General features: G+C 33.6%; 4 protein-coding genes, 1 long non-coding RNA gene and 3 pseudogenes across 6 annotated transcripts; 6 read left to right on the forward strand and 2 right to left on the reverse strand.

The window, feature by feature from the left end:
* Positions 1–9,445: 9,445 nt before the first annotated feature.
* LOC120207300 (50S ribosomal protein L12, chloroplastic-like) lies at positions 9,446–10,176 on the reverse strand. Its single transcript, XM_039206790.1, has one exon. It carries the CDS (start codon positions 10,119–10,121, stop codon positions 9,552–9,554), a length of 570 nt encoding a protein of 189 aa, XP_039062721.1. The 5' UTR covers positions 10,122–10,176; the 3' UTR covers positions 9,446–9,551.
* A 24,250-nt stretch (positions 10,177–34,426) lies between these two features.
* LOC120207301 (DEAD-box ATP-dependent RNA helicase 14-like) lies at positions 34,427–38,424 on the forward strand. 2 transcript variants are annotated; one of them, XM_039206792.1, is made up of 8 exons: positions 34,427–34,786; positions 35,036–35,191; positions 35,336–35,404; positions 35,962–36,231; positions 36,438–36,788; positions 36,927–37,204; positions 37,380–37,769; positions 38,024–38,424. In XM_039206792.1, the coding sequence occupies exons 1-8, from the start codon at positions 34,442–34,444 to the stop codon at positions 38,130–38,132; spliced, it is 1,968 nt and encodes a 655-aa protein (XP_039062723.1). In that variant the 5' UTR covers positions 34,427–34,441; the 3' UTR covers positions 38,133–38,424. The 2 variants fall into 2 exon arrangements, with proteins under 2 accessions (XP_039062723.1, XP_039062722.1); XM_039206791.1 differs by having other exon boundaries at positions 38,000–38,419.
* A 272-nt stretch (positions 38,425–38,696) lies between these two features.
* LOC120207302 lies at positions 38,697–45,934 on the reverse strand (annotated as a pseudogene).
* Positions 45,935–53,218: 7,284 nt separating this feature from the next.
* On the forward strand, positions 53,219–55,417 carry LOC120207263 (annotated as a pseudogene).
* Positions 55,418–71,006: 15,589 nt separating this feature from the next.
* On the forward strand, positions 71,007–73,262 carry LOC120207289. The gene is made up of 5 exons (XR_005524183.1): positions 71,007–71,186; positions 71,360–71,421; positions 72,623–72,721; positions 72,799–73,103; positions 73,184–73,262. It is a non-coding gene; the product is annotated as an uncharacterized LOC120207289 (long non-coding RNA).
* A 5,134-nt stretch (positions 73,263–78,396) lies between these two features.
* On the forward strand, positions 78,397–79,640 carry LOC120207264. The gene is made up of 3 exons (XM_039206772.1): positions 78,397–78,758; positions 79,026–79,059; positions 79,434–79,640. The coding sequence occupies exons 1-3, from the start codon at positions 78,397–78,399 to the stop codon at positions 79,455–79,457; spliced, it is 420 nt and encodes a 139-aa protein (XP_039062703.1). The 3' UTR covers positions 79,458–79,640.
* LOC120207265 lies at positions 79,479–81,337 on the forward strand. Its single transcript, XM_039206773.1, has 6 exons — positions 79,479–79,623; positions 79,816–79,931; positions 80,483–80,548; positions 80,647–80,738; positions 80,820–80,867; positions 81,042–81,337. Exons 1-6 carry the CDS (start codon positions 79,479–79,481, stop codon positions 81,157–81,159), a joined length of 585 nt encoding a protein of 194 aa, XP_039062704.1. The 3' UTR covers positions 81,160–81,337.
* Positions 81,177–106,411, forward strand: LOC120207266 (annotated as a pseudogene).
* Positions 106,412–144,179: the final 37,768 nt, after the last annotated feature.

Raw genomic sequence — 144,179 nt, forward strand, 5'->3', positions numbered from 1 at the left:
GATAAACCCATTTTAGTATCGATACCTTCTACAATCAGTACCGATATTGATCCTTGAATTCAACTAGTTTTGCCTTGAAGTATCGGTAATGTTCTTCCAATATCGATACCCTTGCCCAAAATTTACATATTTCACTTCGAAAATTAACCAAAACTTACCCAAATCTCCACTTTTATCACCATTCATGCCTTTTAACTCAACTACACTTATCAAAACCAACTTTTATCACTTCAACACTCCTAAATATCCAAAAATCCTACCAAAACACTTGGGACTAAAAATCATACCATATTTTCAATCATGTTTTAAATCACTTCTAATCCTTTTAAGTCCTTAATTAGACCATTGATAAGTCGAATTTATCAATTGAGATCCAAAAACTAAACCATAACAAATATTCTCTTAAAAACCCATTTTACATATTCATCTTTTAGTTTTAATCCACCTAAAGCTTTCCTTAAGCTTATATATCACCTAAGTCTTCAAAACCAACCCAAAATTTGAAGAAACAGCCAGCTTGAAATCACTTACCATTACAAATGAAGGTTCACGACAAGAGAAATAAGAAGAGAAAATAACCCACGTTCTAGACTTTTCATTTTCCCTTGATTTCTTACTGCGTGTGTTTATATCTCTCAAAAGGGGAATATAAAATTCCTTTCCTTCAAAAAGACCTTAATGCCCCTCCAATATCTCATCTTTGATAACAAGTCCTTATCAAAATTTCTAAAATTAGTCATTGAACTTTTCAGTTTATTCAACTTAAACCATTAAATTTTAATTTCTTATATTTTGGTCACTAACCTGATGTTTAGGGTGTTACAATGGGATGGCACCATGATGTGGATTTCCCATTATGGTGTTAAATCATTACACATTACTGTAGTTGGGATGTCCACTTGATAAGCTTGTTGAGCTAGCCCATAGTGGAAGCATAATGACATACTATGAACAACACACACTTCAACAAATTTTGCATACATCTCCGTATCGACATCTGAATAATGATTTTGAGAATCAACCATCATTGCAACATTATCATCATTCGATAGTTCAAATGTTGTATAAGTTAACGGAAACACTAATGTTGGAAATATGTATTGAAGTGAAGACAGTCTTATAGTACTTCCAACATGAACCTTTTTTGAAATCTTCGTTATCAGCTCTTCAAGAGTTTTGTTTCTCTTGAAGAGTATTTTGACAATATGATTTGATACGAACACGATGTCAGTTTTATCTTCCCGAATTTCTCCATCATAATAAACAATAGCTGAAATACGTGTCATTCTGAGAGTTTGAAAGATTGAGAGTCATATTTATGCAAAAAAAACAATAGTTGAAATACGATTAATTAAATAAATAGTATATGAATTCAAATATAACCTAATAAAAAAATTTAAAAATATTAACAATAATTTAAATAATATAATTTTATATTGTTACCGTATCGGTAAAATGTCTCGACGTATGATCCTACTTTCTAATTTTACAACCGTAAAAAAGTAATAGAAAAGAATTAGTACAATATATTTTATTTTCCAAATAATCATATATAAAATAAATATAATATATTAAAAAATTACCTTACAATAAAAGATCGAACGAATTGGTGAAGCAAATATAGGAGGAACTAGTGAAACAAATATAAGAGGAAATGATGTTGTGATGTTTACGGTTGAAGGAGATGTTACTTATAGTCGAGGAGAGAGCTTAAAGATCGAGAAATTTTGAACCAATAATGAAATGGCATGGATGGTGATCTGCACCTTTCTGCAAAGGGTGCTATGTTGAAAAAAATTTGATGTTTCGATATAACAAATGAATTTTAAGATTTTGCAAATGATTTTCTAAGTATATTCGATATAATTATTCGAATATAAAAATATTACTCCAAGTCTTTCAAAGTTCATTTTAATCCTTACTAAAGTGTAAAATTGTGTTTTATACTTAAACTATTTTAAAACAATTTTACAAAGTATTTCGAGCCTTAATCGAGCCAAAAATATTTTCTTTTTAAAGGGTTTCAAGAAAACTCAGATTGTCCAGGGGGTACAGATTCCCCCCCAGGGGGAACAGATTCCCCCCCCAGGGGGAACAAATTCCCCCTGTCTAACGGTCAAAAACAGATTGTAATTAGGGAACCGATTCCCCATGAGGGGGTACCGATTCACCCCACGCTCCAAGCTATTTTATTAATTATTTCTCATCCCCAAACGGCTCTAAAACATCCCCAACGACTATATACGACTTCAAACACATTCCAAGCTATAAATACAAACTAAGGACACTTGAAGAAGTAAGAGAACAACTATCCAAGCAATCAAACACAAGAGAAGAGTTTTTCATTCTTATTTCGTCTTTCTCTTGTAAATATTTTGTTCTTATGAGCTTAATTCTTGTAAACACCTACCTTAGAGAGGTTTTATTGTTTACATCTTTTATCCTTTTGTAAAGGGGAAAGGTTCTAGTTTAGCTCGTGTAAAAGCTAGGGAAAGGTTCTAGTTTAGCCCGGAAAAACTAGGGAGTTTGTAAGGTTACTCTTTATCCTCAAAAGAAAGAACAAATTAGTGAATTTGTTGGAAAATCCTTGGTGAGGAGCTAAAGTAGTGGATGTAGACTTTGGTTGAGAAAATCGAACCACTATAAATCTCTGTGCAATTCTCTATCTTTCAATCTCCTTACTCCTTAAACACAAAACCGTTCCGACCCCTCTTTGCAAACCGTTCCGGTTGTCGATTCGAGCTTCCGAAAATCCCAACAATTGGCATCAGAGCCTAACTCATTAAGAAGGTTTAACCACATTGAGATGATCCTAGAAGAAGCTCTACCAATTCCCTACACAACCGAGAAGATGGCTTCCACCTCCGGCTCATTCCACATGGAAGACTCCATACCAACCGAAAAACCTCCATACTTCAATGGAGTCAACTATCATCATTGGAAGAAATTAATGAAGGTATTCATCCAATCCAATGATCTTGATGTATGGGAGATAATCGATAATGCTCCAAAGAAGAAGGAGAAGAAGCGGAGTGACAAAGAACGGAAGAAAGCTCAACTTAATGCCAAGGCCATGCACATGTTGTTTTGTGCATTTGGTCCTGAAATATATGAAGGGGGTTCTTCATGTTCAAGTTCCAAGGAGCTTTGGAATAAGCTTGAGGAAATCCATGGAAACAAGAAAGAAGAACCAACAAAGGTGGTGTCTCTAATGGCTTATGAAGAGCCCGAGGTATCTTTTAACTCAAATGAATTTAATTCATATACGTTTGATGAGTTACAAGATGCTTTTAATAGGTTATATTCGGAGTTTGAGACCATGAACTCCAAATATAAGAAAATGATTTCAAAATTTAAAATTGAAAACGATTTTCTTTTGAAAACAAAAATAGATTTTGAAAGCCAAAATGAAATTTTGAAAAAGGATTTAGAGCTTTCAAAAATAAAAATTGATAGTTTTGAAAAACAAAATTTTGATTTAAATGTTAAGCTTGAATGCTTAACAAAAGAAAAAGAAATCATTTTAAATAATTCATTTAGTTTAATAATGACAATATGCTCACATTTTCATTATCATGGTCATTTGGAACATACTTGTCCTTTGAAAAAAGGAAAACATTTTAAAATTAGGCAAGTATGGGTTCCGAAAGGAACAAGGGAAGGGGCATTGAAACGAACGTCCAAGGATCCAAAGCAATTTGGATACCAAAATCTTCTTAAATGTCTCTTGTAGGTGTGTGGGAGCAATGGTGATGAGAGTGATGATATTCAAGATGCTCTAGCCACACATGAAAAATGAATGGGTAACCTCTAAGCTTAATGCTTTTAATTTTGGTTATTTGGTTGCTCATTTGATTTTAAGCATGCATGAGTTTTGTTTTTAAATGATTATGCATCATTGTTTTAATCTCATGTATGTTGAAAAGATGATTATGATGAACATTTTAAAGTTATATTAATTTTTAAGAATTTTTAGTTCATCATAATAACATTTTGGTCAAAATTGGTTTTAATGCAATTGATATCTCTCTAACAATTGATATCAATTTTTCAAATACTTTGACTTTACAAATTTTAAAAATTTTGACCTAAATTTGAATGTTTATGCATGCTGTTTAAATGAAAATGATATCTCTCTAACAATTGATATCAAAAGTTTCAAATGCATAACATTTTTAGAAAACTTTATGCATATGCACTTAATTTTAACAATTGGTATTGATATCAAATTTCAACAATTGGTATTGCATAAAGTATTTTAGTCTTGGATATATTGAATTTCATGTGCTACTAACATGTTTGTTATTCTTTGTTGAAATTCAATTTTGTTTAAGTGTCTTGTTCTTAAAGCTAAATTTTATTTGGAATGCATTTATTGAGGGGGAGCTTTGATTTTTTCAAATGATTTTTAAAATGTCAAATTTACTACTTACTCTCCAAAGTTATTTTGAACTTTAAAAGATTAGAGTCTTTTTGATTTAACAAAAAGGGGGAAAAGTGTTAAGGTGTTTTAAAGGGGAGAAGTGTTAAAGTAAGGGGGAGTAATTTCAAACTTGAATTCAAAATCTTAAAATTACTCAAATGTTTTGTTATATCAAAAAGGGGGAGATTGTTGAAAACATTTTGATGTTTCAATATAACAAATGAATTTTAAGATTTTGCAAATGATTTTCTAAGTATATTCGATATAATTATTCGAATATCAAAATATTACTCCAAGTCTTTCAAAGTTCATTTTAATCCTTACTAAAGTGTAAAATTGTGTTTTATACTTAAACTATTTTAAAACAATTTTACAAAGTATTTTGAGCCTTAATCGAGCCAAAAATATTTTTTTTAAAAGGGTTTCAAGAAAAATCAGATTGTCCAAGGGGTACATATTCTCCCCCAGGGGGAACAAATTCCCCCCAGGGGGTACTGATTCCCCCTGTCTAACGGTGAAAAACAGATTGCAATTAGGGAACCGATTCCCCATGAGGGGGTACCGATTCCCCCCACGCTCCAAGCTATTTTATTAATTGTTTCTCATCCCCAAACGGCTCCAAAACATCCCCAACGGCTATATACGACTTCAAACACATTCCAAGCTATAAATACAAGCTAAGGACACTTGAAGAAGTAAGAGAACAACTATCCAAGCAATCAAACACAAGAGAAGAGTTTTTCATTCTTATTTCATCTTTCTCTTGTAAATATTTTGTTCTTGTGAGCTTAATTCTTGTAAACACCTACCTTAGAGAGGTTTTATTGTTTACATCTTTTATCATTTTGTAAAGGGGAAAGGTTCTAGCTTAGCCCGTGTAAAAGCTAGGGAAAGGTTCTAGTTTAGCCCGGAAAAACTAGGGAGTTTGTAAGGTTACTCTTTATCCTCAAAAGAAAGAACAAATTAGTGAATTTATTGGAAAATCCTTTGTGAGGAGCTAAGGTAGTGGACGTAGACTTTGGTTGAGAAAGTCGAACCACTATAAATTGTTGTGCAATTCTCTATCTTTCAATCTCCTTACTCCCTAAACACAAAACCGTTCCGACCCCTTTTTGCAAACCGTTCCAGTTGTCGATTCGAGCTTCCGCTTCCTTGGTGAGGAGCTAAGGTAGTGGACGTAGACTTTGGTTGAGAAAGTCGAACCACTATAAATCGCTGTGCAATTCTCTATATTTCAATCTCCTTACTCCCTAAACACAAAACCGTTCCGACCCCTCTTTGCAAACCGTTACGGTTGTCGATTCGAGCTTCCGAAAATCCTAACATGCTAGATCGGTAAAATTTTCTGAAACGGTGCCTAACAGGTAATTAAAACCTGTCAGAGTGATTTTTGGGTAAAAACGCCTAAGCTATAGGTAATTAAATGGTTTTGGAAATGATTACTTGTTTAAGTTGTTTTATCTATTGTAAATATTTCAATCATTTCATAACAAGTGTTCATTAATTTATATATATATATATATATATATATATATGGAAGAGTCTACAATATATATCGCATACCGTAACGTAACATTAAAACGGCGTACCGAAACGTATTACAAATAAATTTGTCCCTATTATGTAAATATTAAAATGTATAAGGATGTATCTAAAATTAACAATTAATTAAATTTTAATTGAACTATATTTAAATTATATTTTTTAATTAAAAATAATAATTACTTTAAGTAATTTAATTTGTTTAGCATTAAAATTTGTAAAATATTTAAGTTAAGAATGAGCTGAAATCGACTGCAGTCACTGCCCGTAATTCACCAAAAAATTCGCCGAAAAACTCATCGGAAAATATGTACAAGAAGAAAAGGTTGCTCGAAAGATTCTTTCTGAACAATAAAATAAGCAGAATAATAAACATATAAATGTAAACGCAAACACATTAAATGCCTGGAATTCATTTATATCTTAGGGTGTGTTTGGTTCACGGAATGTAAGATTACCAGTGAGAATGTAAAATTACCAGAGAATAAGATTATTGGGAATGTTGTATTTTGTGTTTGGTTGGCTTAGCAGGAATGTAAGATTATCGTGTTTGGTTAAATGAATAAAAGATTATTGGAATGTATATTTGACCAAATTGTCCTTATTATATATTTGTTTTTTTAACTAGTTGAAAAATATTTATATATTTTCTTTGAAAATTTTAAATTCATAAAATTTATATAATTTTTTTTATAAAATTAAAAATATAAAAAGGTTTAATGAAAGGGTAAAATTTTATTTTAACCCCTGAACTTCATATAAAATTTTAATTATAGATTTTTTTATAAATCTAAAATAGTTTAAGGATAAATTTGTAATTTAACCTTTGTAAAATTTTTATTATTCAATGATAGAAGAATGATATTTTTGAAGAAAAAAATTTAAGGGCATTTTAGTCCAAAATGCCGGTAATCTAAGAATACCTAAGGAAAGGGAGGTAATGACATTCCCAATAATATACCCCAAAAAATCTACTATTTGTAATCTTACATTACCAGGAATGAGATTACTGGACTAACCAAATGGAGAATGTGGATTCCATTCCCCTGAGAATCCCACATTCCCCCTCCAAACGCCGTCTTAGTGGTATATATAGAACTTATCAGTTAGCATGACAAAACGTTGACGTTATAAATTGGTACCAAGCAGGCCAATTATGGTATAAATATAAAGACTGAATACCCTGAACCTGTTGAAAGGGAAACTTGGGAGTTAAGAAGATTCATAACTGAATCACTGAACACTTCATTTTTCACTAGAAAAAAAATATAAATGTTTATAATCAATAGAAAGAAAAAGACAAGAGTACGTGAAACAAGTGATCAGCTACATACATTCCAAGATTAAGAAGTATAATCCAAAACACTCCATTGACGCTCTTCTCGGGCTTTCCGAGTTCTAGATCCGAAATAATATCTGAACATAACATCGGATGATAAATTATTCCAATCTCAGGACACCAACGTTTACATCAGCAGTTGCACATTAACTACTCGGGAAGATGCCGAGCAGGCAGAGTTCGTTGAAAAGTCATCGCGGAAATGATTTTCCATATAAAAAAACGAAAACAGTAATCCAAATACATTCTAAATTACAAGTGCACGATTTTCATAGAAATAGATTTCATGAAGTAAAAGCATCCTGATCCCTTCATCCTGCATACCAAACGAGGTTTAACGGCCCGCAGAGAAGGAAGATGATGAGCCTTGATGGGTTCATTGAGTGTGTGAAAAGCGGGGAAACAACGAATTCTGGAAAGTTTAGGAGGATGAGAAGAAGAGGCCAAAGACATTAACGTGCTTGGATACGGCTTCAGCGCCATGACCTGTTGTTGAAGCCGAAACTGCCCCATTTCTTTGAAATTTGTCGTTGAAAAGAATTGGGGTTTTCATGCAATTTAACTATTCAAAATAAAACACAAATAGGGGAGTTTGTTAATGTAATTTTACCATTCAAAATTAAAACATAAATAGGGGGTTTTGGAATGTAACTTTACCATTCAAAATTAAAACTTACCTTTCACCCTCGTGAAATCAGTGGAAACAGGGGCGCCGGTCACTTTTTTGCAGGGGTTCTCCTGGGCGTTCAAGTGCTGGGTGATTGTTGGGTGATTGTTGGGTGATTATTAGGCGATGATGAACCGAATGACGAAAAACGGTAGCATTGGATTTTGTAATATAATATTTTTCGACAAGTTAAAGTCTTCAACGGTAACTACTACTGATGGTCATTCTTAAATAATTTACAATTCTTAAGGCTAAACAAATTAAATTATTTAAATTAATTGTTATTTTTAATTAAAAAACCATAATTTAAATATAATTTTATTAAAATTAAATCTAAATATTAATTAATGGTTAATTTTAGATAAATTTTTATACTTTTTAATATTTACATAATAAGGACAAATTTACTTGTATGTGTTATGTTTCGTTACTTTATTGGTACGTTGCAGTCTGCAACGTGCGCCGTAAAATTTTCCATATCTACATACTTCAATTTCATATTTAGCAAGTATATCTACCTCAGGGTAAAAGTTTTCAAATTATATCTATTTTTTATTTAGATGTCTAATTTTTTTATCATTTAAATACTTAATATTATAAATATTACTCCATCATTTTAAGTGTCAAATTGTAATGAAAGGTTTAAAAAATCTGTTATGTGACATGTTATAAAAACTTAAAAATATCATTATTTAAAAGAAAACTTAATTTTGTTTTAAAATCTGAAAAACACCCAAAATGTTTTGTTTCTGAGCACAGCACTGGCATGCCACCGCCGCATCAGCCTTGAGAATGAGCCATTTCCGCTGCTTTCCGTGAATAAATATAAGCACGGTGTGAAGGTCAAGATTATTGGGACCGTACAGGCCGTATACATTTGGCCTTCAAGGTTGAAGACAACTGAAAGTGTTGATGATATTGCAAAGGTTTGGAGGAACTTCAAACCTTCCTTCCATTACTTTGTCAATGAAATTGCAATCAGTTTGGAGAAATGGGAAGGATTTTTAGTTTTGTGTCTTTGAAATTGCTGCAAGCAAAAGACAGGCAGCTGTGAATTGGATCCTGCAGATCAACCGTTGTTCAACGGTTGCCGCAATGCCTTTGCAGAGATGGATGGGTGAACGGAGATGGCTGAAAGGGATCGGAGTCACATTCAGATAAGAAACTGAAGAGTTTTACTATTATCCAAATCCGATCTCATGCAATAGCTCAAAACACTTCTCTATTCAATAGAATGAACGTTTTTTTTTTTTAAATTTAGCTCCAACCATTGTAAAAGTATTTCATTTTTAACCCAAATCTGAATCCTTATCCCATAAAAAACCCAGAGATTTGAGAACTAAACTTGCAACTTATCCTATAAAAAAGACTTCAAATTTAAACACCCAGAAGTGCCATTTTATTAGACAAGTTCACCCATCCATGAGAAATTAATCAACAATAAAAGGTTTAAAATTCCATGTGGAATTGATTAGAAAAAAAAATAGCTATTCAAAGTTCAACAGTCTAACAATTTAAGTTTATTTTCTACTGTACTGGAAATTAATCATTAAAAACAAACCAACCTTCAAAAGGCCTCTCTAAGCAATGGAAACTTTAGCTCCAGCTTCTTCGAGTTGCTTCTTGGCATCATCCGCCTCCTCTTTAGAAACCCCTTCTTTGAACTTCTTCGGCAAGCCTTCAATCAACTCTTTCGCTTCTTTCAAAGCCAAACTCGTCAGACCCCTAACGGCTTTAATCACCGCAATCCTGGCATTGCTAGGAACCTCCTCGATCACCACATCGAACTCCGTCTTCTCTTCTTCGACAGCGATTCCGGCGTCCGCGCCACCGGGTGCGGCAACTGGCGCGGCCGCAGGTGCGAAAGCAGCGGCGGATACGCCGAGTTTCTCCTGGAGGTAGTCGACGAGGGTCCGGGCTTCCTCTAGGGTTAAGCTTGAGATTTCGGTGCCGAGTTTTTCGATTTTCTCGGGCGCTGCAGTGGCATTCAGAGGACGGAGGGCGGTGCTGCGGTGGGCGAAGGCGGGAGAACGGAGAGGGAACTGGAGAGATGGGGGTTTGAAAACGAGAGGATGCGTAGGATCAGAGCAAGTGGGTGGAGGATAAGAGGGGAAACGGAGAGAAATGGTTGAGAGTGTTGAAGATGCCATTTCTTCTTCTTTTCTCTGTTTGGAGCAAAAGAGAGGATTAGGAATTAGGATAAGGAATGAAAGGAAAACAGGGAGAGAGTTTGCTATATAGTGAAACTGCCGTTGTGGATCATTTTTACGAATTTGGCCTTCTAAAATGTAAGAAACTATGGTAAACTACGTATTCAGTCACTCAACTAGCACTTTAGTTCATTTTTGTTCATCAACTATTATTGCTTTTCAAAATCATATCTAAGTTATGTTTTAGTTCTGTTTTGGCTACCCGTCGTTAAAATTTTAACGATGATTCTGATTTGTTATTATAAGATAATGTAACAACATCATTGAAAAAAATAAAATTATCATGTTAATATTACTGTTAATTTTTTAACGACCAGTGAAAAAATAGAATATTATTAATTGGGTTAAATACATAATTATTAATTAATTGAATTAGTACATGTATTTTATAACATATGTAAGAGATTATAGATTTAAATATAATTAATTTAATTTGAGAATTTATATTATTATGTTTAATTTATTCATGTAATTATTTATTTATTAATAATGTAATTCGGTTTTGAAATTGAATCAATATTAATCTGAATTGATATGTGTTGTATCTTTACCAAATGTCTTTTATGTGGTATCTTCGCACTTGCACTTCAAAGCCTCCGAAAAAAGAATTTATTTATTGGTAAGATCCCTTAAGAATACATTCAAAGAAAGATTTTTGAGAACTCTAAAAAACGCAAAAAAAAAAAAAATCTAACATCTTTAGAAGAAAAATCTCAAATACTAAACATCCTTTCGAAAAAACCACGAAAATATAAGATAACATCTAACCTGCTTGTATATCAAAGCCAAATATATATTTTTGTTTTGCTTAAAAAGAATGCTTAATATATTTTTAGATGCTTAGATTATTCTTCAAATTGGTTTTTGATGTGTAAACATTTTTTAGCTAAAAATAAGTATTTAATGTTTCCAACGTTACACTTTTAAGTGTCTGGACCGTAATCGCCATTAAATTTGACAATTATCCAAAACGTGCCACACATATAGGATTTCAAAAAATACATTTTAAAAAAATTAATTTTATAATTTAAAAAAAAACTCCAAAATTCCATCGTCACCGTCGGTTCGTTATCATCACCGTTGACATCATCATAATTGTCTCGTCGTTACAATCAAAATCTAGTCTCTCACACACAGTGAAACTGCATCGATTGTCGTGAAAAGTATCGCGAAAGTTCATCGATTTTCTAAGTTTTCCTTCTTCGTTTTTCAATGATTTCACTGGCTACAACTAGTCGTATGTTAAACGGGCGTTACCATTGAGTTCCACACATGCTCCAAACAAAATACAGTCGATGATGACAATTCGTTGTCGGAGGAGATGAGGGATGGGAGAGAGAGGAACGAGACAAGGGGAGAGTTTGATTTTTTTATTTAAAAATAATATTTTTATTATTAAAAATAAAAAAATTATAAAATATAACAGTAGAAACCTAAAAGTATAACGTAGAAACCTAATTTTATCGAAAAACTCTTTAGACACCAAAAATCAATTTAAGATATAGTTTAACCGCCTAAGTATATTAAGCCATAAAAAATAACCAATAGTGACATTAATTCGTTAAATGATTTTATTTATTTTTATTAAGATTTTATTTTTCTTATTTTTACCTTTTTCACCTAACGTGTGGAGAGGACTAGTATTGATAAAATTGTTTTGTTTAGGCTTAATATTAAAACAAGTATTCAAATTATATTGTTTTTTAAATATGTGTCTAAACTATTTTTTTACTCATCCTGATGCATGCGTTAAAAAATCTCTGGACACATGTCACATTCATATAATTTTAAAAAAATATTTAAATTAAAAAAACAAAGAATTATATATTAAAAAAATCTTTTTTTAAATCAGAAGAAAGTCCTAAAATTTTAAAATAACTTATTTCGACCCCATTAACAGCCATCGCCGACTACCATTGTTGATATCGCCTCCGTCAAACCACGTGGCCGTTTCCCCTCTCCAAAAACAACTTATTAGGGTGGTGAAGGACGAATAAAAAAGCTTCACCAACAATATGAGTTTCTTCTTTTAGTCATCTCTCTCTCTGTGTTCATGTTATATAGGATAAATGTTGGATTTTCAGTTCGAGAAATCATGAGTTCAATCTCGAGTTTTAAACTCCATTTTTGGTGGATCGTTGTTCTTGTTGTTGTGGACTGAACACCGATGGGGTTCTCTTGCTTTCTCTTAAACTCTTTATTCTGGGTGATCCTCTAAACGTGTTGCAGAGCTGGAATTCCTCCGACCAGACGCCATGTTCGTGGAATGGAGTGAGTTGTGGAAGACCAAACGACAACTCTGATGTCTCTCTCGTGATACAGCGCTGTCTCTTCCGAATTTTCGGCTTTTTAGTACGATCCCTTTCGATCTGGGAATGATTCAGTACCTTGAAAATATCGATCTTTCCAACAATTCCTTCAATGGGTCTCTACATCTTTCGATTTTCAATGCAACTCAGCTTCGGTCACTTGAATTGTCTAACAATTACATTTTTGGGATTTGTCATAACCATTTTTTTAAGAAAACAATGAAATATTATTTTAAAAAATAATTATAACTTTAATTTGGAAAAATTGGTATTTTGTATTAATTTTAATTAAATTGAAAAAAAATCTCCATCGACCTTTGGGTTAGGTAGGTCGAATACCTAAAAAACGTATTTTAAAACAATTTTAAGGAAAATCGTATTTTAGACAAAAAAAATTCGGTCTGTGTTTACCAAAGATTCGATTTAAAAGGATTTGGGAGTCGGTTACGCATGGAGAATGATTAGCACCCCCACAGCGCCCAAAATTGGTACTGCGTCGCTTACACTTTGTCGTAAATGGTGGAAAGTATGAATCGAATATAAAGTAAAAATATAATCCATTTATTAAAGTGCTTCAAATTATTTATATTGTTAGGGAAAATTCTTTCACTCGAAAAGAAATATCAAAATTAACAATCCTCCGTCGGGAAAGTTATTTCATCTATTTCTTTTCAGTAAAAAATATTCCCTCCTGACTAATTAAAAACGTGAATCGAATATAAATTTAAAAAAATTGATGTTTTGCATACAGCCAAAATAAATTGCTATTTAGAGAAACATGCATTTCATCGTTAAACTTAAAATAAAAAGAACTAATTAGCAAAATAAAATCAATTTTATTTCAAGTTCAAATTTTGTTCAAATGTCGTATCGGATTATATCACTTCGATCAAGTGATGATTTCCACGCCAATTTTTACAAATAGTTGTTTTTGAAAATATTCGAGTGAAATTAAGTTAATAAATAAGCATTTATAATAACTAACAAATTTATACATAAATATGTAAGGTTAAAAATTATCATCATATATACTAATGCATACATATTAGGGACATAAGTTATAATTTACAAACATGATGAATTAGAATACAAATAAAATCCAATCATACATATTAAATAAGAACTAAATAGCAAGAACAACAAATTTTAGAGGTATAATAATAAACATATAACAAGTCATGGTTAATATACCAATATCACATAACATGAGTATTAAAACAGAATAAAATTAAATTACAGACCCTATCGTGTAATAATTACAGGACTAAAACTTAATATAATCAAAACATAGGGGATTAAATTGGGAATAAAATCAAAGTTATCTCCAATTCAAAGTTAGTGACTAAAACAAAAGAAATAGAAAGTAAAATGTCAAAATTAAAATAAATAAAACATGGAATATAACATGTTAGTGACTAAATTGAAACAAATGTAAAAACAAGATCTCATAATCAAATGATAAAATAAATGAGGAAATGGTGGCCAAATTACAATAAATGCTAATAAAGTGTCATAAATAAAATAAAATAAAATAAAACATAGAAATGACCAAAATAAAATAAAACATAATATGGAGCTTAAATCAAAACAAACACAATAAAAACTGAATCTAGTGACTTAAACGTAAAAATATGCTAAACATATAGGGACTAAATTGAAAATAACCCTAAAAATATATAACATGCATAAAAAATGGGAAAATCACAAAAAAAATCCCTATAAGTGACTAACATGCAAAAACACGTTAAAAGTAAAGGGACTAAACTACAATTAAAACAAAAATATATAACATGCATAAGAAATGGGTAAATTAAAAAAATAGTCCCTTCAGGTGATCGTTTTACAAAAACACACTAAACTTAGGGGACCTAAGTGCAATTTCCCCTTAAGTTTTCTATTAATATCAAACGTTTTTTAAATTTTCATTTCCTTTTTTTAATTATTTTTAGAGAGAGAGTGTATCCCCTATATCTAGGAAACCAGTGGGTGGTCGGCCAATCACCGCCGCCGCGTCGATGTGCTGTCCACCGCCGGTGGCTGATGGCCACCAAATTATACCGAGAGGTTCGTCTTGACCTCCTCGTATCTGATCTGGCCTCCGTTTTGCAAGAATCGACACCATTTATCGTAAAAAGGCCGAAAATTATTCACCTTTCTCGGGCTCCAATCACCACTGTCCGCTATTGGATCGAGCTGATTTTCAGATATGTCGTTCTTCATCATCTCCTCAGCATCTTCACTGTTCAGATTTGCGAGATGACCCTCCGAACGCTGGCGATGGGCTCCACTGACTGGTATGGAACCACTCTCTCCTTTCTCGTTTGTTTTATTTATGATTTTGTTATGCTTTGTTTAGTAAGAAAAAAAAAGAAAAAAATTTTGCTAAACTATTTTTTTATTACTGATCATAATAATTTACATTGCATTTTTTTCGGGTTATATACCCTTACAGAAAATATCAAACAAAAAAAGTTTTGGTCACCTTTCTTGCTTTCGGTGGTGCAAGAGTATGGTCACTGGTATGGTGACTGCAGGGCATGACACAACCTGGTGACTAGTGTAGGGCATGTTGGGCATTTTTGGTGGCAGGGAGGTATGGCACGGGGTATGGTGATTGAGTGAAGAAACCCAATTGGGTCAGTTCGGGTTGGATCCAGGTCTGATGCGGGTGGACCTGGTTATAACCACTTGAGTCTTGAAATTGGGCTTGTCTGAGTGAGCTTCGGGTTGTAATTGGGTTCGTTTTGGCCTACAAAATATGTAAACAAAATAATTAATAATAATAATAATATAATTAATAATAATATTTTTTTTTGAAATCCAGACAAAAACGGGTGTCTACAGTTGCCCCTCTTTGCACATTCTTGTGTTAACAAGAATAGGGCAAAGACTTAAAAGACAACCAATTTTTGTCCGGTTCTCTTTTTGTTTTTGGTTTAAAAATTTGATAGTGTTTGTTGTTGGGGACGACACTGCTCATACGTGATGAAGAAGTCTGGTCATCTAAGGGTGACATGACTCCTACGTGATGAGGAGATCTAGTAAGTGGATGACATGGTTCCTACGCGATGAGGATGACATGCCATCTTTAGGGAGTGTGATAACACGGTTTCTATGCGATGAGGACGGCTGATTATCTAGGGGTGACACGACTCCTCCGTGATGGGGAGGTCTAGTCGGGGGATGACACGGTTCCTATGTGATGAAGATGATAAGTCATCTTTAGGGATGATAACACAGTTCCTACGTGATGAGGATGGCTGGTTATCTAGGGGTGACATGGCTCTTACGTGATGAGGAGGTTTGGTCGGGGGATGAAAAGGTTCCTGCACGATGAGGATGGTAAACCATCTTTAGGGATGGTAGACCATCTTTAGGGATGATGTCTCAAGAGAGACTATCTCAAGAGAGACAAAATTCGTTTCAAGGGAAACGACTCAAAGATGATTGTTTTAAGAGAAACTATCATAAGGGAGACAAAACTTGTTTCAAGGGAAACTGACTCAAAGATTTGTGTTTCAAGAGAAATTGTCTCAAGGGAGACAAAAATTTGTTTCAAGGGAAACATACTCAAAGATTTGTGTTTCAAGAGAAACTGTCTCAAGGGAGACAAAATTTTGTTTCAAGGGAAACAGACTCAAAGACTTTTGTTTCAAGAGAAACTGTCTCAAGAGAGACAAAACTGTGTTTCAAGAGAAACAAACTCAAAGACTTGTGCTTCAAGAGAAACTATCTCAAGAGAGAAAAAATTTGTTTTGAGAAAAATTGTCTCAAGCGAGACACAATTTGTTTTTAGAGAAAAACGTCTCAAGCGAGATAAAATTTGTTTTTAAGAAAACTTGTCTCAAACGAGATGACCATTTGTTTTGAGAGAAACAATCTCAGAGGTGATCGATAGTCTGCTTGTTCCTGTATGTGGAGGAAAGGCCTTTAGAAGATCTGATCGTTCACTTCAAGATGTTGAATCTCCAAAGATGCCCCAACATTCGATGTTTCTTGCTTCAGCACTGATTCTAAGCATGGGCTTTGTGTCTGAGAACCACATATCAACTACCAAGATCCACTCCAGAAAGATTATCTTGTTTGAAAAACATTTTTCTTCTTCTTTTATTTTTAAAAGTCTGAAAATATCAATTAAAAGGTTATTGAAGAATTGTCTAATCAAAATTTTAAAAATATTTCCCCTTTCTGGGTTTTACAATTGAAGTAAATTATAAAACAAGAGTTCATTGGATATCAAAGAATAATTACACTTTTAATCCTTCAATAAATTATAGCTATCTGAAAAGTGTCAAGATCAATGATATCTTTGAGGGTATGGTTAAGTAAGAAAAAGATAAAAAAGTCTCAGGTTATTGTCTTTCGTCAAAGGTTTGTTATTCTTGTTTCTTTGATGTTCACTGATCTGATGGGGTAGCTTGTATGCTCCTCTACTGGAAGTGTTCTCCGACTCCCAGCTCTCATGATCACACTCGGGTTGTATGATGCCTTATCAAAGGATTTGTGAGATTGCCTCCTATGCAATAGTTGTACAATCTTCATATTCGAGTCACCTTTTCAGGTTTTAACTCGAATCCTCCTTTGGTTTCAAGACGTTATTCAGAATTTACGTCTTGAACCCCTTTTATTTTTTCCCATCATGCATTAAAGATTTTAGAAAACCTTTTGTAAATAAAAGATTAATCCTGATGTGCAGGATAAATCTGAAGATAGTCTTTTCTGTCTAGAAATCCATGTATTATTAGAAAGGACTTTTAAGGCACGTAATGTAGGCTATGGTTTATGGTTATGAAAGAAAGAGATAAATAGGCCCAAACAAGTGTTTAAGGGTTATTGAACCAATGATCAATTCATTTTGATGCCTTCAATCTTGTCTTGCTCGATTTGAATATGTTCGCATGTATTTTTCTGGATGTTCTATGATCTTTAGTGAAGTGATTCTAGAATGATTGTGTTTGATCAATCTTATGGTTTGAAGCTCGATGCATCATTTAACTCGAGAGACTCTTTGCATGTGCTTCTTATCTTCTTTTTTCTTTGCTTTTCCTTTTGCTTTTTTCCTCTTTCCTTTTTCCTTTGCTCTTTGTTTTTTTCTTTGCTTCTTTTCTCTTTGTTTTGATTGAATCTTTGCACTTGGCATTTGGTTCACCTTTCGGTATCTTATATGGATTGATGGTCTTCATTCATGCGAGCAGATTTCCTCCACCTTGCCCCCCAGTGTGGAGGGTGATCATTGGTTAGGGTTAAATCAGAAGAAAATATCATTCAGGCTAAAAAGGGGACACAATGGATATATTTTCTTCTTTTGTGAATAGATAATGAAAGAAAGACGTTCATCATTTCATACACAGAAGTCCTTGCATAAGAGGTATCCCTAAGGGTTAGATTTTCAGGATTATTTTTTTATTCACGTGAAAACAATGTAATTAATGCATGATAAAATTATTTTGAATTAATTTTCTTTTTCTGCTTCTTGCTCTCAGGATGTCTCAATTGCTCAAGTTCATACTCAGAAAATTGCTTTGAGATGCCCCATATTTTGTCTTCTTTTAGGAAGGTTCATGTTCAAGTGAAGATCTTGTACTCAATGTCTTCAGGTTTTATTGGTAGAAAAAATGTCTATTTTGTGTCTAAGAAGACGTTGGTGTAATTTTATTGGCTTAAGGAAAGGTAAGGGTATGACTTTTGTGTCTCGAAAAAGATAAAGGCAATATTTCAAAATCTCAAAGAGATCTGATGTCAAAATTTGGTTCTTTGGTAGTGACCATGAATTATTTCGGGCAAAGAATCGAGAAGTTTTATTTTTGGCTATAGACGGGATAAGAAAGGTCTAATATTGCCATATGTTAAAAATCTATAATTCTTGAAGAATTAAAAGAATCTGTAATTCATTTGAGAAGGTAGCATGAGTTCAATCATTAAAAGATTAAGCAAATATGAAATACAGAACAAAAATGAGTTCTAACAAAACAATGCTCTCAATGCAAATGGTAGATACAATTCCTTCATCCTTCTTCGATTGTCCATGCTCCCAAATCAATCAGATTCTAGATCTTGTGTTTCAGTGCCTTACAATTCTCAACGGAATGTCCTAAGCTTCCTATGTGATAGTTGCATATGGTATCAACATCGTAGCCCTCATGATATGAGGTCTCTTTTCTCGGATCTTCCTGAAAGGCTCAACCCTACAACCAGCTGAACAAACTCCTACCGTACTGATTTCAACTTCTTCTTTTAATGGTTCAAATCTTGCTTCTATTCTCAATGTGATTAGGACCACTTCATCGAATCCTCCACTGATTAATTCCATGTTTTTATGAATGATGCATGTGAAAATATGTAAATAAATAGAATGCAGGTGCAAAATGAAATGATGCAAATGCATATGCAAAAATGTTGATCCCAACGATGAATATCGTAGAATAATTTTCACCAGTTATGAAAGCCTTCACATTACAAGATACTCCACTTTACAGACATGCCTTCACTTAGATATTGAGTCTGAAGTGGATCACTGCTTCGTCTCGAATCTTCGTCCTTGAAAATGATGCCCCTCAAATTATTTGTAACCTAACTCGGTTAATACCCCTGCGGTGGTGAAGTCAGTGCGTCGCTCCTTGATGACTAGTGATAAAATGATCGTAAATAAAGCTCAATTGTCGGATTACTCCTAGGATCAGCGGATCATCGTTTCAATCTCGAATGTTGCATGATTTTCGAGCAAGTCTTATTCTTGTACTCTGAACTTCTTTTATCCCTCGGCGTATGTCTGTGTACGTGACTGCTTGATTGAAAACTTTTATCTCTTCTTTTGAAGATTTTCTCATGAATATCCCCTTGCGGATCAAAACTTTCGCATTATGTTATGTTAATGAAATGCAATGCAAAGAAGGATGAAAAATAACACAAACAAAAGAGAAGAAATAAGTTAGTACTAGTAAGATAGTTGATACAGATAAAAATGTTATTCAGAGATGAATATAACACCTACTCTGTCATTATATCTACCCGAACACGCTTTCAATAGATAGTAATCCTACCCGGACATGCTTTCTACCCAAAATGATTATTTTTAAGAAATTTATCCTAACTGCATGGTATCTAGTTCGCATGCTTTTATTCAACAAAATTTAAAGTAAAAGGTAAAGATTTAGAAACACTCCTCCTTTGTGTCCACCTAATTTTGGGTACCTACTGACAGACAGAGGTTCGGTATGACTACACCTAGGGTGACCGTTCTACAATTCAATATATGCATGGTTTCAGCTCTATGAGGAAAGGGTACCTGAATTGTCCTTGATATTGGTGCCCCCTTGGGCTGCCAAACCCTTGATTTTCACCCATTACATGTTTCAAACAGAATGAGTTCAATTCAAGGGGATTCATTGCCTTATACCCATACAAGGAATAAATCCCTATGAAGGTATAAGGTATTATCCCATGTGTTATTTGCTAAAAATCATACGAAGAATAAATTCTTACGAGAGTAAAACATTCACCCCGACTTACATGGATTGAAGCTCGAGTCTAGAGCTTATGTCATGCAAATGCATGTGATGTGTGTGAGGAGGAACGTACAAACCTTTGACTCAAAAGGAAAACGAAACAAGGAAAAAAAGATAAAACCTTGACAAAGCTGAAAACATAAATTGAAACGTTAGTACGATAATTTAAAGAAATGAAGAAATTATAAAAACTTCAATAAATGGATCATAAATTATCTAAAGACTCGAACTCATATTTTCACCAAAACGATATTGTGTAAGCGACTTACAACCTGACTCTCTAAAAAAGTCCTCAGCAGAGTCGCCAAGCTGTCATAACCATTTTATGAAAAAATAATTAATAAATATTATTTTAAAAAATAATTATGACTTTAATTTAGAAAAATTGGTGATTTTGTATTAATTTGAATTAAATTGAAAAGGAGTCGCCATCGATCTTTGGGTTAGGTAGGTCGAATACCTAAAAAATGTCTTTACACTTTGGGTTAGGAGTCGCCATCGAGAGTCGGTTACGCGTGGGCAAGGATTAGCACTCCCACAATGCCCAAAATTGGTATTGTGTCACTTACACTTTGTCGTAAATGGTGGAAAGTATGAATTGATTATCAAGTAAAAATATGATCCATTTATTAAAGTGCTTCAAATTATTTATATTGTTAGGGAAAATTCTTTCACTCAAAAAGAAAACTCGAAATTAGCAATCATACGTCGGGAAAGCTATTTCATCTATTTCTTATCAGTAAAAAATATTCTCTCCTCACTGATTAAAAACGTGAATCAAATATAAATTAAAAAATCGATGTTTTGCATACAACCAAAATAAATTGCTATTTAGAGAAACATGCATTTCATCGTTAAACTTAAAATAAAAAGAACTAATTAGCAAAATAAAATAAATTTTATTTCAAGTTCACAGTTTGTTCAAATGTTGTATCGGATTACAGCACTTCGATCAAGTAATGTTTTCCACGCCCATTTTTACAAATCGTTGTTCTTGAAAATATTCAAGTGAAATTAAGTTAATAAATAAGCATTTATAATAACTAACAAATATATACATAAATATGTAAGGTTAAAAATTAACATCATATATACTCATGCATACATATTAGGGAAATAAGTTATAATTTACAAACATGATGAATTAAAATACAAATAAAATCCAATCATACATATTAAATAAGGACTAAATAGCAAGAACAACAAATTTTAGAGTGTTGAAAACATTTTGATGTTTTGATATAACAAAGTAAGTTAAATGAATTTTAAGATTTTACAAATAATTTTCTAAGTATATTCGATACAACTATTCGAATATCAAAATATTAATCCAAGTCTTTCAAAGTTTATTCAATCCTTATTAAACTGTAAAATTGGGTTTCGAACAAAAAACGAGCCAAAAATCAAATTTGTGAAAGGATGCACTCATTGATGCATCGATGCACACCCCATTTCGAATGCATTTTATGCATCGATGCACTGCCATGCATCGACGCACTCAGGATTTTATGGAAACATTGAATGCATTTTATGCATCGATGCATATACCATGCATCGATGCACTCCAAGCTTGGTTGAAACATCAAATTCATTTTATGCATCTATGCACCCTTAGTGCACCGATGCACTAAGTGTTCCAACAGTCGAAATATTTGAATTTTACACTTGATGCATCGATGCATCTTGACTATGCATTGATGCATCTTGACTATGCATCGATGCACACACGCTCCCAACTGATTTTATTAATTGTTTTCACACACTAACGGCTCTATTAACCCCACTAATGATCCCCAACGTTCAAAAATGATCCAAGGAGTATTTAAACAAGCTTAGAAGCCATTGATCAACAACAATTGTCAAGAATCAAGAGAGACTCAAAGAGAAAGTATCAAACCTCAAGTTTAAGCATTTTCAAGCCTATTTCATTCAATATTCATCTTTACTTTCAAGAACACTTATTCTACTCAATTGTATTATTCTTGAGTGTTCTTTCTTTGTTCTAGAATTGTGCAAACATCTTTCCTTGTGAGGATTTTCTTGTAAGTTTACAAAATTTGTATTGTTCTCTTTGGGAGAGAGTGTTCTCAAGAATTTGGGGTATAATTCGTGAGGGATTTGTAAGGTTACTCTTTGTCTTCAAAAGAAAGACAAATTAGTGAATTTTTGGAAAATCCTTAGTGTGGATAGCTATGGTAGTGGACGTAGACTTTGGTTGAGAAAGTCAAACCACTCTAAATTGTTGTGCAAATATTTTCAATTTTCTGCAAAAGCTTCCACTGAATTTTTAATTGCCAATTTACCCCCCTCTTGGCTATATTTTTCGATCGATTAACTCAACAATTGGTATCAGAGCTTGACTCATTTGAAGGTTTAATCGCCTCTTGAGTAGATCCGGGAAGCGTTACATCGATATTCAAGTCATCAATGGTCGGCGCTTCAAACTCTGACTTCGTTCTCGATTCAATGCCTGTCAACAAGCCTCATTTCTTCAATGAAGCTAACAATGCTTATTGGAAGAATAGAATGATGTACTTCATTCAAGCAAGTGACATGGGAGCATAGAATGTCATAGAAGATGGATACATCAAACATTCCACTCAACCAAGATTGTGGAGTGAATGAGAGACAAGAATGTTCTAGCTCATCTCCAAAGCCATCCATATCATATTTTGCGCACTTAGACTAGATGAATACGAAAGAGTGTCATCGTGTACAACCGCCAAGGAGATATGGGATAAACTACAAGTCACTCATGAAGGCACGGACGAGGTAAAAGAATATAAAATTAGTCTTCTAACTCATAGCTATGAAAATTTCAGGATGAAACCGAATAAAGATATCAAAGCTATGAGGGATAGATTTTCAACGATTGTAAATGGTCTCAAATCATATGGAGAGATCATTCCGAATAAAAAAAACTCGTGAGGAAATTAGTTTACTCACTTCCAAAATCATGGCAATCAAAGAAGACGGTAATCATCGAGGCTAAGAACTTGAAGTCCTTTACTCTTGAAGAACTAATAGGTTCCCTTCTCACTTATGAAATGATGCTTGAAGATGAGGTAGACCTCGATAAGATTGACAAGACACCAAAGGAGAATGAGAAGAAGAAGAATGTTGGAGTTGCTCTCAAATATACAAGAGATGAGAGTGATTCGGATGAAGATGACGATGATGAAGAAATGACATTATTTGCCAAACGATTCAGAAATTGATGAGGCCCAACCGAGGAAGAAAATTCAAAAGGAATGAAGGCTTCAAAAATGAAGCGGAGAAAGACCCCATTATTTGCTATGAATGCAAAAAGTCGGGCATGTCAAATATGATTGCCCTCAATTAAAGAAAAAATGTCAATCCAAGAAGAAACACAAGGCTCATGTGGCTACATGGAGTGATGAGGAAGGTTCTGATGAAGAGGAACAAGAAGTTACAAACTTGTGCTTGATGGCCATCGGGGATAGCTATAAGGTAACCTCTAACTCATTTGATTAGATGATTTATCTTATGATGAGTTATTAGAGGATTATAATGGTTTGTCTTTGGATTATAAGACTTTATTTTCAAAATACAAAAATGATATTTTAAAATTAAAAAACGAAAATAGTCTTATGTCCAAGACCAATAATGAGCTTGAAAGTAAGATTAAAGAATTGTAAATCAAACTTGATGATTTTGAAAAGAAAAATATTGATTTACATAACTTACTTTCAAAAGTTCATGATGATCATCAAAAAGAAATTGATGATCTTAAAAATTCTTTTAATAAAGTTGGTACAAAACGTTTTGAAAAAGAAGAAAATTCAAAATCCAACTTTGTTAGAAAAAGTTTTAGAAATTACAATCATAGAAGTCCTTAACGAACCTTAAATGGTAAAATTGTTAGGAGTATATGGGTTCCTAAAGAACTCATTACTACTAAAGATAAGAATATCCTAAATCAATGGATACCCAAGGGGACTAGGATTTTAAGTACTAATGAATATGGACACAAAAGAATTTGGGTACCAAAAATTAGAAATTAATCTATGTTTGTAGGGAAAGGAGCATTGCTATAATGCACGGGAAACAAATTCAAACTCATGGTGCCTTGATAGTGGATGCTCAAGACACATGACTGGAGACAAGAGCCGGTTCATAGAGCTTAATGCCAAAAATGGAGGAGTGGTGACCTTTGGTGATAACTCAGAAGGTTACATTGAAGGTATAGATACTATAGGTAATACCTTTTCCATACAAATTAAAAATGTGTTATATGTGAATGAATTAAAGCATAATCTATTGAGTATTAGTCAATTATGTGATAAAGGATTCAATGGCATATTTGAAATTAATGGTTGTAAAGTAATCGACATTGCATCTAATCGGATTATGCTTATTGGTCATAGAATAGGAAACACTTACATGATGCATTTAGATTCCATTGATATGGTAAATTTATTCCTAGTTGCTAAGGATGAACATGATAGTTGGTTATGCCATAGGAGACTATGACATACTAGTACGAGTATTTTGCAACGACTAATTCAAGGAGACTTAGTAAGAGGGTTGCCAAAGCTAAAATTTGATAAAGATAAAATTTGTGATGCTTGTGCTAAAGGAAAACAAATTAGAGCTTCCTTTAAGTCCATTAATGATGTATCAACTAGTAGAGTATTACAATTGATCCATATATATCTTTTTGGGCCAACTAGAACTACTAGCTTGGGTGGAAAACAATATGCATTTGTCTTGGTAGATGACTATTCTAGATATTCTTGGGTTCTATTCTTAAGTACTAAAGATGAAGCATTAGAAAATTTCATAACGTTTTCAAAAGTAATCCAAAATGAAAAAGGTTACTCCATCACTAGTGTTAGGAGTGATCATGATACTGAATTTGAAAATCTTGGATTTACTGATTTTTTTAATTCTAATGGTTTTAGTCACAATTTTTCAGCACCTAGAACCCCTCAACAAAATGGAGTTGTTGAGAGGAAAAATCAAACTTTAGAAGAAATGATTAGAACTATGCTTTGTAAAAACAATTTGCCAAAATATTTTTGGGCAGAAGCCATAAATACCGCTTGTTATGTTATAAATCGAGTAATGATTAGGCCAATTTTAAAGAAAACTCCATATGAAATTTTCAAAAATAAAAAGCCTAACATAAGGTATTTTCATCCTTTTGGATGTAAATGTTTGTTTTAAACAACGGTAAAGATAATCTTGGCAAATTTGATGATAAAAGTGATGAATGAATTTTTCTGGGTTATTCGTTAAATTCTAAGGCTTATCGAGTATTTAATAAAAGAACTTTAGTAATAGAAGGGTCTATACATGTTGTTTTCGATGATAATCCCCTTCTGAGGAAGGATTCTTGTGTAAATGATGATGTAGGTATTGTAAATTCAAATGACGTTAGACATGACATTGAAGAACCATCATCAAAGGAAGAAATGAAAGATGAGGAAACTTACGATCCCCTTGAGAATCCAACCATTGAAGAAATGGAAGTATCTTTCCCAAAAGAGTACAACTATGTCAAGGATGGTGAAATTATAGGTGATCCATCCAAATGGGTAACAACTCGATCTTCTCTTAGAAATATATGTAATTATATTGCATTTATTTCATGCATAGAGCCTAAGAATATTAAAGAAGCATTAAATGATAAAAATTTGATAATGGCTATGCAAGAAGAATTAAATCAATTTGAGAGAAGTAGAGTATGGACATTAGTTGAAAGGCCTAGTAATAAATCTATTGTAGGTATTATATGGGTATTTAGGAATAAGCTTGATGAAAGTGGTAACATAGTGAGGAACAAGGCTAGACTTGTTGCTCAAGGGTATACTCAAGAAGAAGGCATAATCTATGATGAAACGTACGCTCCCGTAGCTAGTATGGAAGCAATTAGAATGTTATTAGCATTTGCATGTTTCAATGAATTCAATCTATATCAAATGGATGTTAAAAGTGCATTTTTAAATGGTTTTATAAAAGAAGAAGTGTATGTGGAGCATCCTCCTGGTTTTGAAGATTCAAAATTTCTAGATTATGTTTTTAAATTGACAAAAGCAATTTATGGTTTAAAACAAGCTCCTAGAGCTTGGTATGAAAGACTGTCAAACTTTTTAATTGAAAAAGGTTTTTCAAAAAGGGAAGGTTGACACTACATTGTTTTTAAAGAATAAAGGTAAAGATTTATTAGTAGTTCAAATTTATGTTGATGATATAATATTTGGCTCTACTAATGATGCTCTTTGCCAAGAATTTTCTAAGCTAATGCAAAGTGAATTTGAGATGAGCATGATGGGGGAGCTCATTTTTCTTGGGACTCCAAATCAAGCAAAGAAAAAATGGCATCTTCATTAATCAAGCTAAGTACGTCAAGGATATGCTCAAGAAGTTTGGATTGGAAAACAGGAAACCTCATGCCAGTCCAATGAGCTCATCAACAAAGCTTGAAAAAGATTAAGGAGGTAAATGTGTGGATATTAAATTATATAGGTCAATGATTAGCTCTGTGCTCTATCTAACTGCAAGTATACCGGACATTATATTTAGCATTTTCTTATGTGCTAGATTTCAATCATGCCCTAAGGAATCACATTTACTAGCAGTTAAGAGGATCTTTAGATACCTTAAAGACACTCCTAGTTTAGGACTTTGGTATCCTAGAGACTCTAGCTTTATTTAGCTTGCATGCCTTCTCAGATGTGGATTATGGAGGATGCAAATTAGATAGGAAAAGCACCTCCGGTACTTGTCAATTTCTAGGAAATTTGTTGATTTCTTGGTTTTCAAAGAAACAAAATTGTGTTACATTATCTACCACTGAAGCGGGATACATTTCAGCTGGTAGTTGTTGTGCACAGGTTTTATGGATGAAACAACAACTTTTTGATTATGGAATTGAAGTAGGTACCATACCTATCAAATGTGACAATACTAGTGCTATTTGTCTCATTAAAAATCCCATCCAATACTCTAGAACTAAGCATATTGAAATTAGACATCACTTCATTAGAGACCATGTCGCTAAGGAAGATGTAGTTCTAGAATTTGTTGATACTTTGCACCAATTAGCGAATATCTTTACAAAACCTTTAGACAAATAAATATTTTGGACACTTAGGTGAGAATTAGGTTTAACTGACCTATCTTCACTTAGTGTTTAAAATAATTTTAGTACTTTTAAATTAAATTTGAAAATGCTTATGAAATAACATTTTTGAATATATTATATGCTAATAGTTAGGGGGAGTTTATGATCTTTGGTAAGAATTAATTATATGTTCAAATGTAGTTTAAGGATAAAATTGATTGATTGAACATGATTAATTTTTAATATATGAGTTGCCAATACCACTAGAGCTAAATATTTTAGCATTTTAAGTGTTTAAAACGGATTTTTAATATTTTTGTGCATAATGCATCGATACACTGGATATCGATACACTATCCAGTGCATCGATGCATCCTATGAATGTGCATCAATACATCATGAAGGTGCACCGATGCACTCCTTGAATGTGCATTGATGCACTCAGTAGTGCATCGATACATCCATCGGGTTTTGGGTATTAAAACCCTATTTCTTTTTCATTCTCTCAAAGCCCTTAAAACTACTCAAACTAGTCGTTCCCTCTCTTTTCACTCCAAATCTCTTCTTTGCCTCAAATCAACATATTCTTGTCGGATTTCGATCATTTTCAACTCCAAATCCTGCTTGCATCATTAAATCGTGCAAAACAACATCACATTCCTCTCAATCCAAAATTTCAAGGTAAATTTTTCTAAAACCCATGTTTTATTGATTTTTGAACTTAGGACTAGTTTTAATTAGTTCTAGGATGAACATTACATCGAGCATTGATTATTTAGTGTTTAGAAACTAAATTTTACAACCAATTTCGTCAAAAACACTCATTTTTTTAAATTTTTGAAAATTTCGAAATAATTTTTTTATTATTTCGAAAATCATTGATTTAATTTAGTTTTTTTTATTCAATTATGTTGTTTTCATGAAAACTATACATGATATAAATTTTTAGACATTATTTTCAAAATAGTTTTCAAAACTTTTCCCATAGGATTCGGTTTAGAGAATCTTAAAATATTGCGGACTCAATTGAGTTTTGGGATTGTTTGAATTGCATACATGTGTTTTTAATATGCAGGTTACCTATCAGTAAACCATGTCAAACCCTAAACGACCTATGTCCTCTTCAAGTCGATCAAACCGCCCTCTTATTCCTCCTCCACCACAAAATCCAAACCCAAACGAACCCGAGTTAACCATTCTTAACTCTTGCTTCAACCAACCCGATCGTCGTAGAGTTGAATTATATGATAGGTTCGTTAGTCATTTTCAATCCTATAAAATTCGAGAGGAACATATCCCTTCCATTCAAGCAATGGAAGATATTAACTTTAAATATCTTCCGGTTCTTCGTTCCTGGAAATTTGATTAGTTGTACCAAATTCAACCCATTGTCTATCAACAATTAGTTCGCATTTTTTACTCAAATGCGATTTGTGTTCAAAATGCTAGTCAAACCTATTGAGTTAATCGATCGATGGAATCGACCAAGAGGTGATGAATTGGCAATTAAAAATTTCGGTGGAAGCTTTTGCAGAAAATTGAAAAGATTTGCACATCGATTTAGAGTGGTTCGACTTTCTCAACCAAAGTCTACGTCCACTACCTTAGCTATCCACACTAAGGATTTTTCACAAATTCACTAATTTGTCATTCTTTTGAGGACAAAGAGTAACCTTACAAATTTCTCAAGAATTATACCACAAATTCTTAAGAACACTCTCTCCCAAAGAGAACAATACAAATTTTGCAAATTTACAAGAAAATCCTTACAAGGCAAGATGTTTGCAAAATTCTAGAACAAAGAAAGAACACTCAAGAATAATACAATTGAGCACAATAAGTGTTATTGAAAGCAAAAAATGAATATTGAATGAAATAGGCTTGAAAATGCTCAAACTTGAGGTTTGATGATTTCTCCTTGATTCTCTCTTGATTCTAGTTGCTTGTTGTTTCTTGTTATTGATGAATGGCTTCTAAGCTTGTTTAAATACACCTTCAAATGATTTTGAATGTTGGGGATGATTAGTGAAGTTAATAGAGTCGTTTAAGTGTGAAAACAATTAATTAAAGCAGTTGGGAGCGTCAGTGCATCGATGCATACCCTAGGTGCATCGGTGCATCAGTGTAAAATTCAAATATTTTGATCGTTGGACTCTCAGTGCATCGGTGCACTAAGAGTGCATCAATGCATCAAGTGCATTCGATGTTTCAAAATAGCCAGAGTACATCGATGCATGGTTGGTGCATCGATGCATCAAATGCATTCGATGTTTTCATTTTAATTCATGGTGCATCGATGCATCACTCTGAAAAATTGATTTTAGGCTTGATTTTGGTTCAAAATACTTTGTGAAAATTGTTTCAAAAATATATTAAGTATAAAACACAATTTTCCATATTTAGTAAGGTTTGAAATTGATCTTAAAAGACTTGGAGTAATAATTTGATATTCGATTAATTGAATCGAATATACTTAGAAAATCATTTGTAAAATCTTAAAATTCATTTAAACTAATTTGTTATATCGAAACACAAAAATGTTTTCAACAAAACCGCAACCATAGGCATATGATCCCCATCTCATAGGAAAAGTCATTTTTATCAATTCAAAAATAATTATTAATGTTTTCGGTTTAGACGATGATGGGATATATAATGAAAAAGATCTTCTGGCTACTCCCTATAAGTCTAATGATAGTGTTAGTACCTTACGAACTCATCACGATCGTTTCCTTCATTTGATGATCTCTTGGTGGTTTAGACCATCTAAAGGTAGGTACTCCAAACTTACAGTCATAAATTTATGGTGGATACAATGTATCCAACATAATAAGAAAATTAATTTTCCACAAATTATCTTTGGTGAGCTTGTCGATACCATAAACGTCCTTCCTTCCAAAAATGTTGAAACTTTAGTTTACGGGTGTCTTCTTTCTAATCTATTTATCCGACTACGGCGTAAGGTCTCGGTTGACATTCTCATGCCTCTCCAAAACCAAATCAACCTAACTTCCTTAAAGAAAGTCGGATGGAAACAAGATAAGGTAACGGGTCAATGGGAATATAGACCCACTGAGCAAACTCCGGGAGCTAGTTCTTCACGAGCTCCTTCTGCACCTAGCTCTTCTCGTGCTCCACCTCCACCGGCACCAGCTGCGGATGATGATCCAGAGTTTTAACAGCTTATGCAAGATATTGACGATCACGTACCAGACGATGAGCCAGCACTGGAACCAGCACAGCAAGAGGAACAAATGCCTCTATATTTTCGATCATTTATGGAGTCATTTGATATGAGGTTTGCTTCCATAGAATCTCAACTGACTGAGTTTCAACGAAAGATGCGTGAACATATGGATGCTCTCACATTTGAAGTGCGAGCACATTATCCTCATATTGATCCTCCAATGGACGACTAGACCTTGCCTTGCTTTTGCTTTCGTGGATTTAGAACTTATTGTTTTAACATTTTGAATGTTTATGGATTGTTTATGTTGTTTGGATGTTTAACTTTGAATGCTTGAACTTATATTTATATATTTGGTTTTTGAACTTATATTGGTTTATTAGATTTTTGCATCATTTAGCATATGACCAATTTTTACCATTTCACATTCGTTTATTATGAATATTGAATTATGAAACTAATGGCTAACCTTTCTCTTGATTGTGATCTTAGCATCTTACGCTATATTTACAAAAATCATTTGGCTATGTTTTTCAAAAATCTTCTTTAAAAACGTTTTATAGAGTCTTTTTGATATAACAAAAAGGGGGAGAAGTAAGACGTATTATAGTAAGGGAGAGTAATAAAATTAGTAATAAAATTAGTAATAAAATTGATTTCAAAAATAATTTTCATAGAAAATCTTAAATTTACTCAAATGTTTTGTTATATCAAAAAGGGTGAGATTGTTGAAAACATTTTGATGTTTCGATATAACAAAGTAAGTTAAATGAATTTTAATATTTTACAAATGATTTTCTAAGTATATTCGATATAATTATTCGAATATCAAAATATTACTCCAAGTCTTTCAAAGTTTAATTTCAATCCTTACTAAAGTGTAAAATTGTGTTCTATACTTAAAATATTTTTGAAACAATTTTCACAAAGTATTTCGAACAAAAAACGAGCCAAAAATCAAATTTATGAAGGGATGCACCGATGCACTCATTGATGCATCGATGCACACCCCATTTCGAATGCATTTTATGCATCGATGCACTCAGGATTTTATGGAAACATCGAATGCATTTTATGCATCGATGCACAAACCATGCATCGATGCACTCCAGGCTTGTTTGAAACATCGAATGCATTTTATGCATCGATGCACCCTTAGTGCACCGATGCACTAAGTGTTCCAATGGTTGAAATATTTGAATTTTACACTTGATGCATTGATGCACCTTGACTATGCATCGATGCACACACGCTCCAAACTGATTTTATTAATTGTTTTCACACACTAACGGCTCTATTAACCCCACTAATGATCCCCAACGTTCAGAAATGATCCAAGGAGTATTTAAACAAGCTTAGAAGCCATTGATCAACAACAATTATCAAGAATCAAGAGAGAATCAAAGAGAAATCATCAAACCTCAAGTTTGAGCATTTTCAAGTCTATTTCATTCAATATTCATCTTTGCTTTCAAGAACACTTATTGTCCTCAATTGTATTATTCTTGAGTGTTCTTTCTTTGTTCTAGAATTGTACAAACATCTTTCCTTGTGAGGATTTTCTTGTAAGTTTGCAAAATTTGTATTGTTCTCTTTGGGAGATAGTGTTCTCAAGAATTTGGGGTTAATTCTTGAGGGATTTGTAAGGTTACTCTTTGTCCTCAAAAGAAAGACAAATTAGTGAATTTGTGAAAAATCCTTAGTATGGATAGCTAAGGTAGTGGACGTAGACTTTGGTTGAGAAAGTCGAACCACTCTAAATTGTTGTGCAAATATTTTCAATTTTCTGCAAAAGCTTCCACCGAAATTTTAATTGACAATTCACCCCCTCTTGGCTATATTTTTCGATCAATTAACTCAACATAGAGGTATAATAATAAACATATAACAAGTCATGGCTAATATACCAAAATCACATAACATGAGTATTAAAACATAATAAAATTAAAATTACACACCCTATTGTGTAATAACTACAGGGCTAAAACTTAATATAGTCAAAACATAGGCGATTAAACTGGGAATAAAATCAATGTTATCTCCAAGTCAAAGTTAGTGACTAAAACAAAAGAAACAGAAAGTAAAATGCCAAAATTAAAATAAATAAAACAGGGAATATAACATGTTATTGACTAAATTGAAACAAATGTAAAAAAGATCTCATAATCAAATGATAAAATAAATGAGGAAATGGTGGCTAAATTAAAATAAATGCAAATAAAGTGTCGTAAATAAAATAAAATAAAATAAAACATAGAAATGACCAAAATAAAATATAACATAATATGGAGCTTAAATCAAAATAAACAATAAAAACTTAATCTAGTGACCTAAACGTAAAAACATGCTAAACATACAGGGACTAAATTGAAAATAACCCTAAAATATATAACAGTCATAAAAATAGGAAAATCACAAAAAAGTCCCTACAGGTGACTAACATGCTAAAACATGCTAAAAGTAAAGGGACTAAACTACAATTAAACCAAAAATATATAACATGCATAAAAAATGGGTAAAAATTACAAAAACATTCCCTTCAGGTGACCGTTTTGCAAAAACACGCTACACTTAGGGGACCTAAGTGCAATTTCCCCCTTAAGTTTTCTATAAATATTAATTTTTTTAATTTTCATTTCATTTTTAAATTATTTTTAGAGAGAGAGGGTCTCCCGTCTCTCTAGGAAACCAGTGAGCTTTACCTCTTCGATAATACATTGACAGGGGCTTTAGCTACAACTCTTACTAATATCCAGGACCTAACTGTTGTTTCTTTGAAGAACAATTACTTGTTTGGAACTTAACGGAAGGAGGGATGGTCGACGGTGGAGGAATGATGATGGGTGGCGGTCGTTCGATGATGTCAAAGGTGGTTGGTGATGACCGGCCACGGTTGGTATGGAGTTGGAATAAAGAAATTTTGGGTTTTAGGGTTCTTTGTGTAATTTTAAAAATTGGTTTTTTTAATTTTTTAATATTTTATGTTTTTTAATTTAAATAAAATGTTTTAAATTATCAAAAAAATTAATATAGTTAATAGTTCAGACATTTAAATAAGTAACGCTTATGATATTAAATATCGAAATGAATAAAAAATAGTTTAATTACAAATTTAAAAAAAAAATATAGTTCGACACTTATTTTACTATTAAGACTTTTGTTTATGCTATAAATAGAAGCATTGGCTCCTACTATTTATCGTCTTCCCATTTTCTTTCTCTACCCTCTTCCCTTGGCTTTTTAAGGAAAACATTGCGAATAGGGAGAAGGGTGAGCGAGATAAAAAGGGAACCAAAGAATTCCAAAAAGATTTTTATTTGTTCTACCAGAAAAGCGATTATCGCTTCATCCTCCCCGAATCGACTCCTTCAGGTGCTTCCATTTCCATACATTTTCTCTTGAGTTTATTGGATCTGAATTTCTTTCTCAATTTTTTAGATTCCGATTTCGCCCCCCTTCAAGAACTGGAGAAATTTGCATGTTGTTAATTAGGGTTCTAAATTATAACTTATTAATTTTTGTACTTTTCTGGTAATTTGCATGTTGTTAACTGGTTTGGTAGAACTGGCGCTCCGAATCTTTTGATTGTTTAGTGATAAATATATGATTAGAATAACTGGGGATTTCTTCTTGGTTCTGGATCTGGGATAGGATTGGATGCCAGTCTGGTTGTTGGAATCTTTTCTTACTGTTTTTTAAGTTTTGAGATATATTGATCTCAGAATGCCTTTCGATGACATTTTTGGATCTTGATATTTGAAAATATTGAGATTTTGCATTAATATTTTTAGTTATTTTCGGGTTACCGGAAGAGGCTGTGTAATAAGTAGGTATCCTGGTTCTTATTTTTTGTTCTTTGGTTTGGTTTAGAAGTTATTCTCGCTTAGGCTTCCTTATGCTTCTTTAAATTGAAGTGCATATATTTTTTCTTTATGCCTTTTTTTGCTGCTGCTTTTGCTGTCATTTTTTATGTCTTCTTTTTTCCTCCATAAATTGTAGCTAAAAGGGAAAGAGTAAGCCGTGTAAAGCAAAATTAATGAATGATTAAAAATGAACAAAAACCAAATGAACTCTTGGTTTTGGGTTCTCCAAGAAGTTTTCCTTGCTTTACTCATTCTTGCCTTGGAATTTTTGGAGCTTGCAGATTTTTGTTGGTTACTTCTCTTGCTATGGCTGCTGCTGCAACTGCAACTGCAACTGCAACTGCAACTGCATCTGGTGGTACACAATATGCTCCGCCAGACCCAACTCTTCCCAAACCATGGAAAGGCCTAGTTGATTGTAAAACTGGTTATCTCTACTTTTGGAATCCAGTAACAAGTGTCACACAATACGAGAGGCCTACAAATGTAGATTCTGGCCCAAAATGTTCTTCAGTGCCTATGGGCTCTTCAGTGCTGGTTCAACAATCTTATGAAGGGCGTTATAGGTATAGTTCTGAGAAGGAGAACAATCGGTATGGAAGAGGATGCGATACTGTACCAAAACTTGAGTCAGTATTAGGGAGTTATCAGGTATTTGTTCCCCTTATGGTCCTATATCTGGTATTTGTGATATGTTTTTTCTTATCAAGTCTTACATGACAAAGTAGTACATTTTTATTAACTTGAGTACTAAAGTGAGTATTAAAAACATGTATTTTCTTGTAAATATATATTATATTTGACTATCAAAGTTACATAATGTTCAAGCATATGAAGTGGGAATTTATGGTATGTTCATTTCCTACCTAGGACTGGTTTAATGTTCTTAATTTTGCATAGAATGCAAGGGGTGGACCATTTCATTCCCAGAATACACCTAATGGGACTGCCAGCTCTGTGATTGGAGGATCATTTGGTAGAGGACTAGGATCAGCAGCTGGAGGAAGTAATTTGTCTGGTAATGCTTATTGTCGTCAGCATGAGATAACAGTAACTGTGAGTATCTAGGTGGTAATTACGGTTTATTAACCATTTTAGTATTTTTTTTTTCATTCAGGCAATTTAGCTTCTCTAACTCTCATTTTGCCTGGACATCACTATCCCTTTTGACAAATCGTTCTCTCCCTTAAATCTTGTCAGGGAGGTGAAGTACCACCACCCTTTTCATCATTTGAATCTACTAGCTTTCCTTCTGAGATACTGAGAGAGGTATGCTTTTCTGCTTCTTCTTGCTCCTTTTAGCCGTTATAACATAGGTGGTAAATTGAAAGTTGCATATGGTAAGTTAGTCGAACTATGCAAATTGAATGTTTCTTGTGGAAAGTTCTGTGATTGCTGGAGGTCCTGATGAACAGGGACCTTCCAGACACATCTTAATTCTTTTGCCATCTTTACTTTTTTGTCGCAGGTGCGATATTTGCTCCTTGGAGGGGCTCATGTCGTACGCTGTTGTGCCCTCTGTGGGGGCTTCGCTTGTAATTTGGGGCACCCTTCTATGGTGGACCAATTTTTAGGAAGGGCATACTGGATTACTCAAGTTTTTGGCCTTGACTGCCGTAGCTGATGATTAATTCTGCCACTGCGTCCGAATGGAAGAAGAGGCCTCCTCCAGTTCCAGCTTCCATCAGCAAGCATTGAACGCTTGCACATGGAGGATGATGCTTCTTCTGACATATGCCATTCATCTATAACTCCTAAAAGACAACCAAAAGTCTTGAGGGTAGTTCTGCTCACGGAGGTTGCTGGTGTTTTTTTTCTTTTAACAGGTGCATAATGCTGGGTTTTCTGCTCCGACTCCCATTCAGGCTCAGTCATGGCCAATTGCATTGCAAGGTAGAGACATAGTGGCCATTGCAAAAACAGGTTCTGGGAAAACATTGGGTTATCTACTTCCTGGATTTATGCATCTCAAACGTTGCCGTAATGATCCTCAAATGGGTCCAACCATGTTAGTTTTATCACCAACTAGGGAGTTGGCTACTCAGATACAAGAGGAAGCTAACAAGTTTGGGAAATCATCAAGAATTAGTTGCACGGTATGTTACCATTCTATGAATTAGAAATCGGGTATCAATTTGTTCTTTTCTTTTTCAGTTCTTTTATCATGTTCCATTATAAATAGTATGCTTAATTTTTTTCAAATGATCCTCTAATTATATTTTGATATAGGATCTTTTCAAAGGTGAATGTGGACAGAACCCTGAGTTTACACTGATGTGAGTTATTATTTGTATATGTGCAGTGTTTATACGGGGGAGCACCAAAGGGTCCTCAGTTGAGAGAGATTGAGAGAGGAGTAGATATTGTGGTTGCCACTCCTGGCAGGTTAAATGATATTCTGGAGATGAGGAGAATCAGCCTCCACCAAGTTTCTTACCTTGTGTTAGATGAGGCTGATCGCATGTTAGACATGGGATTTGAACCACAAATACGGAAGATTGTGAAAGAAGTTCCTACCCGCAGGCAGACACTAATGTACACGGCAACATGGCCAAAGGAAGTCCGTAAAATTGCAGCTGATCTACTGGTAAATCCTGTTCAGGTCAACATCGGCAATATTGATGAGCTTGTGGCAAACAAGTCTATTACCCAGGTTTGAACTCCATTATTGCTATTTTTAATATAATTCAACTCTTATGTGGGAATGACAGGTAATAGTTTTTATGTGAACGAATGGTTCTCTCCAATATATAGTTGCTAAGAAATTTATCGTTGTTATGATATGTTGCAGTATGTTGAAGTATTATCACCAATGGAAAAGCACAGAAGATTGGAGCAGATACTGCACTCACAAGAACCAGGATCCAAGATAATTGTTTTTTGTTCAACTAAGAAGATGTGTGATCAACTTGCTCGCAACCTCACTCGACAATTTGGAGCTGCTGCTATCCATGGAGACAAGTCTCAGGCTGACAGAGATTATGTGTTGAGTCAGTTCCGCACTGGGAGGTCCCCAGTGCTTGTTGCTACTGATGTTGCTGCTCGCGGATTGGATGTTAAAGACATAAGGTAGGGGTTGGGATTTCTTATGTATGGTTCCATTGCTTTATACTTCTATATTTGCAAGGAGCTACATAGGTTAATGCAGGACAATCTTCATATTTAATGTTTTCCTGGTGATTTTATTACAGCTGTCGTGTTAGTAAATCATGATAATGATTGCAATTATTAATATATTTCGCAGGGTGGTAATCAACTATGACTTTCCTACTGGGGTCGAGGATTATGTTCATAGGATTGGGAGGACTGGAAGGGCAGGTGCTACTGGATTAGCATGTACATTCTTTGGTGATCAGGATTCAAAGCATGCTTCAGAGCTAATCAAAGTTCTAGAAGGTGCAAACCAGAGGGTGCCTGCAGAACTTCGTGATATGGCTTCACGTGGTGGTGGGAGGGGAATGCCTAGACGTTGGACTCCCATTTCTGGTGGCTGTGATGAGGGACGTGGTGGTCGTACTGGGTTTGGATATGGTGGCAGGGATGGTGGCAGAGGTGGTCGTGGAATTTCTACATTACCATCTAGCTGGAATAAGAGAACTGGAGGAGAGGGATATAGGCACGAGTCCCGTGATAGGTATGTGGTGTTCTCTTCATCTTTTTTATTTATTTTTCTAATTTTTATACTTCTGTACCAGTTACAATTATTGAACTGTTTCTGTGGTGGTATCTGATTTTTATTTTCTACACCATCTTTGATTAGTGAATTTAGAATCATTCTAGTTTTGGTATGGAACTTTAAATTCTCCCATGTTTATTGACCTCTTTGTTATGTCTGAACTGATATGATTGTGGTTTCCATGATAGTTACAACAAGGGAAGAAGTCGGAGTCGGAGTCCTGCAGGTTGGGGTGATTGCAGCAAAAGTGGTTTCCATGAACGCAGCCGGAGTCGTAGTGCTGACAGGTATGATAGTGCTGCTGGACGCCAGCGCTCGTGAGAGGTCCAGGTCACCTTATAGCAGTGCTGGTAGAAGTGGAAGATCGATTGGTGACTCTCAGCAGGAGAGGAGAATAACCTGGTAAAGGTTTCGGGGATGAGGAAGAAGGCATGATACCTCATTGATCTTTTGGACCTCAGAATTTAGGAATTTGGTGGTTCATGCTTTATGGTAAACTTTTCTATGTTTGGTTCAAGTTTTTTATAACATTATATAGTTTCAGAAGTTGAAATTACAAGGGGATATTTGTTACATTTTTCTCTATAGAGTTGCTACTAGGGCTTTAGATGAATGGAGGATGAAAAATTTAGAAGTGTTTCAAGGTAAAATAAAAGTAGGCGAAGTTTTTTTACGTATTAGGAGAAAACCTTGAATCAATGTCCTTTTGAGTCTTGTGTTGGCTATGCGATGGATATGTTTAAGGATCAGATTAATTACTGTTTGTTACACACTGGATTATTTTTAAAATTTCTACCGATTTTAAATTTGTTGTTATTCTCATAAATATCTATTGTTTTGTTTCTTCAGAAAAAAAATGACGAAGTCATTAATGTATATGTTAGGTTGAGTTACAAAGATGGAAGTGCTTTTAGGGTTAAATGCCGCACAGTGCATAGTTATTTGCATTCAGTTGATGGTATCTGTTAAATTTTAATGACCCTAAACCAAACAACAGGCTTGGGTTTCTTTCAATTTTTCGGATTCTCTAGTCAGAAATGATGCAAGGAAATCAAACTCCGCATTCAGTTGATTTGCTGTTGAAGTTTGTTTTTGTATGATTAGATAAAAAAGGGTAAAAGAATAAAAATGGATGTAGGACTTGGGTTTTGGCTTCAGTTGTTTAGCTCTGGAGTAGAGGAAGACTCCGGCAATAGCCAGTGTAGTGCCTGCATGGATGCATGCCATTGCCAGCGGTTAAAGTAGGTTAATTGAATTTGAGTGGAGCGTAAAGGCGGGCCGGGCAGATGATTTACCGAGGGAGTTGATGGGTGAACAGGAGTCTGGAAGAAGATGACTGATGAAATGATGACCACAACTCTCTTCACACAATTCCCCACTGAATGTGTCACTGGTGACACCATTTGCAATATCATGTATGACACCTGTCATCCACAATCATTTTTTTAAAAAAATGTATTAAATATATGCTCATATACCTATAATGCAACATATTTTTTTTAGTTTTGTACTAATGTTTTTTATGGACATAAGAGGGTTACCTGTTGATTACTGTGGCAACAAAATCCAGCCAGGAGATCTTATGCACAGCTCTCTGATATTCAAACCTTGGTTTGCCTTCACCCCAAGTGGAAATTTTGTTAATGAACATAACAAGTTCTAATTGCTTCAAGACAACTTCAACACATGTAAATTACTCACAGCAGATTGTAGATATGAAGGACTAAACTTCACCCCTTCCAATAAAATGGCAGCAGGAACCAACAGAATAAACGAAATTATTGTTATTATTGAGAAAAGATTGATATTGTCCAATGTCTCCTGTTTGTAAAACAACAACAACAACAAAACCCAATTCTCATATGCAATGGGGTAAGAGGGAGGTAGGGTAGTAGGCTGCCCCCAACGCCAGGTTGAGAGTAGCTTCCGTGGAAGACCTCCGGCAGTCAGAAAATTAAAAATATAGATAAAATGCAATGCATGTATAAATAAATACATAAATACATAGTTGTACAGTATTCATATGCAGTCATTAATATCATTAATATCATATGACGTCTGTAATGGGCAGTAATCTTTGTATATAGACAGAAACATAAGAACCGACTAAATTTAAAAGTGGAGAGAAAGATACACAGAAGTCAAACGATAGCAAGGCCAGTTCTAAGCCTTCATAAATACCAATAACAGAAACGGATAAAAAGTAGAAGTTATGTAAATTACTACAAAGGCATTAAAAGAAGACAAAGATGATACACCCTAGAGATGTGACCCACACTACTCGACTATCCTAGTCTTAAGTCTCCATACTTTCCTATCAGAGGTCATGTCCTCGGTAAGGGCTAAATCCATCATATCAGATCTCAAGCAGTCTTCCCACTTCCGCCTTGGTCGTCCTCTCCTTCTGGCACCGTCGACTGTAATCGACTCTACCCTCTTGACCACATCAGATGGTAGTCGCCTAAGGACATGCCCAAACCACCGTAGTCTTCCTTCCCTCAATTTCTCGGAAACAGGCACCACCCCCAAGGACATCCTAATAGCAGAGTTTGTTGTCATATCCCACAGAGTCCTACCGCATGTCCACCGAAGCATTCTCATTTCTGAGGCCTCTATCCTCCTTACATGATCCTTCTTGGTTGCCCAACATTCAGATCCATACAATAGTGCTGGTCTTATTGCCATTCTATAAAATTTTCCCTTAAGTTTTAGAGGTACCTTCTTGTCACACAAAACTCCAGTAGCGGCCCTCCACTTTAGCCATCCCGCCTTTATACGGTGTGTAACGTCATCATCTACACCCCCATCTTTATGTATCATAGACCCTAGGTACTTGAAACAATCCTTTGAGGGGAGAACGTGTCCTTCTATGCATACTTCTACATCGTCTTCGTTTTGATCCCTACTGAAGTTTGAACATAAATACTCTGTCTTATCAATATTGATCCTTAGACCTTTTTCTTCTAAAGCAGTCTTCCAGTTAGCCAGTCTACTATTCAACTCAGATTTTGTTTCAGCCACTAGGACAATGTCGTCAGCGAAAAGCATACACTATGGTACACCGTCTGGTGTCGCACAAAAGATGTCGTCCATAATCAAGGCGAAGATGTAAGGGCTAAGAGCCGACCCCTGGTGGAGTCCGATTTCCACCGGGAATGCCTCGGTGTCGCCAACTGTAGTCCTGACGTATGTAGTAGATCTACAATACATATCACGAATCGTCCGGATATAAATAGTTGGGATCCGTCTCGTTTCCAAAGTCTTCCAGATCGTATCGCGGGGAACGCTATCATAAGCCTTCTCAAGGTCAATGAACGCCATGTGAAGATTTCTAGACTTTTCCCTATATTTCTCCATAAGTCGTCGAAGTAGATGAATCGCCTCCGTGGTAGACCTGCCTGGCATAAAGCCAAATTGGTTTTCCGAAACCCTAATAACTTGTCTCAACCTAGCCTCTATCACCCTTTCCCATAGCTTCATGGTATGGCTGAGTAGTTTAATACCTCTGTAGTTACCACAACGTTGGGGATCTCCTTTATTCTTATAGATTGGTATCACCGTGGACTCTCTCCACTCCTCTGGCATCTTGGCAGTCTCTAAAATAATATTAAAGATGTTGGTCAACCACTTAACTCCCTCTTCTCCTAGGGCCAACCACACAGTGATAGGAATTTGATCAGGACCGACAGCTTTGTCCCTTCCCATCTTTCTAAGAGCCATTTTGACTTCCTCAAACCCAATCCTACTTGTAGGGCAGTCATTAGCCGATGTATGATGGTCGGATGACCCATCAACGGTACTTTCTCTACAGGGAGAGGCACCGTCATTAAATAAATCAAAGAAGTAATTACCCCAAACCCTCTTAATATCATGATCTTTCGCTATAAGAACATCATTGTTGTCCTTAATAAATCTAATGCTACCTAGATCCTTTTTCCTATTCTCCCTAGATTTTGCAAGCCTGAAGATGTCGTTTTGTCCTTCCTTGGTGTCTAATCTCTTGTACATTTCCTCGTATGCCTTATCCTTTGCTTTAGCCACCGTTTTCTTGGCTTCCCGCTTTGCCTCCTTGTATCTTTGTTTAGCTCTCGACCTTTCTTCGTCGTCATTGCATTGTAGAAACTCCTTGAAGCAAGTTTGCTTTGTCTTCACCTTAGTTTGGACTTCGTCGTTCCACCACCACGATTCTTTATGTTCCTTGGCCTTCCCTGTCGACAACCCCAGGGTGTTTTTGCCCACCTCTCTGATGGAATTTGTCATATTTTTCCATAACAAATCTGCATTATTTGAGTTTGTAGTTCCAAAACCTGTATTAGACAAAACCTTACTCCTAAAGTCATCAGCTGTCGCTCCATGTAACTTCTTCCAAAGGATCCTAGGTTTACCCAGTTTAGCCCTCCTACGAGTGTTCCGCCCGTGCGGAACGCGGAACACCAAAACCAACAATTTGTGTTGCGATGCACATGCCTCTTCAGGGGACACCTTACAGTCAATGCAAGCCCATCGATCCCGATTTCGAACCAGGATGTAGTCGATTTGGGTACAATGTCCCCCGCTATGAAACGTAATCAAGTTCGCATCTCTCTTATTAAATAAGGAGTTAATGATCACCAAATCGTGAGCAGTAGCAAATTCAAGCAACGTACGCCCCTCATCGTTCCTGCTACCATAACCGAAACCCCCATGATCACCGTCATACCCGTCGGTTGTACTACCTATATGGCCATTGAAGTCTCCCCCTATGAAAACTCTTTGGTCCTCCGGAATGCTCCTAAGTACATCATCTAACTGATCCCAGAAGCAACGTTTCTCCCCCTCCCCTAGGCCAACATGTGGGGCGTACACTGAAAGGACATTCACCACTTCCTCTTCTATAATAACCTTAATCATCATGATCCTATCCCGGTATCTACAAACTTCAACTACATTTTCCTTGAGCCTAGAGGAAACCAAGATACCCACCCTATTTCTAGCGTTATCTACGCCTGAATACCACAACTTGTACCCATTACACTCTCTGGCGCGAGCCCCTTTCCACCTAGTCTCCTGAATACATGCAAAATCTATTTTCCTATTATTAAGTGCGTCGGTCAGCTCCAGAAGCCTAGCATTTAATGTGCCTACATTCAACGAGCACACTCTAAGTCTAGTCTCCTTGTCACCACTCTGTCGAGCCCTCCCCCTATATGCCCCATGGGCTCTAAAAGAAGGACATGACCTGAAGAAATCATCTATAGTCGAAGCTATGAGAAACTATGAAAAATGAATCCAAAGAAGACAGAAGATGCACAAACGCTAGAGAATTGAGGGGTACTAAAAAGCCTAGTTGGTTACTAAGTAGGATTTTAATTTATTACTAGTTGGTTACTATTGTTATTATTATTGCTAAAAGCCTAGTGTTAAAAGGGGAGGAAATAGAATAAAAATGATTTTTATCTTCAGATAAAAAAATGATACTACTAATTAGAAAATTTAGCACTACGCAATAACTAGCCCTAGGTTAAAAAAGAAGAAAGATTAAGAAAACAAATAAGAATACTTAGCTGGATGAAGATAATAGCAGACTGGAAAACAAAGAGCAGAAGTTAAGTTAATTCCAACAAAATCTAATCAAATAATTTTGAGGTATTTACTGTTTGAGAGAGTAAAATAGACCAAATCCAGTAACAGAAACTATAAGTTGACAAAACCAGTGAAGATGAACATCAAACCCAGAAAATTTTGCAGAGAAAATGATAATAAGCAAGCATATATATCACTATTGAGGTATTCACTGTTCTTGAGAGTTTAAACAGACCAAACCCAAGGGAAAAAACTCTAAACTACAATCTGAAGATGAAGATGAACATCGAATCAAACCCAAAAAAATAAATAAACCAAAAACCTCTAAAATCTGAAGCGAAAAGGAGATGGAAACAGAGCTAAAAAAGTTGCTAGGGTATTTAGCACAAAATTTAGTCTTTGGTAATCAAAGAGCCTCTAACTACCAAAAAATAAAGCTAATTGATGATTCTAAATATACAGTTCGGATTAAACTTCAAGAAAATCACAGATTGAATTTAACGGAAACTATAAACAAAGTTAAAACAAAATCAGAAATTGAAGTGAAAAGAGTCAAAATCACAATCAAGATTTTAGGCTTTATGGATCTCAAAACAAACCAAGAGAGATTAAAGAATTAAAGGAGGAAAGCAGCAGAATCGAATATAATTCAAGAATTCAAGAAACCAGATCACAAAGCTGTCAACCAATTAACTCTAAATTAAAACTAACCCAAAACCAGCAGAAACATTAGATTGCAAGATAAATCAAGGTAAACCCAGAGGTAAAAAGGGAAAATCTGAAATACCCACAGAGGGATTATGAGCAAACAAACCGATTCAGATCAGAACCTTTGGAGAACTGAAAAATAAATCAAGATAAAGAGGAAGGAAAGCAATACAGGGGAAGGAAGAGAGATCTGGTGAAATGAGATCAGAAGCGTCCCTGGTACGCCACCAACGGTCGGCCGTTCTCTGAGCCTTCCAAGAATCAAAAACCAGCAGCGTTGAAGCTGGAATGAAACAAATCAAAAACACAGACAGGACAGGAAATGTTGATTTAAATTCAACCGAATAAGATTCGGAAGGGTTTTAGTCGAACGAAGAAGCAAAAGGAATTATGGGTTTTCTTCTTAACACGGAGAAATTATTTCTCCTGGGTTTATTCTCCATGTTTGTAAAAATACATACATATTAGTTCCTCATCTAAACATTCCCCTATTTTATTTAATTTTTTTATTGTATTTAAGAATCCTTGGAAAATCGCATCCTTGTATTAAGGTTGGAGTTTTTTAATATCCATATTTTAAATAAAATCACGAGTTGTACCTCATTCCTAACCATGAACTTTTTGCGGAACACATTACGCGATTGGTTAGTTACATTGGAAGCCATTGCACTGCAGAAACCAATCCTGTTGAGGACAGGTTTAAGAAACAATTTACTACAAATATAAAGATATGATGTTGAGTTTCATGGAAACAGAATAATTAAGAGAATTGCCAATTAAAAGATGCCTCGGAGAATGATGCTAATGCCACTCCACCAACAACTGGCACGAGGGAGGATACTATCCACAAAGTAGGCCACTGCAAGCAGCAAAAGAATTGAGAAGAAACCCTCTTGGTTTCAACTAACTAAATCAAATCAAATGGTACCTCTCCCAGAATCAGAACAGAGAACAAGACAGTGAAAAAGGGCTCCATTGCTTTAATGGTGTGAGTGAATGAAACATTAACTTTGCCGATACTAACATGGGTCAAAAGATTCCCCAGCGTGTGAACTACAGCCAATGGAATGATCACTGCAACCTGAAATTTGCTTTGTAAAACACTTTCTTTCCAGAATCGAAAACAAATCCATGAAAACAAGTACCTGGGAACGAGTAAGCTTGGGTTTGTGGTGGAGATTTGAAGCCCACATTATGAGGATGATCAAAGTCCCACACCCAAATTGTAAGGCTGTAACTGTAGCTGGAAATGCATACACCTTTAAAACCTTCACAACAAGCCACAGTGTAACTCAAATTCAATACCTACCCATTGCATTTCAATCCCTCTTATTGCTTGATTTCCAAGAAAACAGACAAAGGGAAAATGGGTTTAGAACCTGCTTGTTGAAGATGTTGAAGTAGATATTCAGAAGATACCAAATTGCAAACATGGCCCCGAGTTGCAGGCTGGTGGCCAAACCAGTAGACCCCTTTGTCTCGCCTATGTTTTCAGGGACCTCTTGAGCTCTGACCCTAAACCCATCATATCATCCTTTCGAAACAAGCAAAGAAGCATTGAAGGGGGAACAAGAAGAGAGCAAAAAAGCTTTTTGAAACGAAAGTCCATTGTTGGAACTGAATGGCTTTAAAGAAGAGGAGTTGGATACTGGAGTACTAAATCTGGGGTTTGGGTTCTTGTTTAAAGGTCTAAACAACGGAGTTAAAGGAGAAAGAGAGAGTGCAGTGGTCTGCATCTTGGATGGTTCAAATTGGAAGACGGGGTCATAGTTTTTGTGTGTGTGTTTACTTCTGCAGTTGGCAGTTTGCTTAACAAGTCTTTGATTGGATTGGTTCATGTAATAACGGGATAATGTGAAATTACAGACTAAAACGCAAGGAAATGAAAATAATCCAATTTCGAGAGAATTCATGGATGACATGAATTGTCTAAGCTGCCTTGACAAATATGTGACAACGACAGCTTCATTCTCGAAAAGGAAATCTAAACTCGGACCTCATATTTTCATGCCATCAAAAATGTATCCCCCAAAATCATTTTCCATGATATTTTTCGACGTAATTAATTTGATAACTTTTTTAATATTTTCACGTTGGCATAGCCACATAGGGGAAGGAAAAAAACACACAAAGGAACATTGTATGCATAGATGGATAAGTCGACCCACAAAGTCTACATGAGGACAATATTGTTATTTTAGGAAGTTCAAGTACAACGTTGATTTCTTAGGAAGTTCCAAGGTTAATTATTTTTTTATTTGATATTTAAATAAAAGTTAAGAAATTAAAATTTTAAAAATAATAAAATAAAGCATATAAAATTATAAAAAATTACTAAAATCAAAGGCATTGTTAAAATTTCACAAAATCAAGTAAAAATTATACAATTTTAAAACTACAGAAAACTATAGAATGATAAGTTATATATTATAAAAAATTAAAAATATTTATATTAAAAAAGTTAAAATTTTAATCCATAATGTTTTTAAGTGTTTCTCGTAAACATGAGAACGAGAGAGAGGACAAAAAAAAAATGAATTCAATGCTACTCATGAAAATTTACGCCAACAAGTATAGCGACCATCATTAATTAACTTTTTTCAAGTACATGTTATCAAGTAATAATTCTCGGAAATCCGAAAATCGATCGATGAGGAAGTATACTTAGAAGTTACAAGGTTATAAATATAAAGAAAAATACACTATAATATAATGCTCCAAATATTCAATAAGGACTAAATTGTATAGCAAAAACTATTAGAGCCTTAATGAAAAGGAATAGATATTGGAGCCTTATAGTATAATTTAACCATAGATATTAGATTTTTACCCAGGGTAGACACAGGACTCGGAACCGACAGTTTCTGACCCGACTCAATCAGGTTGGATTTTTAAAAAATAATTATGAGTCCAAGTCGAGTTTTAATAAAAGATATGTTTGAGTCGGGTCGGGGTTTGGATTTAGAGTAAAAATATCCGACCCGTCTCGACTCGAAAAATAATTTATATTTATCTTATATATTTAGAAATAATTGCAATAATAACCCTTTATATATTATTTTTCAATTAGATCCTATTTTTATTGAATAAAAATTATATATATATATTCGAGTCAGGTTCGGATTTTATATCAAAAAGTGAGGTCGAGTTCGAATCGGGTGAGATCTCCCCTAAACTGGATCGAATCAAACTTTGGATGGAGGGTATATTTTCAAGTCGGATCAGATTGACAGAAATTGACTCATCTAACCCATGCCCATCCGGATTTTTACCTTCATCAAATATCCACCACACATTATTAACATGTGTTTAATATGATAAAAAGGATAAAAGAGATATGAGGAGCTATTATCTTATCCGTTTCTCCTCTCTAACGTAAGAAAGAAGAGGTCTCGAGCTCTCATTTTATTCTACACATTTCCAGCAAAGTACATGTGTTTTCCATGTTTATTTTTTAATCTCTTTTAAGTTATGATTATAATTTGTACTGGAAGGTCACACATGAAAATGAGTGTAATTTTATGATTTGAGATTACTCAATTTCTTATAATTCTAAAGAACAAGGCCTGTCAGTATAGTTTTACTGAAATTTGATGATATTCATGATTGATTTGAATTGTAATATTGAAACCAATAACATAATACTTTGTAAATTTGATTCTGGTTATTTGATTAATTAATTACTTTTCTTCTAGGGTAAACTATATGAATAGTCCCTTATATATTCGGTATGACCAATTTTAGTCATCAATTTAAAAATGAAGTGCATTTGGTCCTTACATTATTGATCCGTTCGATTTAATTCCTCATTCGTTAACTCCCGTTACCTCTTTAATAGAAATGTTCAAATCATTATTTTATGCTTCACTCTCTCTATTTAATCAATATTCAATCCTTATCATTTTTAATCATAAAACACACTATAAAATACAACCTTACCTTTGTTTTTGACAGAAGCACACATACATTTCATACATACAAAGAGAAGGTTGTTTTTGTTATCTGATCAATGACGGATTCAAAGGTAATCACAGCGTCCCAAGACAGCAGTGTCGACCATAAAATAGTACAGAAAGTATAACCCCCTTAGACCGATGCAGATAACCCGATCCGATCTGGAGTGTTACATTAGGGCTACCGAAGCGACCCACCGTAAAAATAGCGGAAAATTTAAAACTTTTATTAAAACATGTAAACTTATAAAATCATTTATAAATACAAAAATAAATGTTACCCATATTTAGAAAAACATATTTTCAAACTTGTATATAAAACAAAATACAACCTACATGCCCCCTAATCACATGTATCATACTCTACAAACTGCGCCGGAAGAAGTTCCTTACTGATGTCGATAGATGCATTGATACAATTCTTTTAACCTGCAATGGTGAGCAATAGAGTGAGCTTCGGAAAGCTCAGTAACACAGAACTACCAGATGATGCTACATGACATGCAGATAAATGAAAAGTTATATAATTTCCTTTATGAATCAGACATATACCGATTTTCGAGATAATCTGGGGTTCCAATTGTAGTTCATCGAGTAGAAGCCATGAATATCACAGTTCATAAGAAGCATTCATAGTATCACGTTTTCATGAGTCGAATAAGATGTCTAGTGTGTTCCAAACAAAACCAGTAAAAAATATAAATCTTTTAAAACCATAGTGGAACCCTCCAACTAAACTCCATTATGCAGTTCCCCAGAACTACATCCGTAGGGCTTACCCTCAGCACACAGCAAAAAGGGAGTCAATCTAAGGATATTCCTTGGGGCCTATAGGCCTACCCAAGGGAATCCTTAGATCCGTAGGGTTACTTTAAGCACACAACACGGTCAACGGGTCGGGTTAGATAGTCGAGTCGGGTCGAACCGGTTCAAAATCTGCCCCAACTGTTTTCGAACCTCCCCCACTTGCAGGGGCGACGCGTGGGGTGCGTGGACAGTGTTATTGTGTCCGAAAAATTCTCAAAAATTTCTAAAAAATATTTTATGGCATTTCGAGACACTTACCAATCTCGGTTCGCAATTTTGAATGACGAAGAGCTCGATTTCGAAACGTCAGAAACTTTGACTTTCTCACCCCCTCATGCGCCGCCGCCGACGGAAGCACAGAGACACCGGTGGACTCAGAACGATGCAAGGAACACGATGGTGCAGGAGGTGTAAAAAACAGGTGGCCTGATCGACTTGAATCGATGAAAAACCAACGTAAATTGAGTTAAACCCGATGATACTTCCGATTAAGATTTATGAGAAACAACACCGATTCACGATGAAAGGTTTGAAGGGTTTTGTTTATCAGTCGACAACGAACACGATGGTGATTTCGGTTCGACAAACGGTGGCCGGACGGTGAATAGATCTGAGATCAAAGCGGGTTGACCGGAGGAGAGGAAATGAAAATTTCTACAGAAAACATAGGAGATGTTTATAATTCCCTCCTAAAGAAAATTGGCTAAATTATAAATTTAGTCATTGAATTTCCTGCACTTTTTGATTTTACACTTTAATTCCCAATTTCTTCAAAAATTCCACTTTAAATTTAATACTTTATAAATCTTAAAATTAACCCCTAAATTGGGGTGTTACATAAAGTCATAGACGCATTCGAATCCAAAAGGAAGACTCGAACAATCATTCGAGTGACACCTGATATTTACAAGCAACCCGTTTTCATTCCCAAGGACAAGCAACTCTTCACCATGGGCGGTTTTCAAGTTGAGCATACTATTCTTACATGGAACAACACCGCTACCAAAACCGATCATCACCTGAAAAATAATAGACCCTTTCTTTTGTTCTTCTTTGTCTGAGTGTCTTCTTCTTCAATCTCACTACTGTAATTAACAAGAGATCAAAACTGCATTAACTAAAGTAATAATGAGTGCTTTCCAAAAAAACAAAGTAATAACGATAATCTGGGATCTGCAAATTTTCCACTTTTTTTTACAAAGTTAGGTTATATGTTCCATCTCTTATTGTCGTATTCCACTCCATAAATATCACTCTCACACTCTCTTCATTCATCCTTTAGCTTTCTACCCTCTGTTTCTTTAGTTAAATATGACAATTTGGGATATTACCTGCTTGCTTCCTTTGTTTCTCATTTTTCAAGCTGTTGAAGCTCAAATCCCTAATGTTTTCTTCGATGACTTTTAGAAAGTGTTGATGCCACTTTCTAGGTTACAGTGATGCATCTAGAACAATGGGTAATTCAAAAAAACAAATTCTCCTTTTTTTTTATTTAAACCGAGAAAAATAATTTAAACCTTATTTTAATGATTTTTAGGTGGAGCTTGTTAGGGATGTAAAAAACTTACCCGACTTGCAAAACTGATTAAATCCGATTTGAGTCAAAACTGTTTATGATCCGAGGTGGTGGTGATCCGAAACCGATTCAAGTCTAAACTGGTGTTGACCTGAACTCGAGTTAGAAAATTTACGATTTGCACTCGACCTGAACCTGATAATGTGATAACCGAAACCCGACCTGCATCCGACTTGATTGAACCCGAACCCGATATTAACCTTGTAAATAACATATATTACCCGACCTGTTATCAAGTTGACCTGTTATAAACCTAATCTATAATTGACTTAACCTGTAAATGATCCGACGTATTATTAAACTGAACTAATATTTACATGACTTTTAAGTTATAATGGATGAATTTGTGAGATTTTGAATTTTATAATAAACTATGATAATTAATATGATTACTTTTTAAAAGTTAAAAATAAATTGCTAGTTATGATAATTTTTTGACAATTAAATAAATTATGATAATTAATATAAGTTAAAACAAATTGTTAGTTATGATAATTAAATTAATAAATTTACTGTCTATATTAATTAAAATTCTTAATTGTAATCGTTAAAGTAATTTCATTAAATAATTTAAATGTATAAGTTTAACTTATTTTTATGTACTAATTAATTAATAATTTAAATATAATTTAACTTAAAATTTTAAAATATATATAAAAGATGAATTTACTTGAGATTGAAAATTTAAAATTTTAAAATTTTAAGAATAAATTTAAAATAAACAATATACATATATATACACTACAGCAAGTTCAGCATCTAGCGGCGTTTACTACGCAAACGTTGGTAAAATTTTGCATATAGCGGTATTTTTTTTAAAACGCCAGTAAATGTAAACATTAGCGGCGTTTTTTAAAAACACTACTATAGAACGACAAAAGGTGGCGTTTTTCCAATAAACGCAACTAAAGACTCGTACTTTAGTGGCATTTTTATACAAACGCCCTATAGACTCATATTTTAATGGTATTTCTATATAAACACCGCTATAGACTCATACTTTATTGATGTTTTTATACAAACGCCGCTAAAGACTAATACTTTAGTGGCGTTTGTGTTTACAAATGCCGTAATTTTACAGTTTCTAAATCCCATACCCTTTAACCCTTTTCCATTTTTTCTCTTCACCTATTTTTCATTCCCGCTATTCTCTAATTCGAAACTCTAATTCAAGGCGCCTTTTCTCATTCTCTTCCCCGATTTACTGGTCCTCTCATGGCTCCAACTCTTCTTCCCGCTTCTCAGTCTCCAATTTCATCTCTGGAAATGAGGCGGCGGTTGCACCTAACGCTAACCCTTGGTGGATATCCATGGCTACTTTCACTCGCACGATTTTTGTCAAATCGATTGATATTACAATGGATTGCTTATGCAATATTTTTCTTGTCTTTTAATTTGATAGGATTCACTTTGATTTCGAGGCATTTTCTTTGTGGGATTTCTAGTATTTTTTTATATTTTGTTTCATTTTTCATTTTATATTTTTAAATTTTGGTAATGTTGAACTTTGAGGGGTTAAGGTTTTTGCGAGTTTATGGTTAGGGTTTTTGGAGGGTTAAGGTTTTTGGGTCTGAGATGTGGTTCTCTGCTTAGACAATTATTGTTACCTGTAATACATTTTTGTCAATTTTTTTCTGGTGCTTTTTATTGAAGATCATCGATCTTGGAAATGGAATATTAAACTCGTCGAATTGTGTCGTTTTCCTGCTGGAAGATGAACTGGTGTTGTATGAGTTTCTTGGATAGGATAATTCACGGAATCGTCGTTTTCAGGTATTTTGCAGTCAAATTTATCCAAATTCAATGCTTCATCTAACGTCTCCTGTGGACCACGTGGTTGTGGCAACTGGAAGAGTGTTGATTCACATCATACTTTTGATTGGATGGTAGGTTATGCAAGTGGATTAGCTAGTAGGGAAAGCAATCATGACCCTAGGTTTGTTGGGGAAGTCATGTCAAATAATGCAAGGGCAAGCAGCATATCTGCAGCCAATCAATATCTGAAGCCAAGTTATGGGAATTTGCAATTTGTTTCACCTTCACTTTATCAGAATGCTCAACTGGATTTCCTTTCTACAGCTTCCATCGGCACTCAGGAATTTGAAGTTGCTTCTCACGAACATCAAAGTGTCAGAATGGATTTCTGTGGGAATCAAGCAAATCCTCTGCAATGTCGAGACGCCGGTGCTTGGATCAATAAACCACTGGTGGAGCAGTCTCAACAGTGGTGTGATGAAATGGGGTATTTGGCATGCAAGAGAAGCGTAGACCTAAGGGCTGCTGCGAGTGATGCTGCTACTACCCAAGGGCTAGTTCTTTCTCTTTCATCCAACCCCACATATAAAATTTATGGTGCGGATGTGGTTCAATTCACAGAGGATGAGTATGGTTATGTTGGCTTTCACTCAAGGGCAAGGCTTGGTGAATTCAAGGAACTCCAAGATTCTGTCATGTGACCAACTCTAATCCCTCTAAAGTTTGTGACACATCCGAGGGGGTCTCCGGTGATGCTATTGGTTCGGGTTCGGCTGGTGCTCCTAATAAAGTTGATATGGAGGCTGGAACTAGCAAGGGAAATAACTTAGGGGCCTCGTCCTCTACTTTTTACAGTTCTAATGTATCTTGTAGACCTGAGTACCAACAGAAGAAGGCAAAACTTGCATACATGCAGTAGGAGGTTGGTAATCGTTTCTCCTTTCCCATTTATATTTTTTTTTGCATTTAATTTTATGTGTGTTTTCAATGAACGTTAATTAGGGATACTATGCCCGATGTTCATTTATTTATGTAGTAGTTTAGCGATGGGGATCGGTGCTAGTCTGGTTTTTACTAATTAGAAAATTGCTACTCTTTTTCTTATATTCTTGTGTCAGACTGTTTTGCAAGGATTGAAACAACAAGAACAGTAGCTTGCATCGAATAATTTTTATGTTTAGCCGTAGGCAAGGACTGATCATGAGTCGGAGGGCTTATATTTTCCATTAACTTGCTCAAAATTTCAATAATGTTTGTCCTGATTAGGAAACAACAATTGATTGTTTTATATTAACTCACTTATTATCTTGCCATACCTTCAAATCAAGTTAAATTTTCAATTAACAGAACAATGCAGACCACTCTTTCAAAGCTACTTTTGGGAATCGTCCTACTGTGTTTCTGAGGCTTTTCTTCTAGGATTATTGTTCTTCCCTCACCATGGTAAGTTTCTGCCATTTATATGTTCAATTGCTAGTTGCATGTTATTATTTTTCCTAGTCAGCTAAGAAAGGTTTAGGTGTCCGATTAATATGCTGATTTAAGAAAACCAAAATCAAAGTTTCTTTATGTGTTATGACATTTTCCTTGTGTATGAACTCATTATTTGATCATTTAGTAATTGTGTTTATTACATTGTTCTATTGTGTTTTGTTAGGCAACCAATGAAAATCTTCCACCTAATGTTATAAAGTAATTGGCAAAGTAGTTGAAGAGTCTGGATGAATCGCCACCGGAAGGCATTAAAGTTGGTGTAAATGATGATGACTTTTCAATCATTTATGCCGACATTGAAGGGCCAGGCAAGTAATTTTCTCCAGACAAATTTTCTTCCTTTGCAGCATGCTTGTTACTCTTCCATTTACTGAGAATATTTTCGGCTTTGCAGCTGGGACTCCATATGAAAATGGTGTTCTCCGTATGAAGTTATTACTGTCTCATGATTTCCCTCATTCTCCTCCAAAAGGTATGTTTTATAGGTTATTATACTAATCCAGACATAATTAGATTTCAACACTACTATGAGCTAGAAAATTTCAAAACTGGATCATGCCATTCGGACTTCTGAAGTATAATAACGCAACTTCATTGCTTGCAGTTGCGTTTAATAGGCGTGTTTTATAAGTTATTATAGTAATCCAAGCATAGTTAGATTTCAACACTGCTATGAGCTAGAAAAATTCAAAACTGGGTCATGTGAATCATCTTGGATTTTTTAGTCACCAAGCAATAGTGAATATTATGAAGTCCTTGGGTACTGCAGACTACTTCCTGACAAAGATTTTTCATCCAAATATTGCGACCAATGGTGAAATTTGCGTAAACACTCTAAAAAAGGATTGGAATCAAAGTCTTGGATTACGACATGTACTCATTGTAAGTTCCATCGGACCCATACTTGATTCTTGCATTTTTTATATCAGTTTGTTTGATAAGAACCGCGAAGGATTGCAAATTTCTTTCGGTAATTCTGCTTTAGAACTTTAGATTCATGTCTTTTATCTTCCTTGGCACAGCAGGTAGTTAGGTGTTTATTGATTGAACCATTTCCAGAATCAGCTCTAAATGAACAGGCTGGCAAGATGCTGCTTGAAAATTATGACGAGTATGCCCGGCATGCCAGGTGTGGCTTGCCTAACCCATCTATACCTAACAAATTTATTCGTTATTTTAATATTTTGTGATGTGGGAATATAGGACCTTCAGCTGGAAGGTCACAAACTCGTCCAGTTGGAATGGCTTCACATTCTGTATATTACTTTAGTTGTTCGACTTTTTCTACAAACGGACGATCAAGCTTTCATATATCGTTATTCTATTATGCCTTGCAGATAGATAAGATATTATAGTTTAACATCATATAAGAGCGTCTATTATTTTGTGAACCGATTTAAATAGGAATGACCAAAGATGGTATGAGTGATGCACAACTATGCTGGTCTCACAATCTTCTGTTCTTAACACAGGCTTTATACCGGAATCCATGCAAAGTCAAAACCAAAATTCAAATCAGAAGCTATTTGCGAGTCAACTACGGCGTTGAATGTGGAGCAGCGCCACACCTCGGTTCTGAATGTTGAGCAGAAAAATGCAGCAAGTGGTGCCGGGTTTTCGTTGAATGTTGGCCTACATGGGTGAACAATATTTTTTTAATTGAAAGTGAAAGAACCTAGACTAAATTCTAGAGAATAATGTCAAACATTTAATTGTAATGTTTATAAATTTTAATTTATTTTGTTGTTAAGTATTTTTCTGTTTAATGTGTGTCTTAATTAAAATTTATGGTTGTTAATTAGATAAAGCTACATGATATTAAATTTAGGTGATGTATTGCATAAATGAAATATGCAAAATCAATTAATCTAAGCTAAAAAAAGGAAATTAGCAGTGTTTGTATTCAAAAACGCCACTATAGATTTGACATTTTGCGGCGTTTGTTCCAAAAAACGCCGCTATATATCTGATCTTTTACGGCGTTTGTTCCAAAAACGCCACTATATATCTGACCTTTTGCGACGTTTGTTCCAAAAAACGCCGCTATAGATCTGACCTCTTGCGGCGTTTGTTCCAAAAATGCCACTAGATATCAACCTTTCGTGGTGTTTGTTCCAAAAACGTCGCTATAGATCTTAACCTTTTGCGGCGTTTATTCCAAAATTGCCGCTATAAATATCGACCTTTTGCGTCGTTTGTTCCAAAAACGCCGCTACCTTTAACGATGCTGGTATAGCCGACGCTTCTTGCAGCATTTTTACTATCATTGCAAGTACTTTTAGCGGTGCTTAAAAATGCCGCTATAGGACTAAAAAATGCCGCTTAAGAGAAAGATTTTTTTTGAGTGAAAATTGGATTTTTTAAGAATTTAAAAGAGGGAAAATTGATTTTTTTTTTGGGAAGAGGGAAATTTTGTGTATGTACACAAATGTTGGCGGCCATTAGATTTATGGGTTAATTAGGGACGCGGTCTAGTAACAATGAGTGATTTTCTATTTTATAATTTAGTTTTTAATTTTCTTCATTTCATTCATGGTCTAATTATAAATATTTTCTTGAATTTTTTAATTTAATGCAATTTAGTATTGTATACATTCTAATTACTTTTAATTTTCTATTCTTTTTTTAATGTGTGCAATTTTAAATGTGAATATTAATTTTAGAATCTTTTATTTTAGTCACTTATGTTTAATAATATAAATAATTATATATATATATATATATAATTATGTATATATTCTTATATATACATATACTTATATATACTTTATACTTATATATATTTATATATACTTATTTATAGATACTTTTCTACACACACACACACACACATATATATATATATATGTGTGTGTGTGTATGCGCGTGCGTGTGTGTGTGAGAGTGTATATATAAGTATAAGTATACATATGCATAAGTATAATGTATACTTATATTATATACTTATAAGTATAATATACATTATAAATATAATGTATACTTATAGATATAAACTTATATATCTATAAGTATAATGTATACTTATATTATATACTTATAAGTATAATGTGTATATATATATACTTATAATGTATACTTATTAAGTATAATGTACACTTATATATATACACTTATGTATATTGTATATATATATATATATATATATATATATGTATATTATACATATACTTATATATTTATGTATAATGTATACTTATAAGTATACTTATATTATATACTTTATATATATATATATATAAGTTTATAATTATAGTTATAGGTATACTGTATCCATTATAAATATAATGTATATGTATATTATACATATACTTATATATATGTACTTATATATACTTATAAGTATAATGTATATATATATATATATATATATATATATATATATAAGTATAGTGTATACTTATATTATATACCTATAAGTTTAATGTATACATTACAAATATAATGTATACTTATATTATACTTAAAAGTATAATGTATACTTATATGAATATTATATATACACTTATATATATACTTATAAGTAAACTTATATTATATATAAATACTCTATATATATTATACTTAAATTGTTATTAATTTTTTCCTCAACTTTTAAAATGAATGTAATTCAACCCATTTTTATATTAATTTTAGTTTCATATTTTACAACTATTTGAATTTGGTCCCTACGTGTTGTGTAATTTATTTAAATATTAATTTGTTCAATTTAGTCCATAAAATTATATTTGTATATGAAATTGGCCCATATTTATATTTTTGTAATTTACTTCAATTTTTTCCTTAAAATTATATTTGTATACAAAATTGGCCCATACTTTTTTTATATTTTGATTTAGTCCCTCATACATGTGTGTTGTTTAATTTATTTAAATTTTTGTTTGCAATTTTTTTTTCAATTTAGTCCTTAAAATTATATTTTTCATTCAAATTGACTCACAATTATTTACATTTTTTTGTAATTTAATTCAAATCATATACAATTAAAAATTAAAATTCATCGTTCATGAAAGATATAAAATAATTAACCCAAAAATTACCCTACCTAAAGTCAACCCGTACCTGGTAAGATTCGACCTGAATTTTATTTGTCAATGATGTGACTTTATCTGAACGAGATCTGACCTGAAGTCTATATGAACATGAATTAACCTAGAATTTAGCTAATTCAGACCTGATCCGTGTTGACATGAACTCATATCGATCCAAATTGAAATTAACTCGATCCGAACCTGAACTGAATCTGATGGTAAAATCAACTTGAAAATGATCCGAACTGATTTGACCTAGATCAGACCTGATTCTTGTCGAACCATCAAATTGACATGACATGGCATGTCTCTAATTTGACATGATCTGACATGACCCGACTGAAACCTGAACGATTACCTAATTTTATATTCCTAGAGTTTGTGGCTATGAAAACCTTTACAACTAAGGGTTTGGAGTCAACATAACAACTTTGAGCGTTGCTCTTTTCAACAATAGGTTCAAATATGGTGCCTGTTTTGAGATGAAATGTTCCAGTTATTCACAATGGTTCCAATTTGGTTGCCCTTTCATTTTCATCACCGCAAACAACTTTTGCCCTCCCAATTATACTCTTCCCATAGACAATGGCAGCTAGGTACCGTGTCATAATTGTCCCCATCTCTTATCGCACGTAAATAAGAATACATTTTTAATCTAAAAATGGTTGGGGTAAATTCACGCTTACTCACTAAATTTTATTCTCTCTTCTATTTCATTCATCATACTTTCTATTTTTTCAATTTGCTCACTAAACTTTAGACATTGAACTTTTTTGGTTACTCGACCGTTAAATTTCTAACGGCGTTATGACATTGCTGTATTAATTGAAAAAAATTAAAAGTATAGTGAGTAAAATAGAAGAGAGAGTAATGTTCAGTGAGTAAATCTGTAATTTATCTTTTTAAATATATATCCTATGTGGCATGTTTTATTATTAAAATAAGTCACATGAGCACCCCGTTATTGAGTAAACGATCGAGTGACCAAAAAAGTTTAATGTCTAAAGTTCAGTAAGTAAATTGTAAAAATTGAAAATACGGTGAGTGAAATAAGAGAGAGTAAAGTTTAGTGAGTACGCATGTAATTTACCCAAAACGGTTGAGTCCCCAGTGTTATCTAAGATTTTTTTTAGAAGTAAACAGAGGGTAATCCCTTTTTTCTTTTTTCGTAGGGTGTCATGCCGGAGAAATGGAGGAATAAAGTAAGAAGAAGAAGGATGGCAAATGAATTATTTTTTATTTTTAATTTCCAACTTAGACTTCCATTAGTGGGTTAACAAAAATTAACAGTCGAAGGACTTAAACCGAACGAACTGATAACCTAAGGAATCAAACACACTTAATTTTTAAACTGATGACCAAAGCCAATCAGACCGGATACATATAATTTACCTTTTCTTTTATTATTATATGTGAGCCTCACTAAGTTCATATTTAGATTTTTTTTATGTTTTTACACGTATGTTGCTGAATAGGATTAGTAGAGGTCTAGAAGTTACATCTTCGGGCACAAATTAGCATGATCTCAAATAGTAATAATTTAACCTTCAACTAATGTTGTTTTTTGGTATGTACAAGGTTTTTACATATGGCTTTATTTGATGAATAATCAATTTTGTGAGTAGAATTAATAGATAAATTTATTAGCATTAATTTGATCCTCAACTAGTTGTTGAGCTCAATTTTATTCATAAAACTGAGAAAATAATTCTTTTGATTCGAAACAGTCTCAAGGTAGGGTTATCATCATCAAAATTCCTACACGAATTTAAAGCATAAGGATATCGAGTACTCTATGGGAGATAAGGTCTTCATAACAGTTTTACCTTAAAAGAACATTTTTCTTTTTGAATGTAAAGAAATATTAAGTTTGAAATTTATTGGACTGTATAAGATACTTGAGAGGGTTTGACTCATGGCTTATCGGTTAGTTCCTAAAGAGTAATTTTTTAAGGGAAGAAAACTAAATAGGTGTTGTTTCTAGCAATATTATGAATAATACCATGTCATTCATCTTTATTATAATCAAGTATTATTTTTCCTAAGGAATGTAAAGTATATGGTAATTTTTTTAGAAGCAAACCACAATAAATATAGAAATTAACTATGATCTAATCACGTCAAATCATCAAGAATAAAATACTAGATGTGGAAGCGTACCTGATTTAATCGATAGGTTGAAATCATTGAGTATATCTTTGGTTGTGATCTTCCAAGAAAATAGAATTCCCTTGAGTATAAACTCCATGAAAGGGATAAGAGAAAATACAAGATTGTCTATTTCTTGGGGACTATAACTCCTTTATATAGTTGATTTAAGAATCGATTATTGTTTGTACTTATAACTCTTCCTCTCATCAAATTATAAATGCAACTTTAATAGTATCTACACTTTTTTTCCATGACACTTCTAATACTTTATGACTTTATAACATAGTTGGTCGCTTAATTTATGTCCTAATTTATTATGACAATATACATTATAAATGTGCCCATAATTATGGATTTTAATCCAATAATCTCCCACTTGGGCAACATATGTTTCCTGATAAATGTATAACCTTATGAGCTCTAAATTTGTTATCATGAAATAGGTATTTTATAGCAGTCTCATCCATCAATTATATTCATATATGTTCAAAGCGATATTCGTCGTATCAATTATGACAAAATCCATCAACGGTAGCGTATACAGACACAATCAAATGACATAGATCAATCATGGAGCGTAGCATGAAAATTACATCCAATGTGAACCTCACTTGTCTATTTCCAACTGGTCTACTTTAAACATTAATTAGATCAAATTTAACGAAAACCAGAGTGTGGATAAATCAAAACAAACTTTATTTCTGCTGAAAATAACTTTAAAAATAAATATTCGTAAACTGAAGTAACTGAAATTGTGTTTATAATAAACAAATATTAAAATAACATACTCCCACTAAAATGAAATATCCTTAAATGATGTTACACCCACGTGAGTAGTGTGCTCATGAAAGATTTTGAGTTATAGTTCTTTAGTAAGCGTACAATTATGAATTTGTATCAATATGCTCTATAAACACAAAATTACTCTAAATTTTCTTTAGCAACAAGAAAATTAATGTCTATGTGCTCAGACTTAAGGTGTTTCTGTTATATATGGAATAAATAACTGAAACTTAGTTGTCACTATAACACCCTAATCTGATTTGATCCGAAAGCCGATAGATTATGATGTCACATAGAACCACTTAAGTGGTTAACCATTTTTTTGAAAACCATTATACCAAATCAAACTAAAGATATCTAAAATGTAATACATTTACAAAATATTAGTGTTTCAAATATAGGGAGCTCCTAATATCTGTCTCTAAAATGCATCAGTAATAATAATAATAATAATAATAATAATAATAATAATAATAATAATAATAATAATAATAATAATAATAATAATAATAATAATAATAATACAGAGTTTATGACTCAAATACAAAATAAGGGTCTATGATAAATCATACCCACTAAATACTCAGGACGTACTCTGAAGAAGTCAAGTCTGGAAATCGAAGCCTGGCGAAAAGCTCCTTAACTGGTACCTAATAACGTACACACGGAAACACATTCCATACGTTGAGCTCACAAGATCAATTTATTGAATTATGTTTCGATATAATTTTCGGTGACAAAATGTTTTTGGACTTGAAATGAATTTATTCAAAGTTTTGAAAAGGTTTCAAAAATAATTCAAAGCCCATTAAATTTGGATTTGAGCAAAAATGTGAATGTGTATCGATACCCCTACGATTGTATCCATACACTGGTGTATCGATGCCCCCTGCAAGTGTATCCATACACCTATGGCTGCTCAAACATCGAATAGAAATTAGTGTACCGATACACCTATAAGTGTACCAATACACTGGTGTACCGATACACCCTACAGTGTATCCATACACCCTAGCTGCAACGACTAGTAACGACTAGTTTATTTGAATTTAATAAGGGTGTACTGATACCCAATGAAGGGGTACTGATACCCCTGCTATGGGCAACCTATTTTTATAGAAAAACAATCCCCAAATGGCTCCAAAACATCCCCAACGGCTATATACGACTTCAAACTCATTCCAAGCTATAAATACAAGCTGAGGACACTTGAAGAAGTAACAGAACAACTATCCAAGCAATCAAACACAAGAGAAGAGTTCTTCATTCTTATTTTTCTATTCTCTTGTAAATATTATGTTCTTGTGAGCTTAATTCTTGTAAACACCTACCTTTGAGAGGTTTATTTGTTTACTTCTTTTATCCTTTATAAAGGGGAAAGGTTCTAGCTAAGCCCATGTAAAAGCTAGGGAAAGGTTCTAGTTTATCCCGTAAAAAACTAGGGAGTTGTAAAGGTTATCTCTTTGTCCTTAAAAAGAAAGAACAAATTAGTGAATTTGTTGGAAAATCCTTGGTTAGGAGCTAAGGTAGTGGATGTAGACTTGGTTGAGAAGTCGAACCACTATAAATCGCTGTTCAATTTTCTATCTTTTAATCTCCTTACTCCCTAAACACAAAAACCATTCCGACCCCTCTTTCCAAACTCTTTCAGTTGTTAATTTGAGCTTCCACAAAATCCCAACAATTGGCATCAGAGCCTAACTCATTAGAAGGTTTAACCACCTTGAGACGATCCTAGAAGACGCTCTACCAATTCCCGATGCAATTGAAAAAAATATAGCTTCAACCTCCAGTGCCTACTACGTTGAAGATTTACCTATTATGGATTCGCAACCGGTCAACAAGCCACCCTTCTTCAATGGAGCAAATTATGCTCATTGGAAGAATAAGATGATGTACTTTATTCGAGAGTATGATCTAGGAGCTTGGAACTCAATCATGAATGGTTACTCCTCTTCACCCGACGAGTACGACGATTGGAGTAAAGAAGAGCATACAAAGTTTCAGCTTAATTCTAAGGCTATACATATTCTCTTGAATGCTTAGCTACGAGATTTGGTATAAGCTCCAAGTCACTCATGAAGGAACCGACGAAGTGAGGGAATCAAAGAAAAGTCTTCTCAACTATAGCTACGAGAACTTCAAGATGAAACCCGATGAAGACATCAAAGCTATGACGGATAGATTTTCCGTGATTGTCAATGGTCGCAGGGGATTTGGAGAAGTAATCCCTAATGAGAAGCTTGTAAGGAAGATGATATACTCTATTCCAAGTTCATGACAATCGAAGAAGACTGCCATTATCGAAGCTAGAGACCTAAAGTCTCTCACTCTCGATGAATTGATTGGTTCTCTTCTCACTCATGAGATGATGTTGAAGGAAGAGGAAGAAAATGAATAGATTAAAAACAAGAAAAAGAAGAATGAGGCAGGCATTGCCTTCAAATCCACCAATGAAAACTATTAAGATTCAAGTGATGAGGTGGATGAAGACAATGATGAACAAGAAGAAGAGATGGTCAAGCTCTTGAAGGAACTCAAGAGATTCATGATTTCCAAGGAAGTGAAGCATGAATCAACCAAGAAGAAGAGTCCCCCGGTGTGCTTCAAGTGTCAAAGAAAGGGACATGTCAAATATGAATGTTCTCTTCTGAAGAAAAAAAGGGGTCAAGCAAAAAGAAGTCATTTGTTGCATCTTGGAGTAATGAAGATGATTCCAATGATGAAGATGAAGTAGTCAACCTATGCCTCATGGCCACCGAAGAAGATTTCGAGGTATCTTCTAACTCAAATGAATTTAATTCATTTACTTTTGATGAGTTACAAGATGCTTATAATAGGTTGTATTTGGGATTTAAGACCATGAATTCCAAATATACGAAATTAATTTCAAAACTCAAAATTGAAAATAAATCGATTTTGAACGCAAAAGTTGATTTTGAAAATTAAAATGAAAATTTGAAAAATGATTTAGAGCTTTCAAAAATCAAAATAAATGATTTAGAAAAGAAAAGTTTTGAGTTAGAAGTTAAGCTTGAAAGCTTAACAAAAGAAAAAGAATTAATTTCTAAAAATAACTTATTACGTTTAGAAATGACAAAATGCTCACATTGTCGTTTTCATGGTCATAAGGAACATAATTGTCCTTTGAAGAAAGGAAAACATTTTAAAATTAGACAAGTATGAGTTCCGAAACGAACAAGGGACATTGAAACTAGCGTTCAAGGATCCAAAGCAATTTGGATACCAAAATCTACTTAAATGTCTCTTGTAGGTGTGTGTAAGCAATGGTGATAAAAGTGAAGATATTCAAATGCTCTAGCCACACATGAAAAGGAATGTGTAACCTCTAAGCTTAATGCTTTTAATTTTGGTTATTTGGTTGCTCATTTGATTTTAAGCATGCATGAGTTTTTGGTTTTAAAAGATCATGCATTATTGTTTTAATCTCATATATGTTGAAAAGATGTTTATGATGAACATTTTAAAGTTTTGATGATTTTTCAAAATTTTTAGTTCATCATAATAAAATTTTGGTCAAAATTGGTTTTAAATGCAAATGATATCTCTCTAACAATTTATATCAACTTTTCAAATACTTTGATATAATAAATTTTAAATTTTTGACCTAAATTTAAATGTTTATGCATGTGGTTTAAATGAAAATGATATCTCTCTAACAATTGATAACAAAATTGTTTCAAATGCATAACATTTTTATAAAACTTTATGCATATGTACTTAATTTCAACTATTGGTATTGTATAAAGTATTTTAGACTTGGATATATTGAATTTCATGTGCTACTAACATGTGAGCTTTGATTTTTCAAATAATTTTAAAATGTCAAATTTACAACTTACTCTCCAAAGTTATTTAGAACTTTAAAGATTGAATTATTTTTTATATAAAAAAAGGGGAGAAGTTTGGTTTGAAAAATTCAATTTCTTAATGAAAAAAAGGTGAGCTTAACATTTTCATATATTTTCTAACAATTGGTAACAATTGATATCTTTTTAACAATTGATGTCCTTTTGTTAACAATTGGTATCTTTTTCATTAAACATTTTATTAAGGGGGAGTTTTGCCAAAAATAAATTTTCAAATGTTTTGTTATATCAAAAAGGAGGAGATTGTTGAATTAAGTTTCGATATAATTTTCGGAGCCAAAATGTTTTTGGACTTGAATTGAATTTATTCAAAGTTTTAAAAAGGTTTCAAAAATAATTCAAAGTCCATTAAATTTGGATTTGAGCAAAAATATAAATGTGTATCGATACCCCTATGAGTGTATCCATACACTGGTGTACTGATACCCCTGCAAGTGTATCTATACACCTATGATTGCTCAAACACCGAATACAATTAGTGTACTGATATACCTAAGGGTGTACCGATACACCCTGCAGTGTATACATACACCCTGACTGCAATGGCTAGTAACGGCTAGTTTATTTGAATTTAATGAAGGTGTACCGATACCCTATGAAGGTGTACCGATACCCCATGTTATGGGCAGCCTATTTTTATAGAAAATCAATCCCCAACGGCTATATACGACTTCAAACTCATTCCAAGCTATAAATACAACCCGAGGACACTTGAAGAAGTAACAGAACAACTATCCAAGCAATCAAACACAAGAGAAGAGTTCTTCATTCTTATTTTTCCATTCTCTTGTAAATATTGTGTTCTTGTGAGCTTAATTCTTGTAAACACCTACCTTTGAGAGGTTTATTTGTTTACTTATTTTATCCTTTGTAAAGGGGAAAGATTCTAGCTAAGCCCATGTAAAAGCTAGGGAAAGGTTCTAGTTTATCCCGTAAAAAACTAGGGAGTTGTAAAGGTTATCTCTTCGTCCTTAAAAAGAAAGAACAAATTAGTGAATTTGTTGGAAAATCCTTGGTGAGGAGCTAAGGTAGTGGATGTAGACTTGGTTGAGAAGTCGAACCACTATAAATCGCTCTGCAATTTTCTGTCTTTCAATCTCCTTACTCCCTAAACACAAAAATCGTTCTAACCCCTCTTTGCAAACCATTTCAAATTTTGATTTAAGCTTCCACAAATCCTAACACAATTCCACACAAATAACCTTACTATACCATATACATTCAACATATAAGCACACTGCAAGTATGGTAATGAATAATGCAAACACTAGAACAACAATCAAGTAAGTATCATGGTGTAGTTCGGGGTCACTTAGCCTTTCAGAACTCACTCTTTACTTACTATGAACCTTAAGGAAGACATAGGTCACATAGCATCAATGTCTTCCTAAACTTCGGGTTAAGTACGAGTCATGAAGCATTGGTACCTTACCCAGCTAGTCTACTCCTCTAGAGTACTCGGGACGTGTCCGGGTCACGTAGCATCGGTACAACATCCAACCAGAATTTGAGTGCCTAAGCACAAATTTGGATATATCCGGATAATCCTCATACTATCACATTAACGTCATTAAGTAACTCGGGTGTCCTCGTCGTTTTTCGAGCAGAAATAAAGGAATAAATCTTATGGAATCTTACCTCATTAATACCTTATGTTATCACACAATTATTAAGGTTATCACTTGTATTATTATGGCAGAATGTTCTCTTAAAGGAACTCAAATCACTTTTCTCAATTCGGCTAGTGTTACTACCCAAAGTTTCACGTGGGTATTGATATTCGCCTGGGATTATCGATACTCACCATCCTCAATATCGACACTCCTTTCGAAACGATTTCTTCCTTAAAAGTGAGATTCTAAAAACCACACCATTTTAATTATCTCTTTGTGACTGATTTTTAATTAAAAATAAATGCGATTAAAAACTCTCATTTCTAAAAAATTGGGATTTCCTTTACGATAGAAAAATACAGTTCGAGGAGTCGCCACCTATCTTTGATTTTGGTGTGATTGGGCACCCAAAAATGTTTTGTCATTTTAAATAAAAATTAATTTTAATTAACGTCTTTGCAATGAAATTTACAAATTCGACTTTAATTTGATTTATGATCCCATAACACAACAAAGATGCGAACTTCATAATGAATTATAATATTCAAAAGCACCACAATAGATTAAATCAAAATTACCAAGCCTTTTTAGAAAGATAAAGAATATTCAGTTATTTAAAAATATTGAGACCAAATCTTAGATAAGTCCTAACAATCTTTTCTCGAAAAATTTAAATAACCGAATATTTCTTTTTCTTTCGTTCCCTAACTTTTAAGTGAAGAGTCATTTTTTAGGTTTCACTGTTGGGATATACTTTTAATTTAAAATCGTCGAAAATGACTCTCTAATAAGTTAAGACAAGCTCCTCAAAACAAGTTTAAATTAAAGGGTATTACCCTTAATCCAATTATTTGGGATGGGTCGAACGATGCTTGTATGTATACCATGCATATTATACAAAATAATATCGTATGATCACATATACATTGAAGAATACATAAAAAGCTATCATGTAAAGTAACATATTCATACAAAGACTATATACACCTATTTAACAATATAATATATAAGTTATACGCATATTATAACACATGATATATAGAAACAACATATGACATAATGACTAAAACATATTCAATATAAATATATACATGATATTTACGAACTAGTGTTTAATATAAGAAAAATACAAGTATAAAATATTTAGTGCCTTCACATGTACTATAATATGCACGTACATGGTAAAGGGAATATTTAATACTTGATATAGAGGCGAATATATATATATATGCCCAAGTTTAATAAGAAATTCATGATTAAAAATATTTGAAACGAATGCATTAGATATAAAATAAAAAATATATATACCTATATTGAAGATATTTAACACACACACATATATATATCATACACAAATATTGGATCCAAAACATATAAAATTTAATAACCATGGCATATAATGTATTTAATAATAGCAAATATTTATAACATAAAAGGAACTAAAATAAATGCGTGAACAATCGTAAGGGTTAAATTAAAATTAGAACGGGGACTAGAATATTATAATTTAAGGAAAGGGGGTCAAAAAAGATTTAATCAAAACTAGAATGGCTACATGCTTAATATGACCAATGCATTGGGAAACAATATTCTCCTACAAAACAATAGAAAATTTAAAAGGATTTCATTTTTGTCAAGCTTTAAGAGACAACAGAGAGAAAGAGTTACAGTGTTTCGCCGGGGAAGAGAAGCCCATTGTCTGTTGTCATTCTCCAGGGTCCATTCAATGTCAAACTTCAAGGGAAGGTTTGTCTCGATGCCAGGAGCTCGAATCTAGGCTCGGTTTTATGAGAATCAATCCCCAATTCCATGAAAAAGTCAAAGACTTTTCGGATCTTCACTTCTCCGATCTAGCTTTTCTACCGTTAGATCATCATGAGATCGAGATATGTTGGCCTTCCTCCCAAGAGATGCTCTTCCACCGTTCAGATGTACAAACCGAACGTTGGATCCATCGTCCTCAAGAGCCCTAGGTAAGACTCTTTTTCTATTTTTTTTCGAACGATATCTTTTCTTCTAATGAGATTGGTTCTCTTTGGATTATGGTGGTTGGTTTTCCTGTTGTTGTTGATCTTCCCCAAATGTTCTATGTCCCTTTTTTGTGTGTGTGTGATTTTCTTGCTCTGGTGGTTGATGAATGAAAACAAAGTGGCCTTTTTTGTAACACCCCAACCCGTATCCGACCCGAATACGAGTCTGAGATGCCACATCAATATTTCAAATCGTTTTCTTATATAAAAAATAAGGAAAATTCAAATTTAATTTAAACATACTAAATAATTTACATATATTAACTCAAACATTTTTAAAAACTGTTCAGAGCTTCAATCCTTTTTAACCCTTTAAATACATGCCAACATTATACAATACAATAAATAACATACTGAAAATTTTCTTTTGATCTGATCTTCGATGAAGCTATATTGTCTCTTGTAACCTATCTTCGCTTTGGAAACTTCTCAGATCCTACGTGTGAAACACTCACACGATAAGTCATAGACTTAGTGAGACATGTAAATACATAATGTAAACTATAACTAATTAACAATTGCATGTACATATCATGTAACGCAATGCTTGTATACATACATAAATCATCATTAACATGTTTATCATTACTTATATTATTATCACTAATTCCTTTTTATCATATGAACATATACTTAACGATTCTATACACATCACTGAACACATATAGCATTTCACAAAAGAGCACACATAATATCATACCAATTGATTTATTTATTCTCTTTAAAACCCATGTATAATTCTGAGAACTTAAGGTATGTGAGTACATAAAGGTTGTGCACATATGCTATCACCACAACTTGTATAATTCCCACTAGGGGCACTTAGAATTTGTCACGAAGGACCACTATGTCCCGAAAGACCACATATCACATATGTCCCGATGGACCACTCCTTAAGAACCATATACATAATACAATGGACCAAATAAGTATACCAAATTACCACATATATGTTCCTCATAATTACATATATATCCCGAAGGACCACGTAGAAGCCTCGACTCTTGGCATGCCAACTATACCCCTAGCTCTCATAACACAAAACATGGGCATTTTCATTATGTCATTTCACATATTCATATAATCATGTGGTTCACTTACACGTAGCGCATTTTCATATATTTCACTTTCACATATCTTATCACATATACTTATACTCTTTTTCATATCATGTCTCATGTAACCAAATATATCCTGTCTCATATCATATATTTCTTTATCTCATAACTTATGTCACATGTTCACATTTTCTTGTATTCATATAGTTTATATTATTTCACACAGTTACATAGATCACACATAAAGATGCACTTACCTCTAAACATATGAATGTACTCATGTATATCTAAACATCATATTATTGCATACTTACATTTGAGTACTCATATACCTAATATCAGAATTAGACTCCTCGCAAGTATTAATTCCATAACATACACTACAACAAATGTGTCAATTTATGACAAAATTTCTATATGACATTACTTATATCGTCACAAAATATACTATAATGTGACGTTTTTTTATTTTCGTCATATTTATTGATTAATGGTATATCTTTTATGACAATTCTAAAAATGGTCATTAATTTTTGTCACTATATGTTTGGCGCCAAAATCTTCCCACCAAATTCTTTGGTGGGAAACTTTTAATGATATTTAGATAAAATAATGACGTTGTAAAATCGTTTCCAATGAAAAAAAGCATTAGTGACGATTTATTATAATGACGATTTAATTTGAAATAGTGGCATTGCACATTTGTCACTAATAAGTTTTATTCGTGACAATTTAATTTTTCATATTTTATAAGACACTAAAAGTGACATTTTATTATTGTCACAAAAAATAGTTTTAGCACGACGAAATCAATTATTTATCACTTGTTTTTATCTCTCTTTTTTATATGACGATTTTAAAAGACATCATGAAATTATGTCAGTTAATGTTAAAAAATAAGATAATCTAACAACCTTATTAAATTATGCAATTTAGAGATTTTTTTGTGTTTTTTATTTTTTTGACATTATTCTATATTAGATTATCTCATATTCAAAGTTTTTTTAGAGTAAAACATAAAATAATAAATCATTAAAAAGAAACGAGCAGATTAATTTTTATATATTATTATACTTATATGATTTTCATGATGTTACATCAAAGTGTTTAGGAAAAAATAGATATTTATACTTGATCATAGAAATATCCATAAAGTTTTAGTACATTTAGATACATATAACATCAATAAAAATCATACAATTATTTTTAATTCTCATACACATGTATGCATTTTGAATTTTTTTAGGATTATTTTTATTCCTCCAAACACATTTTTAATTGAATCAAACTTTACATTGGATTAATTATTTATTATGAAATAGTTAAAAATATTATTTACTTCAATTATTTTATACTTTTAATATTTCTAAAGAGAAATCTTTTTACTATTTTAAATTATTTAAATTATTTTAAATTAATCTAAATTTTCTATATTTTCTATATTTTTAATAATTATGTTTAGATGTATTGGAGGTAATTTTTCAACTTCCCTCCAAATAAAATTTATATTCCCTCTAATAAAATTGAGTTTCCTTATACATAACAAGATTTTTTCTCATTCATAATAAATCATTATTGCTTTCTTTATTCATTGATTTTCATTTTATAAAATAATCTGTGTATTTAACTTCCTTTAGGGTTAAGAATATTATCATAAACAAGTAGGTGAAACAAGAAAATTCTTTTCTATATTCTATATTTTAATTAAACAATAGGATTTTATTCATTTAAATTCGGCACTCTACAATTCCGAGAACACAAGTCTTATTTATCCATATTCTGCTTTCCCCAATCCTACCCTTTCAATTGCTCCACCACTTTTACAATTTAGAAAGGTCTTTGGAAACCCTAAAACATTAAATTTACTCATCATGGAAGGACGAATGGCGTCACTGACGGTCACCTTTTACTCTCTAGTCTCCATTATCGTCTCGCTGATCTCTCTCGGTCGTGATCGTCACTCACGGGTATCTTCTCTTCTCTTTGTAACATCTTTGCCTCTTCTCTTCACAATGCTATTATTTAGAGTTTTGAGTGTTCTCAGTCGCCAGAATCTCAATGCATTTGACGTATAAGTAACAAATTCAAAATTTTGTGAGTGTTTGGTTTCCTACTTTTTAACAGAATATTTTTGCTTCAGAATCTCATTGCTTTCGTGCTGGGAACCTTTTCAAAGTATACGGGGCTCTGATATTTGCTCAGGTACTTTAGTTTATTTAATCCATATTTCTTTATTCTTTTCCCAATTGGTTTGATTTTGCTTGAGTTTCCATCTTGGACTAATTGTTAGGAGAATTTTTCTCTTTTTAAATTTGATTTTTAATCTAGTTTTTGCATAATCTTTCATCTTGGAACTATAGAAATGAATGAAAATAAAAATGAGGAAATTTAAACAGACAAGAAGAAAATAGTTTAGAATTTTTGTTAGCTCTATTACTAGAAAGGGAATTAAGAATTGAAAACAACTGATATTAGGATTTTTGTTTTTTGAAGTTTGATGTTGTTTTCCGTTTGAATTTAGTTTAAGCATTGTTTTTCAGAAAACATAATCATCAATTACTTACTCACAGGATTATAAGAAAGTCCATTGTTTTGAGTTTACGGGATAAGGATTGCTTTTTCGGTTGAATTTTGGAATTTTTTTTGGGTTTTAGTGATTTCATGCATTGAATTGTCGATTGAAGAATAAATTTCTTTCCTGTTTTCAACTTGAGTTTTGCAACCTTGCTCAATTTGCTAATTGCATTCTCTTTGAATTTGGACTAAATACGTTAGAACTGGATCTGCTATAGAATACACAGTTTTGCACCTCAAGGTTTGTATGATGCGTTGTATAGCACTTTTGTTGATGAAAATAATGTATTTGATTGTTTTCTCGACTTTTGAACGCAAGCAAGCAAATAACCTTGTGATACTCGTTTTGTTGAAGAAAGGACTGCAGTCTTGGATTGATTGCATGTGCATATTTGTTGTGAACAGTACATGAAGATAGGTGTAGAAATTCAGGAAAAGCATTAGAGAAGGAAGAGGAGTGTTCTTTTGTTCAAAAAACTGTTGAGGAATTTTTCAATCAAGTTCCTCTACGTTTTATCCCGATGTAAATAAATTTCCTAGGTCAAATAAAGATATGTAGTTTGAGCATTTTTAGATGCGTGTCTTGTGTTGTGCGTTTACATAAGATAGAAACAAATATTCCATAAACCATATCAATAATAGTAACTCCATTGATATTGGGAATTGAAATGTATATTGTTCATTTTCACTTTCATCTCTGTAAATACCTTGGCAACATTAATGCTATTATTGTTTAAGAAAAATCCTATGGTAAGTTGGACACTTTTGATATTTATTATAAAGTTTATTTTTATTTTAAAGTCTAATTTTTATTTTTGAAATCATATAGCGCAAGGATGATGAAGAACGAAATAGGATGGATTTCTTCAAGGCAACTCATTATTCAAATGACAAAGGATGGACAACATCTGAGGCACAAGCAAAACATGTAAGATCTCACAAAATTAAGTATTAAATTGTAATTTTCTTCTAAGGATTATTTTATTTATGAATGACTTTTTTTAGGAGAAAATGGTAGAGTTGCAATCAAATCCAGCTGAAGAAGGAGTAGAACCTAAGAATATTGATGATATAATGGATGAGGTACTTGGTACTAGACCATGATACATTCTGGGGCTTGGATATGGGCCAAAGCCTAAGAAAACAAATTCAAGTGCATATACAATCAAGTTAAAAAAAGAGTTTGAAGAATAAAAAAGATGAATTTAATAACTATAAGTCAAATTTTGAATTGATTCAAACTCAAATGGAAGCTATGAGATCTGCTTTGTTAGCTGTTGGAATTCAAGTGACATCACTTCAATTTTCAGGTAAACAATATGGTTAACCAAATAAAAATTATTATATAATATTAATTGTAGTAACTAATGTTGATTATTTTAATTTGTAGCTTCAAATGATACCACAAACTCAACATCAACAGAATCACAATCGACTCAAGGTTTGGATTGAGATTGCTACAATGAAATATTCCACAAGTCATATTATTATCATATTATTTTTATTTTATGTAAACATTTAAACATTTTATATTTATAGAAATGAAATTATTATGTTTTTAGTGAAATATTTGTTTAAATCTTATTATTTTGCAATAAGTGAAGTATTTTTTTATTTAGATTTATATAAATAATTTTTTAATATATATTATCAATAAAAATGTAACAATTTTTAGTTTTACCACTATATTGGTGACAGTATGTATGGTGACGTTATGCATAATCATCATTCATAATATTATTAGGTAACGATATATTATGTCACTAAAAATGTGACAATATCTCTTTCGTCACATATAAGTTGATTTTAATGCATTATTTGTGACGATATAAATCATCAATAACGAAATTTTACATAATTTAGTGACATGATTAGTTTTCATTGAATATTAATTATATATTGACGTTATATATAAATGTCATCCATGCTACTATTAGGTAACGATATACTACGTTACTAGCAATGTGGCAATTTTCTTTTCGTCACGTATACAATGAAATTATTGTGTTATTGGTGACGATATGATTTATTAATGATGAAAATGTACATCATTTAGTGACAAAAGTAATTGTTAGTGAATGAAAATTAAACTGTGACGTTATCCATTAGCGTCACTATATATTTATCAATACATGACGATAACACATACATCGTCACTTTTGACATTTAGTGACACACTTAGGGTGACGATTGTCGTGACATTGACTTTTACGTCACACAATACATCTAATGACATAAATTGAAGTTTTAGTGACAATAACCTAGATGCCACTAATAAGAAATTTTGTTGTAGTGATACTACACTTACTATCAGGTACTCACCTTGATTTACTTGTCAATACAAACTCTTGTTCCCTTTTCAAAATTCTTACTCCAAAGGCTTATCCAAACTTTTCCTTTGATCTATATATACATGAATATATTCCAATGAATATTAGGATTTGGATTACTCGATAATATTCAAACTAAAGTAACTAGATAAAACACTAATTTCCACTTTCCAACTTAAGTAGTATTGGTACTACTCTCATAGTACCAGTACTTCTATGCTAGGGTATCGATACCCTACAACGACATCGATACCAAAATAAGCTTTGATGTTCCCTGATATCGATACCCTCTACATAGGTATCGATACCCTCCATATAGGTATCGATACCCTCCACATAGGTATCGATATTGTTCATGCAGGTATCGATACCCCATGCATAAACTCCTTATAAATTGCCTTGTAGTATCGATACTCACCCAACAGGTACCGATACTACTCACCCAAAAAATGCTTCTTAACCCAAAAATTTCCAACACTTTACCCAAACTCTACTTATTTAACTCTCCTTATGCCTTTAAACTCAACTATAGATACTTAACCCATATTTAAACATTATAATACCTTATATAGCTTACCATAAATCTTGAAATTAAGAATTTTACCAAACTTTCAATGTGTTCTAAACTCATTTCTAATACTTTAGACTTCTTAGTCCTTCTTATGACAATTCAAATTCATAATTAGAACTTCAAAAACCTCTTCATTCTAACAATTCATTTCTACACCCTTAATATAAATTCCATTCTAATTCTCTCTTCTTGATGTTTTAAGCTTATATAAGCTTTCCTTAATCTTATATAACACCCAAAGAATCAAAACCAAATTATAAATCCAAGAATTAAATTGCTGAAATTAAACTCACCTTTAACTGAGGCTTACGGGGAGAAGAAGAAGGAGAAGAAGACAAGAAAATAAGCATCCAGATACTCTCTCACCTCTCTCACCCCACATGCTTATCTCTTTAATAAGAGATAAATATCTTTAAAATGAAAAGACCACCTTACCCTTCATTCTTTCCTTCTTTATTAATTAGTTTAATACCAGAATATTTCACTTAAAATCCCTGAACTTTTCAATTTTTACTAAATTGATCACCCAATTTCAAAAACTCTCATTTTAGTCATTAACCTTGATTTTGGGATGTTACATTTTTTCTCTGGGTTTGGTTGTCTTTCTCTCTGGGTTCAGTTATTGCTCCTAATGAAGAAAAATGTGTTTTTCCTTTGAAATCTTTTTTTCTTTTTTCCTTTGAAATCTCTCTCCCCTTTTCTTTTGATTTGTAGATGATATATATTACTCCTCATTTTCCTTTGCCAATACATCCTGGTGTAACAGTTTGTGCGAATGGGAAAGGAAATATTCTTGAACGCTTTATCTTCTGGAATATTGATTGATGTTAGGGAGATGAGCTTGTAACTGATACAACCTATATTGGAGTTACAAAGGGGAACCACGGGCTGTTGACTTGTTGTAGTGCTACTGACATGTATTGAGGCCAATGTTCTGCCAGGATTGTTAACCTGGACAAAATTAAGGTATTACAACCCCCTCGAGTATCAATACCAAAAATGCATTCGATATTTTGGAAAAATACCTCAATTTCGATACCCTTTGTATCGATACTCCCTTGAATATCGGTATTAAAATTGCATTGTGGAATCCGATTTGGGTCCCCAGGTATCGATACTAACCTCCGAATAACATTATTGATACTCTTATTGAGTATTGATACCCTTCTCACAAACATTAGAATTTTTATCCTTCCACGAAGGGAAGTATCGGTACTGTTCATCCAATATTGATACCCATTCTCGAAAAGCCTTGTTTCACTAATAAAAAGTCCTCCAAATTGGTCCTAAAATGTCTCTAAGTCCCCCAAGTGGTGTTTAAAGCTTATTTAGTCCATAAGAAGCATGAAAGGCCACTATTTTACACAAGAACAAACACAAATCCCGATTTCTTGTTTCAAACCCCCACCCAAGTGCACACAAAATCTCATACGCTCTAACACGCATTAAATTTATACATGTTGATCTACAAGAGGTAAGGTAAGGTAAGGTTATATGAGTGTTATCTTGTACCTAGGAGTTGTAAGAACAACCCCTAGCTCATCCGAGGACCTACTCTGCTTTGCCTTGTCCTCTTGTGTTTTCACCCACTTCTCTCACTAAAACAATCAATAAAATGAGTTACAAACTTATTTAAAGGTTCAAGAAGGTTGTAAACATACTTCCTAACTCCCAAAAATGCAATGTGAATCATTAAAGAACCCTAAAAATCAAAACCCATCTTAAACTCCCATTCATGGTTTTCCATGGCTAAAACTTAAAAAAGAACTCTTGGCTGAAAACTTAGAGAACGATGATTCTAGCTCTTACCTTGAACTTCTTTGACAACATTTGAAACTCAAAAAGGTCTCACCTTTTTCTTCTCCCATGATACCAAGAGAAGAGGATGGAGTTTGAGTAGGAAGAGGAAGAAGACAAAGAAAGAAGAAAAATAGGAATGGATCCTCTACCCGTATGACCTCATTACAATTAAAGATTTTCATCCTTTGAAACAATTTAGAGGAAACTTACACTCCTAGTCCCCCTCCTTTAAAGCTTACTTCTAACCCTTTTTAAGCCTTATTGGGCTCAAGCCTAAACCAAGACTAACTATATTTTAGCCCAACACTCCAAATGGGTTTCTTAGCCTAGTTAAAGCTTACTCGGGTTTACCCAAAACTACTAATCTAGAAATCGAGGCGTTACAGTCATAGAATATCTCAAGTGATCTTTCTTATTAATCCATAATTAGCAGCTTACACAAAAAATTTTACATCAATATTTGAATAAGTCGGAGTTCATAAACCCCGATGATCTCTTACTTTCTAGACATCCGATATGTGAGCATGTAACATTTTTGTTCTTAAATGTATTTTATGAATCAATTTGGTTGCTATCTAACGATTAATACCTAAATTTCTTAAATACCTACTTAATATCCTAAAATCATACGCTATGTCTGAATGCGTATAAATCTGAGTATACATTAAATTCTTTATTTATTTTTAAGTATAAGAAACCCTTTTGCATTTTCTTAGTTTCAAAATCATCCTTACGACACTGATCAAGGCTAAACTTGTTTCTTTTAGCAATAAAGGGTATCATTTGGTTTAAAAGCACTGAACTTATAGTATATACAATTGTCAACCAAATTCATCTCAAAACCAAACGAGATAATCACTTGGTGAAATTTGTTATACAATTAACAGAAGTTATACTTAAACTCATAAATGGATTTCCTTAATTTGCATATCATTAATTTTGTATCATCATATACAATTTTCTAACTGCACCGTATAAAACATCTCATCAATGTTACCATTGAAAAACATAATTTTGAAATCCAACTTATGTAATTCAAGATCAAATATGAGCAATAAGTATCATGATTATCATGAAGAGTCTTTCAATTCAATGAAACCAAACAGAAAGTTTCTACAAAACTAATGTCTTCTTTCTGAGTATATCCTTTAGATACAAGACATGTCTTATACTTTTCAACACCACCATTATCATCCATCTTGGTTTTAAATATCCATTTACAACCAATCAACTTTGCACATTCAGGTAATGAGACTAGTTCTCAAACTTTATTATCTTGTATACACCTCATACTCTTCTTACATGATATTAATCCAATTTTAAGAGTCAGAACATTTATGACATGATGAAAGTTGATTAGATCATCCTCCCATCATTCCACTATCATCCTTATTTCTTAGAGAAATACAACATAATAATCTAAATAAAATGTATCCCATTTCGTGAATCTTCTTAATGACACTTGTTCTTTAAGTTTGTTGAGTTTGTTCTTCCATAACAATTTCTCATCTTAAATGGAGAGTTGTTAAATATTATCTTTTTGAGATTCTAGATTCACTTATTGATTAACGACATGTATGAACACATGTATATCATCAAAAGTGATAATGGAAATTGGATTATAATTCGATAAACTGATTATTTATACAATTGGATTTGCATTCTGTAATGTTCTGCTGCTGTTTGTATTATAAAAAATCCTGAGTTTTTACAATTATTTTGGGTTTCATTAATTAAAGGCTTATTGGTCTCAAATACCGTTTTCTGTTCATATTGTAACTAGTGAATGCTTAGTTTTATCATGTATTCGGGGCATTGGAGGACCATATTCTTATTTCATGCCCGAAGATAATTCAAGAAAAATTAATGATGGAATAACAGTATTAAATACAAAATTTTATAATGGGGCTATTTGCTTTTAGCAGGATGGAGCTGTTGACTACTTCAGATACAACAAGCTCGAGTTATTGGTTGACTTGGAGGGTTTTGATATGTTCAGTCATTGTTTTTACACCAATTGTTATATCATTGATCATAATTTTCAAATACGAAGGATTGAAAAAAGTTAAACGTGATGGAAAAGAAAGCCAAGAAGGTTTAAGTTGTGATGAGTTGTATGATGATGATGTTTGGAAGCCTTGTCTTCAAGAAATCCATCCTTTTTGGCTGTTGGGTTATCGGGTCATTGCGTTTTGTTTAGCTCTTGCAATGATTGTTTCAAAAACCGTCGCTAGTGGAGCTCACATCTTTTACTATTATACTCAGTAAGCAATCTCTTTTCTTTGAACTTGCCTTGTATCAAGTTACTAGTAATTCTTGTTTAAAGTACTTCCATCTTTATATAGGAATTATGATACTTTAACTCTTCTAAATAGAATGAGCTTTAAACCCAATGTACTATTCACTCATGTCATCTGATCTTCCGAAACTGAAATTATAGGGTGTTTGCCTTATATTTTAAGCATTTTAGCTATCTCAGATGGATGTATTCTGAAACATTCTAAGTTATGATCTCTTTTGGTGCTGGACAGGTGGACTTTTACTTTGGTTACCATTTATTTTGGGGTTTGTCTATCCCGTTCTACTTAAACTGTCCACTATCGACTTTTTTGGTTAATTTTTTTGAACTTTGATTCTTTATTATTTAAAATTTATTATTGATAAAAATAAAATATATTTTAAAAAATCTTTATTTAAGTAGTTTTGAAATATATATTTTATAAAATTTAAATTTTTTAAAAATATTTAAAATAATTGTGGTCAAAGTTGAAAAAAATTGACTTTTAAAAAGTCAATAATAAACAGTTTTAGTGGGACGGAGGGAGTATTATTTTCTTCTTACTAGTCTTTGTTGCAACATTTATATCTCCACGATATAATTGTTGCGTTGTATCCATATGCTGGTTTGCAGTATGTACAATTTCCCCCTCTTCTTGCAGTTCGGAATGTTGCTCTCTATTTAAGGGTGTTACCGGCATTATAAGATGACTAGCTGTGGCTTTAACGTACATCATGCTGGAATAGATGCTGAGCAAGGATACTACAAACCTTTAACTAACAGAGAAGACACAAATATACTGAGAAAAGCCTTAAATCCGCAGGAAAGATGCAACGTTTCACAAGCAGCAGGCATTATTAGTTATCTCTTTCAGGTTATATTCCAGGTAAATGCCATTCAAGTCAACAATGCAAGATTATTCTGAACATTCTAGTGGAAAAAAAAAGTACTAGCATTTTTACTCAGATCATATTTGGTAGTTGTGCAAGACCTTTGAGATTTTCATGCGGCTTTTACGGTATTCCATGAACCTTTTATGTTAGATCTCATTTTGATTTTTCATATGCATATGAATTCTGGAGCTTTTATGCTTACTGACCCCATATATTGGTGCCTTATTTTCCCATTTCTTACCATTGAAGATTATACATTGAATTTCGTGAGTTCTCTATCCCTTTGTTCATCTGGAAAATGTTTTTGTGATCCTGCCTGTCTGAAAATGTTCGGTGTAATGGGAATTCAATCACATCCAAATGATAGAAATAATCATCACATCATGTGGTTCAAGTTCATAGAATCATACTATGCTAATCTGGCTCTTCATTTTTTTCTTAACTGAATGTGCGTATCAATATATATATATATGTGTGTGTGTGTGTGTGTTCAAAAACATGGGTATCCATATATGATCCTCCAAACACCCTCTAAATACATGACAATCTTAGAAAAAGTTGAGCATACCAGTGTCTGCCACTTATACCCAAGCCTGTGCAACATAAGTTTAGATGATGATTTCATAGTCATTTCTCTACTTCCTATCAGCAGTTGAAGTCCATTCGTTCTGTGTTTCTAATAATACTTTCTATCAAAACTGTTCATTGATATTTCAAATTGACCTCGTTATCGATATATTTCAATTTCTTATTCCATTTTACTTTATCTTTTTGGCTTTGGTAAGACAGAACCTTAACCTTCATCTCTATATTTCAGATGACTGTGAACTTGCATACACTCAATGTCATCCTACTTCTCGGTGACACAGCCCTGAATAGTTCGGTAAATATATAGTGTTTTTGTCATCTTGTTTTATGGATACCGCTTCACTTTTCATCATAATAACCTTGAGTAGTATATATCTATCAATTATCTTTCAGCGGCTCCCTTGGTTTCGAATTTCGTACTTCATCTTATGGACGGGTGCTCTTGTCATTTTCCACTGGATCCTTCATGCTTGTGTCTCGATATTGTAATATTGGTTTTATGATTATCGTTCAAAATGATGCACAAAATATCCTTATTCAAGAACTGGGATAATTCTATGTTACAGTTGGCCATATCCATTTCTTGATTTGTCATCACCGAATGCTCCGTTATGGTACTTCTCCTTCTATTGAGAGTTATCTTTCCAAAGGAGCTTTTAAATCCCTCGTACGTTGTCAAATAACATTAGTCCATTGGGATAATATGCTAACTGATTGTTGATTTATTCTTTTAATGTATGATGCAGGCATCTGATTATGTTAAGCTTTTTGCCTTCTTTTTATGGCAGGTATGGTTTGCTGGCAATCATGCATATACCGTGCTACGGCATTTTTGCTTTGATCTTAAAGACCAAGCATTACCTGTTGTCGAAATGGTTCCCCCAGTCGTACTTGCATTTAAAATGAACAATGTCGAAACGCCGATGGACTCTGCCGAAGTTGCTCAGCAGATCCAAGCAATTGGTAAGCACATGTTTTGCCATCAAATTTTACATTGATATTATAAAGAGAATGCAAGGCACTAGTAATGAAGAGTAGACATAGCCTTCCACAAGGCATGGATCAAACATTGAATGAAACAAGGCTAAATGTGTGCATACATAGACGCAGCTTCTTGGTTAAAATTCTTGTTTTTGTTTATCTAGTATAATTTAACTAATGATCAGCACATGTTACTTTAGACATGGCATTTTTAAGTGTTTAATTGATGATGTAATGTGTGTCACGACATCAAAGCGACACCACATCAATTAAATATACATAAAAATATCATGTCAGCAACATGCATTGACTACTAGTCGACTAATAATTTTATCTAACATGGACTATTTTATTAAGAAATTGAAACATTTTGGCTAAAATATTCTAAAAAATAAAAATAAAATATCATTTGTGCAAACATCAGAGATTAATTTTGTCGTTATACATACTTTATTTAAAACAATATTTTTCATTTTTAATTAGTATAGAAGTAAATATATTTTATATTTTTAATTTCTTTTAATTTAATATTTTTATTAATATATGTTATAAATTGAATTGGGATCGAACTTTAAGATTAATATTCATTTTAAAAATATTTTTTATTAAGATGATAATTAAATAAAAAAAACCAGTGTTATCGATGGTTAGAGTATTTTCTTTCCGTTATCATGCGACTTAACGATGACTTCAATATATAAGACAAAAAATCAAAGATTTTTCTCACAAAATTAAACATTTTAAGAAAATCACATCATTTGCTTATTTTTCTAATCAAATAGATTCGTTCCCTTTTGGGAAAGGGTTCCTTTTTCTTTTTCTCAAGTAAATAAAGATTCCTTAGAAAGAATACATCCAAGGTAAGATTCTTTTTTATATAAATTCTAATATTAAACTAAATATATATTTTCAAATTAAAGATGAACATTTATAAATGTATTTAAATTAACATTTTTAAATATTATAAATAAGTTAGTATTAATTAAATTAATATTTAATTTATATAATTATTATGACATTCAATTTTGTTAAAATATACGTTTTTGTGACAGATCTGATTAGAGATGTAAAATCCCAAACTATGGGTTAGTGACTTAATTGTAAAGTTTCAGAATTTGGTGATTAAAGTAGAAGAATGGATTAGTTCAATGATTTATCTGGAAATAAATCCTAAAAGTTGTTAGTAATTATCAAATGAAGTAGAGGGCAAAATGGTCATTTGACTTGGAAATTATAATTAAATGATATATAGGCATGTGGGATAAGGATGAGGAGATATTTTCTCCACTTCTTCTTCTTCTTCTTCTTCTTCTTCTTCATGTACGAGAGAGAGAAGAGCCAAACTTGCAAAGGTAAGATTCTTTGTTAGCTGATTATTTGTTATTTTTAAGAGTGGGTTTTGATCATTAGGTAATACTTAAGCTTATGGAAAACTTATGTTGTCCTAAAATTAAAAGATAAAGAAGTTATGAAGGATTAAAGAAAATGTGTTTCTAAATGAATTTCTAGAAAAGAGTTAAGATATACGAAGTGTTAAAAGTGGAATTCAAACATGTTGGATTATTGATGTAATTCTTGAATTTCATATGAAGGATAGGATTTGAAGGTTAAAGATGAAATAAATGAGTATAAATTGGTTTAAGGATGTGTACTAGAGTTAAGAGTGAAAAAGGGGATTAAACATGAAGGATTTAATCCAAAATGAATAGATTTTCGGGTTCAAAAAGAGGTTTTGGGAAGAGTGCATCGATGCACATTCATAGTGCATCGATGCATCAAGGTTAAAACCCATAAATTGTTTGAATGTGCACCGATGCATTGGTAGTGCATCGATGCACTCTTTTAATAGTGAAACATCAAATGCAATCGGTCCATCGATGCATAAGGAGTGCATCGATACATCCCAGTAATATTACAACATCGAATATTTTTTATGCACCGATGCATCAGTAGTGCATCGATGCATACCTTTATTAAAAGATTAAATTGACTTTTCTCTTAGTCTAAGGAGTGAACCATTAGAATATATTAATTATAATGCTGATATAGATCAATGTGTGATTATGTAGATACTAAAAGTAAGCTTATTCCGGAACGATCAAAGGATTAGAATCGAATCAAAGCAAAGCTAAGGTAAGTGCATACTATATGTATAGTATAATGGAATAAGAGTTGTGATAAGTCTAATCCCTATGTTGATTTTCATAGTACAATAATTGTGAACATGCATACATGATAATTATGGTGATATGATATGTGATATGAGAACATGATATGAATTAAGTGATATGAGCTACATGATCTACGTGAATGTATGCACTTGTGATACATGTGATATGATATGAAATATATAATTACACATACATGTGGTATGTGACAGAAGAGAAAGAACAAGTGATATGAAAGGTATAAGAATAATGCCCATAGTATACGATATGAGAACTATAGGTGTAGTTGGCATGCCAAGAGTCGACAGTTTACATATGTTTAAAGGCACATATGAACAGTTTACATATGTTTAAAGGCACATATGAACAGTTTATATATGTTTAAAGGCACATATGAACAGTTTACATATGTTTAAAGGCACATATGAACATTTTACATATGTTTAAAGGCACATATGAACAGTTTACATATGTTTAAAGGCACATATGAACAATTTACATATGTTTAAAGGCACATATGAACAGTTTACATATGTTTAAAGGCACATATGAACAGTTTATATATGTTTAAAGGCACATATGAACAGTTTACATATGTTTAAAGGCATATATGAACAGTTTATATTGTGACCTCTGGATCGTGGTCCTTCGGGACGAATACTGAACTAAGGTTCGGTGCCCCATGAGGGAATTGATACGAGCTGTGGTGACATCATTAGTGCACAACCTCAATGCACTCACATACCTCTATTCTCAATAATATACATGGGCAATACAATTGAAATACCGACTTACAGTGAAAGTGATACAAAAAGGTAAGTTTCATATGTGTATTATATGATTATATATGTTATCGTGTGATAAATATATGCATATTGAAATGTCATGATCCAATGGTAAGTATGAACATTCATAAGTTTATTGTTGCATATTCATTTATTGCCTCACTAAGTCTATGACTTAGCGTGTAAGTGATTTACACGTAGGTACCAAGAATCAGGAAGAGTGTAAATAGAAGTAGTACGGACATCAATACTACTAAGAGATCAGATCAGAAGTAATTGACAAAGTATGTACTTGGTTATGTATAGAATGTTGGCATGTAATAAGTGTTAATTACGAATACTCTGATAGATTTTGTATTTTATGGTCTTATGTAAATTAATGTAATTCGTTTTAATGAAAGTTTTAAAAATTCCCGGGATTTTCTATAAGAGTCAAAGTTTGAAAAGTCAATGTGACACCTCGGACTTGTATTCGGGTCGGATATGAGTTAAGGGTGTTACAAGAGAAATAAGAATATGATTATGAAGTACCTACTTTTTTATATAATTTTTTATTAATATGAGTTAAGTATAAGGTAGTATCTGATTAAAAATAGCTCGTAACTATTTGGTATTGAACGCTCACACTTTTGACATTCATGGTACTCGAACTCGAGATCACAAAGAATAACAACATTTCTTTTACAACTGAGGTCACTCCATTTGTGCACATAATTTTCAAAATTTTAACTAAATTTCCTTAAAATTTTATAAATTTTCATTAAATTATAAAATTTTCAAATAACTTTAATTAGGTCTATTGATGGGAATAATTTAGGTTGGTTAGTTGTGAACAATTCACCCTTTCTATTAGGAACGAGGAGAATAGCTTTACGAAGAGGGTGAAATACTTGGGGGGGGGAATTCTTTTTGTGTGTGTGTGTGGTATTAATATCTTAATCGTAGGATGATTAATGTTAAACTTAAGGTCGTCATAATTGTTAGTAAACAATTTTATACATATACTATTGTGAGTTACTAGATTTGATTGTCAAAATCGTATTGGAGGTTGATGAAAAAGAGCTTCGGATGATCATTGAATTAGAATAATTCTTAGAGTATCCTTATATTTTTTTAATGGTTTTTTAAGATTTTGTTTGATTGATGTTATGAGTAATTATAATGATAGGGTGTTAGTATTATTTCGCCGGTTTATTCAAGAGGTATAATAAGTTTCTATTACAAATTTAAAAATAAGGTAGATTATAAGATTGATCATTTTTGTTTTAGTTTTGTATATTTTTCTCATTAAATTTAAAAAAATTAATATTTATTCACTTTTATTTAAATAATATTGTTACTTTTATTTAATTTTTTATTTTCTTCACTAACGACAGTTAAAATCACATGGACTAAACATTTAAAAATTTATAAAATAAACGACCACATCTTATTTAAATAAAAAATGAATATGATCACTTTTAATTAAAATAAAAATAATTTATGTTTTTGAATTTACTGAAAAAAGTATACAAAATCTTAACAGAAAATGATCAATCATATAATTTAATAAGTGATCAATCATGTGGTTTACCCTTAAAATTATCATTAGGACTCATCCCCCTTTGTTCTTGTTTTGTAGGGGCTTTATAGGAGGCTCCAAGTGATTTGTTTCCTTATTAGGTCCGATTTTCAGCGACCACTTTCTCTTTTTTGATTGATTCGGTTTCCATATTAAACCGAAGAAAAATGTTACCTTCGTTTTCAAATGAGATTTGGTTATTGTTGCCGTGGATTGATTCTATTGCTATTTTTTATTTGCTTGATTTGGTTGTTGATTTTGAAATCCTTTCCAAAAATATTGTGAAAAGGGATTTCCTTCCTTTTTCAGTCAATGCGTGGAACTTTAGTGTCAGCACGCGCCATTGATCGAACGGTCGTGACCTTCTGATGATTCCTGATGTGTTGTAAAAGCATTTGATCAAACAAATCAGATAAATCATCTAATTCAGATGAGTTAGAGGTTACCTTAGAATCTTCCCCGAATGCCATCAAGCACAAGTTTGCTACTTCTTGTTCCTCTTCATCGGAACACTCTTTATCGCTCCATGTAGCCACATGAGCCTTGTTCTTATTCTTTGATTGACCCTTTCTTTTCAATTGTGGGCAATCATATTTGACATGCCCTGGCTTTTTGTATTCATAACAAATGATAGGGTTCTTTTCTTTTGGTTCATTTGTGAGACCTTCATTTCTTTTGAATTTTCTTCCTCAGTAAGGTCTCATCATTTTTCTGAACCGTTTGGAAAATAATGCCATTTCCTCGTCATCGTCATCTTCATCTGAATCACTCTCATCTTTTGTGGATTTGAGAGAAACTCCAATGTTTTTCTTCTTCTCCTTCTCTTTTGGTGTCTCATCAATCTTATCGAGGTCCACCTCATCTTCAAGCATCATTTCATGAGTGAGGAGGGAACCAATTAGCTCTTTAAGAGTTAAGGATTTTAGGTTCTTAGCCTCGATGATTGTCGTTTTCTTGGATTACCACGATTTTTGAAGTAAGTAAACTAACTTCCTCACAAGCTTTTTGTTTGGAATGATCTCTCCATATGATTTGATACCATTGACAATCGTTGAGAATCTATCCGTCATAGCTTTGATATCTTCATTTGGTTTCATCATGAGATTTTCATAGATATGTGTTAGAAGACTAATTTTAGATTCTTTTACCTCGTCGGTGCCTTCATGAGTGACTTGTAGTTTATCCCATATTTCTTTGGCGGTTTTACAAGATGAAACTCTTCCATACTTATCTGGTCCAAGAGCATAAAATATGATATGGATTGCTTTGGAGTTGAGCTGGAACATTTTTGTCTCTCCTTCACTCCACAATCTTGGATGAGTGAGAGGCTTGATATATCCGTCTTCTACAACATTTCATGCTCCCATGTCACTTGCTTAAATGAAATACATCATCCTATTCTTCCAATAGGCATAGTTAGCTCCATTGAAGAAATGAGGCTTGTTGACGGGCATCGAATCGAGACCGGAGTCGACATTTGAAGTAGAGGCCATTGATGACTTGATAATCGATGTAACTCTTCCCGAATCAACTCAAGAGGTGATTAAACCTTCAAATGAGTGAGGTTATGATACCAATTGTTGAGCTAATTGATCGATGGAATCGACCAAGAGGGGGTGAATTGGCAATTAAAATTTTGGTGGAAGCTTTTGCAGAAAATTGAAAGTAATTGCACAGCGATTTAGAGTGGTTCGACTTTCTCAATCAAAGTCTACGTCCACTACCTTAGCTATCCACACTAAGGATTTTCCAACAAATTCACTAATTTGTTCTTTCTTTTGAGGCCAAAGAGATAACCTTACAACTCCTTCAAGAATATACCCTAATTCTTGAGAACACTATTTCTCAAAGAGAATATTACAAATTTGAAAACTTATAAGGAAATCCTCACAAGGTAGATTGTTTTCACAATTCTAGAACAAAGAAAAGAACACTAAAAAATGAATACAATTGAGTACAAATAGTGTTCTTGAAAGCAAAATGAATATTGAATGAAAAATAGGCTTGAAATGCTTAAACTTGAGGTTTGATGCTTTCTCTTTGATTCTCTCTTGATTCTTCTTGATTGTTGTTTCTTGTTATTGATCAATGGCTTCTAAGCTTGTTTAAATACACCTTCAAATGATTCTGAACGTTGGGGATGCTTAGTGGAGTCAATAGAGCCGTTTAAGTGTGAAAACAATTAATTAAAGCAGTTGGGAGCGTCAGTGCATCGATGCATACCCATGGTGCATCGATGCATCAGTGTAAAATTTAAATATTTTGACCGTTGGACCCTTAGTGCATCGGTGCACTAAGAGTGCATCGATGCATCAAGTGCATTCGATGTTTCAAAATAGCCAGAGTGCATCGATGCATGGCTGGTGCATCGATGCATCAAATGTATTCGATGTTTTCATAAAATCCTCAGTGCATCGATGCATGAAATGCATTTGATGTTCAATTTAATTCATGGTGCATCGATGCATGGATTTGTGCATCGGTGCATCACTTTGATAAATTGATTTTAGGCTTGATTTTGGTTCAAAATACTTTATGAAAATTGTTTCAAAAATAGTTTAAGTATAAAACACAATTTTACACATTTAGTAAGGTTTGAATTTGAACTTGAAAGACTTGGAGTAATAATTTGATATTCGATTAATTAAATCGAATATACTTAAAAAATCATTTGTAAAATCTTAAAATTCATTTAAACTTAATTTGTTATATCGAAACACAAAAATGTTTTCAAAAATCTCCCCCTTTTTGATATAACAAAACATTTGTGTTATTTTAAGATTTTCTAAAATTTTGAAATCAATTTTGAAAAATTACTCCCCTTACTACAACACTTCTCCCCTTTAACACTTTTACACTTCTCCCCCTTTTTGTTAAATCAAAAAGACATTAAAATGTTTTAAACAAGGTTTTGAAAAGCATATCTGTTTGATTTTAGATATATATATAGCTTAAACTGCTAAGATCACAATCAAAAGAGAGATTAGCCATTAGTGCCATAATCAATATTCATAAACAAATGTGAAATGGCATAATTGGTCATATATATCTAATGATGCAAAAATAAGAAAATTCAACCAAACCAAATATATATATATTAAGTTCAAAATCCAATCATCCAAACCATAACAAATTCAAACATTAAACAATCCAAAACAAACTATCCGGAAACATCAAAATCAATCCAAGTTTAAAAAAAAAAACAAGAATGCATGGAAAATGTCTAATCCATAGGAGGGTCAGGAGGAGGAGGATAATGAGCTCGAACTTCAAGAGTGAGTGCGTCCATACGTTCATACATCTTCCGCTTAAACTCAGTAATCCGAGACTCCATGGAGGCAAACCTTAGATCAAACGACTCCAAGAAGGATCGAAAATATGGTGGCATTTGATATTCTTGTCGTGTCGGTTCCGGTGCAGGCTCATCGTCTGGAACATGATCATCGATATCTTGCATAAGTTGATGAAACTCAGGATCATTGTCAGCAGCCGATGCCGTAGGAGGAGGAGTAGCACGAGAAGAGCTAGGAGCAGCTCGTGAAGAGCTAGCTCTTGGGGTTTACTTATCGGGTCGAAATACCCAAAGACCGGTTTCCTCATCTTGTTTCCAATCCACTTTCTTCAAGAAAGTAAGATTGATTTGATTTTGGAGTGGGATAGGATTGTCGAGAGAGACGTTTAGACTGAGTTTGATAAAGAGGTTACTCAGAAGACATCCATAAATCAATGTTTCAACATGTTTTGAAGGAACAATGTTTATGATATCCACTAGTTGACTAAAAATAATATGGGGCAGATTTATTTTGATCTTATTTTTAATACAGCGAATCCACCATAAATCCCTAGCACGAAGAGTGGAATACCTACCTCTGGATGGTCTAAACCACCAAGAGATCATCAAATGAAGAAAACGATAATGATGAGATCGTAGAGTACTAACACTAGAGTTTGGAACATAGGGATATTCCACATTTTCACTCTCATTGTATAACCCATCATCATGTAACCCAAAACGGAAAGCTATAGTCTCGGGGTCAATATTAATATATTGGCCTAAAAGATAGGATCTAATGGTTATAGTCCCACATTGAGTTTCGTTTTGAATACATACCGCATTGGAATAGAAAATACAGACTAACTGTTGATAAACGATAGGTTTGAGCTGAAACATTTTATCAAACTTCCAAGCTTTAAGAATCGGAAGGTATTCAAAGTCAATATCTATCATAGCTTGAAGAGAAGGAATACGCTCTTCCCGGATTCTATAAGATTGAAAAGAATTTCTGTACCTAGAGTACAATTCGTCTCTATGACGCTCAGGCATGTTAAAACAAGATCCTAATAGAGATGTAGGTGGAGGAGGAACGTGATTAGGAGGTTGGTTTGAACGAGAATGACTCGGTGAAGTCCTATGGCGTTTGGGATTTGACATGTTTTAAAGATTCGGAAAAAGGAAAGTAACCTGCAATTTGAAGCACGTGTATGCACAATAATCAATCCCAAAACTCAATTGAGTCCTCAATAATCAAGGCGTGCATCGATGCACTTTCATGGTGTATCGATGCATGAAGCACAAAAATGTCAAAAATCTGTTTTAAACACTCAAAATGCTAAATTAATTGGCTCTAGTGGTATTGGAAACTCATATATTGAAAATTAATCATGTTCAATCAATCAAATTAATCCTTAAACTACTTTTGAACATAAAATTAATTTTCATCAAACAACATAAACTCCCCCTAACTAATAGCAAAGAATGCAATCAAAAAATATTATTATAAGCATTTTTCATTTATACTTAAAAGTGATAAAATTATTTTAAACACTAAGTGAAAATAGGCCAGTTAAACCTAATTCTCTTCTAAGTGTCCAAAATCTTTCCTTGTCTAAAGGTTTTGTAAAGATATCCTCTAATTGGTGCAAAGTATCAACGAATTCTAGAACTACATCTTCCTTAGCGACATGGTCTCTAATGAATCGATGTCTAATTTCAATATGCTTAGTTCTAGAGTGTTGTATGAGATTTTTAGTGAGACAAATAGCACTAGTATTGTCACACTTGATAGGAATGGTACCTACTTCAATTCTATAGTCAAAAAGTTGTTGTTTCATCCATAAAACCTGTGCACAATAACTACCAGCTGAAATGTATTTCGCTTCAGTGGTAGATAATGCTACATAATTTTGTTTCTTTGAAAACCAAGAAATCAACATATTTCCAAGGAATTGGCAAGTATCGGAGGTGCTTTTCCTATCTAATTTGCAACATCTATAATCCGCATCAGAGAAGGCATGCAAGCTAAAGGTAGAGTCTCTAGGATACCAAAGTCCTAAACTAGGAGTGTCCTTAAGGTATCTAAATATTCTCTTAACAGCTAGTAAATGTGATTCCTTAGGGCATGATTGAAATCTAGCACATAAGCAAACACTAAACATAATGTCTGGTCTACTTGCAGTTAGATAAAGAAAAGAACCAATCATTGACCTATATAATTTAACATCCACACATTTACCTCCTTTATCTATGTTAAGCTTTGTCGATGAGCTCATTGGAGTGTTATGTGGCTTCCCATTTTCCAATCCAAACTTCTTGAGCATATCTTTGACGTACTTAGCTTGATTGATGAATATGTCATCTTTTCTTTGCTTGATTTGGAGTCCCAAGAAAAATGAGAGCTCCCCCATCATGTTCATCTCGAATTCACTTTACATTTGCTTAGAAAATTCTTGGCAAAGAACATCATTAGTAGAACCAAATAGTATATCATTAACATAATTTTGAACTACTAATAAATCTTTACCTTTATGCTTTAAAAACAATGTAGTGTCAACCTTCCCTTTGGAAAAATCTTTCTCAATTAAAAAGTTTGACAATCTTTCATACCAAGCTCTATGAGCTTGTTTTAAACCATAAAGTGCTTTTTTCAACTTAAGAACATGATTTGGAAATTTTAAATCTTCAAAACCAGGAGGTTGTTCCACATACACTTCTTCATTTATAAAACCATTTAAAAATGCACTTTTAACATCCATTTGATATAATTTAAATTCATAAAAACATGCAAATGCTAATAACATTCTAATTGCTTCCATCCTAGCTACAGGAGCGTATATTTTATTATAGTCTATGCCTTCTTCTTGAGTATAGCCTTGAGCAACAAGTCTAGCCTTGTTTCTCACTATATTACCACTCTCATCAAGTTTATTCCTAAATACCCATCTAGTACCTACAGTAGATTTATTACTAGGCCTTTCAACTAATGTCCATACTTTACTTCTCTCAAATTGATTTAACTCTTCTTGCATAGCCATAATCCAATGTTTATCTTTTAATGCTTCTTTAATATTATTAGGCTCTATGCATGAGATAAATGCAACATAATTACAAATATTTCTAAGAGAATATCGAGTTGTTACCCTTTTGGATAGATCACCTATAATCTCACCATCCTTCTTGACATAGTTGTACTCTCTTGGGTAAGATACTTCCCTTTCTTCAATGGTTGGATTCTCGAGAGGATCTTAAGTTTCCTCATCTTTCGTTTCTTCTTTTGATGATGGTTTTCCAACGTCATGTTCAACGTCATTTATATTTTATAATACATACATCATCATTCAAACAAGAATCCTTCCTCGGAAGGGGATTATCATCGAAAACAACATGTATAGACTATTTTACAACTAAAGTTCTTTTATTAAATACTCGATAAGCTTTAGAATTTAAGGAATAACCCAGAAAAATTCCTTCATCACTTTTAGCATCAAATTTGCCAAGATTGTCTTTACCGTTGTTTAAAACAAAACATTTACATCCAAAAGGATGAAAATAGCTAATGTTAGGCTTTTTATTTTTGAAAATTTCATATGGAGTTTTCTTTAAGATTGGCCTAATCATTACTCAATTTACAACATAACAAGCGGTATTTGTGGCTTCCGCCCAAAAATATTTTGGCAAATTGTTTTCACAAAGCATGGTTCTAGCCATTTCTTCTAAAGTTCGATTTTTCCTCTCAACAACTCCATTTTGTTGAGGGGTTCTAGGTGCTGAAAAATTATGGCTAATACCATTAGAATTACAAAAATCAGTAAATCCAAGATTTTCAAATTCAGTTCCATGATCACTCCTAACACTAGTTATAGAGTAACCTTTTTCGTTTTGGATTACTTTTGAAAACGTGATGAATTTTTCTAATGCTTCATCTTTAGTACTTAAGAATAGAACCCAAGCATATCTAGAATAGTTATCTACCAAGACAAATGCATATTGTTTTCCACCCAAGCTAGTAGTCCTAGTTGGACCAAAAAGATCTATATGGATCAATTGTAATACTCTACTAGTTGATACATCATTAATGGATTTAAAAGAAATGCACTTTTGTTTTCCTTTAGCACAAGCATCACATATTTTATCATTATAAAATTTAAGCTTAGGCAACCCTCGAACTAAATTTCCTTGAATTAGCCGTTGCAAAATACCCATACTAGCATATCCTAGTCTCCTATGCCATAGCCAACTATCATACTCATCCTTAGCAACTAGGCATAAATTAGTCATATCAATAGAGTCTAAATGCACCATGTATATGTTTCCTATTCTATGACCAACAAGCATAATCCGATTAGATGCAATGTCAATAACTTTACAACCATTAGTTTCAAACATGACATTGAATCCTTTATCACATAATTGACTAATACTTAAAAGATTATACTTTAATCCATTCATATATAAAACATTTTTAATTTGTATGGAAGAGGTATTACTTATGGTATCTATACCTTCGATGTGACCTTTTGAATTATCACCAAAAGTCACTTCTCCTCCATTTTTGGCGTTAAGCTCTATGAACCAACTTTTGTCTCCGGCCATGTGTCTTGAGCATCCACTATCAAGGTTCCATGAGTTTGAATTTGTTTCTCGTGCCTTGTAGCAATGCTCATTTTCCTACAAACATAGATTAATTTCTAATTTTTGGTACCCAAATTCTTTGGGTCCATATTTATTAGTTTCCAAAATCCTAGTCCCCTTAGGTATCCATTTGTGTAGGATATCTTTATCTTTAGTAGTAATGAGTCCTTTAGGAACCCATATACTTCTAACAATTTTTCCATTAGAGGTTCTTCGGGGACCTCTATGATTGTAGTTTTTAAAACTTTTTATAACAAAGTTGGATTTTGAATTTTCTCCACTTTCAAAACGTTTTGTTCTAACTTTATCAAAAGAAGCTTTAAGATCATCAATTTTCTTTTGATGATCATTATTGACCTTTGAAAGTAAATTTTGCAAATACGAATTTTTTTTTTCAAACTCTTCTAGTTTGATTTGCAAATATTTGATTTTACTTTCAAAATCATTGTTGGTATTGGATATGAGCTTATTTTCATTTTTCAATTTTGAGACATCATTTTTATATTTTAAAAATAATTTCTCATAATCCGAAGCCAACCCATTATATTCCTCTAATAACTCATCATAAGATAAATCATCTAATTCAGATGAGTTAGAGGTTACCTTAGAATCTTCCCCGAATGCCATCAAGCACAAGTTTGCTACTTCTTGTTCCTCTTCATCGGAACACTCTTTATCGCTCCATGTAGCCACATGAGCCTTGTTCTTATTCTTTGATTGACCCTTTCTTTTCAATTGTGGGCAATCATATTTGACATGCCCTGGCTTTTTGTATTCATAACAAATGATAGGGTTCTTTTCTTTTGGTTCATTTGTGAGACCTTCATTTCTTTTGAATTTTCTTCCTCAGTAAGGTCTCATCATTTTTCTGAACCGTTTGGCAAATAATGCCATTTCCTCGTCATCGTCATCTTCATCTGAATCACTCTCATCTTTTGTGGATTTGAGAGAAACTCCAATGTTTTTCTTCTTCTCCTTCTCTTTTGGTGTCTCATCAATCTTATCGAGGTCCACCTCATCTTCAAGCATCATTTCATGAGTGAGGAGGGAACCAATTAGCTCTTTAAGAGTTAAGGATTTTAGGTTCTTAGCCTCGATGATTGTCGTTTTCTTGGATTACCACGATTTTTGAAGTAAGTAAACTAACTTCCTCACAAGCTTTTTGTTTGGAATGATCTCTCCATATGATTTGATACCATTGACAATCGTTGAGAATCTATCCATCATAGCTTTGATATCTTCATTTGGTTTCATCATGAGATTTTCATAGATATGTGTTAGAAGACTAATTTTAGATTCTTTTACCTCGTCGGTGCCTTCATGAGTGACTTGTAGTTTATCCCATATTTCTTTGGCGGTTGTACAAGATGAAACTCTTCCATACTTATCTGGTCCAAGAGCATAAAATATGATATGGATTGCTTTGGAGTTGAGCTGGAACATTTTTGTCTCTCCTTCACTCCACAATCTTGGATGAGTGAGAGGCTTGATATATCCGTCTTCTACAACATTTCATGCTCCCATGTCACTTGCTTAAATGAAATACATCATCCTATTCTTCCAATAGGCATAGTTAGCTCCATTGAAGAAATGAGGCTTGTGACGGGCATCGAATCGAGACCGGAGTCGACATTTGAAGTAGAGGCCATTGATGACTTGATAATCGATGTAACTCTTCCCGAATCAACTCAAGAGGTGATTAAACCTTCAAATGAGTGAGGTTATGATACCAATTGTTGAGCTAATTGATCGACGGAATCGACCAAGAGGGGGTGAATTGGCAATTAAAATTTTGGTGGAAGCTTTTGCAGAAAATTGAAAGTAATTGCACAGCGATTTAGAGTGGTTCGACTTTCTCAATCAAAGTCTACGTCCACTACCTTAGCTATCCACACTAAGGATTTTCCAACAAATTCACTAATTTGTTCTTTCTTTTGAGGCCAAAGAGATAACCTTACAACTCCTTCAAGAATATACCCTAATTCTTGAGAACACTATTTCTCAAAGAGAATATTACAAATTTGAAAACTTATAAGGAAATCCTCACAAGGTAGATTGTTTTCACAATTCTAGAACAAAGAAAAGAACACTAAAAAATGAATACAATTGAGTACAAATAGTGTTCTTGAAAGCAAAATGAATATTGAATGAAAAATAGGCTTGAAATGCTTAAACTTGAGGTTTGATGCTTTCTCTTTGATTCTCTCTTGATTCTTCTTGATTGTTGTTTCTTGTTATTGATCAATGGCTTCTAAGCTTTTTTAAATACACCTTCAAATGATTCTGAACATTTGGGATGCTTAGTGGAGTCAATAGAACCGTTTAAGTATGAAAACAATTAATTAAAGCAGTTGGGAGCGTCAGTGCATCGATGCATACCCATGGTGCATCAGTGTAAAATTCAAATATTTTGACCGTTGGACCCTTAGTGCATCAGTGCACTAAGAGTGTATTGATGCATCAAGTGCATTCGATGTTTCAAAATAGCTAGAGTGCATCGATGCATGGCTAGTACATCGATACATCAAATACATTCCATGTTTTCATAAAATCCTCAGTGCATCGATGCATGGTATGTTCATCGATGCATGAAATGCATTCGATGTTCAATTTAATTCATGGTGCATCGATGCATGGATTGGTGCATCAGTGCATCACTTTGATAAATTGATTTTAGGCTTGATTTTGGTTCAAAATACTTTATGAAAATTGTTTCAAAAATAGTTTAAGTATAAAACACAATTTTACACATTTAGTAAGGTTTGAATTTGAACTTGAAAGACTTGGAGTAATAATTTGATATTCGATTAATTAAATCGAATATACTTAAAAAATCATTTGTAAAATCTTAAAATTCATTTAAACTTAATTTGTTATATCGAAACACAAAAATGTTTTCAACGGAATTTTACAAGCTTCTCGTTGTGGCTCATGACCATCAACATTGTTGAGTTTTAATTCAAAGCATGAGTAGAATTAATAATAAAGATTGAGAGTTTGCTGAATCAATAAGATTACTCATTTTCATTTAAATCAGATAATTAGAATGAATAATCCAACAATAAATCAAAAATAAATTATAATTTATTTTACCAAAAATAATTTAGTTAGAAACTAAAATTTTGAAACAATTCAGTAGCAAACTTCTTACTTTTAAATGATTTCTGTTATAAATAATATTCGAATAAATTCTGTCAAAATTCGTATTGATTTTAAACAATGACCATAAATTCCAATAAACAAAAAAGTAATTCTTGTTTATTTTCAATTTTGTTACCAGATAGAATCAATTTTTGTTAAACATATTTGTGCACTTTAAGATTAAGCAAACTCGTTGAAATGATAGGATAATTTTTTAAAACATACTTATTAGCTATCTCGATTTTATCACGGTTTTTGAATCGTATCATATTTAAATATATAGAAGAAAGAGTTCTGAATCATCTCAAATTAAAGAGAAATACTAAATTTCAACTATCTGATTAAATTCTTGATCGTCATTATTAATTTCATGATGCCAACCAAAACTTGAACCATCAAAATTCAAGGTGTGTCCCTAAAAGTGCGCAACCACAAAGAACTTGTAAAATATTTTGGAATCTAATTACTTGAGTCCCTGTACAAAAATTAATGGAACCATATTCTACATAAAAAATTACACATAAAAATTAAACTCAAAATCATTGCACAAAGGATATTAGAATTCATAATTCAGAATTGAAGAAAACTTATTATTGGAGTTAATTCCTCTTGATTATTGTTCAATATTTGTTTTGCTCAAAATGTAGGGAAACTTGGTATATTATCCCATTAGTTACCCAATGCTCTCTTCCTATATTGATGTTAAACGTCAATAGTCTAAGAAATATTTTTTGGAAATGTGATGAAAAATATTTTTTTATAAAGGATGGTATAAAATTTATTTGTTCAAAAGGGTGAATGTTATAATGTTTGAGAAAAGATTTGGAGCAGTCCGCGTCTTTGGTGGAAGATACAAAGAACACACGACATCTTTCTATGTGATTTTTTAAGGAAGACATTAGATATTCCACGCGTCTTTTATGAAGGTGTCGATTGGTCCAAGCGCCTTCCTTGTTTCACTACAAATACAAGTTCACTTAAGAAAATAAATTACGATGATTTCTACTTGAGAAAATATTTTTCACTTCCCTACTTGAGTGATTTTGCTTAGTAGCATGCAACTGGGACTAGTTTATGATGTTAGGTCACCTCGGTTACTTTGAAGATGAGCTTTAAAGGTACAACAAACTAGGAAAGAAAGAGAGAGAGAGAGAGTCAAACAATTAGTCAAAGTGATATCATGTCAGTTAATTTAATGCACCATGTCAATATTCTGTTATCCCAAAAATGATTGTAGACAGAGGGTTTTTGATTTGTTATAAATCAATAATATTAGTGACCAAATTGTTACTTTTGAAACATTAGTGATGACTTTTTTTTACTTAAACATCAATGATCATTTTCGTAATTTACCATTTTTTTTATATCTTAACTATATATAAAAGTTTTTTAGGTATCTATTTTGAATATAAAACAGAATACTTTAAGTACTTATGTTAAGTATTTAGATGTAAAATAGCATGCTTTAAATATTTATTTTTGATTTAAACTTCAAAATTTTAAAGCTTTTTCTAAAGAAAATTGAGTAAAATATTCTAAATTAGTCTGAGACGAAATTAATGATTAATTATTTTGAGGATATCAACTTATATGTTGTGCAATATATTTTTGGTTATTTAACTTTTCGTTAGAAGTATAAATCAATAGGTCTTCATGATAAAAGAATTATTGTTATTCTTTGAAGACATCAATTCAAGAACCATAAATACTAGAGATGTGAGCATTTCATGTTAAACAAATATTACCATATACTTACCTAATTAATAAAAAAAATCAGTAGAATCGAAAGCAGCCTGCCCACCATGTAATATAATTAGGGGTGTAAACGAGCCTAGTCGAACTCGAGTATTGCCGAGCTCGACTCGAACTCGAAAACTTTATATGTAATCTCGACTCGAAAACCCGCGAGCCTAAAATTTTCAAGCTCGACTTGAACTCAAAAGAAAATATTAAAACTCGACTCGAACTCGAAAAGGCTCGAACTCAAAAAAAAATTAAGAGCTCGATTAAAGCTCGAGACTCGAGCTCGATTCAAGCTCGATTCAAACTCAACAGATCTTATATTTATTTTTTGAAACCCATCCCCTTTTATAGACTCAACTTTACCCCTTATTCTCCAAAAACCACCGATGTGGGATATAACTCATATGACCAAAGTTCAACGCTTTGGAGCATTTGAAGCCTAGGGGGATTTTGGAATAGGGGAATCTCGGCGTTCGAGGTGTGTGATGGGGCGACGCCAATCTTCAGGAACAAGCCCTTGGCAGTGATCGGAGGAGGTAACTCCGCCATGGAGGAATCCACCTTTCTCACCAAGTACAGTTCCTAGGTTTATATCATTCACCGGAGGGACTCGTTTAGGGCATCCAAGATTATGCAAAGCAAAGTTGTTTCCAACCCTAAGATAGAGATGATACAAAATTCGATGGTCGTGGAGGCATACAGGGATAGGGTCTTGGGTGGCCTCAAAGTGAAGAATGTGCTTACCGAAGAGGTTTCTGACTTGCAAGTCTCCGCCCGGTTTGTTCTTTACGATCGGGCATGAGCCGACCACTATGTTTTTGGACGGCCAGCTGTAGCTTAACTCAGATGGCTATGTTCTCACTCAGCCGGGTACAACCAAGACAAGCGGGCCCGGCATTTTTGCTGCCAGAGATGTGCAAGATAAGAAGTACAGGCAAGCTGTTACTGCAGCTGGCACTGATTAGTCAATTTCTTCTTCTTTTGATTGTCATCAAGCTGCATTTTTTCGCATTACCTTGTTAGATTAGAAATATCTACCATGAAAATGAAACTGAAAAGCACTATTATCGGGAATTATATAGAAAGAACCCTAGGTCATTCTATATTGCTTCGGTTTATTCGACAATTGATCGTCACTCGGTCAAGCATCAGGATTCGAGTCTTCTGAATAGTATCATTTGGTGAGATATATGTAAGTATCACTTTCAACTCATTACGAATCGGTGGCATGTTTGACCTCGACTGGATTATCGTTGTTCACCTAAACTTCCTCTGACCGAAAGAAGAAAGAAAATGAACTTAAGCAATTTCGCCAATAGTTTGTGTACTTGGTGTTATAGTTGAGTTGAACTAACTTTGTTCTGTAACAATGCAGGGTACATGGTGTCATCGCCGCCCCTTTTATGGGGCCACAATCGGGTAGGCACGCCAAGGCCAACCATGTATAGGGCCTAGTTACAGGGTAGAATAAACATGTCCTCTTTTCAAGCATTTTAATGTTTTAGGTAGGGAGTGGGGGTATGACTTACTGTCCCCTGTTCGAGCATTTCAATGTCTATAGGTAGTATTTCTGTTATTTTGTTTTCGCATATATGTAGGGGGTGGACAGCCGACAGAGTTTGGGCTGATCCACAGTTAAAGGTACGTGTCTTGTGAACACCATCGAGGGCCGCCCCTACGGCCTAATCGATGGTGTGGGTGAGTCTTCTGTAACCCGATGTTCCTTTTTTGAATAAAACATTTTTCTCTCTGAGAAGTCCGGGGGTTGAGATGTGTATTCGCAATGCCCCACGGGCTCGGATTATTGGTCAAAGGACCATGTGGCTTTAAAGATCTAACGCAATGTTTGTTTCTGTTTGATCAAATATACGAGATAAAGGCTGACTTGGTTGGGAAGCGTCCCTTTTGAGTGTCGTACGGATTAATAACCGAACTAACTAGGCTAAGTCCGTGACACTTGGTATCAGAGAACAGAGGTGCGTGTTCGTTTACTAAAAGCACGGAGGTGCTCATTTTATTGAGTAAAGCATGATATTGATTGTTACCTGCTTGTTGCACAGTTGTGCACAAGTGCTAAACCTAGCACAGAGGTGTTTGGCGGTAGATCACAGTACTGAGGTGCTTGATTTTAGATTGTAGCACAGAGGTGCTCAATCATTCTAATGCACAGAGGTGCCAGATTTAAGACCGAAGCATAGAGGTGCTCAGTCATTTTTGACTGCACAGAGGTGTCAGTCCTTGGTTGAAGCACAAAGGTGCTCAATCAGTCTTAGCTACACAGAGGTGTCAGCTCCTAGCTGAAGCATAGAGGTGCTCAGTCATTTTTTTTAAATGCACAGAGGTGTCAGTTCTCGATTGAAGCATAGAGGTGCTCAATCCCTTTTTGGCTACACAGAGGTATCAGCTCTCGAATGAAGCACAGAGGTGCTCAATCATTGATTCAAGCACATCGGTGCTCTTTTCCTTCTAATTTAGGCACGATTGTGCTTATTTGTGTTGCAGGAAAAGAGGTGCTAGCAAGTTATAGAGAATGGTTCGTACACGAAACGGCGGAGCAACAAGCTCTCACAGAGGCGTAGAGCCAGAAGTTACTGAGTCGGTTGTACTGAGAATGGTTCGCACACGAAATGGCGGATCAACAAGCTCTCACAGAGGTGTAGAGCAGAAAGCTACTGAGCCGGTGGTGCAAGAGACTGGTTCGGTTGATCGACAAAAGCTATAAGAGATCGAAGCAGCGCTAGCAGTCCTTGGAGCTTATATGATCTCTGGTGATCATATGAGGAGTGTCGAGGAGACCCAAGAGGATTTCCTCGAGACAGTAACTGATTTGGGCAATGAGGTAAGAGAGGTCATATGCGTCATACAACTTGGGTATGATGAGCTAAAGGCTCAAATCAGTGTGCTTCAGGCAGCGGTAGCTAGCTTGACCGCAAACCCGATTGAAAGAGTGGGCGTACGAGCCAAGATCCCCGACCCTCAACGCTTTGATGGAATGAGGGATGCTAAAGAGCTTGAGAATTTCTTGTTTGACATAGTGCAGTATTTTCGAGCTATGCTCACGGAGTCTGAGGAAGATAAGGTGGTAATGGCTTCGATGTATCTAGGTGGTGACGTTAAATTATGGTGGCGATCCAAGTTCAAAGATGGAGTGTGCTCCATTATGACTTGGGATGCGTTAAAGAAGGAGTTGAAGACCTCCTTCCTCCCCGAGAATGTAGATTACAACGCTCGTAAGAAGCTAAGGGAATTATCCCACAATGGGACTATACGTGAGTATGTGAGAGAGTTCTCAACCTTAATGTTGGATATAAATGATATGTCAGAAAGAGATAAGTTGTTTCATTTCCTTGAAGGGCTCAAGCCATGGGCTAGACTCGAGCTGCAGAGACAGAAGGTTCAAGATTTGACAGTAGCGATAGCTGCTACTGAGTGCCTTAATGATTATAACGATCATCCTGGAAAGCGCAAGACGCCTTCTATGAGTGGAGCTAAAACCCAACAGGTTAGTGGGAACAAGTTGGCTCGAGAGGAGAAGACATCGAGTTGGGGAGCAAATAGAAGATTCCTTAGAAGGGACCCAGCTCAAAATAAAGTCCCTACTGGTCCTGGATCGAGCAATGGAGGGAATAGACCCTCATTAAGATGTTTTCTTTTCAATGGACCTCATCGGGTTACAGAGTGTCCACAACAAAGTGCTTTTAATGCCATGGTCGCAACAACAAAGGACGGAGAACGAGTGAACGCTCCGACGAGAGATACCGAGCCTGAGCCGGCTAGAATGGGCTCCATCATATTCATAACTGCATTACAGTCTCAGTTGAGTAACTTGAGGAAAAATCCAGAGAAGGGATTGATGTATGTGGACATCTCAGTAAATGAGAAAATCACTAAAGCTCTAATCGACACAGGAGCCACATATACGTTTATCTCTCCAGATGAAGCTAAGAGATGTAAGCTGATTGTCACCAAGGAGGTGGGACAAATGAAAGCAGTTAACTCTGTCGCTTCAACGATATGTGGAGGTGTGAAGAGGGTCAGTATCAAGCTTGGGTCTTGGGAAGGAAGTGTAGATTTCACAGTTTCCCACATGGATGATTTTGACGTGGTCTTAGGGCTTGATTTTATGATGGCAGCCCATGTGATTCCTATCCCGGCATCAAGTTGTTTAATGTTCATGGGGGAGTAGCCATGTGTGGTACCAGCTACGATTCTCCCTCGTCCTCGGAAGAAGATATTGTCCGCTATCCAATTTAAGAGAAGGGTGAAAAAGGGGGAGCCTTCCTTCTCAGACTTTCTAATTTCCAAAGAGGATGACAATCTTGGCACAGTGCCCAAGAATGTTCAAGAAGTGTTGAGAGACTTTGAGGATGTAATGCTAGGTGAATTACCGAAAGAGTTGTCCCTAGACGGTTGGTGGACCATGAGATTGAATTAATCCCGGGAGTAAAACCTCATACGAAGTGCCCGTATCGGATGAGTCCTCCGAAGTTGGCAGAGTTGAGGAAACAATTGGATGAGTTGCTCCAAGCAGGATTTATTCGACCCTCAAAGTCACATTTCGGGGCGCCTGTGTTATTCCAGAGAAAACATGATGGGAGTTTGAGATTGTGTGTTGATTATAGAGGATTAAACAAAGTGACTGTCAGGAATAAATATCCCATTCCGTTTATTGCCGATTTATTCGACCAGCTGAGTAATGATAAGTATTTCACGAAGTTGGATCTCAGGTCGGGATACCATCAAGTGAGAGTGGCCGAAGGGGATGAGCCAAAAACGACATGTGTAACTCGGTATGGAGCATTTGAATTTCTTATTATGCATTTTAGATTAACCAATTCTCCCGTTACTTTCTGCACTTTGATGAACCAAGTATTCCATGACTATCTCGATAAATTCGTAGTCATTTACTTGGACGATATAATGATATTTAGCACTTCTATAGAAGAGCACTTGGAGCATCTTCGGTTGGTGCTGACGAGATTACGAGAAAATCAGTTGTTTGTGAAGAAGGAGAAATGTGCTTTCGCCCAAACACAAGTCCAATTTTTAGGCCACATCATTGAGCAAGGGCGCATTCGTATGGATAAAGAGAAGGTGAAGGCTATCCAGGAGTGGCCGACCCCACAAAATATTAGTGAGCTTAGATCTTTCCTTGGTTTGGCCAATTATTATAGACGATTCATAGAAGGTTATTCTCGTAGAGTAAAATTACTCACTGATTTGCTAAAGAAAGGCTGTGAGTGGGTTTGGTCCAAGGATTGTCAAGAGGCCTTTGACGATTTAAAGAAGGTGGTAATCAGTGAACCAGTGCTTACCTTGCCAAACCTGGAAAAACCTCTAGAAATAGAGACATACACATCTGACTATGCAATTTGAGGGGTACTCTTACAGGACAAATATCCCGAGGCGTTTGAGAGTAGGAAGCTAAATGAAACTGAAGCGAGGTATACGACTCCAGAGAAAGAACTTCTCGTAGTAATTCATTGTTTGAGGATTTGGAGGCATTATTTGTTGGGTTCCAAATTTGTGGTAAATACCGATAATACAACAGTTAGACACTTCCTGACACAACCGAAACTGACAGCAAAGCAAGCTAGATGACAAGAGTTTCTGGCCGAGTTTGACTTTAACTTTGAGCATAAGACGAGGAAAAAGAATCAGGTCGCTGACGCTTTGAGTCACAGGGCAGATTTGGCAACACTCTGATGTGTGGCCCCTATATCGCTAGTAGAGTGTCCAATGAAATTTGTCAGCTCATTGTGAACTTTTCCAAGCAAGATCCGCAAGTGGTGGCCCTTATGGAGATGGTTAAAAAGAGTGTTTTGAAATGGTTTTGGATAGAAAATGGCTTATTGATGACAAAGGGGCCACGAATGTTTGTTCCTCGAGCTGGGAATCTACGACAGAAGCTGTTAAAGGAATGTCATGATACCCCATGGGCTGGGCATCCCGGTTGGAGGCGTATTATTGCTTTGTTGGGACAAGGGTATTATTGGCCTCAAATGTGCCAAGATACGATTGATTACACCAAGACATGTCTTATCTGCCAACAAGATAAGGTAGATCGACAAAGGACTGTCGGGTTACTCGAGCCACTACCGATACCTGCTCGACCTTGGGAGAGCATCTCCTTGGATTTTATATCACGCTTGCCTCGTGTAGGAGATCTTGGATCAATTCTGGTGGTAGTGGATAGGTTCTCGAAGTATGCCACTTTTTTACCAGCACCGAAGTATTGTTCGGCGGAAGAGACAGCTAGGTTGGTGTTCAAACACGTGGTGAAATATTGGAGCATTCCTCAGAGCATAGTCAGTGACCGAGATGGAAGATTTATTGGGAAGTTTTGTAAGGGATTGTTCCAATTAATGGGGACATAACTCAACGTTTTGTCGAGTTACCACCCACAAACAGATGGACAGACTGAGCGATTTAATGGACTCTTGGAGGAGTACCTGAGGCACTTCATTTTGGCCAATCAGAAGAACTGGCCTCCACTATTGGATGTGGCGCATTTATGTTTTAATTCACAAAAGAGTTCATCTACTAATAAAAGTCCTTTTGAACTGGTGACAGGTCAGCAGCCAAGGCTTCCACATAGTGTGGATGAGACCTCTCAAGGAAGATGCCCTCGTGCCTCAAATTTTATGGGGGAGTGGAAGCAGAATATGGAGATTGCCAAGGCTTACTTGGAGAAAGCAGCGAAGCGTATGAAGAAATGTGCAGATCATAACAGACGAGACCTACACTTTCAGGTTGGAGATTTGGTGCTTGTCAAGTTGATGCCAGAACAACTTAGATTTTTGCGCGAGAGGGATCGTCGCTTGGTGCGAAAGTACGAGGGTCTAGTCTCGATAGTAGCAAAGGTGGGGAATGCTTCGTACAAGGTGGACCCTCCTACTTGGATGAGAGTTCACCTTGTCTTCCATGTGAGCAATCTGAAGCCATTTCACACTGATCCCAATGTCGCTAATCAGAGTATGCCTCCCAGAGAGTCGATTGGTACGCAACCACCCTCATAGCGACATATTGACGAGATTCTTGCAGGGAGAATTGTTAAGGTGGGCGGAAAGAAAAGACGAGAGTATCTAGTCAAGTGGGGAGGCTTTGATCAGGAAGAGAACACTTGGGAAAGAGAGTATGACCTCAGGGCATTCAAGCAAAAGATTGAAGAGTTCCAGACTATGCAGCCGACGAGGACGTCGACAAATTAGGTGGGGGAGATTGTCGTGGCCGTCCTTTTTATGGGGCCACAACCGGGTAGGCACGCTAAGGCCAACCATGTATAGGGCCTAGTGGCAGGGTAGAATAAACATGTCCTCTTTTCAAGCATTTCAATGTTTTAGGTAGGGAGTGGGGGTATGACTTACTGTCCCCTGTTCGAGCATTTCAACGTCTATAGGTAGCATTTCTGTTATTTTGTTTTCGCATATATATAGGGGGTAGACAGCCGGCAGAGTTTGGGTTGATCCACAGGTAAAGGTACGTGTCTTGTGAACACCATCGAGGGCCGCCCCTACGGCCTAATCGATGGTGTGGGCGGCCCTCGATGGTGTGGGTGAGTATTCTGTAACCCTATGTTCCTTTTTTTTTAATAAAACAATTTTCTCTCGGAGAAGTCCGAGGGTTGAGGTGTGCATCCGCTATGCCCCACGGGCTCGGATTATTGGTCGAAGGACCATGTGGCTATAAAGATCTAATGCAATGTTTGTTTCTGTTTGATCAGATATACGAGATAAAGGCTGACTTGGTTGGGAAGCGTCCCTTTCGAGTGCTGCACGGATTAGCAACCGAACTAACTAGGCTAAGTCCGTGACACATGGCAGTCTTGGAAGCTGAACATTACTTGCAAGAGATCGGATCGAGCAATTGATCGTTTAATGAGTGTTTTTACCAGGGATTTTATTTGAAAGCTGCTTGATTTAATCCAACTTATTTGTCCAGGTCTAGATTCATCTTTTTTTTAAAGAAGGTCTAGATTCATCTTATTCTGGATCAATATTACTATATTAGAATTGCCCGTGTTTTAGAAATGGAGTATTAGCATTTTAGGACCTGTTATATTTGTAATCTTCTGATTTCGTCATTAATCAAGGTTTACGTTTTTATGATTCGGGTTGTTAATTTATTTTTATTTTATGTTTTGATCACCGTTTGTTTTGATAATGGACCTATTGATTGATTTGACCAAGTGTGATTTATTAGTTTATTTACATATAAACCCTTGTTAAATTAGCTGACCCTCATTCCATATATAATGGGGTAAGGAGGAGGTATGATAGTAGGCTGCCCCCAACGCCAGGTTGAGAGCAACTTCCGTAGGAGACCTCCGAATTATGAAATGCCCTCCGTGGGACTCGATCCCACGACCTCGATGTTAAGAGCCTTGTGCTCTACCAACTGAGCTGGATGGTTTATTTCATTTATTTCATTTTGCATAATTTGTATATTACCTTCATGTGCATAACTTAACCCCTATCACATAATCAGATTAAGAGTTTAGGGCTTATGGCTTAGGGTTTATAGTTTAGGGTTTAGTGTTTATAGTTTAAGGTTTATGGTTTATAGTTTATGGTTTATGGTTTATGGTTTAGAGTTTAGGTTTAGGGTTTAGGGTGTAATCTAACATGTGTTTAATTAAATGAGCTTTATTTTTCTTTCAGTAATATACAATGTAACAATTGGACTTGAGCTGATTAATTAAAAAAATTAAAATTTGAGGGTAGTTGTATTATAGAATTTTTAATATATTTTAAAATTTTTATAATTATCAATAATGTATTTTCAATAAAAATTTTATAATGTAATTTTAAAAAATCTAAAATTATAATATAACATTTTTTCGAGCTGCTCACGAGCTTTTCGAGTCGAATATCGAGTAGCTCAGTTCGACTCGTTAAGAACTCGAGTCGAGTCCATTCGATCTGAGTATTTATCGAGCCTTGATCGAGTCGATCTCGAGTAGCTCGTGATCTGTCTCGTCTCATTTACATCCCTAAATATAATCTTAAATGGACAAAATTACCCTACTATAAATACAATTTACAATTACTTATTGTTTTGTCAACCTTTGTTTTGAATTGAAAAGAGGGAAAGCAACTAGAAATCAATATGGCCAAATTATTCAGCAACCGATAAACCCAATAGGACCCTTCCACGTATGAATTATTAGGAAACGTGTCAGTTATTTAGCACACGTATTGTCCAAAGAATGGGTAAGGGGTTAGTGGCAAACGCTCTTGTGGATAAATCCTAAAATAAACCCCGAAAACGGGCAACGGATCTGACAATCTAGAAAGTGGGGCTATATTTACTTCTATGTTTTGACAAAATTATTTGTTTTAGAATAAATTACAAAAATTAAATAATAAATTTGTCCAAAGATCAAATTAAATTCAATTATGATAATTATTTTCTTAGTGTATACCCACCCAACGTGACGATTAAAATTATATAAAAACAAATATATATATATATATATATATATATATATATATATATATATATATAAATTAAAATTTCAAGATACTAAATTATTAAAAACTTCAAATATCTTCATTGTGCAAATCTTTGTCCGATTCTTGATAGTTCGAGTCTGTCATTTTTTTTACAAACTTATTCTTAATGGATATAAAAATGATACAGCTTTTTTCCATATTTAGTTGGTATTCATTAATATTATTTTGGACCTCTAGATTTTTTTTTAGAAGCAATTGATATAACTAAACAGTATCGATTTAACTTTATATATGGCTTAGTCGATTATGATTTTTTTATTATCTTATATGAATATAGTAATAAGAATCTGAGTTTTATTATAGAAAAATTCAAATTGATGTCATCTTATGGTATAGATTTATGAATATTACTTTGATACAAATTTTATTCTAATATTTTTAGATTATAGGACGAAATCTCGAAAGTTATTGATTGTAATCTAAGTTGATTCAACTAAAGCTATGTTCAAGGAATAGCAGAAGGCTCACGTCGATACGAGATAGTCAAAGACTTTTTCAATTGAAGTGTACAATCTTTTAAAACTTTTAAATTTTTATTTTTATTAATTTATAATTTATTAATTTTTATTTTTTAATTAAAAAATTTTAATTGTATTTTTTTAATATTTTAATACCTTATTTTTTTTGTTAAAATGTTATAGTAAAAATAAATTAAACTCTCACTTTCTTTCACCGTTGCGAAATCTGCCACCACCCACCGATGACCTCCTTTTTCTTTCACCGGACTGTTTCTCGTTTTTCTTCCTTCTCCTTTAACTTTGTGGAGAACACAAAATCAAAAAGGAAAAAAAAAATTAAATTCTCAATTTTTTTAAAAAACAATACTATCATGGAACTTTCTAAAAAAGTAATGTTAACTTTCTATTGAGTAGTTATTTTATATATAGATTAACGTTAATATAATGAACTGTGACATTAACATTATAAATTATCATATTAAAAAAAATTATCACGTCAATATTATTAATAATCACGCTAATATAATAAATATCAACATGAACTAAAAGATTAAATTAATATAATCCACGAGCTCAAAAATTAAATAAAATGTATTTTCTGTGAAGGAACTAAATTAATTATTTAATGTAAATTGGATGATAAAATTATCAATAAAAACATTTTTACTCTTATATGCGTAACCAAACCGTAATGTTTTAAAAGAATGAGGGTTAAAATTAAACACTTCACTGTTATTATTGTAAGTTCAAAATTCCAAGTAGTGATTTTAAATTGATAATTGGAAAAATGGATTAATTAGTTTGAGTGGTGGATCTAAAAACGTGTTAAAAAGATTCTAAATCCATCACTATAATTATATTTTAAGTTCAAAATAAACAGAAAGCAATACAATTCTGCCATGAATTTAGAATCTTTTCACGCGTTTTCCATATTTTAAAGTGCCCAAAATAGTTTTAAATTGACACCCGTCCAATAATTACTCGTGCCGATTTGGTCAAGATTAATTAACATATAATGTTGTAATTGTTAACTCTACTTACTTTTCAAAGGCTAATTATTTAGTATTTGTTCTATGTAAGGAAACCTGTCTCTAAAATGCAGTCATGAAAATTAGACACTTGAAAAACTGCTTATTCAGAAAAATGGTGAAGAAGAAATAGGAATGTGAATTAAATTTATTTTCAAAATCACGACATTTATTACAATTGGGTGAAGCCATTGACGGATGACGACAACTTCCATATAAATTATCTTTTTTTTAACATGAAATTAGAATTAATTTTAGAATAACACTTAAAGTCAGGGCGATTTGAAACAATTTGACATTTTTTATTTCTCATGGAAAAATTAAGAAAATGATAGAAAAATTGGGCATAAGAATAGACCCACTAGTGCGCAACATCCTCATCTTTCGGTCACCCACTCTAACCATAAAACCCACATGGCACACCACTACTCCTATCATACTAATTAACTAAAACCTATATCCCATCACAACCACATTTACCTGAAAGTCCCAAAGCATGTCGTCATCCTCATCTTGCTCCTAGCTTTTTTTGTATTAACTTTATTAAATTTAGAACATATGTGTTTTTGCTCCATAATCCCTAACTTTTTGGGTTTATATAATTACTGTTTTACTTTTAAAATATAGGTAATTTTAAGCTTCATGACGATTTTTCTCATGATTTTTAGAGCTTTGAAACATCAAAGTCTAACAATTTGAAAAATTAGAGTTTCCATATTAATTAGAAAAGATGAGATTATGCGATTTCAATGTTTGATTGATGAATTCCTTTGTTGAATTCTATGTTTGACATCACCTAACCAAAAGGGAAAATCAAGCTTTCAAAATCGATATAGTTATTCGAAAGTTTTGGTGAGTGTAATTGCATGTTTGATGATGAAATGATATTTTTGATACATTTGTACGATAACATCATGTCGCATTTATGTTTGTAATTGAACTCAATAGAGCATTGGAAGACAAATTTCAACATTAACTTAAGTTTAGTAATTGGGTTGATATTCACTTATATATGTTATATGATATGTTAAAATTCAAGTAATCATCTTTGTAACTTAAATTATGATATATATATGTAACTTAAATTATGACATGTATATAAGACATAAGTTAAGTTGTGATATATAAGCATGAAATAAGCTATGTTATGATATGATAAGAAGCTATAATAAGCCTACCTATGTTACTTAGTAAGCCAAGATAAGTTTGAGATAATTATGACTTTAGACGTTAAGTTTAGTTTTGAGTACAATTGACATGTCATAGAGTCTATTGAGCGCATATCAAAATTTATTTACGATCTACGGATTACAATCCTTATTGATGAATAGGAAAAAAAATTGTGAGTCTTTGACGAAGAAGAGGATGATCATTCTTAGTTATTTAACGAATAATAGGAGATTCATGTATCCATAACTACTTACTTTAATGGGTCAAGTAAATGAAGAACTAATTTAAAGATGTTATACAAAGTAAAGTTCATATATGTTTTGTTTATTGTTACTTGGTGTTGGTAATGCTCAATCCCACATAATATTGGAAACACTATTGGGAATGGGTATTTAATGTTTGGATTCTCCACTTCCTTGTTGAGTGAAAGAGAACAAGAGGAACTCTCGCGCACCGACACCGCAGTCGCCGCCGTCCGGCTTGGATCGGCACGGCACGGCTCATGGTAGTGTTTTCTACAATTGTTCTCTCTGACTGCTTTCCGATCAGAAGTGCAATACCACCAGCAGTCCACTCCAGTTTCGGGTGTACGAAATTTGGAGCGATCGTGGTAACCTCAGAGGATGGTCCGCCTACAGGCAGTGGTTTTACCACAACACGGTTTACAAATATGCTTCTTTTAAATTACTGTTTATCTTTCTTGTCAGTGCTAACGATGTGATTTTGCAGTCCATATTTCCAACATTTGGTATTCTAAATTTTGCAAATAAACTGTGTGTAATTATAAGTATTTGGTCATTATAATAACAAGTTTATGCACATTACATTTTAATGTTATGTCATTCTCAATCTACGTATTGATTAACTACCTCACTAAGCTTTATGCTTACTGTGTGAATTATATATATTTGTAGGAATTTCGTATTTATGGATCGATCGAGATAGTATTTATGATGTTATAAGTCACTTTCAAAACAATTTTGTCCTTTTCTAAACTCATAAATGTTGACATATATCCTTTATTGTGTTATTAATATTTATATAAGGTCTTATGTTATTTAAATTTGAGTTTGAAAGTTTGTTGTGAGGTAAAAGTTGTAAATTCATTAATTGATGATTAAGAAGTGACATGAGTGCCATGGAAATGAAAGTAAAGTACACTCAAGGAGACACTACAATAAAATAGGTTTTAGTGACGTTTTTCAGTAATATAGCAAAGTTTTTAAGCGCCGCTAAAAACCCGTGTGGCGAAACAAAAAATGTAGCAAAAAGTGCTGCTAAAACCAACGCCTCAAAAGGGGCGTTTGTGGTCGACAAAAGCCGGTAAATGTTATGATATTTAGTGGTGTTTTTTCTACTAACGCTGCTAAAGGTTATGATAGTTAGCGTTGTTGTTGAGAAACGCTGCTATATATCTTTTCTTTTGTGGCGTTTATAAAAAATGCCGCCAAATGTTTAGACATATAGTGGCGTTTATTCCCAAAAACGTCGGTAAAGGTAATAACATATAGCGGCGTTTGTGAATGTAAAATGCCGCTATTGTCTATTGCTATAATGGTGTTTTCTGTATAAACGCTGCAAAAGATCTAGAACTTTAGTGGCAATTTTTTTCTAAAACGTCGATATTGAGTATGTATTTAGTGGCGTTTTTATACAAACACCACTAATTAAAACTGATTTTTCATATGATGTTTTCTGCTCTTTTGTTACCCAAATTTAAAATTTTAACCTGTAGCATTATCCAATAAACTTGACATCCATAACAACAAACTTGAAATCCACAACAACCAACTCGAAATCCATAATAATAAATCAAAGTTTACATTAACGTAAAATATAATGTAGTTCAACATTATTAACTAGAATAAACAAATCATATATCTAAAATAACACATAAGATGGTGGACTCTGGAGTTGATTTTTTCGTATCATCTGCATCATAGCTTGAAGTCGATTTTCAAAGTCTTCACATTTTTTATGATATGTTGTTTCTCTCTCTGCTTCCCTTGCTTCAGTTTTGACTTTCATTTGAGCAACTTTTTGTTTCATTTCAGCCAACTGTTGTTTTAAACGACTAACTTCTAATTGGGAAGACTGACTTTGTGATGACATGTATTGAGATGAGCTGGATCCAAAATATTTGGTTGAAGTAATGAATGATTCTTGACAGCAAACCCTACTATATCTTTCAGGAACCAAAAATTCATTAATAACTTGATTTTCGATGTCATCTGCATTAACAGTACCATGACTTAAAGCCGTAGCTTCATACTCCTCATTTTATCCCTCAATTTTTCCTAATAATCAATTCAATAATCATTTTAAATAAGAATGTCATACTATGGATATAAATATAACATAATTCAAATCTTGTGTCCAATAAATGTACCATAATTTCTGCAATTTCATCAGTCATAGGAGTGACATCTTTTTTGTATGTGTCATGTCGAAGGGCTTTATTCGTCCAACTTTACAACTAGACATGTTTTCCTACAATATAGAATAAAAATTAAGTCTTGCAAAAAATTATTTAATAATATAAATAATTTTTGTTACTATGTGCTACCAACTGTAAATTACTATGTGGATAAATAATACCTCATCATTAGCTATACAAGTGAAACCTGACTTCTTATGAAAGTTTCGATTCAATTTATCTTTAAATACCCATATACATTATTGAGAACATGAGGTACGTGAGAACACTGAGGTTGTGCACAAATACTGTCACCACAGCTCGAATAAATTCCCACTAGGGGAACTTAAAATTTGTCCCGAAGGACCACTATGTCCCGAAAGACCACTTATAACCCTCGACTCTTGGCATGCCAATTATACCTTCAGCTCTCATATCATATAACATGGGCTTAAATACGAATACTTACATTTTCAAATCACTTCTCATATGAACAAATCACATTTACATATATGATCACTTGTTTTATAATGCATAACTTGGATTGGTTCTCTTATGATTGCATACATCATATATTATATCATATAGAAGTATGTATGGGTTATGTACGTACTCATTATGATTCTAACATGTGCATGTACATGAATATGAAATCAAATATAGGAATTAGACTTATCACAATTCTTATTCCCATAAAACAATATCTATATTAATTATGATATGCACTCACCTTAGCCTCACTTGATTTGAATAAATTCCTAAAACTGTATCTCTCTCTTGACCGCTCTAATTCTTCGATTGTTTCAGAACAGGTTAATAACAAGTCATTTATCACATCTTTATACTCAAAATCCTATCCTCTATATAGAAATCAAATATCATACCAAATTTTCAATATGTTCTACTTTCAATTCTAATACTTCCTATTTCTTTATTAGGTTGATAACAAGTCAATTCTAGTTTCAAACTTTATTTACTAACCCTTTTCCAAGATTTCACTTATTCCCTTCTTATCTTTAATCCTTCCTAACTTCCTTATATTTTGATTTTAAGATGACTTAAGCTTTCCTTAAGCTTAAGTATCATATAATGATCAAAACCCATGCTTAACTTTAACTAATAATCATCTAACAAGAAAACTCACATTTCCAATGTCCTTCACGTATGGAGGAATAAGAAGAAGGAGAGAACTCTGGAAACTTTGATTTTTGCCTCCTTTCCATCCATGTGGGTTTAATATAACCATAACAAAATTTAATTATTTCCTTTACTAAATGACCATTTTGTCCTTCTATTCCTCCTTCTTTGTAATTTAGTCCTACACAACATTTCCCATATTAGTCCTTGAAGTAATTAATTATTCTATTTTAATCACTAAATTCTAAAGTTTAACAATTTAGTCACTAACACGGTATTAAGGATGTTACAAATGTCCCCCTTAAGAAAATTCATCCTCGAATTTTCATTGTGCAAAGAGATGGGGGTACTGATTCTTCACGTCCTCTTTACACTCCCATGTTGCTTCATCTACCTTGTAATTCCTCCACAAGACTTTGACTAATGGAATAGTTTTGTTCTTTAATTTTTTCACCTCATGAGCTAATATTTGGACCAATTCTTCCTCATAAGTCAGATCAGGTTGCACTTCTATCTCTTCGGGTGACAAGATATGGGAGGGATCAGATCTATATCTCCGAAGCATTGAAATGTGAAAGACATCATGAATCTTTTCCATTTCAGGTGGAAAAGCTAGTTGGTATGCCATTGGTCCCACTCTCTTAATGATCTCATAGGGTCCAATAAACCAAGGACTTAACTTTCCTTTTCGTCCAAATCTCAAAACCTTCTTCCAAGGAGATACTTTAAAAAATACTTTATCTCCAATTTAAAACTCAATGTCTTTCCTTTTCAGATTCGCATATGACTTTTGTCTATCAACTGCTGCTTTCAGATTGTTCTGAATCACTTGAACTTTTCCTTCCACTTCCTGAATCAACTCTGGGCCAAGAACTTCTCTATCCTTAAGCTCATACCGGTTCAAGGGCATACGACATCTCCTTCCATATAGAGCTTCATAGGGAGTCATTTTGATGCTTGACTGGTAACTATTCTTGTAAGCAAACTCGGCAAGCATTTTTCCCACAATTCCTTAAATTTTATTACGCATGCTCTCAACATATCCTCTAAAATTTGGGTAGTTCGCTCTGACTGTCCATCGGTTTGAGGATGAAATGATATGCTAAAGTTCAATCGAGTTCCTAACGCTCTCAATCATAAATAATGGAAATAGGTATACCATGTAATCGTATAATCTCTATGATATACAATTCAACATATTTTTCCATAGAAAAATTAGCTCGTACTGGAATGAAATGGGTTGACTTAGTCAATTTATCTACAATCATCCAGATTGAATCTCTTTTGTTCGGAGTTAAAGGCAACCCTGTCACAAAATCCATCGTAACATTTTCCCATTTCCACTGAGGAATAGACATTGGTTGCAATAATCCTAATGGAACTTGATGCTCCACTTTAACTTGTGAGAAAGTCAAACACTTGGATACGATTTTCGTAATATTTTTCTTCATTCCATGCCACCAATATTGGCTCTTGAGGTCCATATACATTTTGTTTCCACTGGGGTGCATAGTCAATGGATTACAATGAGCTTTTATTAACAATTCCTTCTTTAACTCATCATCATCCAGAATCACTAATCTCCCTCGGTAATACATATTCCCATCAAACTTGATCTCATAATCTTTTATCTCCTCTTTCTTTACTTGTTGCAACTTCTTCAGACACTTTTCATCTTTTTCTTGCAAATCCTTAATTCGATTTAACCATGATGGCTTGAGAGTCAATTCCGCACATATTACACCATCTCCATTTAATGATAATATGGCATCTAAAGCTCGTAAGGCTGCAAACGTCTTTCGACTTAAGGAATCCGCTACTACATTAGCTTTTCATGGATGGGAATCAATCACCACATCATAATCCTTTAGGAATTCCACCCATCTCCTCTGTCTTAAATTCAACTCTTTCTAAGTCATTGAATACTTCAAACTTTTATGATTGGTATATAAGTAACAACGTTCACCATACAAGTAGTGACGCCAAATCTTAAAACCTAACACTACTGCAACCATCTTCAGATCATGCGTTGGATAATTCTTTTCATGCGATTTTAATTGTCTCGAAGCATAAGCCACCATCTTGCATTCTTGCATCAACATACATCCCAAACCATTATGGGACTCATCACTATAAACTACGAAATTATTATCAGACTCGGGTTGAACTAATATTTGAGCTTCTTTCAAAATCTTCTTTAACATTTCAAAATTCTCTTGGCATTCTGGAGTCCAAGCAAATTTTACATCTTTTCTCATCAGCCTAGTTAAGGGTAAAGCTATCATCGAAAAGTTTTTAACGAATCTTCGATAATAACCAGCTAACCTAGAAAACTTCAAACTTCAGACACATTATTTGGAACTTCCCACTCCAGAATAGCTTTAATCTTATGAGGATCCACTCGAATTCCTTCTGCAGAAATTACATGTCAAAGGAAGGTCATTTCGCTCAACCAATATTCACATTCTGATAGTTTAGCATATAACCTCTTATCTCGTAAAATCTGTAAAACTATCTTCAAATGCGTACTATGCTCTTCTTCTGACTTCGAATACACCAAAATGTCATCAATAAATACCACTATGAACTGATCCAAATATGGTTGAAATATTATGTTCATCAGATCCATGAAAGCAGTCGGTGCATTCGTAACTCCAAACGTCATCACAATAAACTCATAGTGACCATACCTCATTCTAAATGTCATCTTTGGAATATATTTCTTTTAAATCTTTAATTGATGATATCCTGACCACAAATCAATCTTGGAAAACACTGAAGCTCCCTTTAACTTATCAAACAAATCATCAATTCTAGGGAGGAGATACTTATTCTTGATGGTCACTTTATTGAGCTGCCTATAATCAATGCAGAGACGCACTGAACCATTTTTCTTCTTGACAAACAAAATTGGACCTCCCTAAGGTGATACACTTGGTCTAATAAACCCGTTGTCCAATAGTTCCTGTAATTGAATCTTTAATTCTTGCAACTCTTTTGGGGCCATTCTGTATGGTGGCATTGAAATGGGCGTTGTTCCAGGTATTATCTAAATCTGAAATTCGACCTCTCTGTCTGGAGGTAAACCCGACAACTCTACAGGAAATACATTTGGGAACTCTTTAACTATAGGAATTTCTTCAATCCCTTTTCTATTTGGTTCTAACATCCAACATATTTGCAATGAACCATTGGCATCCCTATAGTAGTAACTTCTTTGCAGACATCACTGATATTATATTCTCTAATAGATTTCATTCTTCACTAAATACAATAACTTTCACACCTTCTGAACTTCTCAACGTTACCCTTTTCAGTCTACAATCAACATTAGCATGGTAATGATATAACCAATCCATTCCCAGTATCACCTCGAATTCATCAAAAAGTAATTCCATCATATTAGCAGGGAATTCAATTCCCTGAATCCGTATGGGACACCCTTGACACACTTTATTTACCCAAGCATTGTGTCCTAACAGATTAGTCACTATCACATCATTGCTAATATATTCTAACTGAATTTTCAGTTCTCTCACCAATGTACTACTAATGTAAGAATATGTAGAACCCGATTCAATTAGTACTAAAACACTCTTGTCATACAATTAAAAAATACCTGCTATAATCTCTGGGTCATCTCGATCCTCATTAGTCTTGAGATTATACACTCGAGCAGTTGAGCGTATTTCCTGTTGAGTAGAGGACTCTGGATGACTTCTTCCTCTACCTCTACCTCTTCTTCTCTAAGTCATAGAAGCAGATCTCTCCGGATTTGCAGGCTCACCAGGTATCATTGGACAATCCCGAATAAAATGTTTGGTGTCCCTACATTTAAAACAAGCTCCAGAAATCATTCTACACATCCCCGGATGATTCTTTCCATAATGTGAGCACTATCTGACTTGACCCTGGTTAGATCTCCTAGTTCCAGATCCCACAGACTTAACTCTCATCAGATTTGATCCTCTTGCAGATGATGCCACTAACTCCGATCTAGCCTAGGGTCGAGAACCAGCATCTCTGTCTTGTTTCGCTGGTGCAAAACTCGAAGAAGTACCCATTCTTTTAAATGTCTAAGCTCTTGGATCTCTGAACCTTTCATTCTAAGCTTTTTCCAAAGTTTTGGCACGGTTTACCACCTCTTGAAACGAGGACAGGTTCAACACAATCAATATTTCTTTTAATCGAGGACCCAATCCTTCCAAAACCCACTCACAAGCATCCTTCTCTATAGGAATAAGTTCGACAGTAAAGTGGCTCAACTTGTTGAACTCACAATCATATCCATACACTGTGCGATTCCATTGCTTCAGATTCATAAACTCTTGCTTCATTTGTCGAATGAACTGATCTCCTATATACTTATGCTTGAATTTCTCTAAAAACAAGGACCAAGTTATCTGATCATTAGTCATCCTCAATGTAACATTGGTCCACCAAATTCTTGCTTGCCCTCAGAGTAAGGAGACCACTCTATCCAGCTTCTCCGAATCAGAACAATGAAGTCCCTCAAGCATAATTTTCATATCATTGAGCCAAAGGTCCGTAGCAATAGGACCTTCTTCGGCTTCACCCCTAAATTATTGAGCTTCTAAACCCTTCAACCCCTTCGCAACATTCATTCTCTGAGTTGAAGAGGTAGGAGGTTGGAAACACATTAAAACAACGTCCAACGTCCAGAAGAAAATATCTTGATCACCCGTAGGCACTCAAGAATGTGCATGTTATTCACCTTGCCTGGGCAGAGCAGGTGAATTACTACTCTCAGTAGGCCTATCATCTCCCACTTCACTTCGAGAACTATCATATTCAGACATCTAATAAGACATATTCATATCATTTTATTAACAACACAACATACTTATTATTCTATCAGATTAGAAGTTGTCACTATTTTGTTGGTATGTATACATTTAAAATTATTCTAAACTTCAGTTTAGGCCTAGAACCGGCTAAACCATAGCTCTAAAACCATTAAATGTAACATCCCCAACCCATATCTGACCCGGATATGAATATGAAGTATCACATTGACTTTTCAAAACGTTTACTTTGATAAAATCTCATAAAATTTAAAACTTTTATTAACAGAATAGTACAATAATTTACATAAATACTATCAAAATGATTACAAAAATCGATCAGAGCATTTGTAATTTAAACTGTAGTTACATACTAACATAATTCTTACAACAAAATAACATACTGTTTAAAGAACTTCTGATCTGATCGCTTCAAAGGATATGCTGCTTTCCTAGACTTTAACTCTGGTCTTCTTGATTCTTGGAACCTACATGTAAACCACTTACACACTAATTCATAGACTTAGTGAGGCATAATAACACATGTAACAATGAATTCATGACACATGCACTACTATCATTCCATCATGACATTACAATTTGCATGTAACTAATAAACTATAACATATATGATCATGACATGCACAAGTGGAACCTGACTTCTTATGAAAGTTTTGATTCAATTTATCTTTAAATACTGATGTATATTATTGAGAACAGGGGGTACGTGAGTACACTTAGGTTGTGCACAAATGATGTCGCCACAACTCAAATAAATTCCCACCAGAGGCACTAAAAATTTGTCCCGAATGACCATTATGTTCAGAAGGACCACTTATAACCCTCGACTCTTGACATGCCAATTATACCTACAGCTCTCATATCATATAACATGGGCTTAAATACGAATACATGTTACATTTTCAAATCACTTCTCGTATGAAAAAATCACATGTACAAATGTGATCACTTGTTTTATAATGCATAACTTGTATTGGTTCTCTTATGATTGCATACATCATATATTATATCATATAGAAGCATGTATGGGTTATGTACGTACTCATTATGATTATAACATGTGCATGTACATGAATATGAAATCATGAAATCAAATATAGGAATTGGACTTATCACAAGTCTTATTCCCATAAAATAATATATATACTAACTATGATATGCACTCACCTTAGCCTCACTTGATTCGAATAAATTCCTAGAACTGTATCTCTCTCTTGACCGCTCTAATTTTTCGATTGTTCCGGAATGGGTTAACATTCAATATCTACATAATCATATGTTTATACATATCAGTATTCCAAATAGCACACTCTGATATTTTTTCATTTCTTAAACTAAAGGAAAGGCGAAATTTCATTTTCTATTTGAAGTAGTATCGATACCCCTTATAGGGTATCAATACTTCCCTAACTATAGTATCGGTACCATGCCTAGGTATTGATACCCATATTGTATTCTGTAATTCTAGTTTCAAATATGGTATCGATACCGTCATTATGGTATCGGTACCCTTGGTATCGATATTGTTCTTAAGGTATCGATACCTCATGAATGTCTTCCGTATTTTACTCTTAAAGTATCGGTACTTGATGAAGCAATACAGATACCCATAGCCCAGAAATAACTTTTTAAGCTCGAAAATTCATCTATATCAGCTTAAATTCTTCATGTTTCATTCCCTTTCATACTCTTAACTCACATACACATACTTAAACCCATTTGTACTCATTTATCACATCTTTATCTTCAAAATTCTATCATTTATATAGAAATCAAGAATCATACCAAATTTTCAATATATTCTACTTTCAATTCTAACACTTCCTATTTCTTAATTAGGTTGATGACAAGTCAATTCCTATTTCAAACTTTATTTACTAACCATTTTCCAAGATTTCACTTATTCCTCTCTTATCTTTAATCTTTCATAACTTCCTTATCTTTTGATTTTAAGATGACTTAAGCTTTCCTTAAGCTTAAGTATCATCTAATGATCAAAACTCATGTTTAACTTTAACTAATAATAAGCTAACAAGAAAACTCACATTTCCAATGTCCATCACGTATAAAGGAAGAAGAATAATGAGAGAACTCTGAAAACTTTGATTTTTGCCTCCTTTCTATCCACGTGGGTTTAATATAACCATAACAAAATTTAATTATTTCCTTTACTAAATGACCATTTGTCCTTCTATTCATCCTTTTTTGTAATTCAATCCTACACAATATTTCCCATATAAGTTCTTAAACTATTCAATTATTCTACTTTAATCACTAAATTCTAAAGTTCTACAATTTAGTCACTAACCCGATATTGATGATATTACACTTTTGTTGTTGTCTGCTAACTACACCGACATGCTCTCGGTCCTACAATTTTAAATTTGTACTTATAAAGTCAATATTATATTGACATTATATTATTTTTGAAAAATACATCATACATGTCCTTTCTTTGAACTCCAAAATCTGACTGCATCTTCCCATTGATACTTGAGCATTTTAGGTGGGATAGTTTGTAGCTTCTCTTCGAGGCTGAGATCATTCTTGAAGTATTTCTTTTTTAAGAAACTCTTGTGTTCTCTCCATTTCTTCCCTAACGCTTGCTTCAAATAATCATCTGAGACCTATAAAGAAAATTTCTCCTACAAATAACATAAGTTTTCAAAGTAAATATAAATTACTATTGAAATGTTATGAATTATCTATTATAATGACATTATTACCTTAACAAAATCCAAAGCCTGATTTTTGTTACTATTTGGCATTTCACGCCATGACTCATAATTAACCGGTAAAATATTAGCATTATGTACAACCATGCCTAAGTAACCGGATAGAAGACGTACTTCTAGGCCAATAGGTTGACCGATATCATTTCTTGAAACTTTCACACGGTTCCCAGGAGGAAGTTGGTATAATTCCTTCAACTTTGTATGTTCTCTAGTCTTGTGTGTTCAACCATTTTAAACTATATAAGAAATAATTCAATGTAAGTTTTCAAAATGAACCAGCAATTAAAGAAAGTGTCAAACATTACCTTCAATTTCTACAGCTTCTTCAACAGTAATCGAAACTTCTGAAAACCCAACACCATTCGATTCCTCATTATTGTTTCTTCCTCCTCTTGAGAAGCTCGAATAATCCAAAAATCACTTAATTTTCTCCTAGGTATGATATCTGTAATAAACAAACAACAATTTCAGTGAAAATATTACTATTAATGAATTTATTGAAGGACAACATGTTATAAGTTATAATATTAAAAATTAATAAATTAAGATATAAAATCTTACTACATTGTTATGTCATATCAATTCTCATAAATATCTTCATCTACGTCCTCCTGAACCCATTGAAATTATGTAGTATTAGTGATAGTTTCATCTAAATTTTGTGCTACAAAAGGTAAAGCTTCTGATATTTGTTTCAATTTCATCTCTATTTCCATCCCTGATGTCTATCAAGTCTTTTGGGGGTATTATGGAGCACAACCTACTAACCCTCATCCATTGGATCATGATAGTAAAAAACTTGTTTAACTTAAGAAGAAAATACATATGGTTGATCCATCAATTGTTGACCAGTGTGAATTAATCGAGAGAAATTCACCATTGTAAAACCAAATTTATCTCTTTTTATACCTCAAGTAGTGTTTACATCAACTCAATTACGCCGAAACAACACAACCTTTCATTTTCCATAATAATCCAACTCAATAATGTCCGTAAGAATTCCATCATATTCTATATCTTCCTCAACAGGATGATTGTCCCTGACACTAGCATAACTTGTAGTTGAAGAAGTAACAACTATTCCACAATTTTGTGTCCTTAATCTTTTACAAGATTTCGTCTGGAACATAAACCCATTAATGAAGAAGGAATTATATCTTTTAACAATTCTATTTGGACCTTGAGAAAGTCATTTAACATCTTCACTAACTTGTCTCCCACTTTAAACCTATTACACGTGAAAGGTGAATTAATTATCATTTATATTGATATATCAAAACAAGAGTTATCTATTATTTACAACTATGTGCAATGATTTAGTTGCTTACCGTCTGCCCTAATCATTCATGAAAAGTTTCTGTGAATAACTTATGTATCTCTCGCTGATGTAATCATCGGGAGCATGCACGAGACCTCAAGACTTCTTTAAACTCACTATAAAGTATATTATGTCGTTAAAGAAAGAGAAATATAAAAGATTAAGTAAATACATTAGGTGTTAGTCCGTAAAACTTACGTGCGAAAGGGATCTATTGAATCGGGATGGAAAAGAACATATCGATGTGCTTGTATCCAAGACTTATCATCTAAGTATGCAAGTTCAACTTTGTCGAGTAGTTCACCATAACTTCCAAACAAATAAGTCTCAACTAAGTCAGTAGTACTGAACACATCATTTCTATTTGGTTTATTCAATCTTGTTTCAACATCTTCCAAATATCTAGAGCAAAAAGTCATACATTCCTCTACTAAATACCCTTCAGCAATTGATCCTTCCATAAAATACTTATTACGACAGTAAGACTTCAACTTGCATAAGAACCTAGACACAAAACAAAATAATATGTAAATAGTTGTGATGAAAAGGTATAATCCCTAGTCATTTAATACATATAAGTTAATTAGAACATCTCTATAGGATACATCCATCGATAGAAAACTTGTCCAACAACTTTTGTTTCGTGAGGAAGATGAATTAGCAGGTGCACCAGAATTGTGAAGAATGAAGGTGGAAATATCTTCTCCAAGTTTTATAAAGTCAAGGCAGCTCGATCTTGTAGTTTCTCAACTTCTTCAACCATCAGAACTTTCCCACACATAGCTTTCATTATATTAGAAAGTTCAATGATACAAGACTTCACCTTACTCGACATACAACCATGTAATACTACTGCCAGTAAATCTTGCATCAATATGTGACAATCATGTGATTTTAAAGAATAAAGTTTTCGATCTTTAACACTGAAATATAGAGATATATTTGATGCATACCCATCTCTTACCTTTATATCATTCAACACCGTGCAAAGAACTTCTTTTTCTTTCTTCGACATCTGCAAAAATAGAAGGCAATAAGAAATATTTTCCATTAGGATGTAACTGCGGATGAAGATCATACCGAATTTCGATGTCGACTAAGTCAAGTTGACTCTTTAGATTATCTTTAGATTTTCTGTTTACATTGAAAATGGTCCCGATAATATTCTCACAAACATTCTTCTCAATGTGCATGACATCAAGATTATGTCTCAAAATATCATCCTTCCAATAAGGAAACTCAAAGAAAATACTCATCTTTGTCCACAAATCTACCTAATTAGGATCATCTTCTTCATTAGACTCATCACCACTCTGTTGGTCAACATCACAATCATACATCTACTTTGCCTTTTTCTTTGATCGTGTATTCGGTGGTTGGTTAATCTTTCCATAAGTAAACTTGTTATGTTTCAACATGGAGAAGATATCAGACCCAATTGTTTGCTCAAGATCTTTTTAGAACTCTTCAATATCATCAAACATATTCTTTTGACTTCTAAATCTATGATTTTCAGCTAACCACCGACGATGTCCCAAATAAGAGAACTTCTTTCCATTATACAATCACTTCGAACATGTTTGTGCAGCACAACAAGGACAAGCATAATGAACTTTGGTACTCCAATCAGAAAAATTTGCATAAGTAGGGAAATCATTAATTGTCCATAATAAAATTACGCATAAATTAAAGTTCACATTCTTCAACACATCATATGTTTCAACCCCTACCCATAACTGTTTCAACTCTTTAATAGAAGGATACATATAAATATCAATATCATTTATGGGACCATTCTCACCAGGGATTATCATGGATAAGATAAAAAATGAATGTTTTATGGAAATCCATAGAGAAAAATTATATAGAACAAGTATAACATACCAAATATTATACGAAGTACTCATGATTTTGAAAGGATTAAACTCATTGGATGTAAGACCTAGTCTGACATTTCGAGGATCTCTTGCAAAATTTGGAAACTTGTTGTCAAATGACTTATAAGCTAAACAATCCGCAGGATGCCGTAATAATCCATCATCAGTTCTTCTATCATGATGCCACCTCATAGACTCAACAATATTTGAGGACATAAAAAGTCTTTGAAGCCTAGGTATTAGAGGAAAATATCGCAGAATCTTTATCGGTTTCTTTCTTGATCGTACTTCAACTTCATTCTTACTCATATTTTCTGCATCCCCAGTCATTTATTGAGATTTTATGCATGCATGACAAGAATCCTGATTTTTTCGATCACCCTAATACATCATACAATCATTCAGACAACTATGAATTTTCTCATAATCAAGACCCAAATCTTTTATCATTTTCTTCATATCTTTGTATGATTAAGGGATTTTTGCAAAATGAAACATTTCTCTTAGAAACTCTAATAATTGCGTAAAAGAGTTACTAGTCCACCATCCCAAGCATTTTAAGTAGAAAAGACAAATGCAAAAAGACAACTTTGAATATTTGATCCCTCATAAAGTTGTTCATTCATTTCATTAAGCAACTTGTAAAACTTTGTCGCTTCTCCATTTAGATCTTCAGCACATCCACTTCTTCTCATCTCAGTGAAATCATTAACATCATTGTCATAATCATTTTCTCTAACATATTGATGATGACTATGCATGTTAAATGCATCTCGTAACATACCTTATATGTCATCTTCTCTAATAGATCGATAGTGAGAATTAGAAGGATAAGTCGAATAACTCATGGAAGAAGATCTATGAGATGTAAACTCTCATGAAATGTCCATTTTCTATAGCCCCAAACAAAGCCAAAAACAACTAGATGCTCGTAGACAACTTCACGAATGTTCCAATTAATGTTAGCATACTTCTTATAAGGACAAAAAATCATATTCTCTTCGCTTTCATTCACAAAAGCTAAATTTAGAAAAGTTTCGACTCCATTTCGATATTCGTCGCTTACCCTTGACAAATCCATCCAACGCTTATCCATTTCGTATTTTTGGAAGGTGAACCAAAACTATGGGAAATATTAGCAGTTTTTCCTTTGATAGGGATTTATTCAATAAAAGAAAAAAAAACAAGATTAAACACTTGAGGTTCTGGCACTCATGTATAGTTTTGACTATATATACCTAGAAAATAGAATGTCAATAGTAAACTCGTCTGGTATTTGATATTACAAAGCATAGCATAATGAGACTACCCTACATCCTTGTAAAGAAAACTACACTGACTGTTTATGATTGATATACACACATGTCGTACACGTATGAGAGAAACAATACCTCTTTTACTCTCAGCAAGCTTCAATCTATTTTTCTGGTTGTTTTCTTGATTTTTAGCTATTCTGAGTCTTTGTTCATCAACCAAACTTTTCTCCTTTTCTAAATCAAATTATGCAAAAGAGATAAAAATAGAAGCAAAATTAATACTCATCCCAACAATAATTAGTTTCCTGCTTCATTATACTTAAATAATGTCAAGCATATTGCATATGAAACGAAAAAAGAACCCCAATGAACAGTAAATGGGGAAGAAGAAAATGAAATCTACAGATTCAGAGACAAAAGATGGATGTTTTATGTACCTGAGTGTAATAGTAATAAAGGGTATATAAGATATTGATCCAAAAAGATAACAGGGATAAGAACAATATGGATTTAGACATTTGAGTAGAAGCTAAACAAATATTGTTTAAGGTACAAAGAAAGAGGATGACAAGAAGAATAAGAACAAGGAGAAGAAACAAGAAGCAAAGGAAGCTACTGTCAGTTGCAGCTGTGTTGCCATTGGATTGTTTTTAGTTTCAAGGAAGAAAATAGCAAGAAAAGAGGGAAAAGAAAATGAAAGATTGAATACCAAACATTCTTCCAAAAAGGTATGTATAAAAATCCAGTTACATTACCATCAAAGAGGAGAAAAACAAACATTAAACAGAGAGGGGATCAATTCAATGACATCTTGAATAGCACGTCTCATCAATATTGAAGGATGCCCTACCCCCAAGGTAAATTAGTTCCAACATTAAAGTCAATATAACTTCAACTGTAAATAATAGTTATATAAACTAAGCAACTTGATCTACCGCAAAAAAAGAATACGTTTGGGAAATTTTCTCTTTAAGACCGTTATTTATTTTCCCTGGTTTTTCTTTCTCTATCTTTTTCCCTTTCCTTTTCCTCTTTCAGAAACCAAAAATATAGTTTAAAGAATAGTATAACTGCTTGACTACTAAGAAACATAGCTATCAACATCAAAACCAAAATATCAAACCAATAGCCAATATGCAACGCACGAAATTTCCTAGAAGGTCTCACTATCTCTTTTTGTCATATGTTATATCTGTCCAAAGTCACACCCAAGGTCAGGTTGATATGCTAACCGTTCCGCCTCACAGATCATTCATGAAATTTCGATATTCCTAAATTAGCTCCAAGAGAAAATACCATTTCTCAAACAAAACACTTCAACTACCAATTATATTGAAATTCATGAAGATTATCCTAGGCCTTTTGTTCTGAAAGCTCATATCGCAATATAAGGATGAAAATTCTACGAATATTTTTCACTCCGTAATTAACATGTACCCTACTTCCAATGCAATAATCATTATCCTTTAAGGAGGCATTATTAAAATTTTCATAGAAACAAAAGAAATCCACCTACTAATACCCAAGTTTTATCCCAGATAAAAACAAATACATGGAACTCCAGCTTGCATTTTCAACTTTAATGTCAAGAATGTAATCAACCATTTGAAAATGAAAAATATACACTTTTAGACCCTTAAAAACAAGACATAATCATGTATACACAACAAAAGAAAAATATGTCCATTTTCTATTCTCATTCCAAGAATGGAAAAATCTTTGAGACCTTAATGAACTAATCCTATAAACATAAACAGAAAATACTTGTTTTCTATCTTCACTTAAAAAATGTAATAAAACCTTAAAGCGTTAACAATATTATCTCAACCCACAAACACTGGCATAAAAAAAGGCAAAAAGAAGAAGAGAGAACAAACTCTCAACTGAGAATGTAGTGAATCATTCAAATCACATTCACATGTAAAACGAAAATTATAAACAAAAAATCTAAAAATATACAAGATAAATAAAATTTTAATATAAAACAAAATAAACCCTCATATGAGAACATTCACATTTGCTATTCATATGAAGCATGTTCTTAATAAGCATCATTCCTAAGAAGGAAATAGAGATAAAGTTACAACTTACAATTGTTGAAGTTCAACTAGATTACCCAGATCTGGTGGGATTGCTCATGAGAAACTATTAACTCATGAAGTTCAACTAGACAGAATACAATGTCGAGAAGATTGACACCTAGAAGGATGGTGTATGGCGGAGAAGATGTTGTATCAGAGAAGAATGTTTTAGGGAAGAAGAAGGAAGTTAGGGAATAAAATATTCAAAATAATTAGGGATCGAGCAGGAGAAAGGGGGGATATATTTATCCTTTCGCGATATTTATAGAAAAAAGCCACTAATGTACGTGATTTTGCAGCATTTTTATAACAAATGTCACTATTTACGCGTCTATTATGGCCTGTGTACAAAAAACACCACTATTGTACAATTTTATCGCGGTGTTTTGCCAAAAACGCCACCTCTTGTCATTATATAGTAGGGTTCATTCTAAAATGCCACTAACATATGCGTTTATAGTGGCGTTTTTAATAGAACGCCAGAACAATACGAGATTTAGCGGTTTCTAGAAAAATGCCACTATATATATGGCTATCGCGGAGTTTTTACAAAAATGCCACTAAAGTACACATTGTTAATGACATTTCCCCAAAAACTTCACTATATATTTGGATATCACTCTGTTTGTCCAAAAATGCTGCTTTATGTAAAAAATTAATAGCATATATTCATGTGATTAGGGAATATACTAGTGTTTATAGATATTATTTAGAGATACTGGATAATTTTATCGGGCAGGGAAACACGATTCTTCAGTATACCGATAAAATGTCGAATTTTAGAATCACTATTGAAAGAGTTCATTAACTGACAGAATCATCAGTTATTCAGAATGTGATTTGAACTGATAAGGATGAAACGAAGATTCAATCTATGTCGATTTATCAGATTATCGAATAACTCTCAGAACTGATGCTTGTCGACTGATCAATTCATTGCCCTTTCAGGGTATTTACTCTTTAATACAAAAATTCTTGTTCATTGATCATTTTCAGAATTATCGATGAATAAATCTTCTAATGGTCTTTATTTCATTTCCACGTTTCAACGATACCATGAAATGCTGACGTGTTTGATTTGTAGTCCATGACCCATAAGGACAATATATCATATAAGTTCATTAGCATTCTCAGACCCATCCAATCACTTATTTAATCATCAGTCATTGAGCTTACTTATTTCACTTAATAGTCAAGTCTATTCCGGTTACTTCAGAGTTTTTCCAGAGTAATTCAGACGTTTCTGAATTTCAGATACATATTGTACTTTCGTTCAGTTCAATTTGGTCTTCGTGGTTGATTTGTTTAACGATTATCCACTTCTTAGTACCGAATGCGATCTAGAGTTGAGCTGAGCTGATTACTTCCAAAATTATCATCGAACCAAACTTGAGAAGACGAATGCGCATTCAACTGATATATATGTCGTTCAGGTACTGACATATCATTAGGGTTGATCGGCTCACTTAAGTTGTGTTCCATAACTTTTAAATGTAGTGCAACACCCGTGTTTATTTGGATTCCTTAATTAATCCAATATTTAATCAAAGACATTTACTTAGTCTATGCTATAAGGGTATTTTGGTCATTCTGGTACTTACTATTTTTACATTCATTTCAAAGCTTGAGGATATCCATTCATATTTGAGCTTGGTGATATTCTTGAGTCATTTCCATTACAGGGGTATTTTGGTCATTTTACAGATCTAGGGTATTTAAATCCTTTTCTTTCATTCGGTCTTATTATTTAATTCAAATTTTCCATTTACTGCAGTCATTTCGAATAATTCTGTCAAAAGAGCATCCTCGATAATTTATTCCTCAGATGTTTACTCATAACTCAGAGATTTACGGATTACCATAAATTTTCTATATAAACGTGTGAAATTAACGATGAAACCAATAATTCATCGATTTAGGCATGGCTTCTTGAGTACTTTTCCATTCAGGGTTAATTCATGCTATTTTTCCCTCTCAAGGGTAATCTCATAATTTCTTAACCATATAATTTCAACATTAAAACTCTTAACAGATATAATTGTAATTTAGAGATTCTAGAGTTAATCGCTTTCCCAGATAATCTCTAAACTTTAAATTATTCCTTACCAACTAGTATCTTCTACAAGCCATCTTGGGTTTAAAAACCAGTTATCTAGATTTCCTTAGGCAACTAGTATTTTTCATACACATCAGTAGTTTCATCATATCAATATGTCTTTACAAACTTCTTATCCAACTTCCAGGGTCAATTCTTGTCTTTTTACAATATAAGGGTATTTTCATAATTTTACCTAATCGAAGTATTCTCATAATTTATCATCCAAATACCTTTAATGAGAGAAATTATAATTTACATATTCAGGACTGATTCATTTATCACTCAATCACAGAACTTGTAATTCAATAGAGTCTTAACTAATTTATCACTTAAATCGTATTCGGTTTGAATCCATCCATAATCAAACAGGTATAATAGACCAATCATATACATTCATGCATTTATCCATTATCAATATGTTCCATAAAACATAAAGAGGTAGTAATCTATTATCTCGATTTTCGTGCCATACTGCTCGACTATTTAAATTCAATTCGAATGCCCTCGATCTTGAAATCAACTTCCAATAATTCCTCAGATACATATTAACAGAAATTTATAAAAAAAATGGAGCTTAATTCCAATAAAATGGATCGAATCGGGTGATTAATCAGTGAAAAATAGATTATCGGGTTCGAATTTGGTGAAACGGACTTCGGAATTGGACTCAGGACGTCAACAAAACCCAAAATATTACTCTTGATTTCCAGCTGACCAACTTGATTTCTAGCTTCCAATCTTTTTCTAACGAACACGGATAATCTTTCGTACAAATACGACTTCAAATAATTTTCTCACCATAAAAATAACTTATTAGAATCTAACTAATAATTTGGGAACCCAATTGTTAAAACTAAAAACTTTAGGAGTTAATATAATTTTTAATTGCTAAAATTAGGGACTAAAACAATCTTAATAAAACTATTATGCCATAATCATAACAATATGAAAGCTAAGAGACAAGGTTGAGCTTTTAACAACATAAATGGCTTACCTTGTAATTTCCCCTTCTCACTTTAATAACAACCCAAAACCACGTTATTTACTATTCTTCATTTCTTTCCTTGGTAGCTACAGTTTGATGTGCACTTTCTCTATTATTACAGGCGAGATTTCCATGTAGCTATATGAAATGTCATGTTCCCCTTCGGTTCGCTTGTCTCCATTCGAATTTTTGGAGCGGAAGCCATGGCTGCCTCACATGCCATCGACTTTGCTTTGTACATGGGTTTCTCCCGAGTGATACTTGAGGAGAGAAGAAAAATAACCTCGGATCTTTATTATTTTTGAGAACAAATGTCAAACGGTGGTGATTACGTTGTTGGCAATGGTGTCGAGGATGCCTACGGTGAGGATACTGCCTTGATGGATCAGCCCGTCACTCCCTGGACCGCCTCTGTTGTTAGTGTGTATTACTTGATGCGTGATCCTCGTCACAAAAAAGGGCTCGCCTTCACCGAAAACTAGAGAGAGATGCACACTACTTGTGTGTCATTCTTTCCCCTGTTGTTCTCAGTCAAGAGCTTCAAGAGAAGAAGGTCATGCATAACCTTCGCAGATATCAAGTTCCTCTGCAGCAATACATGGCCTTGATGGATCTTTTTAGGAAATGTATGGAGCCGGGAGAGAAATGCTTGAGAGATTCTAAGATGGACAAAAATAATGTTCATTATGTGGTTCTTATCGGTGGGTCTACTATGATCCCTAAAGTTCAACAATTATTGTAGGATTTTTTTTCAATGAAAAAGAGCTATGCAAGAGCATTAACCCCGATGAAGCTGTTGCTTATGAAGCTGCTGTACAAGCTGAAATTTTGAGTGGTGAGGGTAACGATAAGGTTCCAGATTAAATGCTTTTGGATGTCACTCCACTTTCCCTTAGCCTGGAAACCTCTGGTGGAGTCATGCCTGTGTTGATTCCAATAAATACCACAATTCTAGAAATCTGAATAAAATAATAATATGAAAAAATAATAAAATTCCCATCTCATCCAACAATTTGTCCACATTCTACCTAATTCATTATCCTCAATTTGTTTAATAAATATAATGGTATGATAAAACAATTATTTTCCAACCAACTTCATATTTAATCTAGAAGAAACATAACCCCTAAATTGGGGTGTTATAATTATCTTCTCCTTAAAAGAATTTTGTCATCGAAATTCATTTATGTCACAAAATTATAGAAATGAAACTTCTATCAGTTCTTTCATATCTTCAAGTAGCTTTTACAAAAGTACGGATCCTCCACTAATCCTTAACCAGTTGAGTATACATTCTTTTCAGAACTTTCCCTCATTCTAATAAAAGAATTAGAACAAATTTATCATTGGGGAAACAATTCAGCATTGGTTACGAAATTAGGCTCATAGAGCGATAACATATCTCAATTTCATTTCTGGAGTTGGATCGAAATTTCTCAAATGAGTAACTCTCACATGGCTCGTGAGGTACTTTACAGAATTTAGATAGACTTTATTGGTATTCCTTTATGCAAAGGTAGAGCCTTAACGGATAAAAACTTAAGTTTGCTCGTTACAAATAGAGACTCAACCTTGGAGTTCTGGCTCAGAGAAGTACGATTGTAGTCTAGGGGCATGTACTGATAAGACATCTTTTGACATTCAACTGGCCGTTCTATCTTGAAAAATTTGACTCAACCATAGCTCTGACACCAGTAAATGTAACCCCCTCAGACCGATACGGGTAACCCGATCCGATCTGGAATGTCATATTAGGGCCACCAGAGCGACCCACTATAAAAATCTCGGAAAATTTAAAACTTTTATCAAAACATGTAACTCATAAAATGATTTATCAGTATTCAGAAATAAAATAGATTTTCAGACTCGTATATAAAATAAAATTCAATTACATGCACCTAATCACATGTACCATACTCTGCAAACAACGTCGGAAGAACTCCCATACTGAAGTCAATAGTTGCACTGGTACAATTCTTTTAACTTCCAATGGTGTGTAATAGAGTGAGCTTTGGAAAGCTCAGTAATACATAACTGCCAGATGATGCTGAAGAACGTGCAGATACAAATAAAATTATATTTTCTTATTGGTTTAGATATCCACAGATTTTTAAGTTGAGCTGAGGTCCCACTGATATCTCATACAATAACAGATAATATTCAGTTCAAATGGAAATAATTCGGATGTCTAGGTTCAGGAGATCAGAATAGGTTATCTAGTGTGTTCCTACAAAACCAGTGAAAAGATACAGATTTTTTTAAAACATATTTTTAAAAAAAATATAACACTACCCCCATCCTTTCACAATCTCTTTGTGTAGGTTCCCTAGAACCATACACCCAACACACACAACCTGTAAGGCAATGAGCACAAAGCTAAGGAACCTGCAGAAATACTTCCTTCAACAATACCCCCAAATTAAAACATTTTTCCGTTAGTAAACGGAGATATAAGAAATCAAAACAGAATTCAGATCAGATATCAGAACATAATCCATATCATAAATCAGAACAGAATTCAAATCTAAAATCAGATAAAACATTCATGTGATTAGGGAACACACTAGTGTTTATAGATATTATTCAGAGATACTGGATAATTTTATCGGACAGAGAAACATGAATCTTCAGTATACCGATAAAATATCAAAATTTAAATCACTAATGGAAGAGTTCATTAACTGAAAGAATCATCAGTTATTCAGAATTTGATTTGAACTGATAAGGATGCAACGAAGATTCAATCTATGTCGATTTATCGGATTATCGAACAACTCCCAGAACTGATGCTTGTCGGCTGATCAATTCATTGTCCTTTCTGGGTATTTACTCTTTAATACAAAAAATTCTTGTTCATTGATCATTTTCAGAATCATCGATGAATAAATATTCTAATGGTCTTTATTTCGTTTTCACGTTTCAATGATACTATGAAATGCTGACGTGTTTGATTTTTAGTCCATGGCCCATAAGAACAGTACATCATGTAAGTTCATTAGCATTCCCAGACCCATCCAATCACTTATTTAATCATCAGTCATTGAGCTTATATCACTTAGTAGTCAAGTCTATCCCGGTTAATTCAGAGTTTTCCAGAGTAATTCAGACGTTTCTGAATTTCAGATACATATAGTACTTCCGTTCTTCATGGTTGATTTGTTTAACGATTATCCACTTCTTAGTACCGAATGCGATCTAGAGTTGAGTTGAGCTGAGCTGAGTACTTCCAAAATTATCATCGAGCAAAACTTGAGAAGACGAATGCACATTCAACTAATATCTATGTCGTTCAGGTACTGACATATCATTAGGGTTGATTGGCTCACTTAAGTTTTATTCAATAACTTTTAAAGATAGTGCAACACCCGTGTTTATTTGGATTCCTTAATTAATCCAATATTTAATCCAAGACAACTTAGTCTAGGCTATAAGGGTATTTTGGTCATTCTGGTGCTCAATATTTTTCCATTCATTTCAAAGCTTGAGGATATCCATTCATTCCTGATCTTGGTGATATTCTTGAGTCATTTCCATTACAGGGGTATTTTGGTCATTTTACAGATCTAGGGTATTTAAATCTATTCCTTCCATTCGGTCTTATTATTTAATTCAAATTTATCATTTACTTCAATCCTTTCGAACAATTCTGTCAAAAGAGCATCCTCGATAATTTATTCCTCAATATTTACTCATAACTCAGAGATTTACGGATTATCAGAAATTTTCTATATAAACATGTGAACTTAACGATGAAACCAATAATTCATCGATTTAGGCATGGTTTCTTGAGTACTTTTCCATTCAGGGTCAATTCATGCTATTTTCCCTCTCAAGGGTAACCTCATAATTTCTTAACCATATAATTTCAGTATTAAAACTCTTAACAGAGATAATTATAATTTAGAGATTCTAGAGTTAATCGTTTTCCCATATAATCTCTAAACTTTAAATTATTCCTTACCAACTTCTAGTATCTTGTACAAGGCATCCTGGGTTTAGAAATCAGTTATCTAGATTTCCTAAGCAAAACTAGTATTTTCCATACACATCAGTAGTTTCATCAGATCAATATGTCTTTACAAACTTCTTATCCAACTTTCAGGGTCAATTCTTATCTTTTTACAATATAAAGGTATTTTTTTTTAATTTTACCTAATCGAAGTACTCTCATAATTTATCATCCAAGTACCTTTAATGAGAGAAATTATAATTTACATATTTAGGACTGATTCCTTTATCACTCAATCACAAAACTTGTAATTCAATAGTCTTAACTAATTTATCACTTAAACCGTATTCGGTTCAAATCCATCCATAATCAAACAGGCATAATAGACCAATCATATACATTCATGCATTTATCCATTATCAACATGTTTCATAAAGCATAAAGAGTAGTAATGTATTACCTTGATTTTCATGCCATACTGCTCGACCATTTAAATTCAATTCGAACGCCCTCGATCTTGAAATCAACTTCCAATAATTCCTCATATACATATTAACAAAAATTTTATAAAAAATAGAGCTTAATTCCGAAAAACGGATCGAATCGGGTGATTAATCAGTGAAAAATAGCTTACCGGGTTCAAATTTGGCGAAACAGACTTCGGAATCGAACTCAGGAAGTCAACAAAACCCAAAATATTACTCTTGAATTCCAGCTCACCAACTTTATTTCTAGCTTCCAATCTTTTTCTAACGAACACGGGCAATCTATAGTACAAATACGACTTCAAATAATTTCCTCGCCATAAAAATAACTTATTAGAATCTAACTAATAATTTGGGGACCCAATTGTTAAAACTAAAAAATTTAGGAGTTAATATAATTTTTAATTGCTAAAATTAGGGACTAAATCAATCTTAATAAAACCATTATGCCATAATCATAACAATATGAAAGCTAAGAGATAAGGTTGAGCTTTTAACAACTTAAATGGCTTACCTTGTAATTTACGCCTCTCACTTTAATAACAACCCACACGTGATTTGCTATTCTTCATTTCTTTCCTTGGTAGCTACAGTTTGATGCGCACTGTCTCTTTTATTACAAGCGAGATTTCCTCGTAGCTATATGAAATGTCGTGTTCCCCTCCGGTTCGCTTGTCTCCATTCGATTTTTTGGAGCGGAAGCCATGGCTGCCTCGCATGCCATCGACTTTGCTTTGTACATGGGTTTCTCCCGAGTGATACTTGAGGAGAGAAGAAAGACAACCTCGGATCTTTATTATTTTTGAGAACAAATGTCGAACGGTGGTGATTACGATGTTGGCGGTGGTGTCGAGGATGCCTACGGTGAGGATATTGCCTCGATGGATCAGCCCGTCACTCCCTGGACCGTCTCTGTTGCTAGTGGGTATTACTTGATGTGTGATCCTCGTCACAACAAAGGGCTCGCCTTCAACGAAAACTAGAGAGATGCACACTACTTGTGTGTCATTTTTCCCCTGTTGTTCTCAGTTAAGAGCTTCAAGAGAAGAAGCACCTGCATAACCTTCGCAGATATCAAGTTCCTCTACAGCGATACATGGCCTTGATGGATCTTTTTAGGAAATGTATGGAGCCGGTAGAGAAATGCTTGAGATATGCTAAGATGGACAAAAACAGTGTTCATTATGTGGTTCTTGTTGGCGGGTCTACTAGGATCCCTAAAGTTCAGCAATTGTTATAGGATTTTTTTCGATTGAAAAGAGCTATGCAAGAGCATTAACCCCGATGAAGTTGTTTCTTATGAAGCTGTTGTACAAGCTGAAATTTTGAGTGGTGAGGGTAACGATAAGGTTCCATATTAAATGCTTTTGAATGTCACTCCACTTTCCCTTAGCCTGGAAACCTATGGTGGAGTCATGCCTGTGCTGATTCCAAGAAATACCACAATTCTAGAAATCTAAATAAAATAATAATATAAAAAATAATAAAATTCCCATCTCATCCAACAATTTGTCCACACTCTACCTAATTCATTATCCTCAATTTGTTTAATAAATATAATAGCATGATAAAACAATTATTTTCCAACCAACTTCATATTTAATCTAGAAGAAACATAACCCCTAAATTGGGGTGTTACAAGTATAATACGAGATTTAGCGGTTTCCAGAAAAAATGGCACTATATATATGGCTATCACGGAGTTTTTACATAAACGCCACTAAAGTACACATTGTTAATGACGTTTCCCCAAAAACTTCACTATATATTTGGATATCGATGTGTTTGTCCAAAAATGCCGCTTTATGTAAAAAATTAACAGCGTTTTCTATAAAAAAAAATAAACGTTGTTACAGCTAACTACAATCCATCGCAAAGCCCATCGAAAAGTGTCATCGGGAAACAATTCTTTCATTTCATCAAACTTTCGACTCAATAGGAACGCAAGCAACAAAGTTCATAGACTTTACTATCCTTGAGCAACGATACTAAGGAATTTCTTCAAACATTTAGAAGTGGTCGAGCTTGGTGATGATGAGGTCATAGGAAAGGAGGGAGTAACGGAAGGGTTTACCGGTAGGTTTGAGGTATGGGTTTGGGTTTTTGAAAAGGTTGAACGCTAGGGTTGGGTCTTTTTGGTTGCGGAGAAGAGAAGAGAGACTAAACGAAGATACGGGTTTTGGTATTTTCATCAAAGAATGAAATACAAGTTTAACTTTTAATGTTCACATTTATAGCGGTGTTTTTAACATAAACATCACTATATATCAGGCTATCGCGGTGTTTTTAACATAAACGTCACTAAAGTAAGCTTACTTTAGTGGCGTTTACAAAAAACACCACTATATATCTGGCTGTAGCGGCTTTTTTTACATAAACGCCTCTAAAGTATGCATTTTTAGTGGCGTTTTAACAAAAACGCCATTATATATCTGGCTATAGCGGCTTTTTTACATAAACACCACTAAAGTGTGTATTTTTAGCGGCGTTTTTACAAAAACGTTACTATATATATGGCTATAGCAGCGTTTTTCCATAAACGCCACTAAAGTGTGTTTTTAGCAGTGTTTTCACAAAAAGCCACTATTTATCAGGATATCGCAACGTTTGAATATGTAAAAAAAATAACTGCGTTTTCTCTAAAAACGCCACTAAAACCGTTGCTACAAATTTGTTTTGTATAGTGATACAAAGATCCATGAAGTTATAAGATAAGTTCATTTGATTTCATGCTGCGTGATTGATAAATATTATATATATCGTCTTAGTTAAGTTAGATTTTACATGAACATGTTTGGAAAAGATTTATTCATGAATGATTAAGTTTATATTTGCTGAGGTTACGAAATCATATGGGCTACCCTTGAAATGATTTTATAATGGTTGGATGTTAATTTTGATGAAAAATAAGTAAGAATCACAAGTACATTCTACAAATAGGGTAACTTGATGCTAAGTGCTTTTTAATTGTATGTTAGTGCATATTAAGTATAGTTTGATGATAAATGTTGTTGATTTGAGTGATTAGGTGAAATAGTAAGTAATTTGATTTTTCCTAGAGTTTAAGAATGTTGATTTTTAAGGCTTCAGGAGTTCAATTCGAAATTTAATCTGCAGTATCAATACTGGGAATTCCGGAATGATTTTTAGTACCAAAACCAACATCTAGTATCAATAGGATTCCTCATTTTTTTAATTCATAGTTTTTGAATATCACATGCTTAATAATATGTCAATCAGTAAAATAATTAACATCTCAAATAACCTTTAAAACTTTTAAAATTGATTATTTAGTCCCTAAAGATCATAAAAGGTGATAAGATGATCTTTAAAGAATTCTAACTTGGTTAAAGGAATATTTTGGTCTAAATAGTAATAGAAATATACTTTATACTAATTTAAAATTTAGTCTTTTAATTTTTATATAATTACATTTTAGCCCCCAAACTTATCAAAGATTATGAATTGGTCCCAAGTCATTGTTTAGAGTTATCAATGGATTAATAAAAACTAGTTCCATGTAAGAATACCATGTTTTATAAATGTCCAATGTATGAGTTTATCTTTAAAGTTTTGATCTCATGTTAATTTATAATTAAGTCCCTAATTGATTACTATGTGTTAATATGACTCTCAAAAGTGTAATTTGTAAGTTCTAAATTCACCTTGGGTTATTATACACTAAATTGACTTATTTAATTCCAAGTATTAAAATTGATTAATTTATAGTTACTTACATATAAGTCTCTAAACTTTTAGAAAATTATATTATGGTCTCTAAGCATAATTTCAACTTGAAAGTTGCTAATGATTAATTAATGTGAAAATTTAGTCTTGTTTTGTGATTTTAATCTGTTTGAACTATGAATGATGAGATTTCGTTTTAGTTTCAGTAACAATCTTCCTTTAAAATTTTAAAAATTCATCTCCTATATCAAAATGTGACATATATCAAAAGGGCGATAAATTTAGTTTGCTTTAAATTTAATATCATAAATTATTGCTTGAGCTATTCAATTTTTTAAGAAAAATGTTTTGTTATAAATTTTTCTTTGTTATAAATATAGAATAAGTCGTAAATTTTAAAATTAAAATAAATTAAAATGAAAAGTTGAATTTTGGGTCATTATACATGATACCATTTGATTTGAGGGTTAAGCTTATTTTAATTTATTAAAATTAGGACCAAATTGATAGAATATATAAGTAACAGTGACCAAATATGTAATTATATCAAATATTTTAATTGTCACATCAGCTTCTCCGTTAAATATTGACAGCAAGTGGCTTAATTGAATGAATTTAAATAGTTGTATGACTTGATTAATAAAATTTTAAAAATATTGATCAAAATGAAAATAGACAATAATTAAATGATTACTGGTATAATTTACCTTTCATTTAAATAATTTATTTTTAAATTTTTAATTAATTTATACGTTAAATTCTTTAAAATTAAAAATTTTATAAATTAAATTAATAATACTCATCGTTAATTGTATTAATTATTAATCGTTGAGCATAAAAGAATTACTTTAATAATAATTTTGGATAGAAAGTAATAACACATCTTTTAATTTATTGCGAAGTATGAGTCACTTGATTAATTAAGAACACGTAGTAATAAAGTGAATTCCAAACCGACCCCTCTCCTCGTATATTTCCTTTTTTTTTTTAACGAAATTTCACCCCCACTTTCGCTCCCAAAAGCCTATAAATTAGAGCGCTGCCTGTCTCGTTTAAACAACCAAAACAGAGCAAAGCTATTCAAGCTTCAAAAAAAAAAAAAAACACACACAGAATCAAAGCAATTTATTTTCATTGATTTTATTTCTTTTGAAAAAATCTCAGTTTTTTTTCCTTGTATAAACATAAACAAGCCTTTTTTTTAATTCTATTTATTTGTTTTTAACTCTGTCTCCTTTTGATTTCTTAAACTAAACAGCAAAAACCTGTTTTTTTTTCTTTCCAGTATGTCTCCAAGCTTGAGTAAGGTTAATTCTGCTGCTTCAGGCCTTGTTGATGGCCATAATAACCAGTCTTTAATCTCACATGAAGGTTCAAACTTCCTTGTCAATGGCCACGTTTTTCTCACCGACGTCCCTGATAACATCACGGTAACTCCTTCCACCGACAAATCAATATCCACCATCGGATCCTTTGTAGGATTTGACGCCGTTGAATCCGACAGCCGCCATGTTGTCCCCATCGGGAAGCTGAAGGACATCAAGTTCATGAGCATTTTCAGGTTCAAAGTCTGGTGGACTACTCATTGGGTTGGTGGGAAGGACCTTGAAAACGAGACTCAAATGGTGATGCTCGACAAATCGGACTCCGGCAGGCCTTATGTCATCCTCCTCCCCCTCCTCGAAGGCCCCTTCAGGGCTTCGCTTCAGCCCGGTGCCGATGACAAAGTCGATATCTGCGTTGAAAGCGGCTCCACCGTGGTCGCCTCCGCTACTTTCCGGAGTGTTCGGGTGAATTCACGAGATAATGTTCTCGATTTTTTTTTTCACGATATGGTGCACATCCCAGATTAATTGCTGGAATGGGGTGAATTCTACAGTGATGCCATAGGACGCCATGCAATCCAGGCGACCTTGTAGGACGCCATGCAATCCAGGCGACATACGGGAACATACGAGCCAATGGTTCTGGTTCTCCCCATGCATACGAGCCATACGAGTGCGAGCCATGCGAGGTGGCCATGCAGTGGAATAGAGAGGTCGTTCTCCCCATGCGAGGTCCCCATGCATACGAGCCATACGAGTGCGAGCCATGCGAGGTGGCCATGCAGTGGAATAGATGCATACGAGCCATACGAGTGCGAGCCATGCGAGGTGGCCATGCAGTGGAATAGAGAGGTCGTTCTCCCCATGCGAGGTCCCCATGCATACGAGCCATACGAGTGCGAGCCATGCGAGGTCCCCATGCATACGAGCCATACGAGTGCGAGCCATGCGAGGTGGCCATGCAGTGGAATAGGGTGTAGGTCGCCATGTAGTCCCGGCGACCTTATAGGTCGCCATGTAGTCCCGGCGACCTTATAGGTCGCCATGTAGTCCCGGCGACCTTATAGGTCGCCATGTAGTCCCGGCGACCTTATAGGTCGCCATGTAGTCCCGGCGCCATTCCCATCATCCATTCACATGCAGCCCCATCATCCATTCACATGCAGCCCCATCATCCATTCCTTCACGTGTGCATGCTGCATGCCTACGGCTCCCAATGAAACCATGTGAACCATTGCTGCATGCATGTGAAATAATTGGTACAATAATTGAAGCTGCAATTGTACAATTATTGGTGAAATAATTAAGGCAGTCGGTTGGTGAAATAATTGAGGCAGCCGGTTATAAAAGAAAGAAAGAAAGGGAGAAGTGATTGCCATCGAGAAAGAAAGAAAGGGAGAAAGGAAAGAAAGAAAGAAAGGGAGAAAGGAAAGTAAGAAGAATTCGAAAGGGAGATAAGGTAAATTTTTTGTATTTAAATTAGTTTATTATTATAAATGTTTAATTTGTTAGTTTAGGGTTTAGGGTAAAACAAAAATCAGCTAATTAGTTTGTTAGTTTAGGGTTATATGATTGTTAGTTTAAGTTATAGTATACATAAATTAAAAAATATTTAATTAGTATATGTTTGATAGTTATATAGTTAAAAAATAATTAATTAGTTTGTATTGTTAATAGTTAGTTATATAAAAAAATTATTTAATTAGTTTGTGTTAGTTAAATAGTTAAGTTATATTTGTTTGTTGAATTTATATTATATAAAAAATTAGGTAGTAAGTTTATTAGTAGTATATTATAATGAAAAAATAGTTTATTAGTTAGTTTTAGTTATATAGAAGAATATTTTATTAGTTGTTTAAGGGTTTAGCGTTTACGTTTAACTTATATTTTAAAAAGTTTAGTTTGTTAGTTTATTAGTTTATTATATTATAAGCTATTATATTAAAGTTTAGTGTTGTAAATTAGTTAGTTAGTTTATATTAGATTATATTAAATGATTTTTTAAATATTGTTGTTTAATTTTTTTTACAGATTCATTCAAATGGCTGACCAAATTCCACTATTGAGGCTTGACAATGAACATATTTCAAGTCATTTGGGAATAATGGTGAATAAAATATTTGTTTAATGAATTATAATTAATAAATATTTGAATATTATTTTATGATTGTGATAATTTTTTTGAAATATTTAATTGTAGGAGGACGAGCAGCGAGTCCTTCGTCTTCGACTACATAAAGTGCCCAAGCCACACCCACTAATAGAAGAAAATTTGCAAGAGGCTGGATTTTGGTATATCACATTTGTGCGAGATTACAAGTTGGTCCCAGGTTTGATCAGTGCGTTGATTGAACGTTGGAGACCAGAAACGCACACGTTTCATTTGCCGTGTGGCGAATGCACGATAACTTTGGAGGATGTGGCAATGCAACTCGGGGTCCAAACTAATGGGATGCCGGTGGTAATGTCACATGAGTTTAATAAGGTGGAACAACTTTGCAACTTGTTTCTTGGGAAAGCGCCCGTACCACCAGAGTGTAAAGGGTGGCGGGTGAGGTTGTCATGGTTGAAGAATGAATTTCAACTTCAATCAAATAGTACGGAGCACGAAATTATATATGCAACACGAGCGTATATTACAATTGATTGGGGGAATTTTGATGCCTGATAAATCCGGTAGTTATGTTCACACTCAGTATCTTCTTTTTTTAACAAATTTTGAGAATTGTAGGCAATATAGCTGGGGTTCGGCGATATTGGCGTTCTTGTATCGTGAGATGTGCAAGGCGTCATTAGTCGTGAATGATAATAATACAGTAGAAATCGGTGGATGTCTATTGCTGCTACAATCATGGGCTTGGCATAGACTTCCGTTTTTGACACCGATTAGTCGGACTGCGGTTGACTTTCCACTTGCCGGAAGGTAATATGAATCCTCTATTTTAATATAAAATATTAATTAAAAAATATTTATTTTGATTAAAATTATTGAACAAAATGTCTCTATTTTTGTTTTGATTGATATACAGATGGAGGCATAAAATTGAAGGCACAGGTTTAGTGCACAACAACATTAAAGAGTTCAGGTTGAAGATCGACATTAAGGCCAAAAAGGAGGTATGCATAATTTGTATTTTTTAATTATTATTTAAATTAACTATATTATCTGATTTAAATAAATTTTATTGTTTTTGTAATTTTACAGTTTAATTGGAGACCATACATGAATGAAGAATTATTTGCGTTGATACCGCACGATATTTTAGATGGGTTTCAATATTGGTGTGCTGTT

The sequence above is a fragment of the Hibiscus syriacus genome, unplaced genomic scaffold (assembly GCF_006381635.1).
Source record: "Hibiscus syriacus cultivar Baekdansim isolate YM2019G1 unplaced genomic scaffold, ASM638163v2 tig00014444_pilon, whole genome shotgun sequence".
Classification (NCBI taxonomy): domain Eukaryota; kingdom Viridiplantae; phylum Streptophyta; class Magnoliopsida; order Malvales; family Malvaceae; genus Hibiscus; species Hibiscus syriacus.

What these genes read in the sequence shown, in the direction of transcription:
- LOC120207300 (XM_039206790.1), bottom strand. Translation starts at nt 10,121, where the DNA reads ATGGCATCTTCAACACTCTCAACCATTTCTCTCCGTTTCCCCTCTTAT.
- LOC120207301 (XM_039206791.1), top strand. Translation starts at nt 34,442, where the DNA reads ATGGCTGCTGCTGCAACTGCAACTGCAACTGCAACTGCAACTGCATCT. An exon ending in CTTCTGAGATACTGAGAGAG is followed by an intron (nt 35,405 to 35,961) that starts GTATGCTTTTCT and finishes TTCTTTTAACAG; the next exon opens with GTGCATAATGCTGGGTTTTC. An exon ending in TTGGATGTTAAAGACATAAG is followed by an intron (nt 37,205 to 37,379) that starts GTAGGGGTTGGG and finishes TATATTTCGCAG; the next exon opens with GGTGGTAATCAACTATGACT.
- LOC120207264 (XM_039206772.1), top strand. Translation starts at nt 78,397, where the DNA reads ATGGGGCTATTTGCTTTTAGCAGGATGGAGCTGTTGACTACTTCAGAT. An exon ending in ATCTTTTACTATTATACTCA is followed by an intron (nt 78,759 to 79,025) that starts GTAAGCAATCTC and finishes GGTGCTGGACAG; the next exon opens with GTGGACTTTTACTTTGGTTA. An exon ending in TGGTTACCATTTATTTTGGG is followed by an intron (nt 79,060 to 79,433) that starts GTTTGTCTATCC and finishes CTCTTCTTGCAG; the next exon opens with TTCGGAATGTTGCTCTCTAT.
- LOC120207265 (XM_039206773.1), top strand. Translation starts at nt 79,479, where the DNA reads ATGACTAGCTGTGGCTTTAACGTACATCATGCTGGAATAGATGCTGAG. An exon ending in CATGCTTGTGTCTCGATATT is followed by an intron (nt 80,739 to 80,819) that starts GTAATATTGGTT and finishes TCTATGTTACAG; the next exon opens with TTGGCCATATCCATTTCTTG. An exon ending in TCACCGAATGCTCCGTTATG is followed by an intron (nt 80,868 to 81,041) that starts GTACTTCTCCTT and finishes TTTTTATGGCAG; the next exon opens with GTATGGTTTGCTGGCAATCA.